Below are 126635 nucleotides of genomic sequence, written 5' to 3' on the forward strand. Positions count from 1 at the left end.
AATCAATAGCGATTGCACAGTGGCCATTTATATAAAAACTAGCCGAATATTACTCGCGACCCCCGGGCCTTAGTTTGTGTATCAAGTGATCTAGTGGACTGGAAAGCTAAAAGCATGAAATTGTGCTAAACTAAAAAAAAAATTCGTAAAAATATTTCTTCTCACACATATTTATTATTGTTTGGCTAGATTTAACTACAAGACTGATCCAAACACATTTCTACAGTAACACTTAATACAAACTTTTTTTATGTCCTTAACATTAAAATTGTGTAATTTATTTTCTGTAATAAATAATTAAGATATATGTTTCTTTCTAGGTCTAAAGAAAGATGCATATCTGGACTACATGCTTTTAATGTTATGAAATAACGTCATATCCGATACAAAAATGTTCATTACATTTTATAAGTAACAAGATACATCTTTTCAAGTTGAACAAGTTCATGAAATAATCATTGCATTTTATAATAATAATAGTAATAATAATTATCACACATCATTATTACACAAGGGGGCGCGGTGGTCGAAGGGTTAAGCGCTTGGCTTCCAAACCTGAGGTCCTGGGTTCGAATCTCAGTAAAGACTGGGATTTTCGGGGCTCTCCTGAGTCCACCCAACTCTGATGGGTACCTGACTTTGGTTGGAGAAAAAATAAAGGCAGTTGATCATGAGATTGATATCTTGCTGAGAACCGTGACAAAATAGACGGATTTTGTTACGTGAGAACTGTCACAACACACCTACGAAAGTCAAGGGACAGACAATGATGATGATGACGATAATAATGATGATGATGAGGGCGTTGACGATGACGATAAAGATGATGATAATGATGATGATGTGCTCGCCAAGAAATGTCTACTATCAGTGTTATCATACACAGTGTTATCATACACTCATAGTTTAGATTCGTTCTCGTTTTCTCTCTCTTCCGCGGCATGTCCTTTCCTTCTACCCAGCACCTGCAATAACAATGGTACAAAGATTTGAAGTATTTCAAACAAACTCAACATGGAGAAGCCGAGCCAAAGTCCTATGGTCCCTCCAAAGTCCGACATCACTTGATACGTCTAAAAATATAAAAAGAGACACATTAACCTATTCGGTTTAAAAAATTCAGTAAAGACCACAACCAATAAAGCAGACCAAAATAATTGTTCCAAATTTACTGCCTCGTCTGAGCTCACTGTGCGTAAATCTATTTTAAGATATATGTAGCATAAGAAAGTGTTATTAAATTGCGAAATGTGGTCAAGAGGCTAAGTACGCTTGTACTTGACATGGCTACCTATGAAAGGGGCTCGAGGTTCGACACCCGACTCGAGAAGAGTTGTGTTTACTGAGAGCACCTAAAGGCAGCACGGAAAACCTTCCCCTAGATACCCCATCCCCCCCCTCCACACACACACACTGGTCCACAAATGAGATCATACCAGAGCGCGCTGAGAATGCTATAAGAATGAAAGCTATAAAAGCTATAATCTCTGTATATAATTCTCTTCATGGCTCAAGAGTTTGGACACCACTTAATGGAAAGATCACTCTTTTATTTTTGCAAGTCGGACGGACTAGAGTTGCTCTACGTAATTTTAAAGGCGAAAATTAAAAAAAAAGGGGGTGGGGGAGTGTTCACTCGTAACTAAATAGCAGGGCCGGACTTAACCATTGTGACCAAGACTTCATGGAAAGATATTAAGTAATCTACTATGTATTCACCCGTCACTAAAAAGCAGGGCCGGACTTAACCATTGTGGAGCCCTATGCGAAAAGCTTTCGCGTGGCCAAGTTTGGGTAGGGATACGGATAATAACTGAAAATTAAGAGTTTGTTTTCGAAAATGAATTCGTCTTTGCACTTTATTCATTCTTTACTACGTACATGATTAGTTTTTTTTTGGTTTAGTTTATTAGTATATTATCTTCTTCTTCTTCTAGCCAGCTTTATTGCTGCTGAGCTGTGAGCTCTTTTGCAGACTGTGCCAAGGAAAAAAAGTGTGCTGATTTCTTCAGTTGTTCAGCACTGCCGTACAGGGTGTTGGTTATGTTGGGCTGTAGTGGAAGTAGGGTCTGCCTAAGGTGGATTAGGGAGGGGCATTCAAAGAGGATATGGTTTACGGTTTCAAAGGGGTGGGCGCAGTGTCTGCAAAGGGGGAGTTGTGTGGAGCTTATTTTGTTCAGGTGGTAATTTAATAGTGGTGTGTGTCCTGTTCTTAGTTGGAAGATTGCTAATTTGTTCTTTGCGGGGGAGGAAGTTAATACTGTCCAGTTTGTTAGGCGTAGTCATTTCTTTGTACATGGCTCTGCCTGTGTTTCCTGATGCCCATTGGTTGAGCCACTCCTCTTTGTGATTGTTGACTAACATTGACCTTAGGGTGAGGTAGTTAACAGGTCTATCTAATTGTTCCATAGATGAACCTGCCTTTGATAGCTTATCTGACTTTTCATTTCCCATGATGTCAATGTGTCCAGGGATCCACTGTAGTGTGATATTGATATTTAATTTTGATATCATCTGATGGATTATCACAATGAGTGTTGTCAACTCTCTTGGGCTGTTTGAGGTGCTGCTTTTAAGTGCTTGCAGAGTAGATTGGGAGTCTGTAAAGACAACAATATCTGATGGTGGTTGCACTCCTTCATATAATTTGTTTTCCACTGTCTGTAGTGCTATGGTAATTGCCTCAATTTCGGCTTGGAAGTTTGAGCAGTAATCACCACAGGGTGCGTTTATCTCAAAGTGTTTATTTTTAGGGAAGACCAAGAAGGCACCAAGACCAGCATTGATGGTGGCTTTGAAAGCCGATCCGTCTGTATAAATATGGATAGCTATTTTTTGATAGCTTTCAATTGTTTCAAGCGTGCCTACTTTGAGCTCCAGTGGATTTGATTCTTTTGTTAAGGTGTTATTTAGTAAATGTGTTTTGATGGTTGGTTGTTTGAAGTTAAGTCCGGGTGTAATGTTTGAAAACCTGGTAATTTTTTCTCTGTTATTGGGTAGGTGTTGTTTTAGGGCTAGTTCGTCAGTAAGTTGGATCAGAGTCCTTTGCTTTTTTGGTTGTTTTTCCTATTTCTCTGTGTTAGTAATTTATTGGGATGATCGTCCTATATTATAAAAATTCTGTTTCCTAAATAGATCACGCTCAATAGCAAGAATTGCCAAATATTAAATCTATCTTCGAGAATTGTTGACCTCAATTAATTCTTCATTAGTTTGAGGCGTGAGAAACTTCTTTCACTAAATTTTTTTTTATCGCGCGTAGGATCGGCGTTTTCCATATTGAATGACACCCTAAATGACAATTTTCGTCTATATATTTCAGGAGAAGTGTTTGATTTTTCAAAAGATTTTAATAATTTCCGGAGATTTCCATGACTTTTTCGTATATTTTATAACTTCAGGAGATTTCCAGGAGCTCCTGGTAAATGCGGAGGACGCGGAAAATCTGTTATAAGTTATAGAATGGTTTAATGTAATAATTTACACCTAGGATTAGCGTGGGGCCTATGACAGTTCGGGGCCCACTGTGGTCGCATAGATTTCAGTGGCCTAAGGCCGGCCCTGCAAAATAGCGACGTAAATGCGCTTGAGTTTCAAAAGGTAAGTATAATTAAAGTCCACCACATACATCATAGTCTGGTTCTTCATTGATTTCTTCATAATTCAGATCTCTGTAGTAGATGTTTAATTTGAGAAAATTGTCCCTGCAATCGAGAACACATTGTTGGTGTATTACATAACGCTTATATCTAAGTAATATATTATTAATTGCACAACGTTCACATTAGTAATCATTTATTGCTTTTGGGAAGAAGCACTTTTGTTTTTTTTCTACCTTTTTTGTGCACTAGTTTTGTTTTTCAAAGTACTGCAGTACTGTGGTTTGGTGTTGCAGACATCTTGGACCAAAACTTCCTAAAGCAAGTAAAGTAAGTATCATCTTTAATACTGTTTTAAGATTTGATTTAATATTTCTTATGGATTTTTAACATCAAAGATTTAATATTTAAGAATGAAATTAAATTATGAAACAACTATTAACGATAAAGTTATAAAGGCGGCTACAGTTAACTTACAGCTATATCATCATTAGGCCAATATCTGGATGATACATAGGCATCATATGCTTTCTCACTGCAAGGAAAATGAATTTCTGTTTACAAATGTACATTTATTGACAGGTGGATGTTGTTGGAATGTAAGAGGAATAAGCGTAAGATATTCTTCAGACGTAATTATCTTTTAAAACTCTCTCCTATTTAACGATGCCAACGTTAATTTGACCCCCATTAAACTAAAATCGATTTTGGATCTATAAACTTAAATTTGTGTTGTTTAAATAGAGCATGCATTCTACTATATTTCAATACCACATATAACAATTTCTGATTTTAAAAAAAAGCTATTTAAAGTCTAATCATAACAGGATAGTGATATACAAATGAGCAAAATACTATCGAAACGAGAAAAAAAAATTACGGAGAGAAAGAGTTAAGTAGCATCCATAATCTATAAGATACGATACGATAACCATAAAATAATAAGCAGGTATTCAAATGTATTAGTACAATTCCTTATGTTAGCTTTCTAATTCTTCCTGGGTTGAAAAAGGAAACAATAACGTTTCGACTTTTCCAAAACGACTGCAATAAAATTCTTAGAGAAGAGAGCTAAAAGAAGCAGTACTTATGCGTTTGGTTCTTTGATTACAATTTAAGCTTAATCCCTAGAGAAAATTGAGTTTTAGGTCTAGGATATCGATTTTTAACTAATAACATAATTAAGTAGATCAATCATTTTTCTTTACATTACAATCATTTTTATTGCTTAAATCTGTGTCTAAAACATGTTTTTTAAATGTTTTTGTAAGGGCTATGAGACAAAATCTTAATAAAATTTATACTTTAAACTCATTTTTCTCAAAATGTTAGTTTTTGCACATGTCATTGTGCTTTACTAGGAATTTCTCCTAAACTACTTGATAGATTTTGATGATATTTGAAACACTTCTTAAGGACATCATTAACTTTACTCGTACAAAGTTTTTTTTTCAATATTTTATTTACTTTTTTTTTTTAAAGTATTTTTAATTAATATTTATCCTGTTTTTTTAGGTCTAAAAAATACTAAAAATTCAAAAATTTGTAAAAAATTAAACGTACTTAAATCCTTAATTCTGACGTTGTACCAATTTAGAGGATCCTTTTTTCTTATCTTTTAATTCAATTTCATGTATTTCTGATCAATAGTTTTTACAAAATTCAGAGTTTTAATTTGTATACAATAAACAATATGGCCGCCGTTACCATGGCAACCATCATTCAAAAAAAACTTTTTTTTAGCATTATTTATTTTAGAATATCATTATATGTTACCATAACAAATTTCAAAGGCCTAGCTTTAGAAATAACAAAAATAAGATTTTCAGGGATACCTCCCCTTCAGTTCCAAGTGCTTTACCCCTCAACCACAGCATCTCCATATATTAATTAGCCTACACTTATATTTTTTAAAATAATAATTAGTAACCTTATCCATAAGTTCAAAATTAATAACATGTAACATTGTAAAAAAAAAAGAAACTAAAAAAGATTTATTCTTCTAACAAAATTAGATAAATTGGCAACATGAAAATAAAATTCTTGAACTTCTTTAAGCTTCAATTGTGTACAGATGACAAGACTTTCCCCTCGCAAATAAAAATTAATATCTCCATTGTCATTTGTCATACAAACTAGACATTGAGCTAGCTAGATCTAGACCTAGTTTTAGATCTAAATCTAGATTCAAGATATAAGTCTAAGTCTAGATCTAGAAATAGATCTCTAAGTCTCTAAGTTTAGATCTAGAAAAAGATCTTAGTCTCTAAGTCTAGATCTAGAGTTAGATCTAAGTATATCTAAGTCTAGATCTAGAGTTAGATCTAAATTTATATCTAAGCCTAGATCTAGATACAGAATCTTAATATAGAATCTACTATAACTAGACTAGAACTCGTATTATAAATATAGATCTATATAGATATGGCCTCTATTTATTGTAATTTAGATTGTTTACAAGTGTATAGCCTAATGACGATGTGTGAAAACTGAGAGATATAAAAGTTTTTTAACTTAGAATTGAAACGAAGTGCGTATTAAAATTCTTTTTAAAAACAACATTCGAATCAGTATTCTATTGCATGGATGGCTGCCTGGTCGTGCGGTTTGCACGCTGGACTGTCGTTCAGATTTATCGATGGTCCCAGGTTCAAGCCCTGCCCGCTCCCATCCCTCGTCGTCCTGCGGGAGGTTTGGACTAGGAAGTAATTATCTACAACTCTGAAGGAACATCCGAAACATGTAAAACAAAACAAAACAAATGAATTAGTTAATAAATGGAAAATGTATTTTATAATGATGCATTGATACTTTTTCAATCGTGACCTTAGATGCACTTTTTTGTACCAATGCGCGAATCTATTAATAAAGATTGATTTATTTATGAAGAAGCTTATGAAAGTTTTAATAAGACTTTCTTCCCCTGAAGTTTGTCATTGAAAGTGGTGTTATTTTTTTGAAAAATCTGCTTGCGTATATACTTTAAAAAATTAGATGGTTTACTTTCGGAAAAGAAAAAAAGTACGAATACAACGTCATAACTAACCCTCTTTTGTGAGACAGGTCTTATTGTCAACGAACTTCATCAAGACATTGATATAGTTGTAGTGTGTGTCAAGACACTTACACTTCTCGTAGATCTGTCTCAGGAGACACATTTTCTGACACAGCTGAAAGTAGATCATATTTATAAGATTCTTTTTTCTTGAGTTCACGAGATGATAATAAGTTGTACACGAAGACATGGAAAAAATGAAATATACATTTTAAAACCTAATCCATTTAATACTTTACTTTAGTTTCATTGCTAACAATGAAGGCTTGTAGAACCTGTTCTAATTGAGAAGGATGACGTAACTTATAGGCAAATATGAATTCCAATATGAAAGTTGAGTAAATAATAAAATAATAAGTACAGTAATAAAATATGCATAAAATAAGTACAACCAACTAGTCAACTAACTAGTCAACTAACTAGTCAACTAACTAGTCAACTAACTAGTCAACCAACTGGTCAACTAACTAGTCAACTAACTAGTCAACAAACTGGTCAACTAACTAGTCAACCAACTAGTCAACCAACTAGTCAACCAACTAGTCAACTAACTAGTCAACTAACTAGTCAACTAACTAGTCAAATAACTAGTCAATCAACTAGTCAACCAACTAGTCAACCAACTAGTCAACTAAATAGTCAACCAACTAGTCAACCAACTAGTCAACCAACTAGTCAACTAACTAGTCAACTAACTAGTCAACTAACTGGTCAACCAACTGGTCAACCAACTGGTCAACCAACTAGTCAACTAACTGGTCAACTAACTAGTCAACCAACTGGTCAACTAACTAGTCAACCAACTAGTCAACCAACTAGTCAACTAACTAGTCAACCAACTAGTCAATTAACTAGTCAATTAACTAGTCAACCAACTAGTCAACCAACTAGTCAACCAACTAGTCAACCAACTAGTCAACCAACTAGTCAACTAACTAGTCAACTAACTAGTCAACTAACTAGTCAATTAACTAGTCAATCAACTAGTCAACCAACTAGTCAACCAACTAGTCAACTAACTTGTCAACCAACTAGTCAACTAACTAGTCAACCAACTAGTCAACCAACTAGTCAACCAACTAGTCAACTAACTAGTCAACTAACTAGTCAACTAGCTAGTCAACTAACTAGTCAATTAACTAGTCAATCAACTAGTCAACCAACTAGTCAACCAACTAGTCAACTAACTTGTCAACCAACTAGTCAACTAACTAGTCAACCAACTAGTCAACCAACTAGTCAACTAACTAGTCAACCAACTAGTCAACCAACTAGTCAACTAACTAGTCAACCAACTAGTCAACCAACTAGTCAACTAACTAGTCAACCAACTAGTCAACCAACTAGTCAACTAACTAGTCAATCAACTAGTCAACCAACTAGTCAACTAACTAGTCAACTAACTAGTCAACTAACTAGTCAACAAACTAGTCAACCAACTAGTCAACCAACTAGTCAACCAACTAGTCAACTAACTAGTCAACCAACTAGTCAACTAACTAGTCAACCAACTAGTCAACTAACTAGTATATTAATTAGTCAACTTACTATTCAACTAACTAGTCAATAAAACTATTTGGGGCTGAAATTCAGCTTTATAGCAGACTGGGCTCCATATCCTTTAAAGCAGGTCCGGATTGACATCTAGTCAAAAGAAGCTTCAGTTTAGGTAACCCAAGTGATATTCACCACTGACCTAATGTCTGGACATATAAAGAGCCCGCTCCATAATTCAAATAGCTTACGACCTTATTTTATTTTACATTTTCGGATGTTCCTTTTCGTAGTCCAAACATCCCGAAGGACGACCGAGGATGGCAGTGGGCAGAGTATGAACCCGAAACCATTGAAAAGTCCGAATGATAGTCCAGCGCGCATGCCTTACGACAAGGTAGCCATTTCAAGAGTAAATAAGGCACTACCTGATAGGTAGCCAGTCTTATCTTCTTATCTTATAAAATACAGAGGTTACTTCAAAAAAACTAGATGACTACGTCATGCATGTTAACCGAGGACTTAAATTCTGCCAAGTTACTGGTTTTTCTCAAACTTTTGATATGCCTTATATTAAGATAATATGCTCATTATGTCATTAAGCTATAATCTTGTGGCGTTTTACTTCTCCAGAGAATATCTTTTTCTTTGCAACTTCTTGTGTAACTAAAGAGGCTAATCCTTGATACACAGCTGCGGTCACAAGTTAGGCATATGTAATCACCAGGTGCTGTTGCGTTTTCACCCTTCTTTCTACTACTGTAGAATATGGCATCTGAAATCTGGGACCCTTCTTTTATGCTCTCTCCCCATGTGGATCTATCCTGTGCCACTTTTTCCCCAGCTGCTACTGTAAGTAGTTCCCTTCGATCGAACTTTGTAACTTTCATTAACTATATTTGACTTACATTTATCGTGAACCTGACACCGTAGCTCCTGTAAAATTCATCCACATCTTTACAAGCAGCATATTTACCACCCAGCCGACTTATTCTAATCTGGAAACGAAAAGAAAGATAACTTTTAAGACCTTGACTACGGCTTCCAGGGTTTTATAAGTCAAGAACAACGAATATTTAGCTTGACTTCCTAACTTATGTCAGGTAGCGATTAGAACTGAATCCAAAAATGCAAAAATCAATAGGATTTTGTGGCAAAACAAATAAAATTGTTAGTTTTAATTGCTTTGTTATAGAGATTCCTTGATCAAGTGATTTATCTCCACAACCTCTAGTATAGACATAATTATGCAAGAGAAAACACCTCTAAATTGTAACACAAAAAAAAACAAAAACGGATAACTTTAAAACTTAAAACATTTACACAATTGTACCGTAAACACATCCCTCTCATCCACCTCCCAACATCACACGGTAGAAACAGGGTTGTAGCTAGGAATTCTTCATCATTTTGAGGCCTGGGTGGCCCGACCTCCTTGGGGGGCCCCCTGCATTTCGCGTAGTATTTAATATTTAATGTAAAAAAAAATGACTCATTTGGGTCCCCACTTAAATAGGGACCCAGGGGGATTATCAAATCTTACCCCTCCTCCCCCCACCCCAACTACGCCACTGGGTAGGAAGTGAATCAATCAGAGCGCATTAGCACACACACAAAATTGGAAATAGGACATTTTTTCACCTTAAATGTTCCAAAAAGTTACTCTTCAATGTACAGTAGAGAGACCACAAAGAAAGGAAGGATATTATAAAAGATTGGACAGGTCTCTTTCTTGAAACCCTGCTAAGAACAGCTGATGACAACCTAACAAAAAAAAAAACGCCACTGGTTTCTGTTAATAAATAAAAACACTTCTAACCTCTTTAAGGGCAATCATAGTTTGTTGTCCCACAGATATAGCGATGCCCTCTTCTTCTGGAAGTGGAACAGTGTTCCGGTCATGGATTATAACGTGAGCGCCTCTACCACTGGTGACCAAGGGCAGGTACTCGTCATTTTCCAAATACAAAATTAATTCAAGACCTATAATATAGTAACAAACAAACAGGACACAAATATTAGGATCATTTAGTCTGTATAATACGCAATGAGGCAAAAATAATATAACAATTTTGTATTTCGTCACACCGTCTATGTCTGTCTGTCTGGTCAAAATATTTGACACATCAATTTCACCACTTCCAATTACCTTATTAAGTAGATGACAACACATGAATCAATAAACAAAATATACCAACCACGCAGCTATATTTAATTAATTTCGCTTTATATATATATTATATACAAAGTTAAAGGGAGATAACTATTCTGTAGAAAATTTGGTCGTTCGTATTTAATTTTAAAATAACTATAAACTCTTCTTTTTTTTTAAAGGAATTAAATAGCTCTGTGGCCAACAGTTAACGAGGGCGTCATGTGGCCAGCACAACGACCAGCCACCGATACCTTTTCCCAGATGTCAGGTACCCATTAGAGCTGGTTGGACAGAGGTATCGAAATATTCCGAAATTAAAAATCCTAGACCTCACCAATATTTGAACCCTGGACACTACGCTCAGCCGCCGCGCCTCCTATTTTATAACGAGAGACTCCCTGAGATTCATGCTTAAGACTTTCACCTCAACAGTTCAGCATTTTATTACACAGCCGCCATAATGTTTTATAATTCACAGGCAAAAAAAATGCAATTTTTTAATATTATGAAATTGTTAGACAATGACCCAATTAACGTGTCCTACCTCCAGCTGGTCCACTCTTCTTTGAAATGTATCGTGAGTCTTGTATAGTGTAACAATTTCCAAATTCTGAATTCGTTGTTTGTTTATAGGAGCTGGAGAAATAGTAACATAATTTATGTGTAATTTAATATAATAAATATGTTTAAAAATTATATTATTTAACAAAACGAATTTTTATATTGGTCTAAAAAAAAAGGTTGGAAAAAACAAACAAACAGTTTTTACTTTTCACATGTTCTCGTGGCGAATGAACATTGTCTGAGCATGTCGTGAACCTGATGGCTGACATTTTTTTGCTGGGTTCTAATGATGACAGAAAGGTAAGAAATGAACATAACATAAATATTCATTTTTCTAAATCTAAAACACAATTTGAGTTGCGTCACACTTTTAGCGTGTAGGCTGCACGAGAGTTCAAGGTCGGTCACAGGAGTATGACATTGACAGTCGTACTTAATTCAGGTCACGCCACATAAAGCCGCAAAAAAAATATAAAAAAATGCCTGACAGATTTTCGTTAGAATTATATAGTGCGATATCGGTATAGGTAAAGAGAAAGTAAAATCTAGATGAAAGTTATTGGAAAGTGTGGCATCAGGTGGCGTGAAGTCTCGAATATTCTAAAGCCTAGAATATAAAACAAAGAGAGTAATCGGAGTAAGTTAGTTGGAATTATTTGGTTAGAGAGATATTTGTGGCTAGTTAAGAGTTGCTTAGTACAAATTTAACTCAATATTTCGGTTCATATCCAAAGAAATTTTGTTTTCCACGTGACCATGAAGACATATTTCGCCACATTCAGCTTAGACATGTCCGTTGTCTGCCGGCTGGAGGCTAAAGCTCTCTTTTTTTTTGCCGACTATTCTATTCCTCGGCTGTAAAAAATTTTTTTTTTCGTAAATGTGTATTGTGTATAAGAGATACATTCCTTCCCAACAAATACAGAACACAGCTGTATACTTACATGTTCATGATACTGTAAAGATCTTTGAAATTCTCCACCAATGTTGCAATTGTGGATCTGCTGGAAACAGCCTCCCAGGATTCGCTACTGTACTGTAAACAATAAATTGAAACATTGTCTAATTATAAACATCAGAGACACGCTTGACAAACTCTTGACAGACCCTTTACACAGTGTTAACACACACACACACACTTTTACAAACACTGAGCATTACTTCAATCGACCTACTGACTAAATCTAAAATGTCTCCCTTCCTTCAGGGAACATTACCAGAAATCAAAAGATAAAAAAAAAAAGAGGCATACAGGGAAAGCGATTGGAAGGCAACATAAAAGAATGGACGGCCCTGTCATTGGAAAGTATTCTACCCAAGGCAAAAGACAGAGGTATGGAGAAAGACGGCCAACAGACCTTGTGTGGTGCCACAACGGCCCAACAGACTAAGGGATAGGTGAAGGTGAGGGGTCAGCTAGGCCATAGGTAAAGTAAATAAATAAAAAGCTTAAATGTAGACTACTAAGCCAATCTTTTGTTAAACCATGATGGACGAATCGTAAATCTCTTTGGATATTATCGTAGCTCACTTGCATAACATACAACAACATAAAAGGGTAGCTAGATATGTAATATCTGTCCAAGACACACAAATAAATCAAAATACATCTTCACTGCATATTTGTGTGCATCAAATTTACATAAATGGAGATCTGTAATAGTTTATTTTTTTTACCGATTTGTAAAAGAGATCTTCGTATACATCTTGTTGCCAGTTGAAACCATCATCAAAACTGTCCAAGAACGATTTCAAAATTTTTTGTCGAATTCTAGAAAATTAACAAGAAAGAAACAAAAGATAGAATACTTTTCAAAAACAAAGCCTATCTTATGGAAAGAACCGCTAAGTACTGCCATTTATCTGAAAATTACAGGGTTTAGTTCCCTTTCTGCTAGATAAATTAAATTAATTAGTACTAAATGATTAACTAACTGGTTAATATTTGGATTAACTCATGTATTGTTATCGATTATGAATAATAATGCAAACTTTCACCTTGATCCGAGAATAGGAATTGGGAGAATAATCGTGTCAAAATGTAAAATAAGAGGTTAAAATCCATATATACATGCACATCTCTCATTAAATAGCATTTATTCCCCTTATTTCGATATCATTCAAAATAATTAATCACCAACAATTATTTATATAATCGGTTAATTTTTTGATTAATTCATTTCTTGTCAGGTTCAATGTATAATTGTGCAAACTTTGAACTTAATCCAAGAATAGGTAACAGCAGAACTAACATATTCCAACTTTACCAGACAGACAGAGTTAACATAAGCTTTGTAATAATATAATTTAATCGAGTTTCTTGTTACACGAGTGTCATTATATAAGTATCATTTCATATCCATTTTTTTAAAATTATATATTAATAATTAAATATTTTTTCAATATATTTTTGTGTGTGCATATTAAGCCACACATTGCTTGCTCGAATGGTTGTTATATGCGTCTGTCACAACGTAGGAGACACAACATGCGTTTGTACTTGAGTTTTCTTGATTATTTAATTAATTCTATTTCTAAACTGTGAGTGACCCCCAGCTGTCTCGTTCTGAAGTCGCAGGCCGCGGGATACACATTTGAGAGCAAAAGAAAATCCGCTGCCGAGGAAAGACTCAGACAGTCTTAATCGACCACAGACAGACAATGGTTATGCTTGCTCTAGATGTGGCAAAATATGTAGGTCACAGCTAGGGCTGCGTAGCCAAGGGAAATACTGCATTCCTCATTAAACTTCGGACTCGAAGACAAGCCTTATTATTATTATTTCTAAATTATTGTTTAGTGTTTAGTGTTTAGTGTTTAGGTATCATTGCTACGTGACGTGTTAGTCTTCTGTACTAGAGCATCGTTTCATATTTCAGTGATTAGAATAATTATGTTAATCATTTGAAATAAATGTCACAGTTTGAATGATTAGGCCCAAGACATTGATTAGGTTTTTAATAAGAAATTAACAGTCCCGGCAAAGATAAAGGCCAATGTTTATATTGACGGAAGTTCATTTTGTTGATTAACTATAAAATGCTTTCTTCGGCAAAGGAATAGCCTCTGACAACCAGTCCAACTCCGGGCCATCACACGTGGATCAGATATTAGGTCCAGGGGAACTGTTATTACGACGGGATAAGAGGCAAAGGTGATGAAATGACGCCTAAACCTTTAAGTTTTGGGGGTGATCGTTAGCTTTGACTAGCTACCCATCTTCGAGAAGGAAAATTCTGAATCCATACCCCAGCTACCTTGCAGCTATACCCAAAGATTTGAAAGGCTTTGGGAGTCGACGCTGAGGAAAACATTGAGGGCCAGTGACCCTTAGGCACCTGTACCTTGGTAGATCGAGAGAAACCGCTAATCCCTTAGAGTTTCGACACCTGCCCTCCCCCTTGGACACATCAGCTAGATGGATGAGGAGGAACTGCTGAGTGAAGTTATTACATTTATATAATTTCAGACATAAAAGACATTTTTTTTTACAAAGCTTATATTAACTCACTCTGTCTGTCGGTTTGTCTATTTTTCTGGCGATACTTTGTACGATATTTCACCAACAGCCATTCTCGGATCAAATTGATTAGGTTAGAATTCATTATTCGCTGAGAAGACATGAATCTATTTAAAAAATTAATTACTGGTAATAAATAACTGTTTGATACCAACAAGGGGAATGAATCCTTCATTATTCACAGATATGGCTAGGTGTGTAGGTTGCGTCCCCTTAAATAAGTGTACACATCATTTCTCCCACATCTATTCTCGGATCATGTTTAAACTTTTAACAATTATTTATTTTACCTAAGAAAAAACAAATCAATTACAAAAGTAAACAATTAGTTAATTATTTATTGGTAACTAATTGTTTCGATATCGAATAAATGAAACAACTTCTACATTATTGAATGATACAGGTGTATGTACGGAGTTTTTTCCCTTAGTTTAAAAAAAAAAAGATTTTGTTTGTTCTAAGTTATAAATTTATGTATTTATGAAAACACAGAAGAAAAAATGACAATGATGAAAGTAGCATGGAAAACCTGATTAAGGAAGACTCTATTTGGTACTTACACGTAATCATCAACGTAGGGGTTCTCTTCGTAATCACTGCTTGGGACAGAGTCGTCATTATAATCATAGTTTGTTGTGTCCGTACCATCATTGCCAGTGTCTGTACCATCATTGCCAGCGTCTGTACCACTATTTCCAGCATTTGTATACGTCGTATTTGCCGCTCTCTTAACAATATTCTTAGGTGCCGTTGTGGCTGTAGTCGAAGTTGAGCTTGTGTTGGCCGCCTTGGCTATCCAGTCTTTTGTATTTAGTTTAGAGACAAACTGTTGCAGCTCTTTGGATGACTGCTTCACCTTATATAGTATCATGAGCATCATGAGTTAGTAAAGCAACACAAAGAATGCAAATATTCATGATCTGTAGGCTAATTAAATTTTTGTAATAGACATTAGATTTGCTATATAAACATCACGCTGTGTGGCTCTATCAGTTATAGATAGATATATTCATACAATAAACGCTGATCCACACTGCTTCGCTGAGTCATCACTGTTACTAATGGGATGGCATATTGCATTTTATAAGTAAAATATTTAAAACAAATTATGCATATAGAGAAAGACTAATAATAAACGTTTGATTAAATCTACTTATACTCGCTTTGTTTCTTCACCAAGAACCTCCATACACCAATGCAATACAAAGCTTCTACGTTGGAGACTGGTTGAAAAGAAATGTTGGACTAAGACAAGGCTGCCTACTCTCAACAACTCTCTCAATCATCTCCCTTAAAATGTTAATGGAAGATGCTCTCGGCAGCTACGAAGTTAAGCATTGGAAGAAGAAAATTTACTAACTTGCGCTTCGCGGATGACATAGATGGCCTAGCAGGGACAGAAGAAGAACAGCTGACTTGGTGATTAGAATAGACAAGACTTTCTTTAGCAAAGTAACTGCAAAGAAAAGTTGAGAAAAAAACTCAAATGATGACCAATATAACCTCAGGGCACTTGCAAATCTCAACAATATGGAAATACAAAGGCATTGCCATCGATACGGAAATTAGACTGATGCGTTCCCTGGTCATGGACACATTCTTACACGCTTGCCAATCTTGGACGCCGACTGCAGAACTAGAGAGAATTGATTTTTGTGTTGTCAGGCGAAAAGAAATAATTGTGCACAATTTCAACTTGATCCAAGATTGGGTGTCGGAGAAATAACGTGTGCAAACTTTTGTCCAGACAGACAGACAGAGTGACACACAGAGTGAGTGGATATAAGCTTTGTAAAAATAACAAAAAACAAAAAACATATATATTTTGTAGCATGAGATATGTAGGCACAATAAAGTATGAAAATAACAGACAACTTTAAAACCTTCTATTTTCATAAGAACTTTTTCATTTTTGATTAAATATTATAAAGTCATTTATATTAAAGTTTGAAGAAAGTAGAGGCCACCACAAACATTCTACCCAGGGCCCCCACTTACTAAAATTTGGCACATCAATCAATAAAAAAATTGCTCAAGTAAAATGTACACAATTCGTGCGATAAAATTAAATCTTGTAGTATCAGTGGTCGTGGGAATTAGACCTGAATATTAATTAGACAGTAGTCTCTCTTTCTTTTTAGTCTTTCTTTCTTTGTTTGTAGTCTTCTTTCTTTCTTGGTCTAAAGTCTTCCTTTCTTTGTCTGTAGTCTTTCTTTGTCTGTAGTTTTTCTTTCTTTGTCTGTAGTCCTTTCTTTCTTTGTCTGTAGTCTTTCTTTCGTTGTCTGTAGTCTTTCTAAGTCTGTAGTCTTTCTAAGTCTGTAGTCTTTCTAAGTCTGTAGTCTTTCTAAGTCTGTAGTCTTTCTAAGTCTGTAGTCTTTCTTTGTCTGCAGTCTTTCTTTTATTGTTTGTAGTCTATTTTTTGTCTGTAGTCTTCCTTTTTTGTGTATTCTTCCTTTTTTGTCTGTAGTCTTTCTTTCTTTCTTTGTAGCTAGGCCCTAATAAAGTAAAGCAAAGTCTCGATAAGAAGGGCATCATGTCCAGTATTATACTTCGCAGGTATTGTACTATTGCGACTTCACATATATTTTTTTTTTGCTATGCATTAAAATTTATGTAAATAGAACAGATTGACAATAATTAACATACTAAATCTTACCATAGACTTTCTCATTATGTTCACGTTACAGACTGTCACGGCTGGAAATTCAAGGTAACTGAATCCAATATTGATATCAGCATGTTTAGAGTACTTTCTATATTTCACAAACAAACTGAAAGTAGATCCATGGCATTAATATTTGTAACTAAACTCCCTTGCCTGCAGTCTTCCTTTCTTTGTCTGTAGTCTTCCTTTCTTTGTCTGTAGTCTTCCTTTATTTGTCTGCAGTCTTTATTTCTTTGTCTGTAGTCTTTATTTCTTTGTCTGTAGTTTTTATTTCTTTGTCTGTAGTCTTCCTTTCTTTGTCTGTAGTCTTTATTTCTTTGTCTGTAGTCTTACTTTCTGTGCGTCTAGTCTTCCTTTTTTTTCATATCTAAATTTCTGACCTAACTAAGGCAAAAGACAGAGGAATGGAGAAAGACGGTCGACGAATCTTGCATGGTGCCCCATCGGTCCAACAGACTAAGTGATAGGTAAAGGTAAACAATTTCTGACCTAGCTGTCATTCTTTCTTGTACTCAATCTTAGTCTACAGAAAAGATGACTACATACACAATTAAGAGTAAAGACCACAAAGAAATGAAGAGTACTCTCTGTATAGAGCTAAGTATTATTCATTGACTTTCTGTACAAAATACTTGTTTTCCAATTTGAGGGCATCACCATTAGATAAAACCTCTGTATTACAAGCCCAAGATTTAGTTTAGGAAGGACCCTAAATAGGTCAACTGTTTTTGACTCATTCTAAAGCTGGGTTAGGGTTAGGCAGAAATGTATAGATCTGAAATTAATGTATTGTTGTAACCCTGTTCCTCCCTGACTGACCATTTGTTTTTTTCACGTGCAAAGTAGGTCAATTTTTGTTTATTCTGTTGGACGTAAATGACTTGAACTAGTGTGTAAATGTGTTAAGAAACTTTAGTGATGAGTTTTGGATTTCTTGACTGAGGATTGAGGATTGTTTTCTATTGTATTAGTGAATCGGGATATGTAAATTTGATTTGGAGATTGTGACATTATTTCTTTTTATCGGGGATATTGATTTATCATAGTTGAAGTGTGCTTCTGCAATCGGAGAGATACCAGCGATCTGAGAATTGGTGAGTTATTTTCTTTAGTTCAACCCCACGTCTTAACAGTATATAGACACGAGCAGTACAACGGCTACCTCCCCATTTATTTTAAACCTGCGCATCGACTTTGGAATTGATTTGGAAAGACACGGCAAATACACACTCTCTCATATTTTAATTTTAGTAGCACTTTTAGTTTTCCGCTGCCCCCCCCCCAACAACAAAAAGTTAGTCCTTCGTACACTTTGCTGTTCCCCTTTCTACGTTATCTTGATATTTTCTTCTCTCCAAATGCAAAGCAATATCAATTTGGTTTTATTAATTGTATTCGTTTATTCGACCCCTTTAAAATGTAACGAAATGTAAATTATCTTATCTTTTCAATGCTATTAAGATTTATTTATTTATTTTTACAATGTTACAAAGTACCATTTCTTACTCTCTCTTTCTTTCTCTCTCTCTCTCTCCCCCTCTCTTTCTCCCTCTCGAAAAAAGAAAAAAAAAACTATATATATATAACTTATTAATGCTCTTAGGATTTTAATTTTTTTTATTAAGACCGCGTCTAAAAGAAAGTGAAAATGACGTAAGACATACAAAAGTAAGTTGACTTATGAAAAAAGAAAAAAATGCCTTTAAAAATACGAATTTTGCGTGAATCTTTAATGCTTTCTATATAGACTGCGGACTATTGGGGAAATACCTAAAATAAAATACAAAGGTTTTGATAGTGCTTGAGGATTTTTCGCGAATGGCGGTTTAGTTTGCGAATCTGCCAAAAACTGTTCTCAGTAAGCCCCCAGGAGGAAAAAAGGAGCCTTAGGCCACTTCAACCTATGCGACCGCAGTGGGCCCCGCACTCTTATAGGCCCCGCACTTTCATAGGACCCGCGCTAATTCAAGGTGTATAAATTATTAAATTGAACCATTTTATAACTTAAGACAGATTTCCCGCGCCCTCATGTCAATTTACCAGGATCTCCTGGAAATCTCCAGAAATTGCAAAAGATAGGAAAAAGTCCTAAAAATATACGGAATATATAGACAAAAATTGTCATTATGAGGTGTGTATAATGTCTTTTAATTGATACTTATACTGTATTATAATTCACTTTTCACACCCCAATTGAGGAATTACATCATATCCGAAACTCATTTTTCGATTTCTTTTAGATTGCTATTGTCTTTTATATCACATTTCACCACAAATGTACATTTTTACTTAATGTGAGATATTCAACTGTTTACGCTCATGCGTAATATTCTAGAACTCTGGAATTAGCTTACTAGTTGTCTTAAGTTGTTACCCTTGCGACTGCTGTGATTACATTTGTTTAGTATCCACAAAAAAAAATGCTTGTTCACATATGTTTTTGTACACAAATAATGTGAAAGTTTAGCTGCAAAGCTTTTTTAAGTGTGTAAATACAGCTTCTGGCAAGCATACAATTTTTAACTATTTCACTAGAAATAGTTTAAATTTTCAGCAAAAAAACAACAACTGTTTTCACTTGCTTGCCTGGATAAATGGGAAAGCTTTGTTTGAAAAGATTTAACATGCACTTACATTTCATATTGAAACTACCCACAGCAATAGAAAAACATGAACTATCTCTCTTCCAGTCTTCAGTAGAAATATTAGCAACAAAGTCACAGATTTTATAATCTCATTACCTTACCCATGCTAAGCCAGCAGTTACATCGGAATATTTTGTTTCTAAATCTTCAAGTACTTTTCAATTACTTTTGAAAACTCAAATTTCAGACCAGACCCCAAAGAAAATGTTTGTGAGTTTCTTACAATAACTCTACTTATAACAAAATCCAGAAAACTGCACACTATTGGCGAAAAATTGATTTTTTCCAGTATTGAAGAATTTGTAAGATTTGTTTTAAATAAACCTGCATCTAAAACAAATTCCTGTAAGCAACCACACAGTTCAATACAATTCAACATGTATTGGTGAAATGTGTAATGAAAGCTACAATATATTTCATTTTTCAATCTTCATATCCAGTGCTAAAAGGTTTCAGAAAGGTACCCAATTTCTCTATAAACAAAAACTGGACATGACTAACGAAGAAATTTTAATACTAAATCTAACTATATTCAAGACCAATATTATTTATTATTATCAAAGCAATCCAGATGATATGCTTATTGATATGATCATTAGCGGAATCATACACGAAAAGACTTAGAGTTGACACTTAGCAAGGCTTTAGGCATTGGTCAACAATATGAGATGTTGCAAAGCCAAGTGAACATTTTTAGGGGCTAAGAAGTTTTAGCAATCACAATGTACTCGAGCAGAAGTCTAATGTTAAAGACAACCCAGATAAAGTATGTCATAAATACGGCAAGAACCACGAAAAGGGAAAATGTCCAGCAATAGGAACCACATGCAATTTCTACACAAAAATAAAAAACCACTGGTTTCAAATGTGCAGAAAAAGACGCAACGTTAATCTGGTAGAAGATGACAGCCACAGGGACGTAAATATTGTATCTTTTAGTACTTCAAGTAGCTAGTATAATAAGGGTAAAATTGAGAACGTCAATGTCGTTGAAGACTATTGGACTGTAAAACTAGCCGTGCACGATAAGACATTCATTTTCCGTATCGACTCTAGGTGCAATATGTAACATTCTTGTCAAGTCAGAGTTTGAAAAACTATGAGACAGAGTAAAGATGCAATGACTGCCAAGCATTAAATCTAGAACAGAATCACAACATTGAACCCTAGAGCTAGTAAATTTTAAGAAAGCAACTAGATGATAAGACATTCATTTTCGGTATCGACACTAGGTGCAATATGTAACATTCTTGTCAAGTCGGAGTTTGAAAAGCTCTAAGACAAAGTAAAAATGCAATGACTGCCAAGCATTAAATCTAGAAAACAATCACAGTTAGCCCTAGAGCTAGTAAATTTTAAGAAAGCAACTAGATCTAGGCCAACGAGATGACTGGTTGTGTGTAATGCGCACAGGAGTCGAGGACCTTTTAACTGTCACAAGAGTTGACCTGAAACTTTCGAATTCAGGTCGTACTTCTTTTTTTAAAAATGCTTTTAAAAAGCGATTACGATAAAATTCACGTTTTCTTATAACCCCCCCCCCCTCCCTATTTTCCAACTGGTCCAGATAACTGTTAGGATCATAGCTTAGTGAGAAGGCTAAGAGTAGGCCTATGAATTAGGGCTAAACAAAACGGCAAAACTATTTCAAATCACACAGATTTATTGTTGTTGGTCTAGATCATATTACAAACTTCAATGAAATTAATTGATACGATTATAATTCGTATTGCTTAAAATCTGGGGTTTTTTTTGTAAAGTATTTTTGATTTTTTTCTTGACTTAGTCCTCTTTCATTTACAAAAAGTCAACCCTGAGAAAAGAGCTCCCTGGACACTGTTTGTAAAACCACGAATGTTGGTCGATCTGCTGTAGAACATTCTACTAATTAATTATGAACACTGTTCGCAGTTTTAAATTAAAAAAAAAATACTTCTTATGCCAGGAAGTTAGCTCAATGAGATTTAAATGTGTTTTGTTTTGAATAAATCTGAAATATTATTAGGTAAATTCAAAACTGAAATCAATTAATGAATAGAACTTGGTACATGGCATTACACAGAGCTAACAATAAAGGAAACGGGACTTGAAACAGACACCTGTTTCGGTGACCAAGTGATCTCAAAAGTAAGAAGGGATAAAAATAGTAGCTAACTGGAAAGTGCTGCGAGTTTTGCCCCTTACTGAAAAGTTGCCAGTTGGCGGACTTCATTTTGATGAAAGTAGTTAGAGTTTTTTTCACACCGTCGCTTTTAAATCGTTTTAAAACTTTTTATGACAAAGTATTGTAAAGAAAAAACAACAAATGATTTTTTTTTTTAAGAAGGCTAAAAAATCAGCACGCCACCTAACGCCGGGGAGATAATCAAACGTATTTATTGGCCAATTGTCGTCTCCTGTCTATCTTTAAATTATCGTGACTTCAAATTATGATAAAGTGGTAGGCTTTCAGGTAAGGTAGGGGCAGCGAGGCATATTAACTCTATCTCTCCGTAATAATTTTCCGCGTTCAGAAGGAATTATTCATTTTTCTCATTTACATTTCCCTAGCCTGCTAGGGTTAAACGTCAGTAACTTTTTTCTTTTAATCATATATATTATAATTGGTAAAGACAAATGCATGCCATTTTATATAACCATGAACCCAAAAATTATGTTAATTTAATGGGGTCCAATCTACGATGGTATCGTCAATCAGGAGAGAAAGACTTAAACATTGGATTTTCTTAAGAAATAACCAGCTTAAAATTTGCAATATTGCCTTCAATACCAATCAATAACAATTTTCTTTAAAAAATTGGTACTTTCCAAGCCTGAACCAGTTGTGCACAATTCGTAAGAAATTGTTCGTGTGTTCAGGGATCAATGGGTTAATACAGCCATATATTATGTATTTCTTAGTACGTGTTCAACGTATTCAATTGAGAAACTAATTCGATCGAAATGCCCAGAGCGTGTTTCTTTTTAAAAGTAAAACTAGCACAGTCTTGTTTATTGGGGCGCCATTTTTTTTTAGCAAGCCAATGCTGTTTTGAACAGGTTTATTCTAAATCGTTCATGAAACTAAAATATCATTCTTATCTTATCTTATAAGTTACAGAATTTCCTTCAAAATAGTAGATTATTACTTCTTATAAGTTTCCATTTATTAATCTAGTGCATGACCTCATGTTAATTAGAAACTCTGCTAAGTCATTCCGTTCCCAGCTCTGGTGGCACTAGGGTAGGGAATAAGAAACATTCGTAACAAATATTATAATCCCCTAAAAGCCATTATGAAACAGATTTTTAAAAAAACTATGATCATTTCCCTTAATAGCACAATGGATCCAAGATCTGTGTCAACATTTAAAAATAATAATTAAAGAAAGTTTAAAAATAATCCAAAATAGGAAATTGTCATCCGAGTGGGTGAGAGAATTAATTTCCAACTTTATTAATAATGATTTGTTATTATACTTGATCCTTAATTAACCCGATTTTGTGAATAATGTTATTCAGCTTTTCTAATGTAGAGTCTACATTATAGTTCAAATTTTGTTGACATTAGCCGTTGGTACAGATCAGCCGAGAGAAGCCTTTATAAAATGAAACTACTTATTAAGAGTTATATATTTATAGCTTTTATGCTTATAGCATGCTCAGAGCGCTTTGGTCCAATCTCATTTGTGGACCAGTGGGAGGGGGGGAGGGGTATCTAGGAGTTGGTTTTCCGTGCTGATTTAAACGCAACTCTGCCCGAGTCAGGTGTCGAACCTCGAGCCCCCTTCTAGGTAGCCAAGCCAAGCCTAACCCTAAATCTAATCCTTTTCAAGCGCACTTAGCCTCTCGAAAACTTAACACATTTAGCAGTTTAATCTATTAAACCAGATGTAGTCTCAGCTTTTAAGATGAATGACCTAGCTGTTATACTGGAGTTCAGTCAGGCTAGAAGCAGAAAGTGTATGTTCCTTTAATTTGTATTTATTTTAATTTAATTTCTCTTTTTATGGCATAAATTATTTGTTTCTTTAGATCCTTTTTTTTATTTACTTTCTCTTTAATAGCATTTTATATAACTATAATAAGGTTTGTCTTCGAGTTCGAAGATTAATGTGGAATGCAGTATTTCCCGTTTGTCTCTTAGTGAGATTGTGTTGCGCCGTCTTCGTCCATTTCTAACAGCAGACTTATATCTTTGCGAAGCAAGGTTTCCCAGCCTGTTATTAAATCTAAATAAGGAAGTTGACTTGATGCTGAAGATGACATTCATTGAGCTCTTACAAAGACTCCCACAAGAATCCAACCTCCCCAGTATTTACAAATGTGTAGCAATGCAGTTGACTTGATTCTATCATCCTTCTTGTTTCGCCATACTGTTCGAATGGTCACACAAGTCTGTGCACAGGAATAGGGCGAATACGCAATAGAAAAGTTAATAAATGCAAGTCATAAAGATAAACTTTTTGTTAGCAATTTAATTAAAAAACATATTTATTTTTACACTAATTACAATTGCATAAAGCTTTTGCTTTTTTCAAATTCAAACAATGAAAATGCATGTCACATAAATCAGATATATACATTACAATAAAAACTTTATAACATTGGCAAATTTCCATTTACCTATATACCTATTATCCAAAAAAAAAATACTGTTGGGAGTCGCTGCCTAATGGGGAATCGTATGGGTCGCGGCACTAAAAAGGTTGAGAACCGCTGATCTAATCTAATACTAAACAAGAAAAACTTTTTAAAAATACTTACAAGAGTACTATTATAGCATGTTTTTGTACAATTAATTTGGATAAGTCATGAAATTCATTTTGTAACAGAACGAAAGGATATCTGTGTGAAATTTTTATCACAATCACGTTTTAAAAGCATTTATATAAATAAAAGTGAACGACCTGAATTCAACTCAAGCTTCCTGAAACCAAAGCTTTAACCACTCAGCTAGAGAAGAGCTTATAAATATAGAGGATTGAACGGTTACTCATTGTTTGTTGAAAACTTGCCTTTAAGCGGCGACCTATTGTTTAGATTTCATATTTGTGTTCACTCAGAAGACAAGCTAATATAAAGGGAATTTATTCAGCTTATATCACAAGAATCAGTCGAGTACGATTTCTTTCCCTTGTTTGAGATACCAAACAAAATAACTAATTACCAATAGTTAAATAAATAATTGTTTTTTTTAAATTGATTCTTGTGTTTTCAGTTAAATGAAATATGTCCGCTTATTCAATACCTAGCTTTAATGTTTCTGTGGCCCGAGAGTCACACAATCGCTTTTACTTGTCGATAAAACATGCAAGACTTAGACTCGCGATCGCACTTTGATGATGCCAACTTTCACAGGCCTGATTTTAACGTGTTCCAATGGTTTGTAAGCTCAGCTCTTTACCACCGGGTTGCAGCCCCATCAGCTTTCCTCCCAACTCCGAAATACATTTTAGCAACAAATCATAGACATTAACAAGAAATTGTAATACACGGCTCTATACAGCGGGAGCATGACAATGAGGTTGATATCCTGCTTTGTACATCTGCTGACCGGGAAAAGTGGATGGATTTGGTGACGCGAACTGTCACAGCACCCCTACGATAGTCAAGGGACAGATGATGATGATGATGATGATGATGATGATGATGATGATGATGATGATAATGAGTTACCTAAGAAATGCCTACTATCAGTGTTATCATAATTAGACATGAATACAAGTCTTATTTTTTAGATTCGTGTTTTCGTCTCTACCACGGAATGTCCTATAAAATCATTGTACAGTTTTTTTTATGAAACGAAATTGTATTAAAAGACATGTTTTTTTTTTCAAAGACTTTGGATACACTAAGGTAAATTTCTACCCAGCAACTTGAATAAAAATGGTACAAAGATTTGAAATATTTCAAACAAACTCAAAATGGAGAAGCCAAGCCAGAGTCCTATGGTTCCTCCAAAGTCAGACATCAGTTGATACGTCTAAAAATAAAAAAAAAAAACAGACACATTAACATATTAGTTTTTAAAAAAAGGAAAAAAACAACAACAACCAATAAAGCAAACCAATTATTTATAAATAACTGCTTTTGTCTGAGTGAACAGGAAAGTGCGTAAATCTATGTTAAGATATCTGTTGAATTGGAAATCATTATTGAAATGCGCTTTAGTTTCATAAGGTAAGCATGAAAGCAAGAGAAATGAAGTCAACCACTCACGTCATAGTCTGGTTCCTCATTGATTTCTTCATAATTCAGATCTCTGTAGTAGATGTTTAATTTGAGAAAATCTTTCCTGCAATCGATAACACATTGTAGGCTTTGTTATACATATCGCATTTGTTTAGGTCAGTGTTTCCAAAACAATTGACCTCTGTGTACCCCTTTTATAATTTTTGTAATAAAAAAGTACCCCAACCACACTTTAATTTATTAACATAATTTAATAGATGGGTATTTAAAGAAATCAGCACAGTTAATGAGGTGCAAGGCGTACCCCCTGGGGGTTCGCTATCCCCCTTTAAGAAACACTGGTCTAAGTAATATATTGCTGTAAGTCTGCCTACAGGGAGCCCAAAGAACCTCAATGAAAGGGATAGATCAAAACAGCAGTTTAATAATAGAACAATAGTCGGATCACAAATATGAATTAGAGTAATAACGGCACTTCTAAGTAATAACAAAACTTGTTCACATCGGCCACCTCATCATGTACTATGGTACACAATATCGCGCCAAATGACAGTGCGAAATGTAGAGTCATAACAATATTATTAATTACTCAATGTTTACACTTGTAATCAATTAGTGTTTTGGGGAAGAAGCACTTTTTGTTTTTTTTACCTTTTTTCTGCACTTGTTTTGTTTTTCAAAGTACTGCAGATATGTGGTTTGTTTGTACAGACATCTTGGATCAAAACGTCCTATAGCAAGTAAAGTAAACTTTACCCTTAATACTGTTTTAAGATATGATTTCATAGTTCTTATGGATTTTTAACAAAAAGTTTAAAATACAATTATACAACAATTATTAACGATAAAGTTATTAAGTGGCTACAGTTAACTTACAGTCATATCATCATTAGGCCAATATCTGGACGATACATAGGCATCATATACTTTCTCACTGCAAGGAAAACGAATTTCTGTTTTCAAATTTACTTTTATTGACATATGGATGTTATTGGTATTTGAGAGTTATAAGCATAATGAAATTTTAAAATTATAACTATAAGATAAGATAAAATAAGATAAGATAATGATAAAATAATTAAGCAGATATTAAAATGTATTAGAACAATTCATCATGCTAGCTTGCTGATTTTTCCTGGATTGAAAGTGTGAACCATGAACACTTCGACATTTCGAAAACGGCTCTAATTGATTTCTTAGAGTAGAAAGCAAAAAGATTCAACGGAAGAGCGGCTTCAAAAAGCCGACAAAATGTTTGACATCACTGTTTCTCGCGTAAACATCTGTTTCTTTTGATTACATATAAAACTCTAGTGAACAATACCTGCACGGATTTTGACAATCACAGCTGTCATCATCTCCTTTGAAAGAAACTTTTATTTGAGTCATGCAGTGCACCTCTACAGAACATAAACATTCAAATTACACATTTTAATTTATTATTTCTTCAATATATAAATATATATATATATATATATATATATATATATATATATATATATATATATATATATATATATATATATATATATATATATATATATATATATATATATATATATATATATATATATATATATATATATATATATATATAAATGGTATGCGCAAAAATTTCGTTACAGAAAACAAAGTGTGGGATGAATGGAAGCTTGGTAGCTGAGAGGTCAAGGGAGTGGGTTCTGAACCGATGGGTCCCGAATTCAAAACTTCTTATCTTATATAATACAGACGTTACTTCCAAAAAGATGATGATTACGTCCTACGCGTCATGCATTTAGTCATGCATATTAACCAATGACTTAAATTCTGTCAACCCATTCCATGCTCTCTAGGGAAGAAGGAGTATTTGTACAAGTTTGTCCTAGCATATATAGGAGGAGGAATCTGCCTATATCTTCGTGTCTTTCTGAGTGTTTAATTAAATTTTATTTTTGTATTTGAAGATTATGGTTCAGTGTTTTATGTATAATTGCTACTTTACTTTTGAGTCTTCTGTCCTGAAGGTTTTCTAAATTTAGTGATTTTACTAAAGGTGTTAGTCAAGTCAACTGTGAATATTCGTTTGTTATGAATCTCACTGCTCTATTTTGTGTCTGTTGGTTGGCGGTTGGTCGAGTGATGGCCACATGACACCCTCGTTACCATCAGTGAAGTCCAGTAGGGCGTCGGCGCCGTAAATTTCCGCTTGGGTTGTTAAATAAAGTTCACTTATTGTTAACATTAATAGTGTTCTTGTTGAAAGTTCCCCTTTCAGACCTTGAGGTCATATGATGTAAGCCGTAATGTCATCTGTATCTGTGGCCTATGGTTAACAAGGGTGTCATGTGGCCAACACAACAGGTACCCATTAGAGCTGGGTTGAACTTAGAGGCGCCCGAAGATCCCGAAATTAAAAATTCCAGTCACCAGGATTCGAACCCCGGTCCCCGGTTCGGAAGCCAAGCGCTTTACCGCTCAGCCACCGCGCCTCCTGTTTAGTTTAGTTGAATAACTTTTATTCGGTGCTCGTAGCTCTATATGTTATTACCTTTTGGTTCTTGCTTTATACTGTTCAGGGTGGGGGATACCCTACCTAAGCAAATAATCCAACTGACAAACTGGACTATTGATAGTACATAGAGAATTGTGATCACATTATGCAGTGTAACTTTTTTCTCTTTTTAAAGGATGACAAACGAATTTAAAAACCCGACTACCAAATATACGTTTATTCAATCGTAGTAGAACATGACAAAATAACCACTTTCTTTATGTATTGACTTATAACAAGTAGTCTTAAATTATGTTAGGTTAATGATTACTGACCTATTCACTAACACTTTCAAATCCTGAAGAATTATCGTTTAATTTCCGTGTTCTGGGTTTGGGACCTATTAGTATTAAAACTTTTGGGTCTCTTTGACATCATTGTAGCTAATTAATTAAATCCCAATTAATCCATTCTCTGAAAATCGATTTTCTTATTTTTTACGATCAGACATGTTGTGTTTTTTTGTGTGCATTATCTCAGGGGTGTAGTAAAGTAAAGTAAAGTTCCCCTTTCAGACCTTGTGGTCAATAGGGCAGATGATGTAAAGGTCATCTGTTTCTGTGGCCTACGGTTAGCGAGGGTGTCATGTAGCCAGCACAACGACCAACCGCCTTTACTTTGCCCCAACTGATGACTGGTACCCATTAGAGCTGGGTTGTTTCAGAGGCGCCCGAAGATCCAGAAATTAAAAATCCCAGTCTTCACCAGGATTCGAAGCCTGGTCCCGGTTCGGAAGCCAAGCGCCTTACCGCTCAGCCACCGCGCCTCCTCAGGGGTGTAGTGCACTCCTTGTAATGGTGAAATGCTCCACTTTTGACGCATGCGCCACAAGTTGGCCACCCTGGTCCAAAGGGTATTTGAGGCGCCGGTTAAACAGACTATGGGACCAGCTTAACGCCATTATGGTTCAACAAAGAGAGGAACGGATTTTATTTTTTATTGCTAAAATTTTGTGTGAAATTTAACGGGAGAGGTGATAATGTAACCGCATTGGGGGATACCGAGGCCAATGACCGGAAGAATGTAATTATTGATATGGGACATAGTACTTAGTGATAGTATTGTAATACATTAAAGTCAAGCGTGTATTAAGAATAGTTTGTTTGTTCTTTTTTTTTCACGCCTTTCATGATCTCGAGTAGGACTCTAGCCTTTTGTGGAGAAAACGAATTTAAAAAGACAGTAAAAGAAGTAAATCTCCAATTTCATGAATACAAGGTCATAACTCACGGGTTTCTGTGAGACATGTCTTATTGTTAACGAATCTCATCAAGACATTGATATAGTTGTAGTGTGTGTCAAGACACTTGCACTTCTCGTAGATCTGTCTCAGGAGACACATTTTCTGACACAGCTGAAAGTGTATTTACAAACAAAGGGAGTTAATAGTAAAAAAGTACTGAAAGTATTTCGTTACAAACAAATGAAATGAATACTTCACAGATGTATTTAAATAGTTCGGGTTTGAACCCCTTAGATTTTACATGTTATTTCTCCCACACCTCTTCTTGGATTAAGCCTAATGTACAAATATTTATTAATCGTACAAAACATGAATTTACCAGTCAATTATTGGTTTAATTATTTCTTTTGAAATCAAATAAGGGAAACAACTACTTTTTTAATGGTTTAATTACTAACAATGAAAGCAATCCGATCTAGGTATTTTTGAGAGTATGGACTCTACTTAAAAGGCGAATATGGAGACAATATGCAACTTTAGTACAAAGTCAATAGTGAGTGCACAAAGAAAATCTAAATAGAATAAGTACAACTAATTATTGACTTTTTACTAGTCAATAAAACAATTTGGGGCAGACATTCAGCTTTGTAGCAGGCTGGGCTCCATGTCTTTTGATGCAGGTCAGGATTTACCTCTAGGCAATACAAGCTATAGCTTAGGAGAAACCCCCCCCCCTCCAAGAGATATTTAGCTATGACATAATGTCTGGACATATAAAGTGCCTCATAAGTGCCATATATCTTAAATATGTTGGGGTCTTTTCAAGTTTCCATATGGCACTGGTCGATAGGTAGCCAGCCTAAGAGCTGAAGCCTCCTGAAATATTGGATGTAAAAGCTACAGTTACCTGTTGCTCACCCCCCCCCCCTTTTCAGCTTTACGTACCACTGTAAACGAGATTTAGTGTAAAGAGTGGTAATGGCCCGCGCAAGTCAATTATCAGTTTTTAAAATACTCAGCGCATGCTAAAGATGATGTCCTACATTTTATAATATATTACTCTGTTTATTAGTTTTATATTTTCGAAAAGTGGAGGCCGCCTTTAAGATTGAGACTTAGTATTGCATTGACGAAAAGACTTGCAAAGGTTGCAGGGATAATTTATTTCATATGTGTCTAAAAAACTAAGGTGCTTATAGAAGATAAGCAATCATTTGCAATGCATAGTAGATTGCCTCCCCTTCACTGTAGGTTAGAGTCAACATTCCAATCAGTTACTTAATAATATATTACGATGTTTCTTTTTACAGGTTTTAAAATTTCATAGTAACGTATTTACGTTACGTGGGGGAAATGTAAATGGGGAGGCTATTGTGAAACTGTTTTAACATTTGCGTGTTTTTTTAACAAATTAAATGTTATTCACAAGAAAAGAAATTGATTGGGAATACTTTAGAACTAGGAAAAGATATAGTGTCTCAATGTGTTTCATATAATAAATTTATATTTTACCTAAACGATACTTGACATTTCTTACTGCTTGTACCATTTTATTTTGATTTGATGAATTTAATAATTTAATTACTATTCACATAAGAGTACACTAATCCCTACATATATCAGCTTTTCATTGGCTTATAGTACTGCTTTCCCTGGCTACGACATCGTATCTACATTGAATCTACTGGCGTTGACAACATTTGGGACTCATCGTCACGACCTTTTATAATTGGACATAGTTGTTAGTAAATAGTTATAGTCACTAATCCTTTATTCCCCCGCCTCTGATAGTAATGAATGCCCTAGCGACTATAAGGCTACAACACAGACACGAGGTAGATTGTTGTTCTAGAACAGTGGTTCCCAAACTTCCTCCATCATGGAACACTTCGCACATTCTGAGTATTTAGTAGGAAACTACTTCAGACCAGAATAAAGTGGTACTCTTTAAAAAAAATGTTAGCAAGAACTCATTCAGTGGTTCATCTTTTATTGCTTTTTTTTCGTCTCAAATTAGAGTCAGAATCTAGATCAGTTCAAAGTTCATAGTGATTTTATAGAATTTATTTTGTGACTAAAAATAACTATAACTATTGACTTACTAGATAATTATTACAGTAGTTCACGGAACCCTAACACAGTTTGGGAGTCTGCGCTATATATACTAAAGATAAAAACGACTTTGACTCTTACCACAGACAAGAACTAACTATTATATGGTTAAAAAGAGAAATCTTCTATAATCATTCAGTTGACAACAAGTATTGTTACTTGTTACTGTAACTAGTTCCCTATGATCAAACTTTGTAACTTTCAGTAACTATATTTGACTTACATTTCTCGTGTATCTGACACCGTAGATCCTGTAAAATTCATCCACGTCTTTGCATTCAATATAATTACCTCCCAGTCGACTTATTGTAATCTGAAAACGAAAAGAATGTTTCCTTTTAAGACCTTGACGACGGCCTTCAGAGTTTTATAAGTCAAGCGCAACGTCATTTGCCAAAATAACAGGTAGCGATTAGAACCGAATCCAAAAATGCAAAAATCAATAGGATTTTGTGGCAAGAAAAATAAAATTGTTAATTATTAATTGTATTTGTTTAGAGACCCGTTAATTCGAAGGTCAAGCGATTTATCAGCACAACCTCTGTTTTAGACATAATTATCTAAGAAGAAACGCATATAAAATGTAACACAAAAAGGATGAATTTAAAACTTCAAACTTTTAAAAACTACAGCTAAACAGACCTCTTCCATTCTCCTCTCAACATTACACGGTAGAATGACACAATCAGAGCGAATCAGGACACACAATAATTTGGAAAGAGGACATTTTTGCACCCTAAATGTTCCATACTATCAAAAGTCATTCTTCAAGGTATAGTGGAGGCAGCATGAAGAAAGGAGTGGAAAGCATAGAAGAATGGACAAGTCTCTGTCTTGAAACCTTGATAAGGTCAGCTGCTGACCGGGAAATGTGGTGGGATTTGGTTAGCCGAACTGTCAAGAACAGATTTTGATGATGATCATGATGAAATGTTTAAAAGAAAAAGTACATACATCTTGCCAAGGATTTTTGTTTTTAATTACGCATTGAACGAGTTCCAAGGAGATAAAGGATATAACTGAAACAGCAATAAATGAAAAAGTACCCACCTATAGTTTATCAACAGATTTTACCAAACAAAATTTTTTTACAGCTAATAATTTCAAAATCATTTTTAAAAGAGAATCGCGTAAAATTCGTAGATCTAGAAATTAACAATTGGTTTAAACAAGGAAATTACGCTGGCAATAGATGCTGAAAGAGTCTGAAGTCTAGATCCACTTGATCAAAGCTAGCTAGATCTAACTAATCAAAGCTTCAGAAGGTGAATGCAACAATCTTGAAGTAGACATATTATAAAGCTAGATCTAGAATTTGGCAACATGGATTTAGATCTAGTTAAAAGATCTAGAAAATGGAATGTACATTTAGGTCTAGAACTAGGACTACTAGGATATCACAACTAGACTACTAACTTTTATTTACTCTCCCATCTCTAGATTCGACTCTAGACATTCTACTTCAAGTTTTTCAAAATTCATGACAGTCATAATCATGAAGCGAAACTGCCGAGGACAGAAGTAAAATGCGAAAAGAGAATCTGAATGGTCCACCGGCGGACAATGGTTGTGTCTGAGCTAGTTGTGGCAAAATATGTAGGTCGCAGCTGGTGCTGCACTCCTCATTAATTTTCGGATAAGACCACCTGTGTAGACTTGTAGATTACAGTCTTGCAGATATGAAATAAGTGTACATCATTCTTTCTTAATCTCACCTGTCTTAAGTATCTCTTATACAGATGTCTTTTTCTATGAAAAAAACAAACAAAAAAAAAAAAACACAACTGGTTTCTGCTAATAAATAAAAATACTTCTAACCTCTTTAAGGGCAATCATAGTTTGTTGCCCCACAGATATAGCGATGCCCTCATCTTCTGGAAGTGGAACAGTGTTCCGGTCATGGATTATAACATGTGCACCCTTGCCACTGGTAACCAAGGGCAGGTACTCGTCATTTTCCAAATACAAAATTAATTCAAGACCTAATAGTATAGTAAGAAAAAAAAAAGAGCACAAATATTAGATTCATTTCTTCTATGTTCACACGTCGATCTCACACTTGTTCTACCAATCTTAAATCACGTCACTCTTTCTGTCTGTGTGTTCAAAATATTTTACACATCATTTCTCCACTTCCAATTATCTGATCAAAAAAGGTGTCATAAATGTTGTTAAACTAGAAACTGGTTGCTGTAGCGTACAGTATAAGTGTCTAATTTATAAAAAGAAAAGAAAATGAACTATAAGACCTTGCGATCTATAGGGCCATCAATGATGTAAAGGCCATCTGTTGCTGTGGCTCATGGTTAACGAGGGTGTCATGTGGCCAGCACAACGACCAACCGCCTATACATTTCCCCAACTAATGTCAAGTGACATTAGAGTTGGGTGGACTCAGAGGACCCCAAAGATCCCAAAATTAAAAATACCAGGATTCGAACCCGGGACCCCGATCGAAAGCCAAGCGCTTTACTGCTCAAACTCCGCGCCTATATATATCGTTTATGTGAAACCTTTGCTAAAGAGAGACTCCATGAGATCCATGCTCAAGACTTTCACCTCGACAACTCAGAATGTTATTAAACATCTACCTTAATTTTTTATATATTCATATAAAAAAAATTCATTTTTAAACATTTACAATGAAATGTATTGACCAGACGTAAATTCGACTGCTTCACGAACTTGACACTGATGTCCTACCTCCAGCTGGTCCACTCTGCCTTGAAATGTACCGTGAGTCTTCTATAGTGTAACAATTTCCAAAATCTGAATTCGTTGTTTGTTTATAGGAGCTGGGAAAATAGTAGGCTAAACATAATGCATGTATAAATAAAATACTATATTCTTTTTAAAAAAATTAGATTATTTTACGAAAAAAAAATATTTTGATCTAAAAAGGTTTTACTTTTGGCATGTTCTCGTGGCGAATGAACATTGTCTGAACATGTCTCGAACCTGATGGCTGACATTTTTTTGCTGGGTACTGTCGATGACAGAAATGAAATAAGTTAACATAACATAAACATTCATTTTCTAAATGTCATATGAGTTGTGTCATACTTTAGCGTCTATGGTGGAGAAGAGTTCAAGGTCGGTCACAGGAGTATGATATTGCCAGTATGACATTGCAAGTTGTACTTAATTCAGGTCACGCCACATAAAGCCCCCAAAAATGCTTGACAGATTTTTGCTAGAAAATGTAGTTCAAGGTAAAATCAAAATTAGTACAATATGGGTACAGCTAAAGTTTCCCGGTCGATTCATCCCCGGTAACTTCATCCCCGGTCATTTCATCCCCTGGTAATTTCATTCCCAGGGGGGGTTTGGGATTCACCCCCCCCCCCCCCGAAAGGAACCCCCCCCCCTGCGGTGGAAAGGGGGGGGGGGCGGAATTTAGTGACAGAATTTTGCTTTAATTTTGTTTATTTAAGGTAAGATTTTAATACTAAACCATCTCTTGCCCCACCACATCCAAATAGGTTTTGAGTTTAAAAACCCCTACCTGGGGTTTTTCCAGTTAAATCCCCCTCTTCTGTAAAATAAAAAAAAAATGCAAACGACAATCCCCAAATTCCAAGAACATAGCTAAGGAAGATTGTGATTTTTAAAACCCCCTACAAAATTTATGATAAACCACTCTCTTCAATATATATAAAAAAAAATAATTACTAACTCAAATTGCTATGAGTGTAGCCAAATGGGTTTTGAGTTTACCCCCCCCCCCCTTTCAGCGGGGTTTGAAACTAAAAAATACCTTTTTAAAATTAAACAAAGCAAATTATACACTCAAAATTCTATGTGTGTAGCCAAAGAGGTTTTTGAGTTTAAATCCCCCTCCAGTGGGGTTTGAGGATAAAAAATACCTGTCCAATATAAAAAAAACAAAATACGCACTCAAAATGCTATGAGTGTAGAGGCTCCCACCCGAGCTGGAGGAACTACCTACGCTCCCCCAGACCACCTTACTCGCAAGGGCGGGGAGTCTACAATTTTTCACTAACTCCAGGAAGAACTTATGCTAGGGCACAATAAACGTCTTCGAAAGAATGAAGGGTCAGAATGTAATTATGTACACACACACACACATACATGCATATATGTATATAATTTTTTTTTCACTATAGCTAAGTACACACCCAGATTTACAATATATTATAAGATTCCTCATCAAGAATGCTAAGTGGAAGAGAAAACACTATAAAGGCATTAGTAACATGTCAAGAAATGTCAAAAAATGTCAAAAATCATTCTACTTAATGAATATTTATATATTAGATGAAATGAGGGCTTAAAGTCAAAGCCTAAACAGTACAATTAAACCATGAATAAGAAAAAATATTTAATTGGGGTGAAATGACTGGGGGATGAAATGACCGGGGATGAAATGACCAGGGGATGAAATGACTGGGGGATGAAATGACTGGGGGATGAAATGACCGGGGATGAAATGACCAGGGGATGAAATGACCGGGGGATGAAATGACCAGGGGATGAAATGACCAGGGGATGAAATGACCGGGTGATGAAATGACCGAGGGATGAAATGACCAGGGGATGAAATGACTGGGGGATGAAATGACTGGGGGATGAAATGACCGGGGATGAAATGACCAGGGGATGAAATGACCGGGGGATGAAATGACCAGGGGATGAAATGACCAGGGGATGAAATGACCGGGTGATGAAATGACCGAGGGATGAAATGACCGGAGGATGAAATGACCGGGGGATGAAATGACCGGGGGATGAAATGACCGGGGATGAAATGACCAGGGGATGAAATGACCGGGGGATGAAATGACCGGGGATGAAATGACCGAGGGATGAAATGACCGAGGGATGAAATGACAGGGGATGAAATGACCGGGGATGAAGTGACCGGAGATTAAATCACCGGAGATTAAATCACCGGGGGTGAAATGTCCGGTCACCATAGGTGAAAGTCAAAGTAAAAATAAAATCTATGTAAAAGTTATTATAAAGTGTGGCACCAGGTGGCGTAAGGTGACGAATATTTTAAAGACAAGAAGAGAGAGTCTCATCGGAGTAGGTTAGTTAAAGTTGTTTGGTTAGAGATCTTTGTTGTGGCTAGTTAAAGTACTGAGTTGTTTTGTACAAGGTTAACTCCATTTTTCTGTTCATATCCAAAGATTAAAAAGAATTGCTGTATTTCATCTGACCGTTTGGACAGATTTCGTCACATCCACCGTGGACATGTCCGTTGACTGCCGGCTGGAGGCTAAAGCTCTCTCTTTTTTGCCGACTATGCTATTCCTCAGCAGTAAAAAAAAAATTTTGTAAATGTGTATCCCGAAGTATCCCTCAGCATTTTGTAAGAGATACATTCCTTCCGAATAGATATAGAACACAGCTGTAAACTTACATATTCATGTTACTGTAAATATCTTTAAAATTCTCCAATAATGTTGCAATTGTGGATCTGTTGGAAACCGCTTCCCAGGATTTGCTACTGTACTGTAAACACATTAAATATTCCGATTTTAAAATACAATGAAAAGATTATGTAAAAGACATTTAAAAGGAAAAAGAAGAAGAAAGAAGCCCATTTCTAAACTAATTATTATGCATTTAGAATATTGTAATTCCCTTTGGTGCATAGACTATCGTGTTACTGGAAAAATAGTAATTGACACACACTTAAAACATACCTGACACACTTTTGACACATTCTTGACTCGCGCTTACTACACTTACTACACTTACTACACTATATTGGTGAAAACTGTGAAAACTGTGAAAACTGACACTTTCTTAACAATCAATTATAAATACCAGAGACAAACTTGACTATCTTAATACAACCCTCTAGACACAATGCCTAATTATAAATATCAGAGACGCACTTAAACATCTTTTGACACAACCCTCTTGACACATTGTCTAATTATAAAATCAGAGTCACACTTTACATTTTCTTGACACAACCCTCTTAACACATTGTCTAATTATAAACATCAGAGACACACTTGACACTCTTTTGACACATACACTTAGACAAACTCCTAATAAACTATTTACACACACACTCTTGACACACACACTTTGACAAACTCGTGACAAACTATTGACAAAGTCTTGACAAACAATGAGCTAGACCTACTGACTAAAGTTTTTAGACAGGTCTCCAAAGACTTTCCTTCAGGGAACATTACCAGAAATAAAAGAAAAAAAAAGAAGAGGCAGACAGAGAAAGAGATTGGAAGACAACATAAAAGAATGGGCGGGGCCTGTCTTTGGAAAATATTCTATCCAAGGCAAAAGACAGAGAGGAATGGAGAAAGACGGTCAAAAGAACTTGTGTGGTGCCCCAACCGTTTAACAGACTAAGTGTGATACGTGAAGGCACTGGCGGATCCGGGGGGGGGGGGACCGGTAGGGCGATCGCCCCGCCCCCACTCGGCCGACCCCAACCCCCGAAGGGGGGATGATGAATTATATTAAAGAAATCACACAATTTGTATACGAATTTATTAGTTACATTAATAATATATACTAATTATTTATATTTGAACCTATCATTAGATTTTTTCGCCCCTCCCCCCCCCCCGTCTATTATGTTGGCCGATTTGGTGGGATGGTGAGGTGGCGATGTCATCAATCCCGTTCGGCTCCCACCATAAACTTCGTGTGGGGGGGGGGGGCGGTTTAATTAATTTGTAGAAATCACAGCTTGTTAACAGAATCGATTAAATATCTATATATTCTTGGGTAATTCACGAATCTCACACGCATAACATAAAACAACATAAAAAGGTAGCTAAATAAGTAAATAAGTAAAGTTTCCCTTTCAGACCTTGTGGTCTATAGCGCAGATGATGTAAAGGTCATCTGATTATGTGGCTTAGGGTTAACAAGCAGGGTATCATGTGGCCAGCACAACGACCAACCGCCTTTATTTTTCCCAAACTAATGTCAGGTACCCATTAGAACTGGGTGGACTCAGAGGCGCCAAGGATCCCGAAATAAAAATCCCAGTCTTCACCAGTATTCGAACCTGGGACCCCCAGTTCAGAAACCAAGTGCTTTACCGCTCAGCCACCGCATCTCCAAAAGGGTAGCTAGATATGTAATATCTGTCCAGGTTGTTAAGCATAATATAAATAAATCAAAATACATATTCACTAAATATTTGAGTGTATTAATTAAATTTGAGAAATGTAGGATTAATAACTTTTTTTTTACCGATTTGTAAAAGAGATCTTCGTATGTATCTTGTTGCCAGTCGAAGCCATCATCGAAACTGTCTAAGAACGATTTAACAATTTTTTGTCTGACTCTAGAAAAAATAAACAAAAATGAACCAAGCAATGGCAAAAATACTATTTAAAAAAAGTCATCTAAGGGAAAGAACCGCTAAGTGCTGCCATTTATCTGAAAATTACAGAGTTTAGCTCCCTTTCCGCTATTTAAAAAAAAATTATAATTAGTACTAAATGATTAACTGATTAATTTTCGGATTGATTCGTGTATTATCATCGACTATGAATAATTATGCAAACTTTTAGCTTGATCCAAGAATGGGAAATGGGAGAAAATGGCAAAAATACTATTTAAAAAAAGTCATCTAAGGGAAAGAACCGCTAAGTGCTGCCATTTATCTGAAAATTACAGAGTTTAGCTCCCTTTCCGCTATTTAAAAAAAAAAAATTATAATTAGTACTAAATGATTAACTGATTAATTTTCGGATTGATTCGTGTATTATCATCGACTATGAATAATTATGCAAACTTTTAGCTTGATCCAAGAATGGGAAATGGGAGAAAAAAACGTCTAAATTCACCCACACCCATTCTCGGTACAAGTTGAAAATTTGCACAATTATTCATTGTCAAAAACAAAAACATGAGTCTTATTCTTCAAATAATTAATTAGTCAATTAATTGCTGGTAATTAATTGCTGTTACGTACAAGGGGAAATGAATGATTCATTATTCACATATACAGCTAAATATGTAGGTTTTGTCCCCTTAAATAAGTGTGCACATCATTTCTCCCACACCTATTCTCGGATCAAGTTTAAACCTTTAACAATTATTTATTGTACGTAACAAAACACGACTATATTTTAAAATTAACTAATTAGTCAATTAAATATTGGTAACTAATTAATCTTTTGTTTGCTATCAAATTAAAAAAATGACTTCTACATTATTGAATGATATGGTCATATGTACGGAGTTCTTTCCTTTAGATAAGCTTTGCTTTTTTTAAAAGGCTTTTTTCTTTAAGTTTTCTTTGTTTTAGTTATAAATCTATGTATTGATGACAAAATTTAAACTATGCAGTAATGAAATTAGCACGGAAAACATGATTAAGGAATATTCTATTTGATACTTACACGTAATCATCAACGTAGGGGTTCTCTTCGTAATCACTGCTTGGGACGTAGTCGTCATTATAATCATTCGCAGTATATGTGTCGTAATATGTTGTATCTGTACCATCATCGCCGGTGTCTGTACCATCATCGCCAGTGTCTGTACCATCATCGCCAGTGTCTGTACCGTCATCGCCAGTGTCTGTACCTTCATTGCCAGTGTCTGTACCATCATTGCCAGTGTCTGTACCATCATTGCCAGTGTCTGTACCATCATTGCCAGTGTCAGTATTGTCCGTATCTGCCTCTCTCTTAACAATATTTTTAGCTGCCTTTGTGGTTGTAGTGGTAGTTGTAGTTCTAGTTGTGGTTGAGCTTGTGCTGGCCGCCTTGGCTATCCAGTCTTTTGTATTTAGCTTAGAGACAAACTGTTGCATCTCTTTGGATGAGTGCTTCACCTTATATAGTATCATGAGCATCATGAGTTAGTAAAGTAACAGAAATAGTCTAAATTAGCATGATTTGTAGGCTAATACAATTTTAGTATTAGCGAATTCTTAAAAAATTAACATCACACTGTAAAGCTCTACCAGTTATAGAGTTGTCCATACAATACATCAAATACTGATCCACACTGCTTCGCTGAGTCATCACTATTATTAAATGAAATGGCATATTTATATTTTATAAATGCTAAGTGCTGGAGTTTACGACTGTAAGTCTGTGTTCAGTATCTCAACTTACATGGGCTCTCCACATCTCTAAAGTACAAAATTTAAACAAAATATAAAAAGTAAAGTTCCCCTTTCAGACCTTGCGATCCATAGGGCAGATAATGTTAAGTCATCTGTTTCTGTGGCCCACGGTTAACGAGGGTGTCATGTGACCAGACAACGACCGACGGTCTTTACGTTTCCCCAACTAATGTCGGGTACCCATTAAAATTGGGTGGACTCAATACTCCCTTCCGTTCTTCACAAATATGTGTAATCTTCATATGTAGTACAAAACTTCTTCACTGGAGACTGGCTGCAAATCACAGTTGGAGTAAGAGAAAGTTGCCTACTATTACCTAACTTTTTCAATATCTTCCTTGAAATGTTAATAGAAGATGCTCTCGAGAGCTACGAAGGTACTGTAGGCATTGGAGGAAGAAAATTTACTAACTTGTGCTTCGCGGATGACATAGTCCCATAGATGGCTTAGCAGGGCAGAAGAACTTATGGTATGCAAAGAAATGTTGAAACAAACAAACAAAACAACTTACATAATGACCAATAGTCATCAAGGCAATTGCAAAACTCATACAATTAAACTACTCTGTATTCACCCATCACTAAATAGAAGGGCCGGACTCAACCGTTGTGGGCCCCTATGCGAAACGGATTTCGCGGGGCCAAGTTTGGTTAGGGATACGGATAATAAGTAATAATTAAGAGTTTGTATTAGAAAATAAATTCGTCTTTACATTTTATTCATTCTTTACTACCTACAGAACTACTTTACGAGCCTTGCGTGTAGCGAAGTCATAGAGTATATCATAAAAGTTTTATTTCCTACATAGATCACGCTCAATAGCAAGAATTACCAAATGTTTCAATCTATCTACGAAAATTGTTGACCTCATTAAATCTTCAATAGTTTGAGGCGCGAGAAGCTTCTTTCAACCTGGTTAATCGACAGGAGGCCGCGGGAAATCTTTCACAAGTTATAAAATGGTTTAATTTAATAATTTATACACCTAGAATTAGCGCGGGTCCTATGAAAGTGCGGGGTCCACTGTGGTCGCATAGGTTGCAGTGGCTTAAGGCCGGCCCTGCAAAATAGCGGCGTATGCTACGATAAATCTCTAAATTTGGAACGTATACAAACTTTTGGCCAGTTTATATATATATATACTTTGTAGAATAAAATAGGTACCCGCTATAAAGTATGAAACTAACAATAGATAACTATAATACTAGTTTAAATAAGCACTTTTTCATTATTTATCATGATGTAATCTTAACCAAAAAAAAAAAAAAAAACATTAGGTTTGCCACTAACTCAAATCTGGCACATCAATCAATTAATGAATTGCTAGCGAGAACAAGTAAAATGTACACAATGCGTGCGATAATATCAAATCTTGTAGTATCTGTGGTCGTGGGAATTATTCCTGAATCTTAATTTCAATCTAGGCCTAAAAAAAATAAAGCCTTGATAAGAATAGTACCATGTCCAGTCGCATTGATAGTGGTTGCATTACGGTTTTGACAATGCATATTTTTTTGCTAAGCATTTAAACTTATGCAAATAGAAGAGGTTGACAATTAATTAACATACACAATCTTACCATAGACTTTCTCATTATGTTCACGTTGCAGACTGTCACGGCTGGAAATTCAAGGTCACTGAATCCAATATTGATGTCAGCATGTTTAGAGTACTTTCTATATTTCACAAACAAACTGAAAATAGATCCATAATTAATAAACTCCCTTGCATGTAGTCTGTCTGTCTATCTATCTATCTATCTATCTATCTATCTATCTATCTATCTATCTATCTATCTATCTATCTATCTATCTATCTATCTATCTATCTATCTATCTATCTATCTATCTATCTATCTATCTATCTATCTATCTATCTATCTATCTATCTATCTATCTATCTATCTATCTATCTATCTATCTATCTATCTCTATATGTATATAAATTTACACACACATATATATATATATATACATGAAAGTTAACAGGGTAACAAAGATAGTTTGTGTGAAAAAAGTCGGATCCTGTAGCGGTCCACTAAAGCAAGTAAAAAATTTTTTCAGTATTAATATCAGGAGCTAAAACCTGGGACCTATCAACAACCACGTCTCTGTCTCCGCCTCTAATAAAGATGAGACATGCACGTATCCAAATTGTTGACAATACTATTGTATTGTTCGGTTGACTGATGGCGTGATAACACGTGAATACCGTAACTCTACTCAGTACACAATATTTAACACTGCTTATTAATTTTTGTTTTAAATCCTACTTGACTTACTAAAATGTATTCTTTCTCTTTTAAAATAAAAGTAAACATTTTATATAACAAGAAAAAAATTAAAAAAATACTTTTTTAAAAAAAGACACTATCTCCTTTATGCAACTTATAAAGCCATTTTTTTTTGTTTTTGTTTTTTTTCCTTAAAATTTTTTTAATAAAATGATATAAAATATTTTTATGTCAGATTTTCAGTATCTTTTCTATTTTTCGCGATCTAAACGGGACGGACAGACACACAGACGGAAGGACAGACCACACAAAATTATTAGTTGCTATTTCTCTTTCTGGAGCTGCTAATAAAGAGTTAAAAAGATAAAATGCAATATATTACGAGCTTAGGTGAAAAATCATGAAAGCAACAGCTATCACTGTGAGAACGGCCCAGAGCACTCTTATAGTCGTTGTGTTATCTTTATTTGCAGCCTCTGCCAGGCCAATCAAAGAGGAATCTTTTAACGGTTTTTTATTCATTTCGCCTATTTTGACTTTTCAATTTTTGTTTTTTACAATCTGGGAAAAAAAAAGTAAATCAATTCAAAACATGAAAAAAAAAATGAATAGTTAAGATTTTTTGGCAAGACTGTTTCTAAATAAAACATTAAAGGGTAAAAAAAATAAAATTAACTAAGCTTTTTTAAAAAAAAAATGAAATTACATAAGTCTGAACACTATTTCACCTTTGATCGCTGTTCAATCTGTCTTTCTATTGCAGTTGATTCGTAAGCTATTCACGTGGTGAGTGTCTGTTGCAGGAAGAAGCCTTCGAGTTATATCTGAGGGGCGCCTAAATTACATACATGAAAATCATTCAACTGTGACTGGAATTATTAGGACGTAACAAGTAGTTCTTTCCTGAAAAAAAAATCAAAAAAAAAAAAAAAAAAAGATCTCACCTGCTGGATTGCATATACAATAAATACCCGTCTTCCGCGTCTGTCGGTTTCGTTTGGCAACCTTAATAATAATAATTAAAAAATAATACAAATAATTTAATTTATAGATTGCTGTTAACAAACAAATGTAGGCTCAAGGCGCAGTGATAGCATTACAAACACAAACACGAGAGCTAAAACGACAAACTAATCTAAAAAATTTTTAAACAGGTAGGCCTTAATGATCTTCTTGAAAGTAGTGTAGCAGATTGTCTGTCTGAGATCAATGTCCTATTTGGTCAGTATTTGATATATTCGTACTTACTAGGTCATGCTAACGTACGACCACTCGCTATTCATACAATGTCACTTATTGCAAGTCCGTATTGAATGGAATTGCTCTAAAGAGGTGATACCTAACCTAATTCAACCTGCGGGCAAATTTAATCTCCAACACTCGTATCGCGGACCACAAGACCGAAAATTTACAAAAACAAATAGGATAAGCGTGTAGTGACCTGGTATCAATCACATTTAAAGACCGCATCACAAACCAAGAGACAGGGTTACAGCAGCGATTGGACCCCATGATGACCCGCTAACTATCGCAAAAAAAAAAAAACGCAAGCTAAAAATCTATGGCCATAATACAAGGTCTTCGGAGCTCGCAAAAACCTTCCTTTAGGGAACAGTGCCAGGTCAAGAAGAAAAGGCAGACAGAGAAAGCGATGGGAAGACAACATAAAAGAATGGACGGGCCTGCCACTGAAAGAGGTTCTAATTGAGGCAAAAGACAGAGAGGAATGGAGAAAGACGGTCGACAAATCTTACATGGTGCCCCAACGGTCCCGACTAAAGGCTAGGTAAAGGTAAAAAAAATGAATAACAAGAACTAACTACGTAAGAAAAGCTTGCATTTGGCTTTTTCTGAGCATATGTATGTAATTTAGCCATTTTATGATAGATATTAAAATATAATGCAAGCAGTGGCTTGCAATGGGATGTCCCTATTTAGAGTAGCTGGGGGTCTGGGGGAGAGTTAAAAGCTCCCCAATAAAATTCTGGTAAGAGTCCCGACCGCTATGCGATTTTCTGCCAAATCATGTTCTCTTAACGTCTAAATATGTAGGAATATCTCGTAGTAAGTAAGGGACGAAGACATCATGTTTTATAATAACTTTGACTATAAGATCATGATTAACCTGAAAATACCAGATAATTTTGTAGATAAAATATAGTCTATAAATGATGATAGTAGCAGAAACTTTAGTAAAACTAATTTAATTGCGCTTACAGCTACTATAACCAAAAAAAATAGTACCTCTTTCATTTGTAGGCTTATAGACATTGTTTACCTGTCCTCTCTCTTTGCAAACTTTTCTATCCCAACGTCATGGAATATTCCTTCATTCTACATTTCAACGATAATTTTCGATGTTTTATATGTTATCAATAAAGGATGGTGACTGAGTGGTAAAACCGGGGTCCCTGGTTCGAATCCTGGGATTTTTTTAATTTTAGGATCTTTAAGGCGTCCCTGAGTCCACCCAGCTCTAGAGGGTACCTGACATTAGCTTGGGAAAAAATAAAGGCGGTTGTCGTTGTGCTGGCCTCATAACACCGTCGTTAAATCTGGGCCACAAAAACAGATGGCCTTTACATCATCTGCCCTATAGATCGCAAGGTCTGAAAGGGAACTTTACCTTTTACAATCTTTCATAACTAGTAGGTCCATTATTGGTTCTACTTTATAGGGTTTTACGCCACTATATATATCTAGAATACTAGATGAAGTCTGTAACCTACATTAGATCTAACTTAATAAAAAAATATAAGTATTATTATGTCTGTAACATATTGGTATTATATGTACAATTGCCAACTAGCGCGTCATTGCAGCACCGCTTGTGTTTACGTAATAAATGGAGTTCCTAATATGTCTTCCCTCTTAAACACTAGTTTGTTATTTGTATAAACACAAATATTCTGCATGGTGTCAGAGTAAAACTTAAAAACTGTCCACACAAAGGTTTTTATTAATCTAATTATGGCTTCTATTTTTTTTATCAACCAATCTTGAATTGGAATGCAAAAGATCTATATTAAGAGTTTTAAAGATTACAACAGCAGGTGAGCTTTTGTTTCAAAGGACCCTTAGCTGGTGCAGATAGTAAACAAAAAGCCGCATGGCTGGGAATGTGGAATGAGGTCTACAGGGCCGTGAAATTTACAAAAGTCTAAATATTACTGATAGTGAAGATCCGCAATTGCTATTAAAGAAAATAGAAGACTACATAAGGCCAAGACAAAAGAGTGTCAAGATTTAGCACATCAGAGAAAACAGGTAGAAGGAGAAAGCTTTGATAACTTTGTTAAAGACCTAAAGCTTCTCATTATGGACTGTGAGTATGACAACCCAGACGATATGCTCATTAATTTGATCATTAGCGGAGTCATACACGAAAAGGTACAATTAAGACTACTTGATCAGGGACAGAAGTTGACCCTTAGCTAGGCTATTGAAATTGGACAACAATATGAAATGTCATTATGCCAAGTGAAAATGTTTAGTGTCCAAGAAGTTCTAGCAATCAAGAGACAGTAGCACAATGTACTCAAGCAGAAGTGTAAAGACAACTCAGATAAATTATGTAGTAAATGCGGTAAGAACCACCAAAAAAGAAAATATCCAGCAAAATGAACCACATGTAATTTCTACAAAAATAAAAAAACACTGGTTTCAAATGTGCAGAAAAAGACGCAACGTCAATCTGGTAGAAGATGACAGCCACAGTGATGAAAATATTGTACTTTTTAGTACTGCAAGTAGCCAGTATAAAACTGAGAACATCAATTTCGTCGAAGATAAATGGACTGTAAATCTGGTCGTGCCTTACATTAATTTTCTGTATCGACACTAGGTGCAAGGTGTAACATATTTGTCAAGTTTGAAAAGCTCTAAGACAAATTACAAATGCAAGCATTAAATCTAGAACAGAATCACAACTGTTAGACCTAGAGCTAGTCAATTTTAAGAAAGTAACTAGATCCAGGCCAACAAGATGACTGTCTGGTTGTGTGTAATGCACTCAGTTAACTGTCTGGAGAGTTGAGCTGAAACTTTGGAACTGAGCGCCCAAAAGTCGGAACCGTTTAACAGTCAGAAGAGATGACCTGAAACTTTTGAGCTCGGTTTAAACAAAGCGCTCTGTCTGGAAGAGTAAAGTAAAGTTTCCCCTTTCAGACCGTGCAGATGATGTTAAGGTCATCTATTTCTTTGGCCAACGGTTCACAAGCATGGTGTTATGTAGCCAGCACAACTACCAACCGACTTTCCCCAACTAAAGTCAGGTACCCATTAGAGTTGGGTGGACTCAGGGGCGCCCTAAAAATCCCGAAATTAAAAATCCCAGTCTTCACCGGGATTCGAACCCAGGACCTCAGGTTCGGAAGCCAAGCGCATAACCATTCGACCACCGCGCCCCCCCCCCCCTGTCTGGAAGAGATCGAAGCTAATGTCCAATATAACACAGCCATTTTCAATGGATCGGACACTCTGGACGCATGGTCTAGAAGACGTGGCAGAAAAGAGCTCCCTGGACAGCGAAAATTCTCTACGCTGGAGATTGTTTTGTAAAAACCACGAATGTTTGCCTATTTGTTGTAGAACATTCGAATAGAATTTGGTGGTACATGGCACTCCACAGAGGTAGCACTAAAAAAGCGGGACTTGAACCAGACACCTGTTTCTTTGACCACGTGATCTCAAGAGTAAGAAGTGAGAAAAAATAGTAGATAACTGGAAAGTGCTGCGAGTTCCCCCCCCCCCCCCACCGCAAGAGGCCGGTTGGCAAACTTCATTTTCATTAGTGTAGTTCGCATTTTTTTTCACACCGTCGCTTTTAAATAGTTCTAAACCTCTTTATAATAAAGCATTGTAAATCATTGTAAAGCATTGTAAAGAAAAAACACGCCGAGGAGAATATTAATTTATTTATTGGCAAATTATGGTCAATCATCTATCGTTAAACTAACGTGACGGTTCAAACGGTTACGAGTCAACGTTACCACTTGATGTGTATCTGCTTCGTTATAAACTTTAAACCTACCTGAACTAGTTTGAACCATCTTTGTTAATGGGATTTTTAACCGCAATATAAACAATTTAGGAAGTGCTGAAACTTAGGTTATTGCATTATAAAAATATTAAATATCATTTAACCGAGGACTTCAATGTCAAACCAATAAAAATTTTCTTAAAAAAAAATGGTGCTCGCCAAGCCTGACCCAGTTGTGCGCTTTTCATAAGAAATTGTTTGCGTGTCATGGATAAATGGGATAATATAAGATAATATAAGAATATATTATTTATTTCTTATGACGTGTTAAACGTATTCAAGTGAGAAACGAATTCGATCGAAATACCAAGAGCGTGTTTCTTTTTAACTAAAACTAGCACAGTCTTTTTTACTGAGGCAAGACAATACTATTTTAAACAGGTTTATTCTAAATCATTCATTAAACTAAAATATCGGTCTTATCTTATCTTATCTTATCAATTACAGACGTTCATTCAAAAGAGAAGATCATTAAGTTTTACGCGTTTCTATATCTTAATCTAATGCATGACTGCAGGGCCGGTCCTACAGATTGCGGGGCCCTATGCCCTGGTGCTTTGTTCTTTAGCACTGCAATGGCCATGGTAACCTCTGCAATAAATAATAATAATAAAAAAAAAGTATTAAATTGATAGTGGAGACTCCTGTTGTTTGTTTAAAACAGGAGAAACTCTTCTGTAGCTTACAGAGACAAAAGCTCAGCTGGTTTGGTCATATTATTATTATGGCTTTTATGTAGCGCTACTTTCATGCTTATAGCATGTTTCAGAGCGCTTTTGGTCCCATCTCATTTGTGGACCAGTGGGGGGAAGGGGGTATCTAGGAGTTGGTTTTCCGTGCTGCCTTTAGGCAGCTCAGTAAACACAACTCTGCCAGAGTCGGGTGTCGAACCTCGAGCCCCCTTCTAGGTAGCCAAGCCAAGCGCACTTGGCCTCTCGACCACGCTTCCCAATGTACAAATCATCTTTCAAGATACTGAAGCAATAAAATTACAAAGAAAGCAAATGAACAATGTAATGTAATAGCCTGATCTATCTCTTGATTTTATGCTAAGAATATATATAGTCAGACAAAAGAATCATTTTTTTTTAGGTTATCGAAGTATAGATTTTCATTTATTTTTTAAAAAGTTCACAAAAGAAAATGTTCAGTTTGAAAATATGAACCTATAACTTTGGATCTTGAAGCCAACATTCTGCGGACACGCTATAAAGGCTATATAAATGTATCAATCAAGTTATTATAAACGTATTATATTATAATATAAATATTGTTATCCATATTTGCAAATGTAAGCTCGAGATTGAACATATGATTCTGATTATTTCCATATATATGTCTGAACTATAGCAAAGCTTAAATTAAAATATTTGGCTCTTGGACTCAGCTTTAAATACTGTGATTAAAAAAATTGCTCTTTTAAATTATAAGTTTGGCAACCACTGAGTAAGCCAAATATACTGTGTTTGTAAAGGGAGAAAAAAGAAGAACTTTATAGAGACATATAGACTGAGACAGAAAGACACGCACAGGGTTAATGATATAGAGACTAGGTGAGAGAGAGAGAGAGAGAGAGAGAGAGAGAGAGAGAGAAAAAGAGATAGGGCGAAAGAAAGACAGAGTAAGAGAGAGAGAGAGAGGATGAGAAACAGAGGGGACGTGTTAGACATAAAGACATGGCCAGAGAGAGAGAGAGAGACAGAGGGAAAGAAAGTGAGAGGCATAAAAAGAAAAACACACATACAGAGAGAAAAAAGAGAGAGAGAGAGAGAGAGACAGACATGGAAGAAGAAAAGTCTTCAATCGGAATGGACTTGCCCTAAACAAAGACTAATAGAAAACGACTCATGTTTAAGACTAGATTCACACCAAAGAAATAATGTCAGTTTAATGCCTTGTAAGAGAAACATACATTTTACTCTCCCGTTCACACACTATATTGAATTACATTTATTGTCTGTCTCCTGTGTTACGCGTATGCCATTTTCCCTTTTGAAATGACACCGTTATAGCTAAATTGTCGTTTCAAGCGAGAAAATGTTAAGAGCCCTGACAGCAGTCGCAAAAGTTGATACCTCCAAAATTGAAACAGCAATCGTCTGCTGATCCCCATTCGAGTTCAATCTTGCCCTTTTGTACTTTCTACTTCTCACCAGAACTCTATTATATCTCTAGTACACTTCGGTACTTTTATTTTAAAATTTTATGTACATGTAGACTCTATGCGAATATTTGAATTAAAGTGAAGTGGAATTACTTTAAAGTGTATGCGTATTTTTATGCATGAAAGTTAAAAAAAAAACAGCTTCATTTATATTCTGACTAGACACCAGATTGCGCCACGGAGCTTGTGTCCAGCTTTACGTCATGTGGGAAACAGACTAGACAAGATTGAAAGTCTACTTAGTTTCATAGTGATTCTGCTTTACCAGATGAGGTAGGCCATTGTTTTACATGTTTCGGATGTTCCTTCAGAGTTGAAGATAGTTTACTTCCTATTCCAAACCTCCCGCAGGACGACGGGGGATGGGAGCGGGTAGGGTTTGAACCGGGGACCTTCGATAAATCCAAACGACAGTCCAGCTGTCAAACCGCACGACCAGGCAGCCATCGCTATAATACTGTTATTTTTAAAATATATTTTGACATGTTTCGGATGTTCCTCCAGAGATGAAGATAGTCTACTTCCTAGTTCAAACCTCCCAGGGGATGGCAGTGGGCAGGGTTTAACCATGGACCATCGAGAAAGCCGAACGTTTGTCCATCGCGAATACCGCAGGACCAGGCAGCCATCCATGTTACTTTCAGAATTTAAATTCTGTTACACTTAAACATTTTAGATTTTAGACCTTTGTACAAGAATTGATATTTTTCACAGTATTGGGAAAGGAAAGTTTTATCAAAACTCAATCACAAGAATACGACATAAGAGGTGGGGTTGTCTACGAAGATCTGATTTATGAATTGTGAACATATAATATTTACATAAGATTTTTACCAAATTATTAAATTTTTACTACCTTTACTATTTTAACTGTGAATAGACCTTGTTTTTAATGATTTAACTGCCTAGAATTTAGCCCTTGTTATGTAAAGGGAGAGTGATCCTTAAAGGATTACGCCGATGTGCCTTAACTCAAAACTCAAACTCAAACTTAAGAAGCTGCAATTTTTTTTTGGATTATAGTTTGTCATTATTATTTTATTATTTATTAAATGTTTCTTCAAAAAAAAAAAAAAATTACCCGTCTTACTCTAATTCATTTTGACCCAGCAAAATAGCGCGGACAAAATAGCGCGGACAAATTAGCACCGACAAAATAGCACCGACAAAATAGCAGCGACAAAATAGCACCGACTAAATTGCGCGGACTTGATGTGTATACGATTAGTTGATTTTAGTAAGTGTTCTGGCACGATTATTTGTTGCATAGAAAGGGAAAGTTTTGACTTAGAGACCATGACGCGATTAAAACAAGACCAGGGTTTTAGGAAGAATAGCGAAACGTAAATAAAACCTTTTCACGGCTTTACAAGAAGCAGTTTTAACAAAGCTTATATCAACTCATTCTGTCTGTCTGTCTGTCTGTATGTCTGTCTCTCCGTCTGTCTGTCTGGTAAAGAGTTTGAACATGTTTTTCTCCCATTTCCCATTTTCGGATGAAGCTTAAAAAAAATTAAACAATTAGTTAATTAATTGTTGTTGATTAATTCTATTGTTTGAGTTGGAAATAAAGGGACAAAATGATACATAATGAGAGATGTGAATATATTTATGGAATAATTCCCCTTATTATGTTTTGACACGTTCTTTCTCCCACTTCCTATTCTTGTTCTCGTATCAAGTTAAAATAAATTGTGCTTACTAATTTTATGGGGCAAATTATGTAAAGGCCATCTGTTTCTTTGGCCCACGTTTAACGAGTGTCATGTGACTAGCTTAACGATCAACCGCCCATACTTTTCCCCAACTAATGACATGTATCCATTAGAGCTGGATGAATTTAAAGGCGCCCAAAAATCCTGAAATTAAAATCCCAATCTTCACCAGGATTCGAACATGGGACCCTCGGTTCGGAAGCTTAGCGATTTACCATTCAGCCACTAAGCCTCCATACTTATGAGAATACACGAATAAATCCAAAAATTAACCAATTAGTTAATCATTTAGTACTGATTAAATTAATTTTGTTTATATAAAAGAAAGGGAGATAAACCCGGTCATTTTTAAATAAATGGCAGTACTCAGCGGTTCCTTCCATTAGATAAGCTTTGTTTTAAAAAGAATTCTTTTTTCTATTGCTTGTTATGAGCGTAGAGATTTAGCTTGAGGACATTCGACGGTTCGATTCGTTGTTTGTAAACTTCGTGTTCCACATTGACTCAGTTTCGACTATCAGTGTCGACTAACTTATATTGTCGACCTTTCACCTGTATTATTTGATTATATTATATAAGTGTTCCCCTCGTTATACAGCGTGTAAAGTCTCTGGTCAGCATTTTTTTTCTGGTTGAGGTCTCTATCTTTTTCAATATTATTAGATCTAAAACTATACCATATTTGCAGAGAAAGAGAATACCTTAAATATTTTATTTCTGTAGTGTAACTGAGTTGATTTTCTGCGTGCGTCCAGCGTGTCAGAAGGTCATGCCCAGTGTGTGTGTTTCATGTCCAGTGTGTGTGTGTGTGTGTATATAGTGCTGCATCAGTGTTATGCCAGACGTGTTGGTTTCATTCACTGTTTACTGTAGTCTAATTTTGTCGAATAAAGCCATGCTATTGGTTTACTAGTATTTGTTGTTTTATTACAATTCACTCGACAACTTAAGTTTAAAGTCTTCGTTAATATCCTTGAAGGACGAAAGAAAATTCTGAAATGTGTCCTACCAGTGAGTCCATTTTTCTGATGCCAGAGGAGCATTAGGATCAATGTCCAACTCTTTTGGTCTGAGTAATTTATCCATTGTAGATTAAGGAATCTAACACTAATCCAGATACATAATTTTGTCGAATAAATTGTAATGAAACAACAAATACTAGTATACCAATAACATGGCTTTATTCTTTATTTTCCCTTTGCTCTGTTTGTCATACATGAAGGCCACAGAGCGTTGATCCGTGACAAGGGTAAAGCGATTTCCTACTAAGTAGTGGTGCCATTTCCTTAAAGATTCTACAATGGCGTAGGCTTCTTTTTCTATTGCTGAGTGCCGCCTTTCACTTTTAGTGAGTGTTCTTGAAAAGAACGCCACGGGGCGGCCATCCTGGTTGAGGGTGGCAGCTATTGCAACATCCGAAGCGTCTGTTTCAACCATCAGAGGTCGATGGTGAAGATGGCAGCTTTCTCCAGCTCCTGCTTTAATTCGTTAAGGGCTGTCTTTACTGTTTCTGAAAGAGGGAACGACGTGTTATTAGCCAAAACATTTATTTTGTTAGAAAAATTTGGGATCCACTGTGAGCGCATATCATGAGGAGGAGGAAGGTTTCTTAAAGGTTGGAATCTTTCAGGGTCTGGCTTGAGTAGGCCTTTAGAAATTTCGTATCCCAATAAGCAAACTTTGTCAGTGGCTATCGTACTTTTGTCTTCATTAAATGTGATCCCATACTTTCTAGAAGCATCTAGAAATCTTTGCATCATCTCATCGTGCGACTCTTTATCATGACCATATACCGTTACATTGTCCACGTATGCAAAGGTGTCCTGCAACTTTTCATTCTCAATAATTTGATTTATTGTTCTCTAAAAGCATGCAACTCCATTGGTAACACCGAAAGGGATGCGACAGAACTGGTAGAGTTTGCCACATGCCTCAAATGCAGTAAACGGCCTTTCCTCAGTCTTGATTGGTATTTGATGGTAGGCACTTTTGAGGTCTAGAGTACTAAAAACGGAACAGTTGGATATCCGTTCTACCAGTTCATCGACTCGGGGCATTGGGTATGCATCCAGTAAGGTGAAGCGATTTATTGTTTGACTGTAATCAATGACCATTCTTCTTTTATGTCTCTCGTTTGTTGTCACAAGCACCTGGGCTCTCCGGGGAGACCTAGAGGGTTCATTGACTTTGTCCGAGAGGAGTTTTCTAACTTCAGACTCAATAAATTTGTTATCACCTATTGAGTGCTTTCGGGACTTAGTAGCCACCGGTCTGCAGTCAGAAGTTAGATTACTGAATAGGCTCGGTGTTTCGACTCGTGCTGCTTTAAGACCACAGATGTGTAGAGGATTGCGTTTTCCTCCGAACGGTATGGTCAATTCCTGATGAAGATTTATAAAGTCTACACCAAGTATTACATCCGAGCACAATCTAGCAAGTATAGAAAGTTTGACCTTTTCGTAGTGTTCTCCCTTGTACTGGACATCGGCAAATGTCTTTTCAGAAAGATGTGTAGTGGCCATGAATATTCTGTTTGTAGGCGGGCGTACTGGCCATTTATTTCTCTTGACGATGGCTTCTGATATGTAGCTTTCACAGCTGCCAGTGTCTATGAGAGCTTGCAACAACAACCCGTTGACGTTCACTTGGGCCGCAGACTGTGTAAGCCCAGAGAAATGCGTTGATGACAAGGTACATGGAGTTATCACACTGGTCAGTGATATTGTGCTGGCAGCTTTGCTGAAATATTTCTAATTAATGAGCGAACCCGGTGGAGGTCACACCTGAGTTTGTGTGATAACATTGCCACCTTGTTGAAATTCTAAATTCAGTCTATATTATATCATTTATCCTCAGGACAAAGCTTATATTCACGTCTACAGTCTCAAAAAATGTAGGTCAGGGGGTGTGGTGTGTGAGTGGTAAAGAGCTAACTTCCAAGCCTAGAGGTCTCGAGTTCAAATCCCGGTGACTACGTTGGTTTAGAATTTCGGCATTTTTAGTCTTCCAAACTATGATCGGTACCTAACATCAATTTGGGTAAGTAAAGGCGGTCGGTGGTTGTCATGGCCAGATGAAAACCTCGTTAATCGTGGGACATAAAATCAGATGACTTTTTGATTTTCTGCCCTATAGATCGCAGGCTCTGAAAATGATACTTTACTTACTTTAATAAAGGTCAGAAATGTTAATAATAAGGCTAATTAAATTATTGATTTTAAAAAAATATTACATTTAAAAAATGTTAATACTTCTTTTTTTTTTAAGGCGCATTTTCCCATAATGACCAAAGTCAAAGCTTTGAGTTATTTAGAGAAAGCTGTAGAGAAAGGTGACAAAAAGAGCTCAAAATTATGGGATACTTTCACTTTTTACACCAGCCGAGTTTCCTTGCACGGAATCGTCTTTGCAGTGGACTCAAAACACACGCTCAATAGAAGTTTGTGGATTTTGATCCTGTTGGGGGCTACTGCAGCATTGACAGTTCAACTCTATAAGTATGAAGCTTTGTTAGTGAAAAATCATTTAGTTGTGAATTTGTTGTTCATGTATGACATTATGCTGTTATTTGCTTGTTTTTGATGAAGTCATCTGTCTCTTGACTTTTGTTGCAGGCGTGCTATGATAGTCCGAGTCCCTCCACTCTTCCTGGTAAGCCGCTGCTCTTAGCAAAATAGCAAGAGAGCGGACAGTCCATTCTGTCCAGCCAGCTTTTCTTTGGACAACCCATTTTTTCTCGTGTTTCCACCAATGTACCTTGAAAGATGATTTTTGACAATGAGTCGTGTCTTACAATATGACCGAACCAGCTCAGCTTTCGTCTCTCCACAGTATTAAAGAGTTCCTCCTTTATGTCAGAGTGTTGACTAGCAACAGTAAACACTCATTTGTTTTCTTTTCTCTGGTATCTAATACCCAGCTGTTTTCTCTGGTATCTAATACCCAGCTGTTTTCTCTGGTATCTAATACCCAGCTGTTTTCTCTGGTATCTAATACCCAGCTGTTTTCTCCGGTATCTAATACCCAGCTGTTTTCTCTGGTATCTAACACCTAGCTGTTTTCTCTGGTATCTAATACCCAGCTGTTCTCTCTGGTATATAATACCCAGCTGTTTTCTCTGGTATCTAATACCCAGCTGTTCTCTCTGGTATCTAATACCCAGCTGTTCTCTCTAATATCTAATACCCAGCTGTTTTCTCTGGTATCTAATACCCAGCTGTTCTCTCTGGTATCTAATACCCAGCTGTTTTCTCTGGTATCTAATATCCAGCTGTTTTCTCTGGTATCTAATACCCAGCTGTTTTCTCTGGTATCTAACACCTAGCTGTTTTCTCTGGCATTTTTTTAACAGAAAGAATTAGGCATACATATTATATATATATATATATATATATATATAAAGGAAGCACTAATGTTGGGTGCAGCATCTGACCGTTGACCTCTGGGTGACTATTGCAAGTATGTCTCCTATTTCGGTACATTTAATTCACAATCATCTCTCTTCATAAAATGTGGTCCTAGAGCTGCCTTTATGTATATAATATGTATGTCTTTCGTTGTGTAACTTTCTGAGCAACTGACGTCATGATATCAATAGTTGTGTTTACTTTACATGGTCTTCGTTTTAATGAGTTTTAAACATTTCTTTAGGTATAAAATGTCGATAAGTCTTCTGAACATAATGACATTGATCGTTCTAAGACTTCTTTAATTACCTCTGACACCAATGTGTTAATAAACACTCTCACGCCTGTAAATTGATACTTTACAGTTGTAACACAGATCTTGACGTAAATAGATTTTTTTCAATATTTTTATGTTTAATCTCACACATCAACTGTCAACTATTCACCAGCTTTGACATCAGAAACCGCCCAAGACACCAACGCGTTGACACAGCGTGTAACACCAAGCTGTTAATTATTGTCACATGTAGAATGACACCTTCTAAGCTTCATGTCATCCAAAACAATTTGATGTCTTTATCTTTCTCTCACCTTAAACTAGTTCTCACGGATGAATGTGTATGTGTGTATAATCTATTTTTATTTATATATGTCAGTTGGAATATACGCGCGAATGACCGGAAGTGTGTACGTTTAGACCAGTACAGAGGCCAGAGTGCGATATATCAAGAGTAATCAAGTTTAGTGTTGGTCTTGGCAGAGTTATTAAGTGTTTTGCTATTGCAGCTGAACCCAGGGACACCTAGACTTCGTGAGAAACTATTGTAGATTATATAGAGCTAGAAAGAATAGAAAACTGTTACACATATTTAAGACGCTCCTCCTTCTTGTGGAGTTGTTGTCCGTTTGAACATCGTAAAACAGAACTGTGGTTTGCCATTGCAAAAAGGTCAAAGACTAATGGACCTCATTCACCAATCGTAAACAAACAACATTTAGCCACGTGGTGCTCTATCTCTTCTATACAATTTACGATCTCATGTTTAATTCATGATGGTTGTCACGTGACAGTTTTTTTCATTGTTTTATCAATAAGATCACGTGACTAAATGTTGCTTGTTTACGATTGGTGAATGAGGTCCATTCAGCCGTCAAGTGTGCATTCACGTGGTAAGGTACAACCAAAAGGTCAATGGGCCGAGACGAAACAAGGCCAGACACAAGCGATAGTGCACTTTGAGTTGAATTGTTGATAGTGGATGTAAGTAAAATTGTTTTGTTTGTAAAAATGTTTTCCATGTTTCGGATTTTCCTTCGGAGTTGAAGATAATTTACTCCCTAGTCCAAACCTCCCGTAGGACGAAGGGGGATGGGAACGGGCAGGGTTTGAAGCCTGGACCATCGATAAGTTTGAACGACAGTGCAGCGCGCAAACCGCACGACCAGGCAGCCATAATATAAACAAGAAAGGCAAACATGGATGATAGCCACTGGAAAAAAGATGGGATTGACAGTCATTGACTGAATAAGGCTTTACGGGAGTGGGTCATAAAAACAAAGATAGAGATGAGTGAGCTAAAGAGAGTAAGAGCTAAGGAGAGAGGATGAAGAGAGTTAAAAAGGCTAAAATAGATTATACTCCCACACACACATTTATCCCACTAGTAAATCAAATAGTTACAGAACCATTGCTGATTTTTTTTTCATAAACTTACGCAATCTTTATGTCTACAGGTGCCGACGCTGAAGATTAGACTCAAGTTCAGTAGTCGATTTCATTTTTTTTTTGTAGCGTTCAGCATAACATGGGCGTAGCCAGAGGGGGGTTTTGGGGGTTCAACCCCTCCCCCGAAAAAAATCCTGGCTACGCCCATGTAACATTATCATACACGTAAATTTGTATTGCTAGAGAAACAGGTCATTCATTTTTTTTTCGTCAAAAACAACATTTTGTTTATTTATTTTTAGCAACATCAACAGATATTTTGAGTATGGAACACGCTCAGAAATCCATCTGGGGTTTAGCAGCCTTGAATTCCCCGCCATCACCCTCTGCAACGTCAACATCATGCGAATGTCAATGGTAAGAGTGAAACATTGCATGGCAGCTTACTAAACTGTTTTATACAAAATGCAGCATACACCATGTAAAGCGAAGTTTTGTTTAATGTCAAATAGTTTCATTTCCTGTTCCCCTTTTTATGTTGACTTCGGATTTTAACAAAAAATGAACGTGATAGCTCAAACTAAAAAGCCTATATTAGTGTTAGTTTTCATTTCTATGTAGCGATGCGCTGGCTGAGTGGTTAAGCGTTTGGCTTCCAAACCGAGGGTCCTGGATTCGAATCTCGGTGAAGACTGGGATTTTAAATTTAGTGATATTCAGTGCGCTCCTGATTCCACCTAACTCTAATGTGTACCCAACTTAATCTGAGAAAAGACAAAACTGTTTTGCTGGCCACGACACCATGCTCGTTATCGTAGTCAAACAAACTGATGACCTTATCGCAAGGTCTGAAGGGGGGAACTTTACTTACTTATTCATATGTATTTATTTTGACTTTTCAAATGATTGATTTTTTAAAGTCTATTTTTTTTATTTTCAAATCCAAGTGATTCCCTGTGAAAAGTAAATTGCAACTAACAAATTAAAAGAACCTTTTTATTTATATCTAGCTGAATGAGTCGAGCAGTGATCTGCAAGAGTTCATAGCCAGCCTACAGAAACTCGATCTAAGGGCAAAGGCTGGTTCCAGTCGTGCTGAGAAGAAAGGCTTTGTCAATGAATATGGAAAAAATAATTAGTAAGTTTAGTTTCTTTGTAGTGGTTCCCGAAAGTGGAATAGCTGATCTAATTATTTTGTGGTCTGTCTGTCAGTCTGTAAGTCCGTCCCGTTTAAGTTGCCCAAAAGCTAGATCCAGATCTATCTAAATCTACAACTGAATCTGCACTGAAGCCTCATTTAGAGTTATCTTCATTCATTGTTTCATTGCTGCCACCGTATTGATTTTAGATGTAAACAAATATAGATTTCGCATTGTAGATAGAAATCTATCCTAATTTATATATAGAATAGATGTGATTATATATATATATGTATATATATATATATATATATATATATATATATATATATATATATATATAGAGAGAGAGAGAGAGAGAGAGAGAGAGAATAGATGTGATTATATATATATCTCTATCTCTCTCTCTCTCTCTCTATATATATATATATATATATATATATATATATATATATTGTAGTAACTCCAGTGGCGGACTGAAAGGGTTAATGTGTGTGCGGCCTACTGATACACACGACTCAGGCCAATCACACAGGTCAACGGCTGCCGATAGACAAGGGACAGTACTGCTAGTTCACGCAAATATGACCCATGTAACTTATCTTATCTTATATAATACAGACGTTACTTCAAAAAAGAAGATGATTACGTCCTACGCGTCATGCATTTAGTCATGCATATTAACCAATGACTTAAATTCTGCCAAGTCACTGGTTTTCCTGGCTAGCTCAGGCAATCCATTCCATGCTCTAATAGCACTAGGGAAGAAGGAGTATTTGTACAAATTTGTCCTAGCATATGGGACGAGGAATGTGCCTTTTTCTTTGTGTCTTTCAGAGTATTTTATTAAATTTTGTTTTTGTATTTGAAGATTATGGTTCAGTGTTTTATGTATTATTGCTACTTTACTTTTGAGCCTTCTGTCCTGAAGGCTTTCTAAATTTAGTGATTTTACTAAAGGTGTTACTCTAGTCAAATGTGAATATTCGTTTGTTATGAATCGCACTGCTCTATTTTGTGTCTGTTCTAGTTTCTTAATGTTTTCTTGAGTTGAGGGGTCCCAAACAGAGGATGCATATTCTATTATTGGCCTAACCAAGGTTAAATAACATTTTAGTTTTATTTTCTTATTTGATTTATAGAAATTTCTTTTAATAAATCCTAATGCTTTGTTTGATTTTTTTGTAGTTTCATCAATATGTGGATTCCATGACAGTTTTTCATTTATTATAACACCTAGGTATTTTGCGTTTTTAGTCTGTGTTACTGGTTTGCCATGAATAAGATAAGTGGAATTAATTTGTTTTAGTTTTTTTGTTACTCTTAACAACTGACATTTTTCTGGGTGGAAAGACATGCTCCAATTTGATTCCCATTTCTGTAATTCATCTAATTCTCTTTGTAAGATATCTGTGTCTTGTGTTGTTTTTATTGTTCTATATATTATGCAATCGTCTGCAAATAATCTGACTTTTGTTCCTGAAGTAATGCAATTTGGTAAATCATTTATGTAAATTAAAAATAGTAGTGGACCCAAGACTGTTCCTTGAGGTACACCTGAGTTTACTGTTATCGGTGTTGATAACGATAGACAGTTCAGTCCAGGACAGCAAAGCAGTAAGGACTTGTGGTACCTTTAAGTCCTCGAAGATGTAGCTGTACGAGCTAGAGAGACTAATAACGTTTAGTTAGGCAGTTCTGTTAAGTACAAGAAAGCATTTGAATTTGATGTAGCCAGTTGTGTAGCCACATTGTTTATTGAAGCTCTTGTTGTCAAGTTGATGTTTTAGATGTGTTGTGTTGTTGGGCAGTGTTTGCAGAAGGCCTGACAGAGAAGATCGTAACAATATATATATATATATACAGAGAGAGAGAGAGAGAGAGAGAATAGATGTGATTATATATATAGAGAGAGAGAAAGAGAGAGAGAGAAAGAGAATAGATGTGATTTATTATAGTCAATATATCACGTCTTTAACAAGTTTAATCATTAAATTATTCCAAAATTATTTGTTTAGTTCTAATAATTCAAAAATTGTTGTAGAATTGTTAAGTTAGATTTAGATCTGGGTTCAATGTTTGATCTAGTTTGTCTGCTCCATACAGAAGTAGACCTAATCCTTATTGCAGATTTATGACTGAAATATATATCAGACCAAAAGTCTTAAAACAGATTAACATTCAAGAAAACTAACAACTGAAAAAAAATCTATTTAATAATGAGCCATTAATATATTGTTTCATTGTGGTCTCTAGTGCTATTTTTTTTTTGTTTACCAATGCTCGAATCCATCACTATTTTTCTATTTTGATTTATAGTGCGAACAGAATTGTGTTTATTGAGCGCCAAAAAGGCAGCACGGAAAACTTTCTCCCAGAAACCTAATCTACCCTGGTCCACAAAAGAGATTGGACCATAGCGCTCTGAGCATGCTATAAGCATGAACGTAGCGCTATATAAAAGTTATAATTATTATTATCTATCAATAAAGCCAGTTTTCAATGAAAAAGTCTGTGACATAATTTAACGATTCACCTCCCCTGAAGTTTAAAAAAAAAATGACTTGCATAATTATTTTTTTAACAGTTTCCTTTTAAGAAAACAAAAAGTATTCTTTCCACGAGAACTATGCAAGCTGCAAAATATCGTGAGATATTTTGAATAACTTTTTTTAGTTTTTTGAGATCTGAGTGTGACAGACAGATGGACGGACAGACCACAGAAAACTTTTGTTAAAAGTGAAATGAATGTCTTATTATTTATAAATCTGGAACTCGCAAACTCTATGGTGTTATCTATTGATCTAAGTGGCAGTAACGTTTACTTCAATGACTTCCTGGATTCCTATGATGCCGGAGCAAAGTTAAATGACTCAGAGGTGGAAGACTATGATCAGGGGGAAGATTCCTACTACGACACGGTAAATGTTATTCTAGATTTACACGTTCAAATACAGGCCATTTTTAGTTCCTAGCTATTAGCACCTTTAATACACTTAAAGAAAAGGGAAATAAGTATCTTGAGCTTTAGAATGAGTTGCTGCTCTTGTCACGATTTTTTTTTTTATTGGGACAAACTTGACCTAGTCAATGACTTTTGGAAAACGCTAGAACCCTTCATTTGGTTAGAAGGTAGTTATATATATTTACTCTAAATGTATGACAGAAAGGCGCGCTGTTTAAGTGTTGTCTTCCGAACTGAGTTCCCGGGTTAAAATCCCGTTGAATATTGTGTTTTTTTTAACTTCCAAAAGTCCACCCGGCTCTAATTGGTACCTGACATTAGTTAAGGAAAAGTAAAGGAGGTTGGTTGTTGTGCTGGCCACATGACACCATCGTTAACCGTGGGCCTCAGAAACAGATGACCTTTACCACCTTATCTGCTTTATAGATCGTAAGGTCTGAAAAGGGTTCTTTGTGAATGTATGAATATAACTCGGCTGCATCTATTTCATACTTTTAGGCTTTACATCTGCATATAATAATTAAAAATAGAAGTTTCAACTAGTTTCAATCCTTTTGAGCAGGACATATATTGTCATTAAATTTGTGTCGAACTATCGTATCTTATATAATACAGACATTACTTCAAAAATGAAGATGATTACGTCCTACGTGTCATGCATAGTCATGCATATTAACCAATGACCTAAATTCTGCCAAGTCACTGGTTTTCCTGGCTAGCTCAGGCAACCCATTCCATGCTCTAATAGCACTAGGGAAGAAGGAGCACTTGTACAAATTTGTCCTAGCATATGGGACGAGGAATGTGCCTTTATCTTTGTGTGTTTCTGAGTATTTTATTAGATTTTGTTTTTGTATTTGAAGAATGAAATGTAGTGTATTTCGAACTAATTCAAGCGTGATATGCCAATTAGATTATACATCACTGTAAACTGAATTATGATTAAATCATTTAAAATCTATCATATTATAATTGATGGCAATTATTCCACCTCTTTTCACTTATTAATAATAAAATTGTTACTGTTTAATTTTATTTAATTTTCTGTGCGGACCATTCTATACCTAATGATCAGAAGGGTTACATATAAACTTTTGTTTTGTCAACAGTCTAAACCTAAAAGCTGGTCAGCCGTCGGAAAAAGATCTTTTCTGGTCAATCTGTTTGACAAACTAACAGATTATTACAGCTTTATGGATCTGTAAGTTCGCTTTACAACTGTTAGAAACATTTTAGCCAGACGAATTGTATTTTGAACTGTCTGTTTGAATGGCTTGCAGAGAGGAAAAAGGCCAAACACAAAACTGACGAAAAGTATAATTTACGATTCAATTTTACTTACCTTTTCGTCATTTTAAAAATATGATATTTAGCTCTATTAAAAGCGTTTGCTAAGAAAACTCAAAATTTGTCTACGTTTAAGCTATGTTCAAAGAAGGATACTTTAGAGCCGTGAGTTCCTTAGTCAGCTGAGTAGACCAGACCGAAAGGATGCGTGGTGACAGCGGAACAGGTCAGTTCCGAGATGGTGACTGTCCAGTAGGTGCTTACCTCGGACGGTTTCGAGAGAACTACGACACACGGTGTCGCCACTGCATCGAGGACGTAGAAACAACAGACCACATTTTTTTTTACGAATGTCGCGTTGAGCATGAAGGACTTGGACTTAGAGAGAGGTGGTTCGTGTGCGGACTTAGGGCTGCCCTTTAACGGGAGCAAGGCGACCTTAAAACTCACTGCTTGCTTCCTTTCACGTGCTCTAAGAGAGTAATCTCAGGACGGTTCATTACTAATGGGGTTTCTGATTCGGACACTATAAAATGACTGTTGACCTTTGACATTCGTTGTCGTTACTCTCTTTCTATCTGTTGTTCTCAAATCCAATGAAGATTCGTACAAATGTGAACGAGTGCTGTCCCCGTGAAAGTAACATATAAAATAAAACTTTTCTTCGAGTCCGAAGATTAACGAGGATTACAGTATTTCATGGCATAATAGCAACTCAAAGTACAATAATTTCTAATGACAAAATAGGTACATAGAATATGGTGAAGTATGGATTAATCTCGACCAGGGTTAAAAACCACACAGCCCCGCTTCGATAACTTCTCCTAGGAGCAATAAATTAATCTTTTTGACTGGGACCCGGTATATGTGGCGGGGTGGCATAAATAACTTGTTTGGGAGGGGGCTCGACCCGATTCGTTGGCTTAGTGTTTAAAGCAAAGGCAGCTCGATAACCTTCACCTTCGGATACCTTTCCCCCATCCATCCATCCATCCCAGTGGCGCTACAGGCCATGGCCTCTAGCCTGGTCTGCTTCAACACATCCCTCCATTCAGATCTCTCCTTGGCCTTTTGTCTCCACGCCTTAACCCCAAGCAAGTAATTATATGACCTCCTTAAGTCGTGAAACGTCTATGGATCATTTCATGGAAATGCCTAAGCACGAGCTCTGGTCGGAACGATGTCCCCCCACATTGCAGTTCCACCCTGCCCTGCCTCTCCACGCAACGGAAAGTACAGTTTGGGATCAGCGGCATCTTAAGATCTCTGTCAAGGTGAGGCGCTGTGTACTGCAAGATCCCTAAGTGCTTTACCTTTTCCGGCTCTGGTAAGTTCGTTGGTATGTCGGCGTGCGGGCAAAATTACTGCGATGCACGGGAACACTTGAGTTAAATGTTACTGTACTTCCTGTGCTACCATTATGTATGTAGATATATGCATCACTGATCTATATAGTGTTGAATCCTTGACGAGCTCTGTAGTTTTTAAAACGCAGTTTAGTGAAATCTTTAACTAAAACCTTTCCTTCAAATTGCAGACCATTATAATGTGGCTGAGAAGTTGAAACAGCTTGGCTGCCTATCAAAGAGCTCGAGTTTGACACCCGACTCGAGCAGAGTTGTGTTTAACGCCTAAGAGCAGCATACCCCCCCCCCCCACACCCCCACACACACTGGTCCACAAAAGAGACTGAACAATAGCACTCTAAACATCTTATAAGCATGCAAGCTTCGCTATAAAATAAATAGATACAAATATTATACTAGCCTACTACTCCAATGCTGATTCGTTATATGTATAATGTTACGAAGCGGTGTTTCATTTATGTTTATATCTAACAGATCCAAACAGCAGAATGTCAGTCATCAATTTGATGACATGTTGCGACAATGTTCTTTCGCCACCAGGAGATGTATCAAGTAATGTAATTTTTTCCCTCATCACTAACAAACACTCATTTCGTTTAGACAATATTGTATTCTCATTTCTTCATTGTTTTCTTATTTAAAAATGGAATTGGGGGGTGCGGGGGGGGTGGGGGGTGGGGGGGGGGAATGCCTGAGCTATATAAATAGAAGGTATTGGTTTCGCTTGGGCACTTGATATTATTTGGGAAAAGTAAAGGTGACTTGTCGTTGGGATCAGAGGCACCCTAAACATTCCGAAATTCGAAGCCTTACCCATCAAGAATAGTAATTGTACATAAAACACTGAGCCATAATCTTCAATTACAAAAATAGAACCTATTAAAATACTCCGAAAGACACAAAGATAAAGGCACATTCCTTATTCAATATGCTAGGACAAATTTGTACAAATGCTTCTTCTTCTCTAGTGCTATTTTAGCATGGAATGTGTTGTCTGAGACAGCCAGAAAAACCAATGAGAATTTAAATCATTGACTAACATGCATGACTAGATTGACCTAGGAACAGGCGTTGGGCGTAATCATCATCTTTTTTGAAGTAACGTCTTTATTTCGTAAGCTAAGATAATATAATGAGTGGTAAACCGTCTGGCTACCGAACTGATGGATTTCGAGTTCGATTTCCGACATAAAATTTCAGGATTCTTGTGAGAATCGCTTGATTACCTGTCATTAGTGTTGGAGGCATAAAGGAAGAGTCCTGGATTGATGATGCCATACACAAAAGAAGCAGAAAGAAGAGTGAAAATGGAACGGCGCCTGATGATTACCGATACCCAACCTCTGACAGCTGCTGTGTATCAAGGATTGGCTTCTTTAGTCACACAAGAAGTTGCAAAGGGAAAAGCTCTTCTCTCGAGACGTAAAATGCCACAGAGTTTTGGGAAAGCAGACGATCTTTGTGCCCGCCACATAACACCTATGTCTGACGTCTTCAGAAGAAAACGCTAAGCTTATACATGTCTGAATGGGGAATGTTTCTTTTCACTTGTATAATTTAGATGTTAAATGTGATAAAACTAACACCCAATATTTAAAACATAGTATTAATACATATACAAAAAATACAGATCATTCAACGTTAATATTTTGTTTTATGCATTAAATTTAATTTTTCAGAAATTTTACCAAAATCACATATTCAGATCATGGAAATTGTTACACTATACAGAACAAAAGCTACGTGTCATATACTAGCGGACCACAAGGAGGTAATCCCATTTTATAAAACAATAATATAGTGGCCTACTTCATAGATAATATACAACGCTTTTCATATAACACACTCGCATTTTTATTTTTTGTTTGTTTGTTTTGTTACAAAAAAATAAATACATTTTATGTTCAACACATTTTTTTTTTATATTTTAAAGTTAGTCAGTGTTTAGATTTGTAGATCGAATAAGATAAAAGAATGTTCTTCTTTTACTTTGTTTGTCCATAAAATTATAGAGAACAGTAGATTTCGTTTGAGATTGCTCCCCATTTCTCACGACTAATTGTCTAATTGCCGATTAATATTTGTATTAATTGTCTGCTTCGTTGATACTACTAAAAATAATAAGCTTCTCTTCAAGTCTGAAGATGAAAGACTGCAGTAGAGTAGCAATTAGCAATTATACATAAAACACTGAACCATACACTTTAAATACAAAAGCAAAATCAAATAAAATACTCAGAAAGACACAAAGATAAAGGCACATTCCTCGTTCCTTATCCTAGGACAAATTTGTACAAGTGCTCCTTCTTCCCTAGTGCTATTAGAGCATGGAATGGATTGCCTGAGCTAGCCAGGAAAACCATTGACTTGGGGAATTTAGGTCATTGGTTAATATGCATGACTGAATGCATCACGCTTAGGACGTAATCATCTTCTTTTTTTTTTTAAGTAACGTCTGTATTATATAAGATAAGATTTCACGTGGCTCCTAGCTGATTTACATATCTTACCGACGCAGACATAATCGTTAAGTGCTGGGGGTCAATTAAGGTTTTCTTTCTGCTGTCTACGTCTGTCCTTGGCAGTAGATTTCCTTTTGGTCTCGAATGCGTATCTTGCGCCGTTTCTAGGAAATCTTCAGCTGTCTCGGTCGGAAGTGGCCCGCTGCATTGTGCTCTCTTCTATATCAGTTAAAGCAAGCTGACGCCTAAACTGGTCTTCAAAGCGTTGTCCCGTGACATCCCAACGTCGACCATCTTGTTTGATATTACAAAGCTAAAACTACAAAAGATGTTGATTGACTATTTTTCCCATAGGTCTACAACTGATACTTTACTTGGAGACGGATGAATACCTGCCGTTGCTGACAAGTGGTAAAGGTGCACAAATCGTTATACATAAGCAGAAAACAATTCCACTACCTGATGATGGAATCTCAGTATCAGTGGGGCAACAAACAATGATCGGTATCCAACAGGTAGAGTTTTTTTGTTTTGTTTTTGTTTTTGTGTTTTAATAATCTGATGTATAAATGCATCTTTGTTAACTCTTTCTCTCCTAAGCGACGACACCAACGTTGATTTGACCTCATTAAATTAAATTAGTGTTTAATTTTATAAACTTTCTTTTGTGTTATATTAAAAAAAACATGCATTCACTTTAAGTCTTTACCAAATAAAACTTTTTCTGATAAATGAAAAAGTTATTGAAGCTTAATAATAACAACAGGGTTAGGGTAATGAGCAAAATGAAGAATTCCGTCGAAACGTGGAAAAACAATTACGAAGAGAAAGAGTTAATATTGTGTTTATAAAAATTATTATAATAATTGTTCATCCCAAACGATTGGTTAGTTGTCCTTTCATTCTTTCTTTAATAATAATTTATCGTGTCTTTGAGTCCGAAGACTAATGAGGAATGCAGTATTTCCCGTGGCTACACAGCATTTGTTTTGTCTTAAATCTCACGATACAATGATTGTATTGTTAAAGCCTCCGCGCGGTGTTGATTCTTGGCAATCTGTCTAGTGTAGATCTGACTGTAGGTAACGCTGAACTCAACTACCTCAATAACACCGGCGAAAGGCCGAAACAATCAAATATGTAGTCGACGCTGATATGTTGTTCTATAAAGATATTTAATACTCAAGAAGGGAATCGTCCGATGTCAGTTATGTCGTACTCAAGTCTATTACTCTACAAGAAGCGTCTTCCTTTTAGCGTCACTTAGCGCGTTCTTATTTTTTTAAAGATCTGTCACGTCACTTGTCGCTAATTAAAACTTTCCCCTTATTCCCGAAACAAATAACAAATTCCTAATCATGTCATAACAGTATCCAGGCAGATAACAAGCAGGATCTCACACTTAGAATGTGGGTGATTGCAGAAAAATTTAACTTTAAATTCACATTTTGTCAGGATGGAGATAGGATTGTGGGAATTAGATTTTAGTTCATAGATTCTGATATACATTCAAAGTGTTGAGTCCTGTCTGTCTAACTGCATTTCGGACCCATGAGAGGATAAGTCGGTGGCCAACTGAGTTTGTGACACTACACAAACTAGCTTTGCAATCCTGTTTTTATTTTTATTTTTGCTTTTCTCATTTTTTTATTTTTTTTTTGTCTTAGACTAGAATCTCTCGTCTTGGAGAACCATACTCAAAGTGTAGAAATGTCGAGGAATTTTTCAAAAAGTATAAAGCAGTCTATACAAGAAAGGTAATAATTTTATATATATAATGGATTTTCTGTTAAATTATGAAAAGGCATTGTCTTCGACTACAAAGATTCATAACAAACAAACCAAGTTGAAACCACATATTTTGTCACATATAATACAGACAAAAGCCAAGTTTTCCCTTTCGTCAGCTGCGCACACCTCCACAATGGCCCTTCTACGAGTCTGAAATGTATGTCCCGCTATCTTCCAGAGCGCTCTCCACTTCTCTTTTAGAGGCCAGCTGCTTGCCTCCATCTTTGAAACGAATTCTCTAGAATACAAAGTTTATTTATAAATAAAGATTATTCCATCCACGTCCAAAGCTCATGCAGGGACGGCAGGAAATGAAAGCGAGCAGGGATTCGATCTCGGGACCATAGCGACGACAAAGCCAGCTACTGACTATCACACTGTCATGCTGTTACTTATAGAAATCCACACAGTTGGTTCAGTCTTGATAAAACTTTACCATGTCAAAATAATCGATTTTTAAGAATAAAGAGTTAGGGTTTCACGCGAACCCAGTTGCGACCCGCATATTTTGCCACATTTAAGACAAACAAAGCCGTCGTCCGCTGGAGTATGAACATTTTCCTTCCCTCTTTTGTGCCTATGAAAAGAACTTTTTTCAAATGTGAGTCCCGCTACCCTCCTGAAAGCTCACCAGCTGTGTCTTTCAGAGACTATCTGATGCCAGTAATTTAAATATATATTCCTTAGATCAGTGTTTCCCAAAGTGTGTTCCGAGGAACCTTAGTGTTCCGCGAGGCCACGAACTAGTGGAATAATTAACTAGTAGGCCACCACGTTAATTAATATCTCTAAGAAATAAGTAAAGTGTTCCGCTACTAAATACTCAGAATGTACGAAGTGTTACGTTAAGGAAACATTTTGGAAAATACTGCCTTAGATTATTACCAATTTATTGTATGGTCCTCTCCACAACCTAGGGCTTTATAAATAAATAAATAAATAAATATATATATTAAAATGCGTGAGTCTTTACTCTTTGACCTAATAATATTTATAGTAGGCCTACCAAAAAAATAAACTAAAGTAAAACTACAGTTCAAATAATCCAAAGGTAAACTAAACTGAATGTTACCTACACTAAAGGTAAACTTAACTAAAGGTAAACTAAACTCATGGTAGACCAAAGACCCGACCATATTTAACAACGGAGTCAACAAAAAAGCTAGCTTTGGCATTCATACTCTCCCGCCTTGACTAGTGCAACGCTGTGCTAGCAGGTATACCCGATGACAAAATCGCTAACCCTAATCGCTAAGCTTGAACGAATCCAAAACAATGCTACACGAATAGTCCTAAGAAAAACTAGACGAGATTCTGCTACTGCTCTCTTGCGCACTCGCCATTGGCTTCCCGTGAAAGCGAGAATCGACTACAAGGTGGCCACACTTTGTCATCAGTGTATCTATAATAAAGAAATGCCCTTGTACCTTAGCGAACTGATCACTCCATATGTCCGTCAGAGAGCCCTGCGCTCAATGGACTCAACCCTATTACTGGTGTATACGTTTGTCCCTCAAAAGCTACGGTCTGCGGGCTTTTTCAGTGCACAGACCAACTCACCATTGATATCAGACAACATGCTACACTAGTTTCTAGAAGAACATTAAGACATATCTGTTTGAAACCTTTTTTTTTTTAGATCAGTTTGTCATTTAGGCTCTCGTGTTTATGTTTGTATTGTTATCACAGCGCCTTGAGCTGTTCCTTGAGCCTTGAACTTATCTTGATAACAGCACTCTATAAATTAAATTATTATTATTTGATTATTATTAAGGTAAATTAAGCCAAAACCAAATGTAAATTAAACTAAAGACTAACTAAACTCTTCATACCATTTTCAACACTGACGAAAAGTTGTTGTTCTTTTTCAGCTCTGTAAAAAGATGTGTTTATTAGAAAGGATCTCCAAGGAATGCAAGTGCGAATATCGACATTATCAACCTATAACTGAGCTATTTAATTTTACTAGCAGCAATGTGTGTAACAGTAGTCAAGGTAAGCATATAGTTTACCTGCCAACTCCGATAACTTGTCGTACCAAAAATAAGTACAAATTATAATCCAATTTCTTTTAGAAAGCTGTCTAAGTTGATACTTTTGAGGTCCAAAACGTATAAATTAGCCAAGCCTAACTTGACTAAGATTTAATCCACTTGCGCCGTTCGGCTCTTTGGACGATAACCTGTTTCCCATAGAAATAAGTGTCCTGTAATGTTTGCAACCTCTTACCAACTGGTGTCCATTGCCCAAAGATCTTCCATCAAAGTTCGGGGAAGTTGCTTCACTTTAAAAGTTTTTCAATAAAACAAAATAAAATGTTTCTTCCTTATTTACTCAACACGCAATATTCCGCATTCCTACCACGCTACGCACTTGACCCACTTAAACAACACGCACTATTCCACATTTAAAACATGCCTCGCACTTAACCAATTTCATTCTTAATTAAGAGAGTATACTCCATAGAGATAGAGATATGTCTATGGTACACTCTAATAAACATCACCTTCACCTACTTTTTAGTCTGTTGAACCGTTGGGGCATCACACTTGATCTGAAGACCGTCTTTCTTAATCAGTCTTTTGCCATCATTAGAATCCCTTTCAATGACAGGCACGTCTTTTCTTAATTTTGTATTCCCATCGTTTTCTCTGTCTGCCTCACTTCTTTTTCCTGATACTGTTCCCTGAAGGAAGGTTTTTGCATAGGTATTAATAAGAATAATAAAAAAAATGCTTTTTTCCCATGTAGATCACTATAGATGCTTGATGAGCTAGACCAGAAAAATAAGACGTGCATCTTTTTAGTGTCTTGCTTACTTGGGTATTAGGCCAACAGGTACTCTCCGCGAAGATCTGTCACACGTAATTTCCACCTATACCAATCGCCACAGAAGGCCTGAACACTAACCTGCAACGTCGCAACATGGAGGCAGTGGAGACCAATAGCTTGTTGCCACTTCACAGATTTGTACAACACGGCAACGGGCCATTGGTCTCCACTGCTCACAGGTTGCCACGTCGCAGGTCAACGTTGAAACCAACTATAACGAATGGACTCGCTTCCACGGCGTCTTCTTAACTAGTGCCCACGGAGTTTAGGTCTTCTAAGAAGCCAAGACGTTGATGGCCTTGCTTTTTGCTCTTCTCTTTTCGGCCTGCATGTTATGGCTGTCTTTGGCCAACTTGTTTCGTCTTTCATAAAGATATATCCCGCGAATGCCATAGAACTAAGACTAAGACTAAGACTAAGACTAAAGACTAAGACTAAGACTAAGACTAGGACTGCTTTATTGATCCTTACGGAAATTTGTTGTGATTACAAGGACTCTTTTCTCATATAAAGACAACACAACAGAAAAATACACATAAATACCACAGACAACATAAAGAGTTTATTCAGCGACTCCACACAGGTATCTTGGTACTCTTCACTTTCACCTATCCCTTAGTTCGTTGAACATATGGGGCATCACACTAGATCGGTCAACCGTCTTTCTCCTTTCCTCTCTGTCCTTTGCCTTGGATATAATTTCATTCACTGACAGGCCTGTCCATTCTTTGATGTTGTCTTCCCATCGCTTTCTCTCTCTTCTTTTTTTGGTACTGAAGGAAGGTCTTTTGCGAGCCCTGAGGACCTTGTGATGTCATCATAGAGTTTGAGTTTACGTCGTTTTCTGACAATCATTAGGTCTTACGACGTTTGGTCTCCATCTTATTCAGGGGACGAGTGACATGGTCCTCGGTCTATGATTCTTCTCTCTCATCCTGTTGACCCACGTCTGGTCTCTTGAATTCTCTAATAAGATTTAATCTTTATTTTTCTCCCTCCTCTAAACAGATGCAGAGTGTGTTGCTAGGATACGTATGTCATTCAGGGCGGACGATGACAACTGTGGATGTTATGACCCATGCGAGTAAGTATCTACTGTTGACATTGTGGTTTGAATGAGAAATGTTTTTTGAGATGGAGGGTCGGCTAGAAGCAAGATTCTTATCCCATTCGCTTGGACTAAATTCGTAAGATGTAATTTATCTGATTCTTGGAAAGAACATCTGTAGTTTAAAAGATACTTAGTTAGATAGTTATAGCAATTTACATAGGCATATGTGTAAGCAGACAGGCTGCCAGCCATAGTAACGAATGCATATTTATTTTGTTTAATTGTTTATATGCATATGTGTACAGTGATAACACTTGGAATAATAAAGATATGCCTATTTTGGAAGACAATTTCGTAACGTTTACTAAGATCATAACGCACCTAAGGCTGTAAAATGGGATAGCGAAATGTAGGTTTCCATTAGAGTTGTGTCAAGTAGGTTTCGACTGTGTCGCCAATGGATAGAAATGATCATGGCCACACTACATATTTTGAAATATTGATTTTTATTATGGTGTAGGCCTACAGGTCTATGCCCTCCTTCAGTTTCGAAGAGATGAAAGCGTGTGCTATAGCCATAATCGGAACGATGTCGCCCGCTCAACTATTTCCCCCCACCCCCTTCCTAATGAACGCCAGGTGCCGCCGATACAGCGTCGCTGGTTCTGTCAGGGTGAAAAACTGTGTTGCAGCTGTCTTTGGGTCACCGGCTCATGATTTTTCCTTAGAGTAGATTGCCAAAGCCCTATGAGTATATCCGCAAGGCAGCAGAGGTATGGATTTACAGTTTTTCTCCCCATTGGTTTTCCCCCCTGCTCGAAAATAACTGAGACCTATATGTATTCACATAGAATATTCCAATACAATTGTAAAAGAAAAATGAGTTCCTTATAGCAAACCCTATAGTGTTTTAACCTTTAGTATCTACTTTTAGCACAATTTTTTTTAAAAAAAGTATCAAATGTTCTAATATTAAGAACATTAAATTGTTGAATTCTCTCTGAGTACCTTTACTGTTTGAGCTCGCAAATCAATGTAGATTAAAGTAGATTTTTAACGTTATAATGGATTTATGTCAGACTGTCCGCAACGAAAAATCACCAATCACAACTTTGTTATTTATGCTTTCACAGGGAAACTGTTTTTGAAACTCAAATATCTTCCAGGTCTTGGCCAAACAAAGACATTGCTGTGAGTTATATATACAAAAATATTTAGTGATCCTGTATGCGACCTAGTTGTGATTCCCAGGCCATGTCTGTCAAAGCTTTGAAATCTAGATAGAACTTAATAATTTGTCATGAGGAGCTTACTAACCTTTTTTAATTAATAGTTGTTTGATGATATCCTATTTAGATCTGAGATATTTCCGGACTATATTTGTAATTATTTGCACTTAGGCCTTCAAAATCCTGAAATTCAAAATCCCAGTCCTCATCGAGATACACCGATATATATATATAGGCCTATATATTATTTAATTTTATGAAATTTATTTTATATTTCCCATCTATAACCGTTGTTAAAAAAGAAGAGTGAATTAAATTGTGACTTTTTTTAACAAATATTTTTAAAAGAAATCAAATAACTCGTGTGAATGTCGTTATGTAGGATGTTCTAATGGCTGGTGTCTGCAGTGAGAAACCCGCAGTCTGTTCAAAAACTTACAATGAGATTCGGTAAGTCTGATTTGGTAACAAAAAAAAAGCTACATCACTGATACTATTTTCCCATTACACGCACACTGGACGAATTTAAGGTGTCATTACAATGGCCTTTGTTAGGAAAAAGGTCATACTGGAGCAATTTGATCTCTTTACAAACATACTACTAAACCGTAGTCATTGGAATGAAAAAAAATATACAAACATACCAGGGTCACTTTCAACTGGAGCGCTTCCTATCCACCTTTTTTTTCTGAAAAAAATGTTTTAAATGTTTCGGATGTTTCGTCAGATTCTGAAGATAATCACATACTAACATTCTAGCCCAGAATGACGGGGGGTGTCAGCATCCAGGGTTCAAACCAGGGACCCTTGAGACAACCGAACGACAGTCCAGAGCGCATACCACACGAATAGGCGGAGAAGAAGAGTATTATATTGTGCTGTAAAAAAAATCTCTAGAATTTATACCTAGAATTCAGGTAAACACTTGGCTCCAGAAAAACACTTTCCTTGTTTACAAAACTTAATTAATAAATTATCTACGATGCACTGCTTTCAAAAAAAACAATAACATAGTTGACCCGAAGAAAAAGTAAATACATATTTTATCTATTTTATTGTAATACTAGTTCTATATACTAAATTAATATTCTTGATATTGTTTCTCCCATTAATATACCTAACTAGTAATTTATTTTAAGCACTATGGAGATTCCAATGTCTGTTATAAGCAAATTATTGTATTTACTCGAAGCTAATTATTTGTAAACAATACATTTATACATATTGTTAAAACTCTGCCATGCGCACCGCCATCTAAGCTAGAAGGTGCGCACTGTGATAAACTAGAGTGAAAAGGATGTAAACATTAGGAAGAGAAGAGAGAACGATTTCGCCCAAGTTGAGAGCCGAAGTGAAAAGACTGTGCCTAAGATAGATGTTGTTTGTGTACCTGTGATGTGTAAATAAAGATATATGTGCCTCGTTGAGTTGCCTCACTTAAGTTATTACAATTGGTCTCAGAAGTGGGATTATAGGCAACTCAACGAGAGGAGGTAGGCTTTGATTACAATCATGACATATTTGAAGCTATTACATCAGCTCTCAATTAAAGAGATAAGACAAGAGCTTCGGGACCGAGGTTTAAAATCCATTGGTAGCAGGGAAACGCTCACGACTCGTCTGCGGCAAGCCTTGGTCGATGAAGAAGAAGATCCGGAGACCTACACATTTGAAATTGAACTTGGGATTGTTGAGTTCATTGGCGAGTACCAGGACTTTGTGGATGCATTTGATGAACAACTGAACATGAGCAGGAACATAATGGTGAACAAAGTTGATGAAAGTGTATTGCAAGTAGAAGGACAAATAGACCAAAGTGATAAAATTGTGTCGCAAGCAAAAGGAGGACTAAACTCGTTAGGGAAGGAGCAGTTGCCTGGTCAGGACTGTGGCTGCACAAACAGTGGTGATGGAGGCGCTGGGGATTGGAGCGCTGTCTGTGACTGTGTTGTGGGCAAGTCTGGCGGGGATGACTTTCAGGGCGAGAAACGTGACAACGATTGCTGCGACGATCTCAATGGGATATACAGAATTGAAAGAAAAGAAACAAATGAAGAAACTAGAGAAGTCTGTATGTGCCTGAAACTTTTGTTCCTGGTATACCTGCGACGAGCCGGACAGATCAAGACAACGTTGGGTCTGCGTCCAGGCTTGCTGCTGTGGGCCTTAAAGACCTCTGTTTATCTGTCAGTACCTTTGATGAGAACTCAAACCATGAAAGCCTCAAGACCGTTTCTGATTCCTTGCCTTTGATGTCGTCGAGGGAAATTACGAATACGGGCCCCAACAATGGCCGAGACAGAAACAACAAATTTGACTTTGGCAGCGGCATAAGGGAGAACTCGATGCTTGGCAACTGCATCCAGGCGATTGACATGAACTGTATATGCGGCGCCCTGCGGGGACAGTGCCCATGCCAAGAAACCCAGCAACAAGATCTGAACTTAACAGAAATTTGTACTTCTGCCCACATCAGTGAGAGTGACTTGAACGGTGGTGAATTTATTCCAGCGAAACCTGATGCAGTGGTGGATGAACATTACAAGGATGCTTCATGGGTATACCTTACAGATGAGGCTGAGAAAGACTATGTGCTTGAAACCATGGCTAGCTGTGGGCCTACAACTGTGTCACGAGACGTCCATGAAAAAGGTCCGCTGACTCAGCTTCTTAGAACAACAACCCTGGAATCTGCAGTGATCGCCACAACCCCCATTTGTGTTACGTGGCTGGCAACCCTGACCTCCACTAACTCTCCCTGTGTCAGCTGGCTGGCATCAGCGACTATCGTCATGAGGTCGAAGCAGCGACCACGATATCGCCCCAAGCGTAGACTTGCCAACTGGAAGAAGAGGAAGCGACGGCCGCGGAAAACAGTGCAGGTGGCTTTGTGGGCAACAGGCACCCTAACATCTGTGGTTCCCACCGATCGACCTCCACCTGAACTGTCAAGGCTCCACTTCACTGTTTCTTTTCAGGACGAAAAGCTCTAAGAAGGGGCCAATGTTATAACTCTGCAATGCGCACCGCCATCTAAGCTAGAAGGTGCGCACTGTGATAAACTAGACTGAAAAGGATGTCAACATTAGGAAGAGAAGAGAGAACGATTTCCGCCCAAGTTGAGAGCCAAAGTGAAAAGACTGTGCCTAAGATAGATGTTGTTTGTGTACCTGTGATGTCGTGTAAATAAGCAGATATGTGCCTCGTTGAGTTGCCTCACTTAAGTTATTACAATATAAAAGGACATTAACGCATAGTTTCGTGACATTTAGCTATCTTAAACTTATTAATTTGTCTTTAGAAATTTTTTCAGAGATAACTTCCTTAAGGTGAACATATTCTATAGAGATCTAAACTACAAGAAGATAACAGAAATAGCCAATTATGAGGTATGGTATTCATAGATCTATTTAGAAATACCACTTTTGCAGGTGTTACAAATAGTGTTTTTATTCCTTTATTATCTGTATGTACAAGTCAAAGTTTTTAAACAAACATCATGAATGTAAAGTAACATAACATAGACATAAATAAATATAGACTGGCCGATAAAAGAGTTTTATGAAACGAAAATGTGTGACTTACAGTGTCGATTTGTAGTTTGTTTAATCTCTAAGACTGAAGATCATGCAACTTTACAGAATTCGGAAATCCGACAACAATAGATATACATGTTTTCAAGTTACAGGAAGTTATTTCCTTTTTCCAGTCTATATTTATGTATGTCTATGGTTGTAATATTCTTGATGGGTAAGGGTGTGACTGACAGGCTAAAGTTTCGAACTTTCCGTAAGAAATGAAGAATGTTACGTCTTGGCCCAAACCTCCTACAGAACAACAGGGGATAGCGGAGGACAGGAGCTCAAAACCCAGGACCCACCATCTTGACGACAGCTCGGAGTACCATACGACCAGGCAACACAGTGGCGTAGATGAGGGAGGGCAATTTGAAAATCCCCCCGGACCCTCACTTGAGGAAGGCCCCAAAATGAGTGTTTTTAAATATAATATTACGCAAAATGCAGGGCCCCAAAGAGGTCAAGCCCCCCACCCCGGGCCCAAATGATTGAAAATTCCTAGCTACGCCCCTGAGGCAACAACTTTATTTGGATGTAAAAGATAAATCGTTAGATTTGAATCAACGAGATCTTTTTTTATTGACATTGAAATATTCTCTTTGTAACTTCTCGTGTGACTAAAGAGTCCAATTTTGAATACACACCCGCGTTCACCGGTCGGGCATCTGTAATTACCAGGCGCCTTTGTACTTCCCCCTTCTTTCAGTTACTGTTGTGCATGGCATCTTCCTTTATGCTCACTCTCCTTGTGGATCTATCCAGTGTATTATATAAGATAAGATGAGATAAGATAAGATTTTGAAGAGCTTCAACAAAGCTATTGAAGCCCAATCATAGCACGGTAGTGAAATAGTAATGCTCAAAATGAAAAATTCCTTCCAAAACGTGGAAAAATAATTACGGAGAGAAAGAATTAAGTCTGTATATAAAGGCATATCATTAGAATATTTAAAAGTCTAGTCTAGTTTTACACATTCGCTTAACCAGGAATTTTTTTTTTAAGGGGAAGGGTGGTGGTAAAAGTTATTAAGAACAAATTAATCGCTCTATAAGTTGTATAAACTTTATGCCATCGTTTAAATGAATGTTGGGATTATACATTCGAATATTTTGTTTTAGGTCCATCAGTTGCTGTCGGATATCGGAGGATCTCTGGGATTGTGGATGGGACTCTCAGTTTTAAGTTTGCTAGAAATACTGCAAGTGACTCTGCATCTTCTACAGTGTTGGCTCGGATGCAGGCAGGGTGTTAGTGTGGACCTCAACATCCAACAATGACATGGCTGTGTCCTTTGGCTTCTATCACTTCTTATCATTGGTATGACCTTTGTAAAATAGAATTCTAAGCCAACATGGTGATTGTCGTTTCAGTTATACTTTATTGGCATTTCGTTTAGACCTATATCTGTCAGAGGTTATCATCCTGATGTAACACACCATTGATAACAATCTTTTTGGGTGGCTTTCTTTCGAGTCATACAACGTAAAGTGGGATGCGTTGACGAGAGGCTAAGTAGGCTTGAACTTGGGCTAAGAAGGGGGCTCGAGGTTCAACACCCTTCTCGAGCAGAGTTGTGTACTGAGCACGGAAAAACCTTCTGCCCCCACTGGTCCACAAATGAGATTGGACCCTAGCGCTCTGAGCATGCTATAAGCATGAAAGTAGCGCTATATAAAAAATATAATTTATTTATAGTATACACCAGTGATGCTCAACCGAATTCGACCTGCGGGCCATTTTAACTTTCGACACGCGTGTCGCGGGCCACATCAATAAAAGGTAAAATAATGAAATCCAAATTCTCCAAAAACTATTTGAAAATATCGGATCTAGTATTAATTAATGGGATATTTAAAGTCATCATTTTTTACGCGTCTAAAAATGGGATCATTTCTCTACTTAAAATGTGAGCGACATTGTAGCTACCTTTACCACCAACTTATTTTCTTGTCTCTTTTTGGTTAATATTCCCATCGACCCTCCAATCTCTAGGCGTAGTTTGACCAATCTTTTATACGCGGCTCAAACCAAAAAGGCCTTCATATTTGTTTTATAATGCCGCTGTATATGTTCTTGTTTTTGAAACAGCCAGACTTTCTTTACAAAACAAATATGCTGGCTAATTATCATGTTCCACAAAAAAAAATCCATTCACTTTTCTCGGTAGATTCCCATTTCATAAACTCATAAACGCACAATCGTTAAAGGTCATGGTACCAATCCTTCAGAGAAAAAGTGGAGGCCCTAACAGTTTTGAAGGGGTGAGGATTTGATTTTCTACTTTTGTGCCGACGTTTCGGCGGGCCGGATGAAACTACGTCGCGGGCCGGTTCTGGCCCGCGGGCCGTACTTTGGGCATCACTGGTATACACAATGACAATGTATCTAATGTGCGAAAGTCTATTTTAATCTAGAAACTTTAAACCTTATGGAAACAGTATTTGCCTAAAAGTCTATACGATTTACAGATTATTTTGAAGCCAATAAAGCGCTAAGAGGAGAAGAGGTGAGTGAGTATGTAAGTGTTTGTGTAAAAATAACGAATGTGCTGATTACACAGGAAAATGAAAACCATCTGAACGCGATATTAAATAAACATATGCACATTTCAAAGGCAACTGATTTAGAGAGGCATTTGTCTAATTTTGGAGATGAAAGCTGTTCATGCTGAAACATAGATCTAAATGGAGTTTAAAGCTTTTAGTCTTGAAACATAGATCTAAATGGAGTTTAAAGTTTTAAGTGTTGAAACATAGATCTAAATGGAGTTTAGAGCTTTTAGTGTTGAAACATAGATCTAAATGGAGTTTAGAGCTTTTAGTGTTGAAACATAGATCTAAATGGAGTTTAGAGCTTTTAGTGTTGAAACATAGATCTAAATGGAGTTTAGAGCTTTTAGTGTTGAAACATAGACCTAATTGGAGTTAAGAGCTTTTAGTGTTGAAACATAGACCTAAACGGAGTTTAGTAAAGTTTTAAGTATTGAAACAAATTATGAATCAACATAAAATGTTTAGCCTTATTTTCTGCTATAACCTTGAGATTATTTTGCTTTACTTACTGTAAGCTTCATGTTATGTTTATTCATATCATATTAATTTTGCTACAATTCAATTGTTGTAAATAAAAAACAAGATTTAAAGTACCATAACAGATATGTAGGTAGTGATTTAAGGCCCCTGCATTTTGACATTCAAGATCTTGAAATGAGATAATGGCTTAATATTTAATTTAAAAACGTTTTTTAAGACACTCATTTGGGGGGTCCATGGGGAAATTTCAAATTTTGACCCCCAGCTAAGCCACTGCACTGCAATGTGTTTTTTTTTTAGTTCATTTAAAGAGAATATTTCAACAAGGATATGGGAGGGCACCTGCTAACGTTTTACATCTGATTTTCTAGTGATAACCTCCCTTATAGCAACAACTCTAGCAATGAAAAATACTTATTGTTTGCTTCTACTGTTCTGTTTTAATTCATCTGCTTTTTTGTGCCTTGTTAGAATACTATTACATGGTTGTACCATCTAAGCCTTGTGTTTGGATATATACCATGCTGTGTTAATTAAGAAATGTCTTAAAGAGATTAGTCCTAATTAGTAATTATCATGCTTTAGCTTGAATTTTCCTATGCTTTGTCAAACATTGAAGGAATGATTCTAAATTTATTTTCTATTGTTCTTGTAAAGGAAATATTTTTTTTAAATTCTGTATGTATTCTCATTCCTAAAGAAAATAACTATTATCACAGACAGTTTATAAGATTTTTTTCTTTTCTTTTCTAGACTAATGATATTAAACAGAAACCTAAACTCTTCGCATTGTTTATTTTGTTTGTTTGCTTTCGACAAGTCAAATGTATTTGATAAGATCAATACTATGAGCAGGATAGCAACATGTATGATGACATGATCAAGATCACATATATACATGATAAGATGACCATAACATGAGTAAAAAATAAAACAATGTTATCAAGAAAATTAGTGTCAGATAATTTAGATATTAAGAAAAATATTTGTCAGATAATTTCATTATTATCTTTAGATCCTGACATTTATACAATACTTTAAGAATAAAAGCATGACTGCTGATAGAAATGACAAAGATTTAGAAAAAATCTCTATAACTAGGACTGACAATACTTGTACCATTTTAGGCTATCTAAAATAAACTAACATGGTAATAAAGCTATAACACTAATTATTTTAAAATAACTATAAAATACAGACAACTTAATTTTAATCACACCACATGCATGAGGGGCAATATATAAACATTTTTAAAAATAACATAGTTTGTTTGACTTTGTTTTTGAATGTTGCTTCAGAAGGTTATTTAAATACACCCTAACCCAAACCTCCCATGGGACAGCAGAAGATGGTGGTTGGCAGATTTCAAACCCAAAGTCATAGAGATGACAGTCTAGAATGCACATCAGTAGACCTCCTTTCTGGTCGAATATGAGCATAATCTGGAAGTTGGTTGTGAAGTACAATCTTCTCTTTGACATGGTGATTACAATCAAAACATGGCTATCAGGGCCTTTCACAGTATTACTTTAATAGCAGAACTTGTTTGGAAAAAAGGTTTATGACAAAACTTGTACACAATTTTGAAGTCAAAACCTGTATGAATACAATTTGAATGACTGAACATATAGGAACACAATGTGTTTGAGAGTAGGCTGTTAGTCTTTATTTGTTTTAACTCATGATACAGGTAGTCATGTGCTTTATGTGTGGCTGTGTCTGCATGGCATTCAATCAGTTGTGAACCTGGGACATATTGTATTGTTAGATAAATCAATATCTAATCCATGCCTAATAATAAATGAATCGATAGGCGTTCACAAAAATTAATATTGTCAATTAATAGATAATATAAGCTAAAATAAAATACATTAACTTAAGAGAGACCAGAGATTCTAGTATAACAAACTTAAGTATAATACATTTATACATGCAGTAAAAAATCAATTAGTACATTACAATTCATTATAAATAACTAAACCCCGAAATTTAAAGATCTTGTATAAATAAAAACAAAAATTTAATGAACAGAATTCGCATTAGGAATTTTTTTTCATTGCTACAATAAGCAGATGTGTTTGTTAATTAAAGGGTTTCATTTTATGAACTGAACTGGTACAACAGTTATACATTTTGATTTGTAGCGTGTAACCATTACTGGTACCATTACAGATTGTTGGTGCAGGAGTGTATATAGAAATACATAACATAAGTTGTGTCAATGTGACCTGACCTTTTGTATTTTTAATGTCTGTCGATAAGGAAGTAAGTGAATTTCTCTCTCTCCTCTATCTATGTCTCTTATTCTTCCCTTTTGCTCCTTGGGTATCACTCTGTGTGTCCTTATCTGTCTTGCGTTGTTCAACTGTTGATGACTCCTTCTTTAGTTTTTTCTTTATCCTGTTTTCTTTTCTCTGCCCTCTTTCTCCATTTCCTCCAAGAGAAGTAACGAATGATTTCCAAGGCAAGATGTATCAGTTCAAACACACTCAGCACTGACATACCAATCCAGAGACCTATAGAACCTCCAATATCAGACAGCAAATTGGTAATCTGTAAATAGAAAACAAAATAATATGTTGTGCTTATTAATAACTATTTTTCTTTTTTTTTAAATTTGACAATAGCTAAATTCCCCCTGGGTAAACATCACATTTAAATAAGTAGACACCTTTGATGCTGGTACTATAGGGTTATTAAACAGAAGTAACATTTTCAGGGTCTTAATTTATTATTACTTTAATTATTAATTAATTTTTTTAAAAATAGAAATATTCCCCTATTGAGGCCATAGTTAAGATGGCTGCCTGGTCATGCGGTACGTGGACTTGACTGTTGTTCAGTCCTCTTGATGGTCCCAGGTTCATACCCTGCCCACTGCTATCCTTCTCTTCCTGTGGGAGGTTTGAACTAGGATGTAGATTATCTTTAGCTCTGAAGGAACATCTGAACATGTAAAACATTTACAAACATTTTTAAAAATTGTTTGTTCTTTTCCAAACCCATTTTCACAATAATATCAGCGATGTCAAAACTCAAAATAGTCCACAAAGTAAACAGATGGAATGAGATCTTGGTCATGGGGCATGCACTTAGGACTGTCATGACAACTGTTGTGAGTTCAAACCCTGCCTGTCTTCATCCCCTGCTGTCCTGCAGGAGATTAGGGCAGGGTCATAATAACATTCATTTCTGAAGGAACATTTGAAACTAGTAAAGATACATTTTAAGTCAATTCTACATTACGCAAGGTTTGGTAGACCAAATATTGCACCAAAGGCTCACAATATTATGATAAGTGACTTATTTGGTGGTTGAATTAAAAAAAAAGAAGATGCTGGAACTCAGGCAATATGCTGAGGTGGTCAATGCAATAAGAATTATTCTAAGTGAATGTTGTTCGTATTTACATCTATACTGTTGTAGTTGTTATTGTACAGTAGCAACACTGAGGTTGTCGTTGTTATTGTACAGTAGCTACGCTGAGGTTGTAGTTGTTATTGTACAGTAGCAACGCTGAGGTTGTAGTTGTTATTGTACAGTAGCAACGCTGAGGTTGTAGTTGTTATTGTACAGTAGCTACGCTGAGATTGTAGTTGTTATTGTACAGTAGCTACGCTGAGGTTGTAGTTGTTATTGTACAGTAGCTACGCTGAGGTTGTAGTTGTTATTGTACAGTAGCTACGCTGAGGTTGTAGTTGTTATTGTACAGTAGCTACGCTGAGGTTGTAGTTGTTATTGTACAGTAGCTAGGCTGAGGTTGTAGTTGTTATTGTACAGTAGCTACGCTGAGGTTGTAGTTGTTATTGTACAGTAGTTACGCTGAGGTTGTAGTTGTTATTGTACAGTAGCTACGCTGAGGTTGTAGTTGTTATTGTACAGTAGTTACGCTGAGGTTGTAGTTGTTATTGTATAATAGCTACGCTGAGGTTGTAGTTGTTATTGTACAGTAGCTACGCTGAGGTTGTAGTTGTTATTGTACAGTAGCTACGCTGAGGTTGTAGTTGTTATTGTACAGTAGCTACGCTGAGGTTGTAGTTGTTATTGTACAGTAGCTACGCTGAGGTTGTAGTTGTTATTGTACAGTAGCTACGCTGAGGTTGTAGTTGTTATTGTACAGTAGCTACGCTGAGGTTGTAGTTGTTATTGTACAGTAGCTACGCTGAGGTTGTAGTTGTTATTGTACAGTAGCTACGCTGAGGTTGTAGTTGTTATTGTACAGTAGTTACGCTGAGGTTGTAGTTGTTATTGTACAGTAGCTACGCTGAGGTTGTAGTTGTTATTGTACAGTAGTTACGCTGAGGTTGTAGTTGTTATTGTATAATAGCTACGCTGAGGTTGTAGTTGTTATTGTACAGTAGCTACGCTGAGGTTGTAGTTGTTATTGTACAGTAGCTACGCTGAGGTTGTAGTTGTTATTGTACAGTAGCTACACCGAGGTTGTAGTTGTTATTGTACAGTAGCTACGCTGAGGTTGTAGTTGTTATTGTACAGTAGCTACGCTGAGGTTGTAGTTGTTATTGTACAGTAGCTACGCTGAGGTTGTAGTTGTTATTGTACAGTAGCTACGCTGAGGTTGTAGTTGTTATTGTACAGTAGCAACGCTGAGGTTGTAGTTGTTATTGTACAGTAGCTACGCTGAGGTTGTAGTTGTTATTGTACAGTAGCTACGCTGAGGTTGTAGTTGTTATTGTACAGTAGCTACGCTGAGGTTGTAGTTGTTATTGTACAGTAGCTACGCTGAGGTTGTAGTTGTTATTGTACAGTAGCTACGCTGAGGTTGTAGTTGTTATTGTACAGTAGCAACGCTGAGGTTGTAGTTGTTATTGTACAGTAGCTACGCTGAGGTTGTAGTTGTTATTGTACAGTAGCTACGCTGAGGTTGTAGTTGTTATTGTACAGTAGCTACGCTGAGGTTGTAGTTGTTATTGTACAGTAGCTACGCTGAGGTTGTAGTTGTTATTATACAGTAGCTACGCTGAGGTTGTAGTTGTTATTGTACAGTAGCTACGCTGAGGTTGTAGTTGTTATTGTACAGTAGCTACGCTGAGGTTGTAGTTGTTATTGTACAGTAGCAACGCTGAGGTTGTAGTTGTTATTGTACAGTAGCTACGCTGAGGTTGTAGTTGTTATTGTACAGTAGCTACGCTGAGGTTGTAGTTGTTATTGTACAGTAGCTACGCTGAGGTTGTAGTTGTTATTGTACAGTAGTTACGCTGAGGTTGTAGTTGTTATTGTACAGTAGCTACGCTGAGGTTGTAGTTGTTATTGTACAGTAGTTACGCTGAGGTTGTAGTTGTTATTGTATAATAGCTACGCTGAGGTTGTAGTTGTTATTGTACAGTAGCTACGCTGAGGTTGTAGTTGTTATTGTACAGTAGCTACGCCGAGGTTGTAGTTGTTATTGTACAGTAGCTACGCTGAGGTTGTAGTTGTTATTGTACAGTAGCTACGCCGAGGTTGTAGTTGTTATTGTACAGTAGCTACGCTGAGGTTGTAGTTGTTATTGTACAGTAGCTACGCTGAGGTTGTAGTTGTTATTGTACAGTAGCTATGCTGAGGTTGTAGTTGTTATTGTACAGTAGCTACGCCGAGGTTGTAGTTGTTATTGTACAGTAGCTACGCTGAGGTTGTAGTTGTTATTGTACAGTAGCTACGCTGAGGTTGTAGTTGTTATTGTATAATAGCTACGCTGAGGTTGTAGTTGTTATTGTATAGTAGCTACGCTGAGGTTGTCAATTGTGGTCAAACTGAATTACCATTTGATTGGATCAATACAAATTATCTTATCTTTATCTTATAAAAAATAATAAGAATTGAAAATTAGTTGGAATAAAATATAAAATATGAAGAAGCACAAGAGCTTCTCGCAGTAAAATTATACAGTGTACTAAAAGTGTAATTATAATAAGAACATATTGTGTTCAAATTTAAATCACAATTGAACTCTAGACCTCACTAAGGTCCTCAGTCATGTACCCAACAGCAAGCATCCAACAACTTCTACAATACTTTTCTTTTACAACTTGCAAACAGCTAATTTTTACTTTTTAGCATTTTTCATCCCACATTCACCCAGCATTTGCAATGACATTAGTCTGATACATATAGACTTTTTTAGGTCATTAATTACATCACTGGCTATGTTAATAAAAAAGAACTTTAATAAGATAGAATAAAAACATTTTGGAAATTACCTCATAATTGGGCTCATCAGCAAGCTCCTCGTAGTTCAAATCTCCAAAATAGATGTTCAATTTGACCAGTTCATCTCTAAGAGACACACAAAATCTTTCAGTATAAAGGTTTTTTATAAGGATAAAAACATTTATGACGTACTCCTTGACATTTACATATTCTATTTAAACGTATTTGAGGGCATATTGCGTTTTTAAGTAAATGTTACTAGTTAGTTGGATCATGTCTTTGAATTGACAGAGTGATCATGACAATATGTTTTGACAGAGAAAAAATGTCACTCAAATGTCTATATAAATCTACATTCCTGACAAATTAATCTCACCTATTCTCTTTTTCTTAAAAGTAATTTATAACTAAGCAAACTTATTATTGAAAGTAACTAACAATTTTAGATGAAGATGTTTTAATCATTTCAAGACTAGGCAGAATACTGAGCCTAAATGTAGCCATGCTGTAAGTAAATAGGCTGGGGATCTTGCTTGTGGTCTCAGGTGCAAATGGACATATCACAACATGTCTTCTAACATCCCACTAGAACAAAGACAGCTCAACTATTGACATTTTAAAAGAGCAAATGGCAGTGTTATGAACATAATAATAACAGAGTCAAAAACCATGACCTTTAGTCTGGCTTTAATACACTGAATGACTACACAACACAAATTTCATGATCACATTCTTATGGATGAGTTACAAGCACATGTAAACATAAGAGCGATAACTAATACAGCCTATAATTTTCATAACAGGCAGTATCTAAAATGCAAAAGAAAATTTTTACTTTTGGGAATGTAGTGTAAATAAATAAATTAATTGGATTTATATAAATGAATAAGCTTTTACAAAGTTTTAAATTTAGATTTTAATATTTTTTTTTTTTAGAAAGAGAAAAACTTCCAAGACATAGATTTAGTCTGACACCTTCCATGTTTACTGTGCAATAGATTTAGGTATAAAGTACTAGACTACATCTAGATTCTAGATTTAAATATTTTAATAGCAGGGGTGTGACTAAAAAAATTGACGTGATCTAAATTGGAGAGAGGAAGGCCAGGTAATTGCTCGTCCTGCTGCCATCTGTTAGCCAGCATTGTTTCAGACCAACAGGAAGTTTGGAAGATGACCCAACAAACTTCTTTTCCTATAGTATCTTCCAATATAATCAAAATCTAAGTAATCATATAACAGATAAAAAAAGGCAAAGCCAATGACACTAGCTTCAGCTGGAATAACCTGCCTAGTGAGTAGCCAAACATTCTGGGCTCACATAAGTCTCAAAAGCCACTTGAGGCGGCACAAAACCCTAGTGCACATGCCCTTGTTAATAGATGAACTTGATTGTGCAAAGCTTGCTGACAAGACTCCTTGCAATAATGAAGCATTAGAAGAAATAAGTAGAATAACTTATGAATAGACCAACATAAGCTTTATAAGTGGGATCCGATTTAAAAAAACAACTTACTTCTTGTTAGCTTTTTAATATTTTTTTTTTACCTTAAAGCAGCATTGGATATGTTCAGTTTGCAAAACGATGGCGGCTTTGAACCATTGCAGACACTAGGTCTTATATAGTTCTGGGGATAAGTATAGAAATGATAAAAATAATGTAGTGATAGTGCTAAAAAAAAAATAATGATAGTCCTAGTCCATGCACATCAGGAAAACCAAATAGGGAAAATTTTATAAAAGCTTTTCATTAGGCTACAGTTGTTGTACATCACCCTATTGAACATATACGTTTGCAAGGTTTATGCCTACACCTCAACATGTAAAAAGGTTTACAGCTTGTTTTAAAACACGATGAATTCTTTAAACTATATTATATCTAAGATGAAATGTAGCCGTCAATTATTAATCAAACAAATATTTTTTTTTTGGGAGATGTTGTGGCAGATTATAAATGAGGTGGTGCAACAACACTGCATACTGCAACATTACATTATAGTTATATAGTTGGCTGATCTGGTTGTATGGAATGTGCTCTGGACTGTCCTCTCAATGATACTGGGTTTAGACCCTGCCTGCTGTCATCCACCGCCATTCTTATGGAGGTTTGGGCTAGGATGTAAAAATCGTCAAATTTTGAAGGAACATCCAAAACATGTTCAATAAACAAATTAAACAAACACAGAGGTGAGTTTTAATGGGTTGGAATGGAGCTTCTAGTTAATGCACCGGACTTATATCTATAATTGTTATTAAAACAATTATCATAAGAATTGTTGTTACATGATTTGCTCAGCTAGTAATTTTAGTTTCTTTTACCAGTGTTTATATCTGTAAGTGCTTGTGTACTAGTGAACATGTGTGAGTGTGTGTGCTAGTGTTTGTATTATTGTGTATTGTTTGCATGTGAGATATATATATATATTCGCTGTGGTAAGCAGAAGTGATACCAATTAATATTTTGAAAATTAAAAAGTTTCCCCAGATAGTTCAACCTTCAGCCTTGCCTCTGTCCAGTGTTTTAGAGCCTACCCCCCCCCCCTCCCGTAAGGTATAAAAAACAGGTCAATGAATTTGCATCTGCTTTGAACCTTCTAAGACAGAATAATTATTCATGCAGCTCAATAGAGAATTTAAGAGACTTAGTCTTAACTTTAATGGCAATTACAAATTAGCATGTTTCTGCACATGTGTTTCAAAAATTACAGCCATCAAACAAACATTTATCACTTACAACATAACTGTCTGTTGGCCATTGCAACGTAGCTATTGTTTTTTCATAGGTAGATTCTCTGAAGAAAATAGAATGCAATAAATGTACTTAGTTTGTAATGAATAGAGATCTAGATGACAATATATCTGTTTGTAGTGAATAGAGATCTAAATGACAGCAGGCCCTATATCTATGGAAATGTGTTTTGAAATAAATTGTATGTTCTAAAAAATAGCAACAAACATTTTTTATTTTTTCAAAATCTGACTGAAATAAATAAGATAATTTTCTTGATTGGCCACAATTCACTTATTATTTTTCTTGTAATATTTAGAATGGATGCCTCATCATATGGTATGCACTCTGAACTGGCATCTTAAAGGTCCCAGGTTTAAACCCTTGCCACTTTGCAGTCCTGCAGGGACTTTGGGCTAGGAAGTAATAATTTTCAATTCTGAAGGAACATCCCAAACATGTAAAACAAAACATTCATGATAAGACTTATTTAAGTCTTCTGTGCAAGTTTTTAATTTAATATGAACAAAATGTTCTAAAACAAAAAAGGAACAAAAAACTGTTTCTTACCTGCATAGATCTGTACAATTACAAGAGTCTTTTTTAGTTTCCAATTCACATCTCACTTGATATAAGCATTTCAAGTCTATGGACATAATTGATAGTGTTTACTTTTAAAATAGCAATGAAATAATAGGCTTTTAATTTGTTTATGTAGTTGTCAGGGGTTTCTATACAAGGTAGCTTTCTGCATGGTAACGTATGTGCTTTGTTATTACAATAGTACTGGGTTCAGCCTCTACACACTGCCACCATCTGCCTTCCTGTAGCGTGTTTAGACTAGTATGTGACGGAATCTCAGAAACATGTAAATACAAAACATTACAGCACTAAAATATTTTTATCATATTCAGATTAAATTTTTTTGTAGTAAATACAGCATACATAAGAGTAAGCATCAAAAACATCTATGTCATCAATAATTTCTTGCAACATTTCAGAAAGAAAATCTTTGCAGATGATTTTTTTTAAGCAGGAAGGAAAAAGAAAAATAATTTTTTATAACTCAAGAAGAAAGTAATTTGTATTTAGAAAACATCTAGATTATATCTGTGTAAATGAAACATGTACAAATTATTGTCAATGTCAATATAACACAAGAGAAGCGGTGGCTGAATGGTAAAATGTTTGATTCTGAACCGAGTTGTCAAGTGTTAGAATCTTGGTGATGACTGCGATTTTTAATGTCAGGATCTTTAGGGCATGTCTGAGTCCACCCAGCTCTAATGGGTACCTGACATTAGTTTGGGAAAAGTAAAGGCTGGCAACATGACATCGGCCACAGAAAAAGATGAACCGTACACTTTCTGCCATATAGATCGCAGGCTCTGAAACTTTATATTATAACACTGACCTTCCTTACTCTTGCACTGAGACATGGTTGTGTTGGTCATGGACTGATCTAGATCAGAGTCAATACAATTACATCTATCTTTGATATGCATCTGCTCACAAGCTTTCTGACAAGCCTGAAAAAAAAACAAAACAGCACCACTTGACCTAAAGTAAATTTATGTTTCATTCAATATTTGATGTGAATTTGTAATCTCTTTTGGAGAAACACTTCAGTTACATCTAATTTCCTAGAAAACAAAATTCAGTCACACTAATCTATTCAATATATGATTAAATTGTCACAATAATATAGTTTTTTTTATTGGTCATTTAATATGGATGTAATAAAACTCTTACCAAAACTACTTTAAAATAAATAGCATTGGTAATCTCACTTTCAAAACCTTTTTCCCTTTATGGATAGAAACATATAACATTAATTAGTCAAATAAATTTAAGTAGAAATAAACTGTTTCTGATTGTGATTGGCAAAAGATCTTCCTTAAAAGACACCAGTCATCTCATTAGATATACATGTCCTTTGGTTTGTTTGTCAGAAAAGCTCAAAAGGTCATTATAGATATAGAACTGGTGTATTTCCGCTGCCACATCCCTTTTGATGATATGGGGACGAGGTCTTAAATTAGCTTGTTGCAAATTAGTTATGACTTAGAAGTCAAATTTATTATAGGTCTTTGACTTTTAACGGTGGCTTTCTATTATAGCACTCTTGACATTCCTTTTGGATTGCTAGGGTCTTAAAACTGATTTAGAGAACTTTAAGCAAACCAAAGCAAATTTTCTAAGTTTTATTGGTTGATTGATCTTTGGTCAATCTCATATAATTATGAGTCATTCTTTGTTCAGTTTTTTTGATAATATAACAAACAAACTTTGATTTCATTTTCCTCATTATATTTTAATTTTTGTTTCCACAAGCTTGGCTCATTTTTTTTTGTCACACATAACATTTTTTAGTCAATCTCTCACAACACATGATCATGAGAAAATGTCTTTCTTGGTTCAGTTATTTTGAAAACAGAACAAACTTACTTCTACTAAATATGCCTAATTGTATATTAATTTGATTTTATAAGCATGGCTCATTTTTGTTTCCTTTTAGATTTTCATCTTGCATTTAAAAGAATTTTGCTACGTTTCACTAATGTCTTCATGATCCTATTAGTCTTTGTTCAATGTTGTTAGGAAATTTATTGGAACTTTCACAATATAGACTAAACAATCTCCAGGACGCTAAATTGAACTTTGATCTACAAAAAAAGCTACGAATGGAATTGGATTATCCGATTGTTAAATAGGGCACAAAAATAGGGTGAAAATGCAATGGCGCCTGGTGATTATATATATATATATTCTGTGGCATTTTACGTCTCGAGAGACGATCTTTTCCCTTTGCAACTTCTTGAGTGACTAAAGAGGCCAATCCTTGATACACAGCTGCGATCGAAGGTTGGGCATATATAATCACCAGGCGCCATTGCATTATCACCCTTCTTTCTGCTTCTGTTGTGTATGACATCTGCAATCCGTTACCCTTCCTTTATGCTCTCTCTCCATGTGATCTATCCAGTGCCACCTCTTCCAAGCTGCCAGTGACGATTTTGAAGAGCTTCATGTCACGTTTGCATACATCCGTATAACGTAAAAGTGGGCGACCAGCGGCTCTCCTGCCTTCTATTAGATCGCCATACAGGATGTCCTGTGGAAGTCGACCTACTGGCATTCTATGTATGTATGTATATATATATGTATATATAATATATATAATATATATATATACATATCCGTATATATAAATATTTATAGCTTTAGGCCTACCTTTAGACAACATTTAACTCAGGCTGACATATATATAAATAGTGTACATTTGACTTACTGGTTTTGTATACTTGTAGTCCAAGACTGTGTGACTTTCAGATATACATGATGAAAATGGCTCTCCAATCCTAATAATTTCAACCTGTACATGAAGTTTTTTTAAAAAGGTTTTTACTGAAAGATACTTCAAAAGGGAGAGCACAAGAAAAGAGCAGAAAGAAAAACCAGAGTGGTTGAGATGTGTGTAAAGGCTTGAAGATATCAAGAGCTATTTTTGTAAATACTTTCTTACAAGTGAAAAGATTGTTCACTTTTTTTTTTAAAACTACTTAATCAAAAAATGTATAAGGCATTTGATAATTGATTCAGTTAAAGAAAAACAAAATAAATAACAACATTAACCTGTAATTTCTAACTTCAACTTTATTGAACATGTAGGCCTAAGTGAATGGAACACAATGTCTCTAATATAGGCTACTACAAGGAATAAGCAGGGTAGTTTTCATTTTGCATTTCCAAGAAGACATTTGAGACTTCATTGGTAATGAGTAGACAGAAGGACTGTGTTTACCCAAAATAATATTTAGTTTCACTACTGACCATATTTCATATTTCAATGTCATGTGATTTTTTGTTAGTTTTAATTTTATTTCAATTAAAGATAACAAGGGCATAATTTCTTACAGCTCTTTTTTTTTTACTTAGAATCTTTAATGTATCTACCGTGACATACATCTCTACACAATGAAACACAAGATTCTTAATACCAAAATAAAAATATAGGTAAACAAAATACTGTGCTATGCTCTAGTATTCAGGAAGGCTGCCTGGTTGTATGATAATGGGCTTCAGACAGTTGTCAAAATGGGCTCTGCCTGCCGAAATCCCTCATTATCCTGCAAGAGATTTGGGCAAGGACATCCTCATTTCTTAATACTTTTCAGTAACGTCTAAAGCAAACAGATGAAGTGCTAGCTAGAACTAAAGAACATTTGGTTTAGATTGGCTCTGCTAACACTACTAAGCTATAATGCCATCTGATAGCAAAGGCAAAGAAGTACTAAGTGAAATTGACTATTCATGGTGGATTATCATGACATGTTTCATTATAATTTTCTAAACTCATTATGTAAAGCCTTCTTACTTTCTTCAAAGCAATGAATGTATGCATTCCAGGACTGACAGCTATATCATTGTCATCCAGAAATGGAGCAGTGCCAGGCTCATGAATTATAACTCTAGCTCCAACATCAGATGTTATGGCAGGTGTGTACTCATCTGTCTCTAGAGACAAAATCAGTTCAAGTCCTGGAAATACACAATACTGTAATGAAATGTAATTTCTCTTTCTCACAAATCTCTTTCTCAAATCTATTATCTACAGTTGAAATTTAATCTATTTTAGAATGTCTAAACAATTTAATCAGGGTGAAATCTCGATCTTGTTATTTTTGCTAAGTATTAAAATCTCTTCAAAGTTACTGAACTACAATACAAAATAAGCACTGCAATCACTGATATGATTCATTAGTACCAAATCAATTAGTCAAATTTGCAGTTTTGAGGAAATTAAAAATTTTTAATTTAAGATAACAAAAAAACAACAAAAAATTAGTTTTTAATAGTCGCATGTGTCAATCTTATATGATTCAGACATTGCTTCAAAAAAGAAGATGATTACAATGTTTTGAGAAGCAACTAAAATAGCAAAAATAAGAAAACAAAATATGTCTATACATTAATTACCTCCAGCAATTCCACTTTTTCTGGAAGTAAAGTTCTCATGATGTAATGTATAACAGTTTCCATACTGTGGAGACACTACTTGTTGAAACAGTCTGCAGATAATGAGTACAACATAGAGGTTGATTAAGTTATAAAGAATCATTGTTTTCATTACTATAATAATATATATATATATATATATATATATATATATATATATATATAAATTAGGGGTGCACCGGATAGTTGCTCCGGCTCCAGCCTATTCACTATTCGGTGATATTCGGCTCCAGTCGAATATCACTGCCGAATAGTTAGCCAAATAGTAAAAAGTACACCTATTTAATATGCATAAAGTGGACGTCGTCTGTTCTAAAATGTATTAATGTTTACATTAAAACAAAATAATGTCCTTAAAAATTGAGCCTCTATGAATATGCACCAAACATTGTTTATTATAAATACAAGGCTGTTAATATAAATAGAAATGAAACTTTACATCATAAATTTACTAACAGAGCAGCAATGGCTGGCACATTTTTTTCAATTTGTCTTGACATTTGAGTAAAAATGTTATATTCCTTGACAACATCATGCTGACCAGATGTCTCTCTAGCTGTGCGGGTATATCTCCAGAGGTAGAGATGAACAACTCCCACCCCCTTTTTATTTGTTTAGTCCATTACATTGAGTTTATTGATAGACAGGTGACCACAAGTTAAATAAGATGGACGTAGGTTCAATGTCAGCGTATTGAGACTCTCTAGAGGTCACACCTTTCGAGGGAACTGAGTTTGTTTACCTGACATATAGTATATATATATATATATATATATATATATATATATATATATATATATATATATATATATATATATATATATAGTTTTTCAATTGTAGTTCGATTCATAGCTATTAGAAACATCAGAAATACATATATACTATACACGTGTAAAAGAATATATTAAAACCTACTCATAACCACACATCCGTCCAGCAAAAGAGCACATTCTAATCAAGCCTTCTTTCTGATGACCAATCTGTTGACGTATATCCCTGAAAGAGATTTGAGAAGCTAAACAAAATGTCAGAAACCAAAATTAACTTTTCAAATGTTAAATTGCATTCTAATGTCATACATTTTTATTTTAGTAGATTGGAAGTGCCTCGTGTGGAGTTTTTGATCTCCCATCGAGCGCCTCCCCAGGTGGCGGATAGGGGAATGCGCTCCAGATATGGTGGGTACCGGGGAAATAAAATACCCGGGGTGGACCAAAATCAAACCTGCTGCCTTGCAGGAAGTGGAGGGATCCACAAAGGCTAGGGCACCTTACCCGAAAATAAAGGCAGCTATCCAGAGAGCTGAAAGGGGCAGCCCCCCAGATGGTTATGCACAGGGCTAACAACTCTGTCATATAAAAAATACTGTTACGAAAGCTAATACACACAAGAAAACCCGGACAGATCTCAACGGAAAACGACCTAGGCCTGGAAAAGGACATGATTTTTGTTTTGCGACATGGAACGTGCTAAGCCTTTATAGAGCAGGTGCGCTAGCCCAACTTACTGAAATGTTAAAGAAATATAGGATACCCCTTGCAGCCCTACAGGAAATCAGGTGGAAAGACTCGGACATTCTCAGAACCAAGGAGTATACTATATTTTATAGTGGTGGAAGCACTAACAACTTAGGTACAGGTTTTGCTGTTAAAAAGGAAATGGTAGGCAATGTCATTGGATTTAAACCTGTAAGTGATAGACTCTGCTCACTACGTTTGAAAGGAAAATTCTTCAACATATCATTTATCAATGTTCATGCCCATACTGAAGATGCAGATGATAACACAAAAGAAGCCTTCTATGATGGACTGGAAAGAATTTATGATGAAGCGCCAAAGCATGACATCAAAATAGTCCTAGGAGATTTCAATGCAAAAATTGGAAAGGAACCAGCATTCAGACCAATAATTGGCAAAGAAAGTTTACATGAAGAGACCAACAATAATGGCATAAGATTAGTGGATTTTGCATCAGGAAAAGGAATGTCTATCAGCAGCACAAAATTCCAACATAAGAATATTCACAAGGTAACCTGGATCTCACCTGATGGCAACACCCAGAATCAAATAGATCATATACTCATAGATAAGAGACATGGATCAGACATACTAGATGTAAGAAGTTTCAGAGGAGCTAATGCTGACTCAGACCACCTACTAGTAAAAGCTAAACTTAGACAAAGAATAAGTACCATACACAATTACCAAAGAAAGAGAGCACAGCAATATGATAGTCAAAAACTCACAAAGGATCCACTTGTTGCAGAAACTTATAGAATGGCACTCCAAACACAACTGACAACATTAGAAAAGGACTGCGAAAATAACATAAATGAGCATTGGGAAATAATAAAGCATGCTATCAAAAGAACAGCAGAAGAGGTAGTTGGATTTAAACAAAAGAACGAGAAAATAGGGTGGTATGATGATGAATGCAGACAAACTATAGAAGAGAAGAACAATGCCCGAATGATAATGCTACAGAGAGAAACCAGGAACACTAGACAGCAATACAATGAAGCAAGAAGAAGGGCCACAAAAGTTGTAAGAAAGAAAAAACGGGAATGGGAAAAGTCCAAGATCACTAAAATTGAGGAACTAGCAAAGGAGGGAGACATGAGAGGAATGTATATGAAAATTAAAGATGAAAAGAACGGATTTCAAGCTAGACCACACATGTGTGAGAACAAAGATGGTCAGCTTATTACAGAAAACAGCAGGGTCATTGAGAGATGGGCTGAATACTTTGAGGAGATCCTAAATACCACTGAAGATGGAGACAATGGAGAATATGAACTGCCGCATGGGGGACCAGATCCCTTAGTGAACCCTCCAACACTCATTGAAACATCAGAAATAATTAGGACCATGAAGAATCACAAAGCACCAGGAGAGGACCAAATCACAGCAGAACTAATTAAATATGGAGGGAAAGACTTACATTCCCAAATACACAGACTAATATCAAGAATTTGGGAAGAAGAAGTAATACCAACAGAATGGGAAACGGCTCTTATAACCCCAATACACAAAAAAGGATCCAAGTTAAAGTGCTGTAATTACAGAGGAATCTCTCTACTAAATGTGACTTATAAGATACTGTCTAGGCTTATAACTAAGAGACTTGGAAAATATTCAGAAGAAATCTTAGGTGACTACCAATGTGGTTTCAGACCCAACAAATCCACAACCGACCACATCTTCACACTAAGATGTATACTAGAAAAATGCCATGAATACAACATACCAATCCACCAACTCTTTATAGACTATAAAATGGCTTATGACAGTATCAGAAGGAAATACCTATATGACACACTACAGGATTTTGGAATACCCAATAAGCTGACAAGACTTATACATATGACATTAAACAACTCAAAAAGCAAAGTCATAATACAAGGAGAACACTCACGGGAATTTAGGATTAAACGAGGATTAAGACAAGGAGACGCACTTTCCTGCATGCTTTTCAACTTAACACTGGAGAGGGTTATAAGAAATATACACATAAACACAAGGGGAACTATTACTAACTACTTCGGGAGAGAAAACATGGGTCCACAACCAACAGGGACGATATACAGCCAACCTCTACAATACCTTGCTTATGCCGATGACATTGCCTTATTGGGTAAAGAAACCTCTGACATCGCTAGAGCCTTCATACAACTAGAAGAAGCATCTCGACCAGCAGGACTTGAGGTCAATGACAGTAAAACCAAGTACATCACAATGACAAGAGACAATCAAACAGAGGGACAAAATATCAAAATCAAAGACCACGAATTTGAAAACGTCCAAACTTTCAAATATCTAGGAAGTACTATTAATTTCAAAAATGACCTAGTAACAGAAATAAAGGAAAGAATAGCAGCAGGCAACAGGGCATTTTATAGCACCCACCATCTACTTAAGAGCAAAATGATTTCAAGTAAAACCAAGAAAATAATATACAAAACTATAATAAGACCAGCAGCAATGTATGGAAGTGAGACCTGGACACTGACAAAGACATCTGAAAATTTACTTAACACTTGGGAAAGAAAAATCCTTAGGAAAATCTATGGTGCCATACAGGATGAAACAGGGTGGAGGACACGCACTAACCATGAGTTATATCAATTATATGAAGACCCACCAATAGTGAACGAAATAAAAAAGAACAGACTACGTTGGGCAGGTCACCTTGAAAGAATGTCAGACAACAGAGGGGCAAAAATCGTATACAGGCAAAAACCAAAAGGCAGGCGACTCAAAGGCAGACCCCGAATGCGATGGATAGATGACGTGGAAGCAGATCTGAAGCAGCTTGGGGTTAGGGCGTGGAGACGAAAGGCCCAGGAGAGATCTGAATGGAAGGATGTGTTAATGCAGGCCAGAGCCCTCCATGGGCTGTAGCGCCACTGGGATGGATGGATGATAGATTGGAAGTGCAGTGGCTGAGTGGTTAAGAACAATACATTACAAAGTTTGACTGGTACACAACTGATGGTGTAGACAGACCAATAAATTACAACATTTGACAATTACACAATTGATGCTGCCTACAGACCAATATTGCAATACAAAGTTTGACATGTTGTACACAATTAATGCTACAGACAGACAAAAATTGAAAACAAAAAAACTTTTTATATAAAGTACCAGGGTGCTTGGTGGCTGAGGGGTAAAGGGCTTAGCTTCTGAACCAAGGGAGAGGTCCAGGATTCAATTCTCAGCAAAGAATAGAATTTAAAAATTCAGAATTTAAAGGAGTTGGGTAAAGTAAAGGCAGTGGGTCATTGTGTTGCTACGTAACCCCCTCATTAACCATCAGCCATTGAAAAAAATGACATTTACATAATCGCATGGCCTGAAAGGGGTAATTTACTTTTACTATATACACTACTAGACTACTTACATTGACTGCTTGTTGAACAAATACTGGAAATAATCATCGATTTCATACAATGAGGAATTACTTAACTGACCCTGATCCCAGCAGTAACTGCAGTGCTGATTAGAAACACACAAAAAAATCCACTTAGTAATAATTACAATAAATCTTACCTTATAATTTACCAACATAACTTCAAAATAGAAGATAATTACAATGTACATGAGTGTATCCATGTTTCAATATAGTAGTGCATGTTTTTTTAGAGATTAAATCCTGCTAAGTCATTGGTTTTCATGGCTGATTCAGGCAACCCATTCCATGCTCTAATAGCACTAGGGAGAAAGGAGCACTTGTACAAGTTTGTCCTAGCATGTGGAATTTAAAAAACTTGCCTTTATCTTTGTGTCTTTCTGAATAGTTTATTAGGTTTTGTTTTGTATTTTTAAATTACGCTTGAGTGTTTGATGTATATTGCTACTTTACTTTTTAGTCAATTGTCCAGAAGGGTCTCTAAATTTTGTGATTTTATTAATGGTGCTACTGTGAATATTCTGCTACTGCTAATGTTTACATTATAAATCTCACAGCTCTATTTTGCATCTGTTCTAGTTTCTTTATTTTTCTTGAGAGGAGGGGTCCCAAATAGATGATGCATATTCTAATATTGACCTCGGCAAGGTTAAATAATGTTTAAGTTTTATGTTTGTTTTGTAAAAATTTCTTTTAATAAACCATAATGCAATGTTTTATATTTTTTAATAGCTTTGTCATTATGGTGATTCCAAGATTATTATAACACCTAGATATTTTAAGTTTTTTTTAGTTTGTGTATTTGGTTTACAGTGAATAAGATAAGTATTTTTTATTTGACATTAGAAATATCATCCATTAAATTCTTTTTGACAAATGATCAAACCACGAGAGACGTCTGTAAGAAAATCACATGTTTGTAAGATGAACAGGTAAATGCCCCTCTCTATAGTTTGTGTTTAGATCAGTGGTGCACAACCTTTTTTTTAAGGTGCCACATATACATTTTAAACACATTGTCACAGACCATATTATTATGATATAAAGCTGACATAATCTAATGCAACCAAGCATTTGTTGTCTCATTGTGAACTGTGGTAGAAGTTTTAAGGGGCTTGGCTATGAATATGGTCATGGGCTGAGTAGGCTACTACTGACTAAGACAATAATAAAACATTTAAACACTTAATACTTAGCAAAATCTACAAAACTAGAATCAGTCTAAGAAATCTTGCCTGACATAATTCTCTTTCTTTATCCTTGACCCATTCCAGCAAGCATGGATTGGACATGTCTGGTACTAAATCATCATCATCTGCTATGTGCTGAATCTCCTCATTATCCCTAGATGAGTGAATGTAAAATCAGCATGTCTCATATGTTTTTTTTTATGGATATTCTACTTTCAAAAGACTTTTATATCATTTGTACATGGTCACAGGTTAAGCATTTGTAATAACTAGAGGCTTGATGGCTGCCTGGTCATGTGGTATGTGAGCTGGAATGTCGATTAGTTGTCTCAATGGTCCAGGGTTCATACCCTGCACTCTGCCATCCCCCATCATTTTGCAGGAGGTTTGGACTAGGAAGTAGATTATCTAACTTTAACTCTGAAGGAACATCCGGAACATGTAAAACATTTAACAAACAAACATTAACCAATGACCTAAATTCTGCTAAGTCACTGGTTTTCCTGGCTAGCTCAGGCTTACCATTCCATGCTCTAATACTAAATAGCACTAGGGAAGCAGAGCATTTGTACAAATTTGTCCTAGCATATGGAACGAGGAATGTGCCTTTATCACTTTTTTTTCTTTGTCTTACTATTCTCTTCTTAGTAGATCTATTTTATACATTAATATATTATATAGTAAAATATAGTTAATATAGATATATATATAATAGACTCAAGATCTAGATCTCTATGTCTAGATCTATAGTAGATTATTTAATTCAGACTTTACACGAAATCAGAAATTCGCTGTTTTTGTGGTCATTAAATAATTATTTTAATATTTATTATAAAACTAGCGCGCTGTATAATGTGCTTGTCCATTTTCCAATGATTCTGACCCAATTTCCTTCCATTTAGCTGTCTTTTTATGTAAGAAAAACAAATATCAAATTTGTAAGTCAGGTTGTTGTTTTTTCCTATGTTACCCGGATGACTTAAATTTACCTCTTCCTAGGGTTAAGACTATATTTTTTGATTGGCTAAGTCTATACTAATGAGCCCGGCAATATTTATTGTTTTTGGAGCTGATTTATTTGATTCATAAGCCAAGTTGTTCGATTCCATACAAAAATAAAAACAATAGGGTGTCCGAATTAAATTACGATTTTTTTTACCAAAATTTATTTCAGACAGCCATTTTTGGACATCAGTGTTAATGATCTTATATTATATTTGTTCGTTTGTTGTTGTTTTTTTTAATAGAGAATAAATGGGCAAATGTTTGGAGTGAGCTTGGTACATTGAATGAAGTTAAATGCTTAGATCTAGACCTACTAAATAAGTCTAGATTTATATAGAGAGAATATAGAGGATTCAGTTAGGCAAGAATGGCTATCCTAACCTGTACTTAGACCTGTACTATACTACAAAAGATCATAACATAAAAACATAAAATAAGTCTAAAAGTTGGTGCAGAAGTCACTATCCCAGTGACCTAATTTTGGTGGAATAAGTGTGTTCATATTTTTATTTTTTGTGTTCGTATTTATGCATAATTTGAAAACATCTTAATCATACTTAATGGTTTAATGTGAGGGGCTATGCCTGGGGATCTTAAAATTTAGTCAATGTTAATAGAGAATTAAAATCTGAGTTTATTGATGCCTAAATATAGAGACTGTCCGAAATAAATATTGGTGTCCGGAATCAAATATTGTGGGTCAAATTTGTCCGAATTAAATAAAACACACGACCTCTTTGACCTTAAATATAATAACAAATATAGGTTAGGGGTACAAATATAAGTAGTCATCCTTATTCTATCCTCAATATTTTGATACTTCATTTTCTTTTCTATGTCGAACCATTGTCAAATAATGCGCTGTCAGTCAAACTTTCAAATTTGGGCCTATAGGTGTCCGAATAGCATAAACTACTATATATATGTAGTATTATTTTATTATTTAATTAATATTCTACTTATTTAGATTTTGTTTTTATTTGATATTTGAAATTGAAGATTATTATGCCAATTATTATGGTTCAGTGTTTTATATATAGAAAAAAATCTAGGCCTAATTGCTATAATAGTGTTAGATTAAATTTATGCTAGATCTAGATTATATATATATTGATCTAGACTTTTATTTAAATTTAAAAAGTTGTTTACTCTAAAAGTGATAGATCTAGATCTACGAACACTGACAAACAAAAAATGACTTACAGCTCATATGCTTTTTTGTTCACTTCAGAATCTGTTGTGTTATTTAAACTCTTATTTGAAGAGTTCCACTTAATCTCTGTCTGGAATAAACTTTGAATTTCTTCAGATGCAAACCTTTTCTGTTGGATAAATATATAGCCATATATATAGATCTAGATTCTAGATAGAGTCTTATCGTGACTTATGTTTTAATATTTAGATTTAGATCTATAGTTTGATAATGTATTATAAATTGTCAAAACATATCTTATCTTATTTAATACAGACGTTTAACGTTACTTCAAAAAAGAATATATTTATCTACTAGATATAATCAAATAATGCCTTTGATATAATTTTAAATTTAATCAGCATGTAAGTCATTGATTAACACTCAGGCCTGACTAGAATGACCGTTAGGAACACTTCGTAGGACGTAATCATCTTTTTTAAAGCAGCATCTGTATTTCATAAGATAAGATAAAACTAACCATTCATCTGTAGATCTAGATATAGGCCTCCTTATTTAGGCCTACACAGCATCAGTTATCATTATGGCCATAAATCTTATCTTATATAATACAGACGTTACTTCAAAAATCTACAGAATTACATTCGTTCACAGACACTCACTCAAGCATATACACAAAATTTATCGATATACTAAGTCTAATGCAATAAAATCTGATAAGAAAATTATTAAATAAAGAAAGGGGAAGACAAATAAAAATGGGGTGGGGGGAGTGGCGTGTAAAAAGAGAGAGAAGTAGGCTAGAGAGAGAGAGATTACAGGATGAAGGTAAAACAAAAGAGATAAATAAAAAAGAGAGTGCAGGGAGAAAGGGGGAATAGAAGAGACCGGGCGGATATCTTTTGACGATAAAACGGCTAAATTGACAGGACAAATTACTTTAGTGTTGTAAACAAGGAAATCGGACACTATTTCAAAATTATTTGCACGCCAGCCGCCAGCTTATCTCCTCGTAACGGGTCATTAGTCTAAATCTTATCTTAAATAGGCCTACCATTTAAGTAGAACCCATTATATAAACTTTGATGTTGTTGAATCATTAAAAAAAAATCAACAGCCGCCTAAGCATACCATTGACACTATTTTACAGTATCAAAATTACTTGATCAATACAAGGACGAGAGGTAAAGTTCCCTCCTCTGCCCTAGCAAGATTTATACAACATCAAATCATTAATTAAAATGGTGACCTAGTGGCAAACTGGCAAATTACAAAAATGTCAGAAACACCATTTGGAAATTAGTCGAAAGAGACGCTTAACCCTAACAATTCTAACAGAGATTTTTTTTTTTGTTTGCTGCTAGCTCTTATACAGAACTAGATTTAGATTAAATAAAAGACTGCTACCGCCAGGTCTTATAAAATACAGACGTTACTTTAAAAAAAATGATTACGTGTGTCCTTAATTGTCGCTAGCAATAAAATATTGATGTAGTCCAAATATTGATGTTCGTTGTATTGTTGCTAACATGGATAAAATATTTTAGGGCTACATTTTGGTACAGGCCCGGGTAGGTTGATTGCTTAGGAGCAGAGGCATAGAGACCTGGTGTGGTGGAGAATTTGAAAGCATTATATTAGTTCTGACTGATTGGTAGGTTTACACCCAGCAACAAATAGAACCCTGTCTCAAGTAGGAAAAGTAAAGTTACTTTGACATAATGATTAGGTTTACATAAAATAAATTAAACTTATGCGCTTATAATCTTTTGGCAACAATTTTTTCGACATAATACCTTTGTTTGTTTTTTTGCTATGTAACACATTTTTTTTTCTATCTAAATTAAAAATTCACAACTTTGTTATATGTTGTTGGATGATGTTAAAGAAAGTGATTAATGAAAGTTGATCTACTCTTATTTATTTTTTGACATACAATGCCACAAAGTTTAGCACAGGGCTACATTTGGATCACTTTCTGGCTCGCATGTCACCCTCAATCTAAATTATAGCCGCCCATGCATTAAAGTGATCAATACGTTTTAAAACCAGCTTGACGTCAGTGGAATAACAAACATGGTAGATAAGTTTTGTGTTGCTTGTGGTCAAAGAATGAACTCACGTTTCTAACGTGACGTTAGCATGTTGGGCATTTCTGTTGACTTTGTGACTTCATTAGCAGTGCGCTCGGTGTTTCATTTTCTAATTATTGCTTTATCTTAATGACCTGCTCTAATGAGTGTGATTCGGCCATTAGAGACATTAGGCCAGTTAAGTATTTTTTTAAAAATTGTTAGCATTATAACTGCTAGTGACGAAGTCTTGACATAGAAGGCTATAAGGGTACGTTATAGTTTACAATGTGTAGGCCCTACATCTCAATTGATTGATTTATTACTATCATTGTCATTTTATTAATTGTTTCGTCAGTAATACAAACAAGTAAAGGCATAGAAAAATGTTCGGTTAATAGCGACGTAGCTAAGGATTTCGGTGCCAGGGGGACTTGACCTCTAAAGGGGACCCTGCATTTTTGACATTCGACATCTTGAGATAATGAGGTAATATTTAATGTAAAAACAAATTTCGGACAGTCTTTTGAGGGGGCCCAGGTGGGATTTTTCAAATGTAGACCACCCCTCTCCTCCCATCCTAGCTGTGCTACTGTCTGTGAAATGATAGTAATAGAGTTTAAAATAATTAAAAAAGGTACCGGTAGCTAGGCTAAAAAAAAAAGAGTTCTTTTCTCAGACCTTACGATCTATAGGGCAAATGATGAAAGGTCATCTGTTTCTGTGGCCCACAGTTAACTAGGGTGCCATGTGGACAGCACAACGACCAATTGCCTTTAGTTTTCCCCAACTATTATCAGCTACCCATTAGAGCTGGCTGGACTCAGGCGCCCTAAACATCCCGAAATTAAATATTCCAGTCTTCACCAGTATTCGAACACGGGACCGCTCGGTTCGGAAGCCAAGCTCTTTACCACTCAACCGCTGCGCCTCCGGCAGCCAGGTAAATTAAGGCAGGCCAATTCTAGCCAAAAATTTAAAAAAATAATGTATTCCGTTTCCCTAAAATTATATAATCCACACTACAGTATGTAAATAAATAGATAATGAATTATTTTAACTAAAGAAATGGTACGTTAAAACCAGTTTCACCCAAACGTTACATTTGAAATGTTTATATCAGATTCAATGATTTGATTATCAGGAGAACAAAGTAGTTTTTGTGTTTGTTAGTTTTTATAATCGGTGTCTTTTAGACCCTATCCCCTTTATGATGGTAAAGTCTCAAATCCTAAACCTGATTTAAAAAATCGTTTTAGCTTTCTTATGAATGTTTTTCTCAAACAGTTGACTAATTGGAGTTTGTTTGTTACCACTGACCTTCCTATGCAGTTTATGTTTATTTCTACAAAGCTTATATCAACTCTCTTTGTCTGTCTGGTAAAAAGTGTGTACACTTTATTTCTCCCACACCCAATCTGGGATCTAGCGGAAATTTTGCGCAATTATTTCTTTTACCTGACAACACATGAATCGAAGGAAAATAATTAACCAATAAGCTAATTAACTACTTAATTGATTATTTTGTTTGATATCTCAAACAAGGGAAAGAAATAGTACTTTTTTTTAACAAAATGCTTTTAAAAAAGCGATTACGGTAAAATTGACCCAGATATCCCTTTCTTTCTCCCCCACAACTAACAAACTTCGAATGGATGGTTTTGAGGTAATACGATGAGAATGTATGGGCATTGGCATCGTATTGGTTTCAAAATCAACCACCGCTGGAATCCGCTATCGGAATAATTTAAATAGGCACTCGCTGAACCTCCAAGAAAACATTTAACATGTATATTTCATTAAGTATGGCGATCCAACCCAGGACTTGTGTGACAGGCTCGAGCTGCTAAATGGGAGATGGCATAAACACGGCTTGGTGTTGGACCGAATTGATGTTGGAAATCAAGTGCCAGTGCTTCTTGTGACTGAATTAGAGACAGTATTATAAGTGCACATTCTTAAAAGTACGGGATAAAACGATATTATTCATTAATATCTATTCGTTTTAAGACACATTAGGAAGTAATATGTAAGCATGTAGTTTAAATATTGGACTAATAGTGTTAAGTTAAATTTTAATTTAGGTGATGGCCAGATGTATACGACGTAACCACTGCCTGCTACATAAGTAAATATCACACCATTACTGCGATGACTATAGGACGTAACCACTGCTTGCTACACAAGTAAATATCACACCAGTACTGCGAGGACTATAGGACGTAACCACTGCTTGCTACACAAGTAAATATCACACCAGTACTGCTAGGACTATAGGACGTAACCACTGCCTGTTACACAAGTAAATATCACACTAGTACTCCGGGTTCAATAACATCTTGATGGGCTCCTCTCCAGCCAATAAGACAAATTTAGTGTGTGACAAAAAAAATGAGAAAAACTAAATGTCAAGACATTCCAATGTAAAGATCGTACCTTTTTCTTTAAAAAAAGTAATTATGTCATAACATTTGATTCAGTTAGGACTGCATATAAGTAATAATGTCTTAAAAGTCAATGTTTTTACAACTTCTTAACAGAGTTAAACGACTTAAAAGTGTTTCAAATGAACAAACAAATGTTCTTTTTAAGTTCTAATGTGGGCCCCAACTGGCCTTGAGCCATGGGCCCAAGCGTAATGAGCTCCTTCGCGCCATGGTTGCTACACGACAGCTGTGGGCCCCTATTGCTCGTGGGCCCGGGTTCATTGAACCCCTTCGCGCCATGGATGCTACGCCACTGCCCCCTGCTTAACTTATATTTGCATTTTTGCAAATTCATCGACTCCATTTTTTAAAACTAATTTCTAACTGTAGTGAGTGTAAGAATGAAAAATAGAGATTTATCTTTTTTTATTCATAAAATTCAAATTTAAACCAATTAAAATAACAATTAATATTTTTTACTGGAATCACCAAAACACACTGGAAATGTCTTTTTTGCACGTCTATTATCCGTTGCTATGGATATTATGTTTCATATAGGAATTTGTTGTTCTATGATGTAATCATCCAACACACAGCAATACATTCTTTCAGAGCCTGTGATACCACTGATCTAAAACACTGAATGTATGTCGTTTACAAAGAATTACATAAGAAGCCTTCAATTTTATAACTCATGGCACCAATGTGCCATTGAACTGTATTGTTGCTTAAAGAAATTGTTTTAATAATATCAGATGTAGGTTTGTGTAAAACAGTTTTTAAAACTTCAACGGCTGATAAAATCAACCGGTTTTTGCTATAAGTAAAGAGATATTGTAAGTCGCCTACAAACCATCATCTTCTCTATCTGATGTCGAAGAGGGATTTTGTGGTTCTGTTCTGAACTTTATCTTTGAGTGTTCAAAAGTTTTTCAAACCTTTATCTATTTTGTCAGGGTGGCATCTTCTCAAACGATCCTCCAGCGTAATTAGTTTCATATCGTCATAAAACCGCTTATTTGACAAGGAAAGAATGAATCCCAATTTTAAACATTCAACGCTGTACAGTCTTTCTTTTTGTTAAACATTAGTTACATGTAGACAAAATTAAGCTAGTGAAATAAGTATTGAAATTAAATGCTACAATTTTTCGTTTAAATAGCATGATACATATTTAAAGGATTAACTAAGGTACAAATCATAGATTAGTTTAATAAATAATTACATTAGTGGGATGTGAAAATTAAAGTCGCAACCTGATTAAATGCAATTTATTATAGTAGACCCCCGTGGATATCTCATGGACCCCCAATTTATTTTTTCACTTTCGTAGACCCCTTGGAAGTCTTCGTAGACCCCTGGGGGTCTATATAGACCACTTTGGGAATCACTGGTCTAGATCTATTAGAAATTTAATTACATGACTGATCCAAACTAATTGATATAACTACACTTAATATAGGCGTAAGCTTTGTTTTTTTTTCTTTTATTCTTTCTTTAAAGAATTGTTTTGTTTTTCTTGTTAATGTTCAGATTGCCATACCAGGCACTAGAGAAACGTTTCTACAGCATGCATAGCTTCGCCACTTTCCTTAATCATCCCTCTTGAGAGAACGTCGCACGTCTGGTAGTGTGCGCCCCCCTCCCCCCCCCCCCCCCAAAGCCTGAGATAAGCTGAAGAAGATTACGTAAGTTTTTTTTAATGGGCTTGTTGTTCTAAGATCATTCTGGTGTTTCGTAATGGGGCTTGTTGCCCTAAGATCACCCTCGTGTTTAAACAGGCATCTTGTAATTTGCTTGTTCTTCTAAGATCATCCACATGTTTTGTAATGGCCTTGTTGTTCTAAGATCATCCTCATGTTTAGACATGCGTCTTGTAAGGGGCTTGTTGTTCTAAGATCATCCTCATGTTTAGACATGCGTCTTGTAAGGGGCTTGTTGTTCTAAGATCATCCTCATGTTTAGACATGCGTCTTGTAAGGGGCTTGTTGTTCTAAGATCATCCTCATGTTTAGACATGCGTCTTGTAAGGGGCTTGTTGTTCTAAGATCATCCTCATGTTTAGACATGCGTCTTGTAAGGGGCTTGTTGTTCTAAGATCATCCTCATGTTTAGACATGCGTCTTGTAAGGGGCTTGTTGTTCTAAGATCATCCTCATGTTTAGACATGCGTCTTGTAATGGGCTTGTTCTTCTAAGATCATCCTCATGTTTAGACATGCGTCTTGTAATGGGCTTGTTGTTCTAAGATCATCCTCATGTTTAGACATGCGTCTTGTAAGGGGCTTGTTGTTCTAAGATCATCCTCATGTTTAGACATGCGTCTTGTAATGGGCTTGTTCTTCTAAGATCATCCTCATGTTTAGACATGCGTCTTGTAATGGGCTTGTTGTTCTAAGATCATCCTCATGTTTAGACATGCGTCTTGTAAGGGGCTTGTTGTTCTAAGATCATCCTCATGTTTAGACATGCGTCTTGTAAGGGGCTTATTGTTCTAAGATCATCCTCATGTTTAGACATGCGTCTTGTAATGGGCTTGTTCTTCTAAGATCATCCTCATGTTTAGACATGCGTCTTGTAATGGGCTTGTTCTCCTAAGATCATCTACGTGTCTTGTAATGGGCTTGTTCTCCTAAGATCATCCTCGTGTTTAGACAGGCGTCCTGTAATGGGCTTGTTGTTCTAAGATCATCCTGGTGTTTATACATGCGTCTTGTAATGTGCTAGTTCTGTTCGCGCAAAAAACATCAATAACACAATGGTACATAAGTCGTTAGAAATTGGTCCGTTTTGCCGTTAAAGGAAGTAGATTAATCGCATTGGTCAGTAGGCATTCAAGTGTTTTCTTTAAAAGAACATTTTGAATTGGTCTTGTTGCTAAGGAAAATTCTACTAAGAAGATGAAGCGACGTCTCTTAAATTAATAATTAAAATCTGGCGAAAATGTCTTTTTTAACTGATTTATAATTGAGTATACAATAACCACTATTCAAATACAACCGATTTTTTTTTTGTTTTTAAAAGAAAGATTTTTGCATCCCCCCTTGTAAGCACGTATGGTAAAGTTTTAGACATTTGTACCAACAAAAGATATAATAAGGCCTGAAATAAAATAAATTTAGATCTAGATTACTACTGTACATATGCTAGGTATGTTTGGGTATAGATCTAGATATTTTTTGATGTGCCTGCTTTTGCTATAATATAATAATATTATAGATTTTTTTTTTCACTTGATTGTCACCTCCCATATTGGTGTCCCCCGGTGGGGACCGTCCTCCCGCACCCATCCCCCACCTAGTGACGCCACTGTATACATGTATATATATATATATATATATATATATATATATATATATATATATATATATATATATATATATATATATATATACACATATGAACATATCTATTGCCCTAGATCATTTCAAGTGTACCAATGATTCACCTGTGAAATTCTCATCATGTTCACATTACATATTGTCACTGCTGGAAACTTCAGGCTGTCGAACTTCAGTTGGACTTGAGAATATTTCTGGTACTCAAAATAGTTGGAGAACAGACTGTGAAACAATAGGTAAATATTTGGTGTCCTGAAGGCGGTAGTATTATAAAAGTATATGAGTTAACATCACGGGTCATTTTGTTTCCTATCCAGCTGTTATTCATTATTGTTTACGTGATACACAATAAACTAAACACTTCAACCAATACATAAACTTATAAAACAAATTTAAAATTTAATTTTAAAAAATTAAAAAGACATTCAATAACAAACAACCGATCTGCATGAAAGTGCAATAAAAACTAGTCTCTATTTTTGTTTTCAGTTTAAATAAATTACTATTTCTAGCTACCAGGGCCGGCCTTAGGTATACTCAAACTAGGTAGCCGTCTATTGCTTCAAATTAATAGGGGGCTTGCATAGGATTGAAAATATTCTTTTTACTGACAAAACAGCGCAACCTGGATCGATTCTCAAACGTAGCTGTTGCTCTATATCTGCTGCTAGACTAGTGAAAATGTCGAGTTATTTCAAGTCTGGTTCATCAGAAGAGGCCAGAGCAGACACTTATTGCGCAGTGCAGGACGGAACACTGTCCTACTGGGGCATATTTTGCCCTGTTCCGTACGAACTTTGACTCCCGATGCCGGCACTGTGGAGAGAGCGTCGAAACAGTGTCGTACGGCTTGTACGATTGTCCCCCAGCTCCGGGAGCTAAGGGGTGACTTGTCTGAGCAGTCACTCGACTTGTATGGTAGCTATAAGGCATTAAGCCGAACGGCTAAGTTTCTTGCCAGAGCACTACGGGAGGATTGAGGCCCTACATACCTAACCCCATCAGGTGCTTCAAGTGCCAGGGTTATGGACACGGCGCGGCAGTCTGCAAGAGGAACACTGTGTATGCCAGATGTGCTGGAGAGGGTCATGAGGACAAGGGTTGCACAGCCCAGTTCTAATTCACAAACTGTCACGCTTGCGGCGGTCCATATCTAAGGATCTGACAATCATGTCTTTGGAGAATGACTAGGACTAGATCTATTATGAACTATGACTTGATAGGCCTACTACCGACACCGTCAAGCCGGTAACCTTGTGTCTAGATTACCGTAGCGATAGACAGCGCGGCGCTGCCACTTGCGTAACATTCTTCAAAAGGGTCCTTCAATGGGTTTTACCGATATAGATTTGTTTTTAATAAGTTGCTTGATTTGATCTTTACGTTGTTTATTTTTAATTTTCATTTGGAGTCACCAAACTCACTTCGCCAAGGGCCTCCAATTACCTAAGGCCGGCCCTGGATCTACCCTAAAAAATAGTAGGCCTACAGTTCGCTGTAGTGTACAATATGCCAGTCTATTTTTCGTCACAGAAACGTGTAGGAGACGAACAGTGGATACAAACCGACCCCCTGGTGATTATCTCGGTATCTGAGAAACATTTATAAAATATGTAAATTAAATAATTAAATGTTGTGGCGTAGTTCGGATATTTGATGCCAACTGCGACAACTTCTTCTGATTGCCTCAAAAAAAAAAAAAAGCGAAATAATACACCGAATTTTTTTTTTTCAATATAACGTGCTTTTCAGAAATGTCAATGTTTCTCAAATTTGTACTCTTTTAAACTCCCATACAAAACGTTAACTAAGCCCGGGTCTTTTTTTCCCATCAACCAGCTAGAAAGTCTAGGGGAGCACTGTAAGCTCAGTCAGCGGGATCTGGATTCCCGGTGTCAAGCGATTTACGATGCAGGGAGCCATTATACTGGCGTCTGCAGCAATTTCACTTGTATTATTATCTTTCAATTCCGTGTCAAAGAGGGACTCTCGAGCCTGTACATTGCCATCATCCATGACAACGTAGCCTACACTAAAAATGAAGCTTGGTCAAACCTTGAGACATTAGGTGTATTGTTGAAAAGAAGTCCCGAATTTTTTTCTTACTAACAGGATTACCCAATAATACGAAAATTCCTTTTTAAAAAGCTTTTATCAACTCACTCTATCTGTCTGTCTGGTAAAAAGTTTGAACATGTTTTTTTTTCTCCCACTTCCCATCTTCAGATCTAGTTATGCTTATTATTTTTATTTATTGAAACCGACAAGACATGAATCAATACAAAACAATTAGTTAATTAATATATATAAGAATTTAGTCCCCTTATTATGTTTTGACACTTTGTGTCTCCCACTTCCCAGTCTCGGATCAAGTTGAAATTTTGCATAATTATTCTTAGTCGATAACAATACACGAATCAATCCAAAAATTAACCAATTAGTTAAGCAATTAGTACTAATTAATTACTTTCTTTTACAAATGAGGAAGGGAGCTAAACCTTTAATTTTCAGACAAATGTCCGTAACTAATAACGTCTCCACCTTATATACGCTTTGGTTTTAAAAAGTATTATTTTTCTAATGTTTGTTGTATGTGTGGTGTGTAACATACTTAGTTAAGCAACGTACCATAGTTGACGGACTTTGACCACCAACATTTTCTGACGTGACATTAGTATGGGTTTTAGTGTTTGTTGATATTTTATTCAGTTGGCATTTGACTCTTGAGGTGACTACATCATTTAATGGCAGAGACTCGACTGTGGCCCATTCTGTATTAAGGTTAGTATTCTGTTATAGATCAGTGTGGACTTAGTCATTTAACTTGATCTTGTAATGAAGCGTGCATGAAGCTCTCGTATCTAAATATGCCCACACAGTACACTCTAGCACCTAGAACAGTGATGCCTTACCTAATTCGGTCTGAGGGCCATTTTAATTTCCAACACTCGTGACGCGGCCCACATGAACGAAAAGATTTTTAAAAAACGAAATGAAATTGACTTGGAACCTTTTTTTCCATTAGAAACCCGTGGATCTTGTTCTTAATTTATGAATAGGATGTTTACAGTTAATCCAAACAAAATTCTGAATATTCGGCAGCATAGCTGCGTCACAAAGTCCGAGAAGTGAATCTAGATTCTCGTCCGTGAAACCGATGAAGTAGCATGGGTCGGCTCTTTCATCACTGAAAAAGTTGTCTCCCACAAAATAAGTGTTCGTAAACTTTGTGATCATCCGTAGCTTTTGTTTTCGGAGATTTAGAAAAGTTTACGCAGGCAACACGGAGCTGATTTCAATTGTTTGCATCGCTAGAAATGTATTAAGCAGTGATGTCTGGCTTTGTAAGTCAATCAGTTCCAGCTAAAGACTTGTTTTGCCAGTCCGCTGTGACATCCAACCCTACTTCTGGCATCATCAGTAGTCACTCCCACAAATTTTCCTCCATGGTAGTTAAAAAGTTAAAACCTCTTTGAACAGCGTGCTGGTCACATTCATTCTGCTCATAACTACAGCTGCTAGCTCCACTAAGATTTCAAAACTGCTGTTTGTACCGCAAATAAATATCAAGAGTTGAGCGGTTTAATCGAGATACTTTTAATATTATGTTTTGATTGTAGTTATGTAATTGAATGCACTGGGCTATATTTTTAAAATGAACAATTATATCCGGGTGTTCCCCATTTGTTTTAAAAACACTTCTGAATTGCCTTACTGTCAAAGTCTGCTGCTTACTTCATGGTATTTTGTACTTCAAACTGAAGAGCTTAAAAAGTTTGATTCTGACGTGCTAAAAAATGCACAATAATTATTACAAAAATTAAAAAAAAAACCTTTAATGCTTACATAACAAATAATTAATTACCATTAATTCATTGCCTAATTGGTTACTTTTGTTATTGATTCATGTGTTGTCTATGCCAATGAATAATTGATCCGAGAATGGGTGTGAGAGAAATAACGCGTACACATTTTTTACTAGACAGATAGACAGGCAAACAGTCAACAGAGTGAGTTGATAAAAGCTTTTTTACAAAATATACTCACTAGTATAGATGAAATATTGATGCTCCAATGGCGCCAACTAGGAGTAGGGACCAGGCAACTTTGACTAGGCAATGGCGAGACTGCATAATAAATGGAACTCCGTTTAAAGAGGATATATCTGCGTATTTGGAGAATATTTTCCATAGTCCTCGGAATCGCGTAGATTCCTTTTTTCCAGCAAATATGGCGTCCTTTGTTGTGAAGGACGCTCCAGTGCTGGTGCTGTCATCTTCGCAGGCGTCTAGGTACATGTCTTTAAGTAGATCTTGAGAAGACTTCTGGCAAAAGTCAAACAAGTCCAATTAGATAACACACACACACACACACATATATATACTCGATTTAGTAAACAAGTAAAATGTAAAGTAGCAATAATACATAAAACACTAACTACTACTTACAAATACAAAAACACATCATAATCAAAGTACTTAGAAGGATACAAAGATAAAAGGCACATTTCCTATTCCATATGCTAGGACAAATTCGTACAAGTGCTCTTCCTTCCCTAGTGCCTTTAGAGAATGTAATGAGTCGTCAGTCAAAACCAAAGACTCAGTTGACCCAATTTAATGTTCACGACCAGATTAACACATGGATACGAGTTTGACGTAATGTTTTCACTTCATCTATCTATCTATCTATCTATCTATCTATCTATCTATCTATCTATCTATCTATCTATCTATCTATCTATCTATTCATCATTTTATCCATCAATCCATCCATCCATCCATAGATCTATATATCTATCTATCTCAGGCGCTTTTCCTTAAAGGGCCGTTACATAAATGGCGGGTCCCGCACAGTTAGCCTGGTATAGAAAAAGGAAAATGGCGGGGGTCTTAGTGTACGCGGTCTCTTGCCGTGAGTCTGACCCACCCGTCAGACAGAACAGTGTACACTGTTCTCATTCAGGATGGTGAGAGGGAGCTCTTGTTCACTTTTGCTGGCATAGAGTTCCAAGAGCCGAAGGCTCAACTCTACCTGACAGTTTAAGAAGAAGAAGAAGAATCTATCTATTATCTATCTATCTATCTATTATCTATCTATCTATCTATCTATCTATCTATCTATTATCTATCTATCTATCTATCTATCTATCTATCTATCTATCTATCTATCTATCTATCTATCTATCTATCTATCTATCTATCTATCTATCTATATATATATATATATATATATATATATATATATATATATATTTCGTATCTATCTATCTATCTATTATCTATCTATCTATCTATCTATTATCTATCTATCTATCTATCTATCTATCTATTATCTATCTATCTATCTATCTATATATATATATATATATATATATATATATATTTCGTATCTATCTATCTATCTATTATCTATCTATCTATCTATCTATTATCTATCTATCTATCTATCTATCTAGCTATCTATCTATCTATATATATATATATATATATAGATAGATAGATAGATAGATAGATAGATATAGATATAGATAGATAGACATAGATTTATATATATATCCCCATCACTTACATTTGGACGGAATTCTTCCACATCCGCTGTAACAGATAGTCCCTCTTGCTGTATTTCCCCATTCACCATTGGCTCCATGTTGCAATAAAAACGTCGATGTAAAACCTGATGCTATTCCAGTTCCCTTGTAAACCAATCCGCCATGCCTGCATTAATGTATTCATGACATCAGAAACGTAAGTCTTTTTTTTTTTTTTTTGTTACACAAGATATTTGCTTTAAAATGTTTTCTTATTTAAGATTAAACCTTAACTTAATGATTCTCAACCATTAGGAATTTGTTTGAAGGCTCCTACTTGTAATATAAATAGGTCAATGTAATTTAAAATTAACCGATTACTTACTCTCCGTCACTTCGTAATCGATTTTTACCTTACGGATAGGATCGTATTTTGTTGGACGTCTCCGATTTATATTGTGGTTAATACTTTGAGCTTAGTAGCGAAAATAAGTCAACCACGATATTTGTGGTATTCGCACAAGAGCAGACTTCGAAGAAGGATTATTTTGAGTGATTACAAAAAGAGGACACGAACAACTGTTCCAAGTTAAGATAAATGCAGTGGCGTAGCTGGGGGGGGGGTATTTGAAAATCCTCCCGGGCCCACATTCAAATGAGTGTTTTTTATATTAAATAATAAATATTACACAAAATGCAGGGGCCCTCATAGAGGTCAAGCGCCCGGGCCCCCAAATGATGGCAAATTCCTAGCTACGTCCCTGGATAAATGTTTGTGTGCGTCATGATATTAAGTTGATAGATTTTTCAGCGGTTAGTGTCTTCATCTACGTAATGATGATGTGCTTGTTGGCATCCTTCAATCGTAATGACTCTTGTTCATCTTCTAGAACACTTTTTTCATGTGTCTGTGGAGCTCTTTTTTTTTGGAGAGACACTCCCGTCCACGTATATATCAGATTAAGGTGGCATTCACTTTGGTGGTAGAGGAGCTAGCCATTTTTTTATATATATACTACTGTATGTTTTGGCAATAAAATAATTATTATTGATTGATATCTTAACGAATAAAAAAGGTGCTGGATATAAACCTGATTGATTAAAGCTCAGCAAGTCAAAGAATGAATTTTTAAAAAAATCAACTATATTAAAACACTATATATGTGTATGTAAGTATAAATTATAAATATACACTCACCTTAAACAATTCATACACGTAAAAAAGATTACATCCTAAAATAAATCATTTCGTAAGTTTCAACTTAATTCCAATTTTTCAAACAACATTCGTCTACAGTGATCTTCAATTCAAAGAATAGATCTATTTCTCAAATATAAATTTTTCATATGATTGTCTCCGTCTGTGACATCAACCACTAAACTCTAGTTCCAGACGTCGAATACAATAGAAGAAATCAAAGAAGCACAGTTAACACTCTAGAGCCGTTAAAAGGCTTAAACAGATTACCAGTGGTCACGCTATGCGATCCTATTGCTGAATATCTTGTTATGTATTCTATATGCTCTGATACATTTGACCTGATATTTCTTCACTACCCCTCGTTTAATACAAGTGTACTCGTGGGCTAAGCTAACAGGTCTTGTTGATTACTGGTGTCAAATCAGCGCTTTCAAAGATAAGTTTAGTTTGGCTTTAGGCTTAGAAGGAAAATAGTTTATTAAAGATGTGACTGGATTATAAAAAAATGAAACAAATCTACTATTTTAAAAAATTACCAAAGTTTTATGTGCAGAGTAAACAACAATAGACAAGTGTAGATAGTGTAAACAAATACAAAATAAATATAATAATAAAGCGATATAATACTTTCAAAATTACTAAGTTATAAGCACTTTCTTATTCTATATGCTAGGAAAAATTCATACAATTACTCTTTCTTCCAAATCGCCATCAGAGTACGGATCTGATTGCCTGAACAATGACTTAAAAGATTAAGGCTCATATGAACACCGAAGTTATTTTTGAGAAACTTCTTAAATCTGTAAAACTCTGATCTATTGTAATCGTAGTTGGCATCTTTTCATCATCATAATTAAGATGCGACGCTTTTATCTATAGAAGGGGCGACCAACATATGCCGCGTAGTTCAACAATTGCGCCTTGCATAACTACAGGTGTCGAGTTATAAAATATATAACTCTATTTAAAAATTTAACTTCGTGCACGATACTCAAGAGATACAACAAGAAAATACAAATAAATGTCTGATTGTAAACATAAAAATTAACAAAATGGTTTTTAAAAATTAAAAATAGGGATATCAGTATGGGAGGTGAATAGCTGACAAATATCAGTAGTTTTAAATACCTCGGAGCTTTCGTCCTAGATGAAGGAACCAAACCTGAACGACTGGCCAGCACCTAAAAAAACTCAAAACAACGGGGAAAGACAAAGGCACAACCCTCGATAATTAAATTTGACAGATGCGCTCCCTGGTCATGGCCACATTTCTATATGCTTGGACGCCGACGGAAGAGCAAGAAAGGATCAAATACAATGACCGCATCAGAAATTAAGAAATTAGGATTAGTATAGCGATTCGATCACAACAGATCTTGTGTGGTGCCCCCCAGCGGTCCAACAGACTATGGGATAGGTGAAGGTGATCAGTGGATTTAAAATGAAGTTAAAACTGTTTAGGTTTATTTCTCAGTTGGAAAACATGGATTTGAGTTTGAAAAGAAACAAGTGGACGAGTTGTAGATCAATCCAGTTACACGGCCAATTCAAGCTTGAAAAACTGTTTGGTCGTTGAGCAGGCCACATGACACCCTCGTTAACCGTAGGCCACAGAAACAGATGACCTTTATATCATCTGTCCTATATCTGTCCTATAGACCACAAGGTCTGAAAGCGGAACTTTATTTTTTCTTTTCTTTACCGAACGATTTGGTGAAAGCGAAACGTCGTGAAAAGTCTCTCTTGTGTTTGACACTTGGTATAGACACGCACCTCAGTTGAACGCGACATTTATTAACATCACGGATTAGTGGACTTTATTTTCTTTATGTTATTATGGTATCAGTAGGCCTAGGTTTTAGGAATTCCGGGTGACAACATCTTATTACGGATAGAGACTTGATTATGGCCTTTATGGTACCCCGTCAAAATAGCGCGGACAAAATAGCGCCGACAAAATAGCGCAAAAACAAAATATTTTAGTCATTTTGAAAGAAATACTTTAGATACGGTATCGTAAAGTATGAATAGAACCAACATTTTTTTGTTTTAATGTTATCATAATTTTTCAGTCATTTTGCAGGAAAAAATTGAGATATCTTAAAACATAAATAAGCAAATATCATAATCCAGTAAAATGAATAATTTCAAAATATAGAAATTATTTACATTATAAAAGTGTACTTCGAAAACACGCAAAGATACTTGTCAAATTAACACACACACACAATTACTTTCACAAAGTTAAATTGTAGGAAATGTCACGTAAAAATTCCATCACTGGCTTGATCCCGTTCATTGGCAATAGAGTTATGCATTTTAATCAAAGGTGAAAAAGGGGAATGATATAAAATTTAAAGAACTCTCGTTCTCTACAAATATGGCATAATTTCATATATATTAATATTGAAAAGATAGAGACATCAACACAAATGATGCCCAGGACATTAAATTACTAATAATCCGGTACTTTTATACACATCATATATAAGTCCGCGCTATTTTGTCTTGCGCTATTTTGTCTTGCGCTATTTTGTCCGCGCTATTTTGTCGGCGCTATTTTGTCCGCGCTATTTTGACGGGTCACCGCCTTTATGCATTAAATTTTATTTAAGTAGCCTATCTAACGGTCTGGACTCAATCCTACATCTTGTTATGTGTAGGTCTTGTTCATAAGTAGATCTAGTTTAAACGCATCTAATAAAAACATCTTTTGAGTAGTCTGTCGAAGTCAGACAGCCATCATACAACTACCAGATTAAGGCCTATCACACTTGCCTGTATGTGAGATTTTTTTTCTCAAAGCAGCTTATATTGTAGGCTACATTTAAATTATCAATGCAAATTGAGAAACTTCAGTAAGGATTTTTTTTTCTTCATAAAAACTGCTACCTTTTTCCATTTTTACACTCACAGTTGACATTGTCTTTATCTATGATATCATTATGTAGAATTATTTCCCTTGGCAAGAGTGTTCATATTATTTTATGATGTGTAACGTATGTTATATGAGTATGTTATTCAAAAGTCTCATGTTCCTGGCGTTACAGCGTTGGCGTTATTTATTGATATCAAAAGTGTCATTTAAGCACACACACACACACACATATACATGTTCTACACAAACGCTGAAATGGGGTAAATGTTGAAATGGGGTAAATGTTGAAATGGGGTAAATGTTTGTGTGACATATTTGAATTAGAACGGTTAGAAGTGGGGAAAAAATGGTGCATAAAAAGAGGCTAGAGGCCACACCTTTTCAAGTGTGCCGAGTTACTTGAACATAAATCTCAATTAGTAAGCTGGACTAAAGATCACACGCATCTAAACGAGTGACCTTTAGCTACACAGTACACAAACCGCGAGATTATATAGCCCAGTAAGCCAGTAACTAATTATTTTGTAGAAGAGACGACCAGGGCTATCTTGAAATGGAGAGCTAAACACCCCCTTCTCTTTATTTTATTTCTTTGGTCCTTGACACCCAATTTATTGATAGACATTGACCATTTTTGAGCCAGAATGAAAAAACACAACTAACAAAGGATATTACACTGTCAATAAATATTACGGTTAAATAATTTTTCTAACGTGTTAACTTGAATATTATTCCTGCAGTTAAGTGTCTTGATTTGATAACAATATTCTTAATAATTTGTGACAGTCAATTAACTCCTTGTTATTACTATTTTTGTTTACTTAACATGCGTACTTAGCCACTGTGTATCAGGCTAGGACGACTTTTACACACCTGACATCCATAGCCTTACTATCTTTCCCTTTTGTAACAGTTACTGAAACCACGAATAAAATAATTAATAAGTAATAATTAAGGAAGATGTTTCTAACATACGTTCTTTGCATTTAATGTTTCTTACGTACGTTCTTTGCACAATAAAATAAAACAAAGATGTGCACGTTTGCGTGTGTGTATTTAGAATAAAAGCTAATTTCATTGTTTAATTCTTTTGACTTAATAAATAACGGAAAACCTTACAGTAAATTTTAAAATCGCATAAAATAAATTGAATTATAATATCGCAGTTAGATTTAGCAAACAAAGAAACAATATGCTGGAGCGTAAAAAAAAAAAACAACCCTTGACCTCTAACTAGTGGACGGGTATAATTTATCTACATGCTTGACTGACCATGCCAATGTGTTATCTTTTTTGACTGACACCCAACTCTATTGCGTGCGTATGCTCAAGGAAAAAATAATGCTTGATGGTTAACACAAACAACTATACACACTACTCTAGGACTACATGTGTAGGCTCACTAGGTATATCTGACCAGGTTGTTGCTCTGAAATTCATGAACACATACATCCGACCACTATGCAAGGCAGATTGCACTTTACTTATGAGAGATTTACATTAGTAACTAGTTAAATAATAAATATATACTAACATTATTTACATTGACCTTCCTACACACATCCTTTACAGTTGGTGGCATCGTACATACACACTCATGCTATATAGATTTTTAGAAATACTGTTAAATTTGAATAAATGAATCACTAACAGAGTTTAAAACAATAAGGTATATAAAAGGAAAAACAATAAAACCAACCAATGTAGGTATGTGATTTAACAGTTTCGTAAAATGTTCAGCAACACAAGCTATTAACAAGACACTTAGGTATCCGGCCCCGGCCGAATATCAAATTTTACTATCCGGTCATATCCGGCCCCGGCCGGATATCAAAAAGTACTATCCGGTGCACCCCTAATAAAAACAAAAAGGTTGGTCACCCTGATCTACAGTGTACTAGTTCCATCTCCACGTGTAACACAAAGGAGCCTAACACTGTCTCTTTAGCACCTGGCACGCAAATTGTCGGTTAGTCGAATCCAGTTCTACGTCTTGTCCTAACTGCATGTCAGTTCCGCTCTGCTAGTTTTTCGACTCTTCTTTGACCGTGTCATTGCTATACAGAGGTGGGGGGGGGGGGTCCTCTCCACAACACTAGGAAATAATACTGATGGCAATAATAATATTATTATTGCTTTTCTTGTTGAATAGCGTTTCTGTCATATTTTTAAAGTACAACTTTAGTCTAATCTATTTTCTGAACATGTGGGTTGTTGTCAAGGGTCGATGACTTGTAACACCAAACTGCAGGTAGGTCTAATATATCTTAACTTGTAAAGTTTGAAATAACTTGAAGAACTTCTTTGTGAACTAAATATAACTTTTATTACAGTGTAGACAAAATCAACTTTCGATGAAATGCAATAAATATTGTAGACTTTAGTAATAATATAACATGGTATTTTAGACAAGGTCTCATTGCAATAACCCTTCTTTTTAGTCTCACCTTCTGGAGTCGTCTCCCCTAAGACCGCTGCGACAATGCTACTTATCTTGCATCATTCACAACCAATCATTAACCTTTTCCAACCGTCACCATAGAAACATTTAAACACACTCAGCGGTCTTCAGTATTTTTTGGCTTACCGCCCCCTTTCGTATTCTTTCTTGTATAAAATCCGCCAGCGCCCCCTCTAAGAAAGACATTTATAAAGAAGCGTGAGAAGGTAAATTTGAACAAAATGTCATTTATTTATTAATTTTTATGCAGTCAATAACACTTAAATTATCCCTCATGGGAGACGACCGCATGCCAAAGGCGATCTTCTTTTGCGAGCTTAGAGGAGGACGACGTTACAGAGTTGCCCTCCCGCCGTAAGCGCTATAAAGATCCGCTCAGGCATAGAGGAAAATACCTGGCAGCAGAGGGCCTCTGAGAGAAATAATTGGAGAGCTCTCACAAAAGCTGCGGGTCAAACATTTGAGACTCAAGAAATGACGGAAAGAAAACTTAAATAGACCGTCAGCGGACAACGGCTTTGGCGGCACAAAATCCGGGAAAATATGCAGGTCGCAACTGGGTTTGCGTAGTTATGTGAAACACTGCACTCAGACTTAATCTTCGGAATCGAAGACATTACCATTATTATCATTATACAAAAATTATGTCAAATAATATGCAGTGATTACACACAAAAATTAATTGTAAAGACTTTCTTTCAAATCCTAAGAATAGTCCCTTTTTAAATTATTGAATATTAGGGCATACTGTTTTTAGGTTTAATTTTAAATTTAGTTTTAATATTAACATTATTATTGTTGAATTCATTACAGAATGAAATTAAGCTAATGGGAACCTTGTGCCTCCTACAGTCTGACAATATTAGAAATTTCAAGCTTTAAATTAGCCAAAGCAAGGCTAAAGTCTCCTCTAGTGGCTAAATCTAGTCTATTTCTTTGCTCATTCTTTAAGTTTGTATACGCACTAAATTTTGGTTAACCATGTATGTTGATGGAAAAGCTAAAACATAATTCTTTTTTCGACCAGTTTTGGAATTTTATTGAAACATTTAAGTGTAGCCACATCTCTGTTATACCTCTTATGGTAACATTCTTTGTACTGAAGATATAGGCCTAATTTTGTAAATCTATTTTTTTCCTGCAACTTAATTTGAACATCAGTAACAGATGTTTAGTTATTGTCATTTATATTCATTTTTTTTTTAAATTTATTTACATCCTAGAATCGAATCATCATTCCTTCATAGAGCATTGTTAGGTAAATTGCATAGACATCAATGTCCTTAGGCAGTAATTCATTTGTCAACAAACAAGTTATGTGAGATTGTAAATGTAAGTCCATTTCTTTCCTTGCAGTCGGAGGTTGGTTTCATTCATTTGTGCTTAGATGCCTACCATGTAAAACAATTTTTCTTTTTAGCCTTTTTTTAAGTCACCGCCAACCGTTGAATCCTACTGTTTCTCAAAAAAAAAAAAAAAAAAAAAAACATTCCAAAATGGTATTTAAGAGCTTAACGAAATGAGCAATACCAAACCCCATTCGAAATCCAGCGACTTCAGTTTACAAGAGTTTAACATGTTGCTCACCATTTGTTTCACAAAACCGTTGAAAGATGAGCTTATTATGGGCATGGGTTTGTATTTTATTTACAATTTTTATAATAAGATTGAAATAGAAATGAAATTGCGGGCTAAACTTTTAACCAGATGTCGCCTGTCTATCATAACTCAATAGGTGAATAGTGGATAATTCTATATTACTTATGAAGCCATTGTAGCATCCAACAACTGATGGTTCCCTATATGTCGTCCCAAGCTACATAACTTGACGATTTTGAAAATATATTTCAGCGCTAACAAAAAACAAAGTCAGGATCTGCATGGAACAGTAGCAGGGAAAAGAAGAAGCGCAAAGATGGAAAGACATCAGAGAATGGACAGGACTGTCATTGAAAGAGATTCTAGTCAAGGCAAAAGACAGGAATAGAAAGACACAATTCCTCAAAGTTTCAACGCACTAAGGTGAAGGAATGTGAACGCACTAAGGTGAAGGAATGTGAACGCCACCGCCTGCTTACAACAGCTTCACTAAATAGGCTAGGGTTTTCTATCTTTTCACAAGTATCTTATAACAAATATAAGAAACGAAGAAAGATACAAGAATTAACGAATATAAAATTTATTTCACATTTGAAAAGACATTGCAAATTTAGATTACTGTCATAAAATATATTGAAACATAAAATCTGGTTAGTATTTCTGAAGTCAGCTAATATCAATAAAATAATCAATTTATAATTTATTAGTAGGGGAAAAATTGGATGCACTAAAAACAATAATGAAAAAAAAAATTAAACTGCCATGATTGAGAGCCTACCCTAAATTAGGGCCAAAACTAAAAGTCAAATTTTTAAAATTGCAAATGTTAAATTATAATAAAATTTTAGTCCCTAATCCTATTTGATTCGTTTATAAAGTTTATATTTTTAATTAGTAACAACTTTAATTACTTTAATGAGGGGATAAAAAAACAACAACTACATGTATAATACAACATAGTTTAAACTAAGGGACCTAACTCACATTTCAATATCTGAATTACAATTAAAAAAAAACATTTTAGGGGGAATATTTTTAAAAAGTAGAAACATTTTCTTGGGATGGGTGACATCAAGTTCAACTGGTTTTGTGGTCAATGGTCATATGGCCAGCACAATGACCAACCACCTTTACTTTATTAAAAAAAAGCACAGAAAAAGTCTGGCACCCATTAAAATCTGGGTAATCTCCCATGTGTTCCATCCCCATCCTCCTCTATCTCAAAGACTTAAATCTCAATAGTCATTTTAATAATAGTTTGATATATAAAATTCATAGTTCTTTTGGCAAGATTTTATAAACAAAATATACACAAATATTTAAAAGACTATGTACATGATCAAATTTACCCTGTGAAAAAAGGATTGAATTAATTAATTAAATTATATACAAAGAAATGAATGAAATAATAGTATCCTGAACATATCTATAGTTATACCTCAATGACACAATCATACTAGCTACTCTTGCAAATTTTCCTCTTGACAGGCTTAAAGACTATGTTTATTTAATAACGTGTTTTAAACTCATTTCATTACATTTCATTTTTTTAGATAAACGACTGCTATTGGCCGCAAAATTCAAATGACCTATTTATTACATTTTGTCAGGCAGAAACAATTTCTTTAAGACCTTTTTTGTTCTAAATTTTCTCACTTAATATAATGATTTATATTAACTACTCACCGGGAAATCATATAAAAACAGATCTAAAATACAGAAAGAAGCTGATTATGCACATAGGCAGCCACCTCAATTTGAAACATATTTTAATGAAATCTAGCAGTTCATTATCAAAAGTAATCTTGGTACAATAACAATGTTACTCAATTTATGTCTTAGACTCATATATATTTATTTTATTTTGTAGAACTCTATGGCTAGACTGCTCAAAGAGAAAAAGTTTATGTGCTAACTTAATACACAAGACAAGACTAACAGTTATATTATATAGATCACTTTAAACATAGAATCAAAACTGTGGGATGGATTTTCTTTGATCAAGCATCATCCTTCATTGTGCATTCAAGTCACAATTTGACCTTTTATGCAACTGCTCTGAGCTAATCAAGGTATCTGATATTATTTGCTAAGACTTAGAATGAGGACAGTGCTGCCAAAGCAAAATCAGTAACGTGTACAATGTGATAACATTTGGCTCGTAAACAAATGATAAAATTCTTTTGTATACATCTACAAAGACATCTGTGCTTTGTGGA

At 35.7% G+C, this 126635-nt stretch overlaps 5 protein-coding genes across 8 annotated transcripts; 1 reads left to right on the top strand and 4 right to left on the bottom strand.

Moving 5' to 3' along the window:
* Window positions 1-272: 272 nt before the first annotated feature.
* On the bottom strand, window positions 273-4534 carry LOC106065522 (amiloride-sensitive sodium channel subunit gamma-like). The gene is made up of 5 exons (XM_056029677.1): window positions 4480-4534; window positions 4077-4153; window positions 3836-3915; window positions 3629-3704; window positions 273-1073 (listed from the first exon to the last, which is right to left on the bottom strand). Exons 1-5 carry the CDS (start codon window positions 4532-4534, stop codon window positions 900-902), a joined length of 462 nt encoding a protein of 153 aa, XP_055885652.1. The 3' UTR covers window positions 273-899.
* A 924-nt stretch (window positions 4535-5458) lies between these two features.
* Window positions 5459-18307, bottom strand: LOC106075631 (amiloride-sensitive sodium channel subunit alpha-like). The gene is made up of 9 exons (XM_056028581.1): window positions 17044-18307; window positions 14948-15243; window positions 12545-12638; window positions 11812-11903; window positions 11073-11150; window positions 10848-10939; window positions 9968-10131; window positions 9057-9146; window positions 5459-6769 (listed from the first exon to the last, which is right to left on the bottom strand). Exons 1-9 carry the CDS (start codon window positions 17056-17058, stop codon window positions 6641-6643), a joined length of 1050 nt encoding a protein of 349 aa, XP_055884556.1. The 5' UTR covers window positions 17059-18307; the 3' UTR covers window positions 5459-6640.
* A 5827-nt stretch (window positions 18308-24134) lies between these two features.
* On the bottom strand, window positions 24135-43903 carry LOC106065523 (amiloride-sensitive sodium channel subunit beta-like). 2 transcript variants are annotated; one of them, XM_056028572.1, is made up of 16 exons: window positions 43759-43903; window positions 43413-43591; window positions 42377-42491; window positions 40063-40499; window positions 38906-38999; window positions 37086-37177; window positions 34608-34685; window positions 34403-34494; window positions 33518-33681; window positions 31923-32012; window positions 29635-29758; window positions 27196-27271; window positions 26748-26805; window positions 26523-26602; window positions 25899-25974; window positions 24135-25662 (listed from the first exon to the last, which is right to left on the bottom strand). In XM_056028572.1, exons 2-16 carry the CDS (start codon window positions 43550-43552, stop codon window positions 25531-25533), a joined length of 1848 nt encoding a protein of 615 aa, XP_055884547.1. In that variant the 5' UTR covers window positions 43553-43591; window positions 43759-43903; the 3' UTR covers window positions 24135-25530. The 2 variants fall into 2 exon arrangements, with proteins under 2 accessions (XP_055884547.1, XP_055884548.1); XM_056028573.1 differs by having other exon boundaries at window positions 43737-43836.
* A 6232-nt stretch (window positions 43904-50135) lies between these two features.
* Window positions 50136-79302, top strand: LOC106079734 (amiloride-sensitive sodium channel subunit gamma-like). 2 transcript variants are annotated; one of them, XM_056028577.1, is made up of 16 exons: window positions 50136-50508; window positions 55218-55447; window positions 58325-58439; window positions 59033-59160; window positions 61971-62082; window positions 63236-63327; window positions 65255-65332; window positions 66460-66551; window positions 67597-67757; window positions 68910-68999; window positions 70905-71028; window positions 72874-72949; window positions 74050-74107; window positions 74528-74595; window positions 77447-77534; window positions 78843-79302. In XM_056028577.1, exons 2-16 carry the CDS (start codon window positions 55233-55235, stop codon window positions 78999-79001), a joined length of 1656 nt encoding a protein of 551 aa, XP_055884552.1. In that variant the 5' UTR covers window positions 50136-50508; window positions 55218-55232; the 3' UTR covers window positions 79002-79302. The 2 variants fall into 2 exon arrangements, with proteins under 2 accessions (XP_055884552.1, XP_055884553.1); XM_056028578.1 differs by having other exon boundaries at window positions 77459-77534.
* A 2233-nt stretch (window positions 79303-81535) lies between these two features.
* LOC106053390 (acid-sensing ion channel 2-like) lies at window positions 81536-117781 on the bottom strand. 2 transcript variants are annotated; one of them, XM_056028574.1, is made up of 17 exons: window positions 117476-117781; window positions 116319-116397; window positions 114795-115072; window positions 110855-110969; window positions 102960-103078; window positions 100797-100905; window positions 99553-99647; window positions 95566-95646; window positions 94612-94703; window positions 94010-94173; window positions 92924-93007; window positions 91046-91160; window positions 90202-90277; window positions 89638-89695; window positions 88452-88531; window positions 86954-87029; window positions 81536-83309 (listed from the first exon to the last, which is right to left on the bottom strand). In XM_056028574.1, the coding sequence occupies exons 1-17, from the start codon at window positions 117487-117489 to the stop codon at window positions 83118-83120; spliced, it is 1827 nt and encodes a 608-aa protein (XP_055884549.1). In that variant the 5' UTR covers window positions 117490-117781; the 3' UTR covers window positions 81536-83117. The 2 variants fall into 2 exon arrangements, with proteins under 2 accessions (XP_055884549.1, XP_055884550.1); XM_056028575.1 differs by having other exon boundaries at window positions 81537-83309; window positions 116319-116464; window positions 117476-117780.
* Between the last annotated feature and the right edge of the window lie 8854 nt (window positions 117782-126635).

Source organism: Biomphalaria glabrata, chromosome 5 (genome assembly GCF_947242115.1).
Source record: "Biomphalaria glabrata chromosome 5, xgBioGlab47.1, whole genome shotgun sequence".
Taxonomy (NCBI): domain Eukaryota; kingdom Metazoa; phylum Mollusca; class Gastropoda; family Planorbidae; genus Biomphalaria; species Biomphalaria glabrata.

Bases quoted from the DNA above. Each gene is read 5' to 3' on its own strand.
- LOC106065522 (XM_056029677.1), bottom strand. From the start codon at position 4,534: ATGGTTATCGTATCGTATCTTATAGATTATGGATGCTACTTAACTCTT. The intron at 4,154-4,479 runs GTAATTTTTTTT...ATTTGTAAACAG, and splicing joins CTACTTAACTCTTTCTCTCC to AAATTCATTTTCCTTGCAGT. The intron at 3,705-3,835 runs GTAGAAAAAAAA...TCTCGATTGCAG, and splicing joins AAAACTAGTGCACAAAAAAG to GGACAATTTTCTCAAATTAA.
- LOC106075631 (XM_056028581.1), bottom strand. The intron at 11,904-12,544 runs GTAAAAAAAATA...TATTGTTTACAG, and splicing joins AAGATCTCTTTTACAAATCG to TACAGTAGCGAATCCTGGGA. The intron at 11,151-11,811 runs GTAAGTATACAG...TGTCATCATTAG, and splicing joins CTTTACAGTATCATGAACAT to AACCCAGCAAAAAAATGTCA.
- LOC106065523 (XM_056028572.1), bottom strand. From the start codon at position 43,552: ATGAATAAAAAACCGTTAAAAGATTCCTCTTTGATTGGCCTGGCAGAG. The intron at 26,806-27,195 runs GTATTGTTCACT...TTTTCCTTGCAG, and splicing joins GATTGTCAAAATCCGTGCAG to TGAGAAAGTATATGATGCCT. The intron at 25,975-26,522 runs GTAAAAAAAACA...TATCGATTGCAG, and splicing joins AAAACAAGTGCAGAAAAAAG to GAAAGATTTTCTCAAATTAA.
- LOC106079734 (XM_056028577.1), top strand. From the start codon at position 55,233: ATGACCAAAGTCAAAGCTTTGAGTTATTTAGAGAAAGCTGTAGAGAAA. The intron at 55,448-58,324 runs GTATGAAGCTTT...ATTTATTTTTAG, and splicing joins TTGACAGTTCAACTCTATAA to CAACATCAACAGATATTTTG. The intron at 72,950-74,049 runs GTAAGTATCTAC...ATGCTTTCACAG, and splicing joins GGATGTTATGACCCATGCGA to GGAAACTGTTTTTGAAACTC.
- LOC106053390 (XM_056028574.1), bottom strand. The intron at 99,648-100,796 runs GCAAGATTTCTT...GTTTCTAATCAG, and splicing joins AAGAAAGAGAATTATGTCAG to CACTGCAGTTACTGCTGGGA. The intron at 88,532-89,637 runs GTAAGTGATAAA...ACTTATCCCCAG, and splicing joins GGCCAACAGACAGTTATGTT to AACTATATAAGACCTAGTGT.